General features: G+C 40.2%; 1 protein-coding gene, 1 long non-coding RNA gene and 3 other non-coding genes across 5 annotated transcripts; 3 read left to right on the top strand and 2 right to left on the bottom strand.

Moving 5' to 3' along the window:
• Positions 1-3,014: 3,014 nt before the first annotated feature.
• Positions 3,015-91,476, top strand: ALG14 (ALG14 UDP-N-acetylglucosaminyltransferase subunit). The gene is made up of 4 exons (XM_032867184.1): positions 3,015-3,234; positions 7,963-8,114; positions 36,448-36,579; positions 91,026-91,476. The coding sequence occupies exons 1-4, from the start codon at positions 3,099-3,101 to the stop codon at positions 91,254-91,256; spliced, it is 651 nt and encodes a 216-aa protein (XP_032723075.1). The 5' UTR covers positions 3,015-3,098; the 3' UTR covers positions 91,257-91,476.
• Positions 21,844-21,916, top strand: TRNAK-CUU. The gene has a single exon. It is a non-coding gene; the product is annotated as a tRNA-Lys (tRNA).
• Positions 22,370-22,510, top strand: LOC116873490. Its single transcript, XR_004383820.1, has one exon. It is a non-coding gene; the product is annotated as a U4 spliceosomal RNA (small nuclear RNA).
• LOC116873495 lies at positions 62,283-62,389 on the bottom strand. The gene has a single exon (XR_004383824.1). It is a non-coding gene; the product is annotated as a U6 spliceosomal RNA (small nuclear RNA).
• Positions 91,477-113,933: 22,457 nt separating the features above from the next.
• On the bottom strand, positions 113,934-115,696 carry LOC116873384. The gene is made up of 3 exons (XR_004383803.1): positions 115,664-115,696; positions 115,468-115,585; positions 113,934-114,248 (listed from the first exon to the last, which is right to left on the bottom strand). It is a non-coding gene; the product is annotated as an uncharacterized LOC116873384 (long non-coding RNA).
• Between the last annotated feature and the right edge of the window lie 370 nt (positions 115,697-116,066).

Raw genomic sequence — 116,066 nt, 5'->3', positions numbered from 1 at the left:
TCATTTTCATCCTCTCCTCCCCTGTGTCTACCCAAAAAAGCTTGTTTCTCTTCCTGTCCATCTATTCTTAGCAAATGACACCATCCAACCAGTTTTGAAGCCAAAATTCTAGGGGCCGTCTTGATTCCCAATATCTAATCCATCAACAAGATTTAATAACTCTAGTCATAAAATATATCTGAAATCTTCTCAAATGGTCTTCTACTTACACTATCATCTTTCTAGTCTAAGTTTCTTGTTTGGGCTATTGTCCTATCCATACAAGTTCCCCTGTACCTAGATCCAGCACATAGCAGGTGCTCATTAAATATGTTGAAAAAATTAACAGGCACGATCCTACTGAATAGTGTAAAATAATCTTTACTTTTTTAATATTCATGATAATAGATATTTGCACAGAAGCTTTAGAAAATAGATTTAAAAAGATAATACACATCACTTCCCAGACAGACTTTACTTACACTTGGCTATGGCTCAATATCGTTACTCATTCTGTCAATCAAAAATGTCAACATTTTTCATGCTTTCATAGCACTAATTTACTTCCATGCATCTGTAATCTATGTGGTCAGTGCAATTTACTCCCCAAGAGAAATTTTAGTTCCTGCTTCTTGTCATTCAGCCTTGCCTTTCTTGATTAATCCAGTACAGCTTCTTGACCTCTTGATTACCTACACATTTTGTGCCTGTCACAGACCAGCAGACACTGATTTTGTTCAGGAGTTCCCAACTTTGCTCCTGTCCCTGCCTGCCACCCAGCTCCTCTCTGCACTCAACTTCCTTGTCAGAAACACCCAACAGTTTGACCCTAGCCTTAATTCAAAATAACTCAAGCAATAATTCCAAACAATATCTGCTACTCCTCCCTCTTTGATTAGCTGTGTTTACTGGCAGCCCTAAATGTTCCATCATCCTCATTCATTCCAGCTGCATGCCAATGGGGTCAAGCTGATATTTCCTACAGATACTGGTAATTACAGAAGTGAGGTGATGGGGTAAAGGAGAATGCAAGAGTGTCTTCTGAGACCTGCAGTCTAGTAATTATTAATATGCTTGATATCTGCATTGCCTGTGTCAGGTTACAAAGCCATCTGGGCACAATATTTTCACAGCAATCCAAACACTATAATTTGCCTAACCAACAATCATCTCTCCTCTACCATCCTCTCCAACTTCCTTCTAAGAGACCATTGTGTTCAGTACCCACCCTTCATCAAATAGCCAGATACAACACGTAGTTATATGCCATGCTCCACCCTACGCCAGCCAGCTTTTATGAGTTAGTAAGTGATATAAATATGGCCAGAGAGTGTGAAAGAAAGTCTGTGACGAGTTCAGGAAAAAGTTTCCTCACCCTTAAAAAGAAAGACCCAACAACAAGATAATGTCCTTTTTTGGCTCTGGAAATTTCCCCATCTGGATGTAATTTCTGAGGCACTAACATCTTCTTTGAAGTATGAGGGGAGATTCTTAGGTTAAAGCCATTGCTGGGAATGGCAGAGTGGGCAGATGAAAGAAAACTACATCCTTTGTAATACACTTAAGTTGTTTTTTTACACTGTGCCAGAGGCCCTACCTCTGGACTTTGAACTATGTATTGATAAGCCCAGGGGATTCTGATTTCATCAAAATTTGAGGCACTAACTTATAAGCATGCAACTATAAACTTTCTCCACCACTTCCTCGCTGAAAAATCTTAGGCAAACTATTTTACTTTTATAGAATCCCCGTCTTTGTCCTTAAAGAGGGAAGTAATATTCACCTTTTGGCCTTATTGTGAGGGTGTAGGGTTAAGAGGATTTGATTGGAAGACTGAATATGGGAAGCGCTATGAAATCCATCAGCCAGAAAATGATGCCAGCAAATCCTAAATGTTTCCCAGAGTGCTGATAGACATTGACACACTGGTTAGATAACCTGATCCCAGGTCTCTCCTGAGAGACTGCATTTTAAAAGACACTTCTAGGCTCTAGGCAAGTGTGATAATCAAGTAAGCCTGAAATTTAGAAATGGAATACTGTGATACTCCTATGTAAGAGTTAGGATTTCTGGTTTCTAAATCTAGATCTAGATCTAGATCTGCCACTATTTCACTTAAGCAAACTGTTTTATCTTTCAGGACCTGTTTATTCATCTGTGCACTTGCCCTGTCCAATCTACAGTCTCTATGGCACTAATGGCAAATTACACTTGGGGTGAGGGGACTTCTGTAATCTCAGTATTCTTATATTGCTGCAATACGGATTACACAGGCAACAACAACAACAACAAAGCAAAATTGGGATTACGGGAGGTGTTGGCTTTGTGGTAAAATTAACTGAGTAATAATTGTTGGACGCTGCCTTCTCTATTCTGCTACCTTGAGTCACTGAGCTACCACTCCTCTCAGGATCATGGCAGAATTGGAGGTGATCACCCTTGGCCACTCTGATCACACAGATCTGTGAAAATGCCTAGAAAAGTTAAAAAATACAAGTATCCAGAAAGAGATTCTGATGAAGGCCCTAAATTTAATTTTTTGCACTGAAGTAACTTTTACTGGCAAGCACAGTAATGTCTGCATGTTGCAACAGAAACTTTTCCCTTGGCATTTTAAAAGAAAGAAAGAAAGAAAGAAAGAAAGAAAAGAAAAAGGACAGAAAGGAAGGAAAGAAGGAAGGAAGGAAGAAAGGCAGGAAAGAAAGAGGAAAGGAAGAAAGAAAGGAAGGAAAAAGGCAATGTATGCTACTGGCCTCAGGTGGAATTCACAAAGTTAGTGGCGCGGGAACACCTTCCTAACTTGAGAGCTCCGGAGCCTTTAGGGTGTACAGGTGTCCTGACCTCGTCACGGATGGAAATCACACTTCTCTTGCGTTTAACTCGCCGAATATCAGTTTATGCTTGGGAGACGGCTGCGTGGAAGACTGTAGAGAAACCACCAAAGTCCCCAGAGCCAGCACTTCCGCCTCTCTCCATGAACTCCGCCCAGCGCAGACAAGCCCCGCCCATCATGAGACCGACACGCCCCGTTTGCGCCTCCGGCGCGTCAGCACTTCTTGAACTTTGACCGCTTCTGAGCGGCGGCGCCGGGAGATAGTACGCATGCGTCGTTTCTTTGCATGGCTAGCGTCCTTATACTAGTAGCGGCGGGAGCTGCGGTGGCCGCGCTGCTGGCACTGCGGCTGTGGGTTGTGCTCCATTCTCGGGTCCTGGGGCCCCGTCAGTCTTGCAGTCTCTTGGTGGTGGCTGGGTCCGGTAAGTATTGGGCGGTGACTGTCGAGTCGCTCCTGGGTCGGTCACTACAAACCCCAGAGTACACCGCGACGCTCCTATCTAGTCTCCTTAGCACTTTTTGGAGCATTGCATGCTGAGATTTGTAGTTCCCTTATGTTAACCGGAACCGGTCCTCCCAGCCGGGCAAAATTCTGGTTTGCTGACGCGGCCCAGGCATCTTTTACCGACAAATGAGTAACTTACACTTGTCTGTAATTAAGCTTCCACGTAGCGTATGTTATTTTAACAAATTATTAATGAGCAGAGAGGACGCAGAAGCCTTATGATGCTAACTTACTATTTTCCTGAGTAGAAATTGCCATTTTGCATTATTAACCTAGGCATTTTGTGTTTAGTTTAGGAAACATGAATATTACGTGATAAATGAGGCAGAGTGAATTGTCACATTTATAAATATACAAATCCATGAGGTTAGAAACAATTATCTACTGACCATAGAACAATACACGTTTGAGAATATTGTGTCAGCATGCGAACAGCAAGCTGCCCTATCAGGTAATACAGTTTAAGAGTCTACCAGCTCTGCAGGCCCTCACAATTTTATAGATTTTTTTTTTTTTTTTTTTTTTTTTTTTTTTTTGACAGAGATCACAAGTAGGCAGAGAGGCAGGCAGAGAGAGGCGGGGGAAGCAGGTTCCCTCTGACCCCAGAGCCCGATGCCAGTGCGGGGCTCTATCCCAGGACCCTGAGATCATGACCTGAGCCGAAAGCAGAGGCTTTAACCCACTGAGCCACCCAAGCACCCCAGGCCCTCACAATTTTAAATGGATAAGTTCTGACAGAGATAGAAATGTTGTGTAGATTTAGAAATGCTAGGAAATTGTATACAGTTAGAATAATATTTATATTATTAGCAAATGTTCTAAACTAATGCTCAAATACAATTCATTACTTTATTCACTTAACATATGTTGAGCCATCGAGACGTCAGACACTATGCTAGACTCTAGAAATAACAAAACCGACTACTACTACTTGCCACGGAATGGTGATTAGGTAGTGAAGCAGTGTGGAAGGTACAAGGATACAGCGGTGAATGAAAAGGAAATGACAGAAAAACTAACAGGGAAAAAACAAAACAAAACAAAATGGATACTTCCTATAATCTGAGAAGTATAGACTGCTATGGAAGTCTTCAGGAAGGACACCATTTTATCTGACCTTGAGACAGGAAAGTTCCTGGAAGAAGTGATGTCTAAACTGAGAATTGTAAGATGACTAGGAATCAACCAAAGAGATTTTGCAGACTAGAAGGATGTGAAAAGAAGTTGATAGCACTTGGAATGCCCAGAGGTGGGAGGGCATTGTTGCTTTGAGTTCCATGTGGAGCTGTAAGCCCAGGCTAGATCCCAAAGGGCATTGTAAACCATGCTCTATAAAGCTATTGGCACTACTCCACTGCTTCATACCATGTAAGGGTTAGGACCACAGGCTCTAGACTCAGATAATCCTGGAGCTGAATCACATCTCTGCCACTTACTAACTTGGTGACCTTGGGCAAATTAGTTAACCTCACTGAACTGTTTCAACCTTGAAAAATATGGGATGAGGTGAAGAGAGATTAAATGCAGTATTAAAAGTGTTTAGCAGAGTGCTTGGCATATGATAAGCATTTAATAAATGGTGACTGTTGTTAGTCCTGGTAGCAAAGGATCTTTTAAAATACTTTTGAGTAGAGTGTGACTCAATTAAATCTAAGCTTTTACAGAGATGATTCAGCCTGCATTGTCAAGAGAATGTTTTGACAAAAACTGAGGTAGGGAGACAAGTAGGAACTTGTGGTTTGAAAGTGGGAGGTGAGGGAAGGAAAGGCTTGGGACTCGTGTTTCTGTCTTGAACAAATGGGTAAATGGATGTTAGAGCTATTTACTTGACAGTATTAGATTTGGTGGACTGGGAACCAAAATTAAGATTGAGAATTAGTCTGACAAGTGGCGCCTTTGTCATTCAAACCATTAAGAGTAGGGAGAGGTCAGAGACCTCTAAGAATCATCAAAGTCAAAGAAAGACTTATAATCAGACAAATAGTTTAATAGTTCATGCCCAGAATTTTGGAGGAGGGGGAAGATATTTTCAAGTGTTTACCTTGAATACCAAAAAATGTCTGGTTTTTAGATTCCATAAAATATTATTAATCAACCACATATTTTCAAAGAACATCAATCAAAATTAGTACTTTTCTTTGAAATATCATATGATTTCCTTAGGCAAATTTTATATTTAATACCATATCCTCATCTACCCTCTCATTCGGTAATAGGAATGCTTACTTTTTTCAAGGCACTGAAGATGAGCAGTAACAAAATTAGCAGAAGTCCCTGCCATCATCATGCTTACCTTCTAGTGGAGCAAGGGTTAGCGGAGAGAAAAACAAAAGAAATAACTAGATTGCATATTAAATTGTATGGTCATAAATATTATGATGTAAGGACAGGAGGTTGCATTTTACACAGAATTGTAAGGAAAAGCCTCCCTGGGGAGATGACTGATACCCAACAGCAAGGAGGCCAGAGTGGCGGGAGTAGACTTAAGTCAGGTAGAAGCAGATGAGCTCCATGAGGTAATAAATTAAGGGGTCAAATACAAGATGCCTTTTATTGCATGTGAGAAGGGAAGCCACTGGAGAGTTTTGAGCAGAGGTAAACTCATCAACTCTCTTAACAGAATCACACTGGATGCTGTGTTGAGAACAGACTAATGTAGACATTTGAATAGACAAGCGAAGGAGGAGCAGACCAGGAATCCGTGGTCATAACTGATGTGAGAGTGTTGTGGCCTGGAGCAGAGTAGTAGAAAGGAGATGGGGGAAGAGGTTGGATTCTGGAAATATTCTAAGGTAAAACTGAGATGATTTTGTTCCCAAAGAATATATCTTAATAGTTATTAAGAGTAAAATGGAAGACAAAGTCCATCATTTTAATGACTTTATTCAGTGACAAGGTTAAATCATCAAAAAATGTATTCAGTAAATGTTTCCTTTTAAAAAAAGAAAAGACTGTTAGAGCAGGTATAATGAAGTTTTAATTGCAGTGGAAAATGTGGATATTATCCTTTTTATCCTTAATTGGTCCAGCTGTGAAAACAAGTACCTACTTTGCAAACCACATTTCTCAAGGCTAAAAACAAAGATACTAAAATTAGTATAAATCAGATGTGTAAATTGCATGCCCCAGACAAGAAGATGGGTTACAAGTTATAAAGTATGATTCTAATTCCTCCTCACATGTAATCTATGCCAATTTTATTTCTGTATTTAATTCCTTCTGGAACCTAGAGAGTAATCCTTCCCGTTCTACTATAAGAAAATACGTGCGTTGGGAGAAACCACACACTTAATTTGTTTGATTATCCCTCTGTATGTTCATTGTGTCACTACTGAAAGTGCTTTCTTACAACAGTAGCGGTGGGGGAGAGTTTTAGTAGGTGGGAGGGACACTGACCAGAGGCAAGGAGGAGGTAAAAAATAAGATGAATACAGAGCATGTTCAGGACATCAACCTGGCTGAGGCTGAGAGAGTGTGAAGTGAAACGAAATGGGTATGATAGGGCTCATTAAGAAGGAGTTTGATTGCTTTGCTTAAATGCTATATCGTTAACATGAGCGGTTGATGTTCTTTTGGGGTTTTTTTTCTTCCAAAGGAAACCTCAGTGTACACAGTCGATTTTTAAATTCACGGTTTTGAAATTAAAGTATTAAAATTTTGGAGATTGTACAATTTCAAAAATCGAACAGTTGTTTGGTGAAGCTGCTACGTATTTGACGACCTGTAGTTTGCTGAGACCTCTCTTAGGAGCTGGGGTTACATTCCTGAGCAGAAGTCTTCCTTAGGAAGCCCCAAGCCCTGAGGGTCAGTGCTCATGCCTCCTTGACATTACTTCTCAGCACAGTAACCTTCAGTGACCCGGTGACCATCTTTGCATTTTCCAGACTACTTTCCTGATCTGATTTCACCCTCGTCCTCCTTCAAAGTATTCCACCAGTCCTTGAACACACATCTCAGCTCTTACCATCTCATGTCCCAATAATCCCACTCCTGGCCAGTGGCCTCCCTACTCCTATCCATCCATTAGCTTCACCTTTCAAGTCCTCTCAGCCTTTACCAGGGATCTCCCTTCCTCTTACAGAGCTGGTCTTTCATAACTATTTGCTTTCCTCACCTCTGCCCCAATTTAAATTTTGCATGTTGTCTTCTTGCATTACTCTTTAAATGTCTGTGTGTCTTTCCCCTCTCTTACCAGCCTTCTTGATAATAGGAGTTGTGTCTTCTACTTCTTGGTGCTCCTTAGCACCTACTGCTAGTGCCAGTTTTATTTTTATACAGTTAATGTCCTCTTCCCCCATATGAAAGTAGTGTTTCTACAAGGGCGTAGATTATTATTTCCAAATGTTGCTTTCACCTATTGAGAAATACATAAAACATAACATTAGTATAATGTTATACTAATAGGTATGTCCATTGGAGTTTTCTTTTTTTAAGTTTTTATTTAAATTCCAGGTAGTTAACATAGTGTAGTATTAGTTTCAGGTATACAATGTAGTGATTGAATACTTCCATACAACACGGGGTGCTCGTGACAAGTGCCCTCCTTAATCCCCATCACCTATTTCACCCATCCCCTCACCCACCTCCCCTCTGGTAACTACACTGTGGGTTTCTTAATCTTAGGCTTTCCTATATTTTTTTCCAGGTGGGCACACCACTGAGATCCTGAGGCTGCTTGAGAACCTGTCCAATGCTTACTCTCCTAGACATTATATCATTGCCGATACTGATGAAATGAGTGCCCATAAAATACATTCTTTTGAACGAAATCAAGCTGATAGAGACCCCACTACCACGGTAAGTGATCATTTCTATTTCTAAGAGAGTTAAAGGTTGAATATTGAGGTGAATTATCTCTGGAAACAATCTCGTGGAACGTCAGCGCCCCGCCCGCAAGGGGCAGGGAAATGTTTATTGCTGATTGAATAAATTTCCTCTACTACCAAAAGATAAGAATCTCTTTAAGATACATCTTCAAGTGGTAGCTTAATTTCTTATATTCTCTTTTATTTTTTTAAATAGGGGAAATAGTTTTTCAGTTAATTCCAACTGGAAAAGTTCAAACTTACATAAAACGTCTCGTTCATGTGCGCATCGGCTCTTGGCTCAAATTCTTTATCAATATGTTGCACTTCTTGATGTAGCTACGACTGACCACTTCTTCTTCAAATCATATTTGTATCTGCCTTTAAAATTAACTTCTCTATCTCTGGTTGCTCACTTCTTTTTAGCATTTTGGTCAGAATTAGGGGTGAAAGAACAAAAGTGAAGCTACCTCTTGATCAAGGAAGGAAACTAGAGCTGTTCTTTGTGTAGATTGTCTCCATTCCTCCGTCCCTCTGGTACCTGCCCAGTCACGGGGCGGCAACAGGTAGTTGAGGAGTGGAAGCAGACCCAGCTCAGACGATTCAGTATTTCTCTGGGCTTTTTGGACTTGGGGACCCAGAAAATGGAGGCAGTGTTTCTTTGGGGACACCCTCTGTGGAAGAGAAAGTTTGGGAGCTGCTGGCAGTCATGTTTTCACCTGGTGGGTAAAGATAGACGATAGTTGGGAGAAAGAATGACGTTAATACACAGAAAGAGTATAATGAGAAATCAGGTGGTGAGTCCTGCCTTCAGTCACTGCAGAGGTCCAGCTGCATCTGTGTGGGAAACTCAGGATCCACTAATATCACCCCTCTCTTGCTCCCTTTCATTTCCTCTCTCACATCCTCACCCCACCCCACCTCCAGGCCTTTTTAAGTCTGTTTCAGTTGAGTTTTGGTCACTTTTTAAATTATCCGTAACAGAAACACTTTATCCTTGGAGATTCCATGTTAAATGAGAGCAGAATCTTCCTGTTATTCAGCCATAACAAAATGCTATGGGATGTTTTTTCTATGTGGGCAATAAGCCAAATGCTTCATTTCTGTTTTAGGAATCAATACTGTATTTATTTCTTATGGCTTCTGCAACAAAGTACCACAGATTAGGTGACTAAGGGCAGAAATGTATTCTCTCATTTCTGGAGGCCAAAATCTGAAATCAAGGATTCAACTGGGCTATGTTCTCTCTGAAGACCCTAGGGGAGAATTCTTCCTTGCCTTTTCCTAGCTTCTGATGGTTGCCAACACTCCTTGGCATTCCTTGGCTTATAGCAACATCATTTTAATCTCTGCCTCTATTGTCACGGGGCCATTCCTGTGTCTCTGTCTTCACATTCCCTTCTCATAAAGACACAGTGATTGGGTATAGGGCCCAGACTCATTTAGCGTGACCTCCTCTTAACTTGATTCCACCTACAAGACCTTTTTCCAAATCAGGTCACATTGACAGATTCCTGATAGACAGGAATTTTGGGGAGACACTATTCATCCCTGTGTGTGTAATTGATCCTTTTAATAATATGAAAGTCAGCTAATACCATCCTTATTTTACAAATGAGAAAATGGAGACCCAGGGGTATAAATAAGGTCTGCCTAATACATGGCATTTACCTAAACGTGTCTTCTCCAAAACTTTTCCTGCATGGGCCACTCTGCCTCTTTTGTGCATTCTTTTCCAGTCCTAAAAACTGAGTGAGAAAGAATGCTTTGGGGATTATTCAGGGCACCAGAAACTAAAAATCTCATTGAATTTCTTAGAGAGTATATTAGAATTGGAGAATTAGAAGAATACAATGGTGATTTTTTTACACAAGTGGAATATAGTATTATAATTTAGCAGTGATAAAGACTACTTAAAAAGATAGAAGTTGAGTAATTACAATTTGTTATTGTTTTCAACATGAGGAACAAGTATATTTTTACCCAATTATTGGCGTATATATTCTTTCTGAAATTGCATCCAATTAGAGGCTCCAGTTTTAATTTAGCATTCACATTGACTATTTCCCTCCAGGTCCATCAGCAGATATATTGTTTATTTGCTGAATTTCATGGCTTAATGAAACATTTGGAAGATTGTTATATACAGGAAGATTGTGGGGTTTGTTTTGGGTGTTTTTTGAGAGTGGGAGAAGGGCAGAGGGAGAAAGAGAGAGAGAGAGAAAGAGAGAGAGAATCTTAAACAGGCTCCATGGTCGGTATGGACTCATCAGGGGCTCAGTCTCAGGACTCTGAGATCATGACCTGAGCCAAAATCAAGAGTTGGACATTTAACCAACTGAGCTACCCAGGGGCCCCTATAGGAAGATTGTTATAGACATTTTAGAATTCTGTAAGTTGGGTGTCTTTCACTTTAATTAATTAATTTATTTTTTTAACTGAAGTCTAGCTGACACGCAATATTACATCAGTTTCAGATACACAACACAGTGATATGACAGTTCTGTGCATTATTCTGTGCTCACCACAAGTATAGCTCCCATGTGCCGCTGTACAACACTATTATAATACCACTGACTGTATTTCCTATGCTATAACTTTTTATTCCCGTGATCTACATATTCCATAACTGGAAGCCTGTACCTCTCACTCCCCTTCATCCATTTTGCCCATCCCTCACCCTGTCTTCTCTGGCAGATGCCAGTTTTTCTCTGTATGTATGGGTCTCTTTCTGCTTTGTTTGTTTCTTTTGCTTTTTTAGATTCCATTATAAGTGAAAGCATATGTTGTCTTTCTCTGTCTGATATATTTTACTTAACATAATACTCTCTAGGTCCATACAAGTTTTTGATTCACTTTAATACAAAAGCCAAAGCTTTTGAATTTTTAAAGTGCCATTATTTTGTCTTACTATCAAAGTGGTACCACCAGTGTAGGACTAAGCAACTCTGTTTGACTACTTTCTTCCATCAATTAATTTACTGCTGGGGCATTGTAACCCTTTTTAGAGGAAAAATACTGTCTTATTCCTAAAAGGGTCTCTACTCATGAATCTGAAGCTGGGAAGAGTTTCTTCAGAGATGCAGAGGCGGACCATTGAGGGTGTTAACATGAACGTGCCTGTTGTCCTTTCTGTTGGCTGCGCCATATGCCATATGGGCATATGGGAGAGAAGCCAGGTAGAGAGACACCTTCCCACCAAGCTTTGTTCAAGGGAAGAGTCTACTTACTCTTCTCTTTTTTCACTACAGCTTAGGGGGTTGTACCTGCAGCCCCCTAGGCAGCTATCCATTATACCTTCCATGGAGCTCATGAGACTGGGGAGGAGTCTTATTGAAGAAATCAGTAGCGATCAGTACCTTTGCTGGCAGAGCCCTCATTAGCCAAGAATTGAACAATCAGATTTGCATGGTCTGGTACAGAAGCTACCAGCACTAGCTCAAGACTATTTATTAAATACTATTTCACTGATCTGCAGTGCTACCACTGGTATATCAAGTTTCTCTGTATGTAAAGATCTGTATGTGGGCTTTTGTCTTTGTTGACTGGTTTGTTTGTCTATTCCTAATATCAAGCTCCCATAGTCTCACTCTTCGGAAGTGTCTTAGGGATTCTATCTTCACATAGGTTTTTGAGTTAGCTTTGGCAAGGTCACAAATAAACATGCTGAAATTTGTATTTTAATTGAACTGAATCAGTGTGTCATTTTGAGGAGAACTTAAATCTACATGATGATATCTTCCTATCCAGGGGCATCATCTGTCTCTGCATTATTTAGGTTTCCTTAAATGCTTTTCAGTACTATTTCTAATTTTCTTCACGAGAGTAGCATATCTTTTGTTGTTTTTATTCTATGTACCTGGTATTGTCTTATTATTGTAAGTGGTATACCTTTTAATTGGATTTCCTGTGTTGCAGTATATAAAAACATAATTGATTTGAGTATAGTGATCTTAAAAGACCACCTTGCCACACTCTAATTAATGCCAGTAATTTATACACTATTATCTACAAAGATAATATCATCTGCAAATAGTAACAATTATGATTCTTTCTAACCTTTATACCTTTTATTTCTTTTTCCCATTTTGTTTTTAGAACTCCCAGAACAGTAATTAATAGAAGCAGTGTAGTGGTCATCCTTATAGTCTTTATGATCTTAAAAATTTGCCAAGAGTTTAATTTTAAATAATATTTGGTTGTTGATTTTTATCAAATATCTTTTCTTTATCTTAGTTGATCATAATGTTTTTCCCATTTTATCTGTTTTCATGGTCAATTACAAGGTATGAACTATTGTTGAATTCTTGGAATAAACCCAGTTTCTTCACAGTGAGTTACATTTTAACACATTGTTGGATTTTGTTTGCAAATAAATTGTTTAGGAATTATTTCATTAATGATCATGAGTGAGATTGCCCTATACTTTTCCTTTCTTGTCTTGTTCTTTAGTTTTGGTATCAAGGTTACACTAATCTGATTATGTGAGTATACAGCTTCTTGTTTTGGGAAGGAATTTGTATAAATTTGGAGTTACTTTTTAAATTTATAGAACTTGTCTATAAAAATACCTGGCCCTGATGTGTTCTTTTTGTCATGGTTATACACTCTAGGCTTTCTGTTTGTTTGTAAGTCAATTTTGCTAAGATATTTTTCTAGAAATATATATTTATTGTTTATGAGTTTACAAGTTTATAATGTTAGCATAAATATTTTCATAATATTCTCTTGGGGCACCTGGGTGGCTCAGTCGGTTAGGCGGCTGCCTTTGGCTTGGGTCGTGATCCCAGGGTCCTAGGATCGAGCCCCACGTCAGGTTCCCTGCTCAGCAGAGAGCCTGTTTCTCCTTCTCCCTCTGCCTGCCTCTCTGCCTACCTGTGTTCTATCTGTGTGTCAAATAAATAAAATCTTTAAAAAAAAAATTCTCTTTTCATTTTTGTTATCTGTGCTATCATGTTCACATGGCATATCTTTGCCCATCTCTTTATTTTTACCTTTTGGTGGTGGTTGTGTTTTAGGTGTGTCTTTTTAAAATGACATATAACATAATTTTAAAAATTCAAAACCAAGAATCATTGTCCAACTAGCATGTTTGTACATGCACATTTATTGTGATTATTAATGTATTAGATTTGTTTCTACTATTGTATTTGGTTCTTTCTACTTACCATATTTTGAATCTTTTTATCCTCCTTTTTGGTCTTCTGTTTGAGTTAATTGAGCTTTCTTTATCCTCCCTTTTTCCCTTCTCCTGGAATGGAAATTATTCTATTCTCCAAGATGTTATTCTTAACTTGTCTGCCTGGTTACCTAACTTTAAGTCAAGAACTTAACATCCCCATCCTCCTCCTGAAAAACACGACTTTTAGAATGTTTTGACTGTAAACACCTCTTCCCATCTTACATATTTTGGTTTACTGTTTTGGTTCTACCTTGTTTTTATACCACCCAAATTACTTACTACATTATTGTTTTACACAGTCAGTGCCTACTTAGGTTCATTTTCTTTGCTTATTCTTGCTACTCCTTCCTTTTGGATCTAATGTCTTTCTTCCAGAGTATATCTTTTATTCTTCCATGGGTGGTCTATAAGTGATTTATTCTTTCCATGGTTTTTGTATGCTTGAGAATATGTTTTGGTTTTGACCTTCCTTTAATTGCATTCTTCATTTAGAATTCTAGGTTGGATTTTTTTCCTTCATAAGTCTATATTTAGCGTTCATTCGTTCATTTAACAAATACTTATTGAATACTTTCTGAATGTTAGTGATACAGTAGTGAAATAAAACATACAAGAATCTCTGCCCTGACGGTGCTTACGTTCCAATGGGGTGGCAATAAACAAGATAATCAAGTAAAATGTATAATGTGTCAGTGTTAAATGCTAAGGAGAAAACTAAAGCAGAATATTGAGGGGGTTAATGGGAGGTTGCAATTTTAGGCAAAGTGGTCAGGAAAGTGACATTTGAACAAAGACTTGAAAGGGAGGGAAGGTAGAAAGCCATCTGGGGAAAGCGCATTCTTGGAGAGGAAACAATAACTGCAGGGAAGACCCTGAGGTGGGGCTGTACCTGGCATGTTTTTGAAATAACAAAGAGGTCAAATTGACCAAAGCAAAATAAGGGAGGAAGAGCTGCTTATGAGCCCATAGAAGTTAATGTGAGGATATTGAGATCAGATTTTTTTTTAAAGATGTTATTTATCTGTCTGAGAGAGCACAAGCAGAGGGAACAACAGGCAGAGGGAGAAGCAGGCTCCTTACTGAGCAAGGAGCCCAGTGTGGGACTCGATTCCAGGACCCTGGGATCATGACCAGAGTCGAAGGCAGATACAACCACCTGAGCCACCCAGGCATTCCGAGATCAGATTCATTTTTAAGACATTGCGGTCCATTTTTAGTCTTAGATATTTTTTCCCCCTTGTGTGAAATGGGGAGCTATTGGGAGGTTTTAGGTAAAAGAGTGATATGATCTGATTTTGTTTTATTTTTTAACTTCTTTAATTGAAGTATAGTTGAAATAAAGTGTTACATTAGTTTCTAGTGTACAACAGAACAATTTGATGAGTTTATACATTATGCTATGCTCATCTGAAATGTAGCTACCATCTGTCATCATAAAACACAATAAAAATACCATTGACTATATCCCCTATGTTGTACGTTTTATTCCTGTGACTTACTCATTCCATAACTGAAAGCCTGTACCGGACCCCTTCACCCATTTGCCCACCCTCCCGGCTGCTTTCCCTCTGGCAGCTGTTAGTTTGTTCTTCGGTTTATGGGTTTGTTTCTGCTCTTTGTTCATTGTTTTGTTTTTTAGATTCCACGTTTAAGTGAAATCATATGGTATTTGTCTTTCTCTGACTTATTTCACTTAACATAATACTCTCTAGATCCATCCATCTTTTCACTAATGGTAAGATTTCATCCTTTTTTATGGCTGATAGTCCCGTTTTGTGTGTGTGTGTGTGTGTGTGTGTGTGTGTGTGTGTATGGAGAGACAGTTGTAGATATCACATCATCTTTATCCAATCATCTGTCGGTGAACACTGGGTTGCTTCCGTATCTTGGCTCTTGTAAATAATGCTGCAGTAAACATGGGGTGCATACATCTCTTCGAATTAGCGTTTTTGTTTTCTTTGGGTAAATACCCAGTAGTGGAATTATTGGATCATATGGTTTTTCTGTTTTTGGTATTCTGGGTAATCGTCATATGGTTTTCCACAGTGGCTGCAGCAGTTTGCATTCCCTCCAGCAGTGCACAAGAGTTCTTTTTTCTCCACATCTTCACCAGCCCTGTTATTTCTTATCTTTTTCACTCAAGCTATTCTGACAGGCATTAAGGAGGTGTCTCATTGTGGCTTTGATTTGCTTTTCCTTGATGTTGAGTATCTTTTCCTGTGCCTGTTGACTATCTACATGTCTTCTTTGGAAGAATGTGTATTCAGGTCTACTGTCCATTTTTAATCATATTATTTGGGGTTTTGGTGTTGAGTTGTAGAAGTTCTTTGTATTTGGGGGATATTAACTCTTCCTTGAATATACCATTTGCAGATATCTTCTCCTATTCAGTAGGTTGCCTTTTGTTTTGTTGATGATTTCCTTTGCTGTGCAAAAGCTAATTATTTTGATGTAATCCCAATAGTTTATTTTTGCTTTTGTTTCCCTTACCTTAGGAAGCATATCTAGAAAAATGTTTCTACAGCCAATATCCAAGAAATTACTGCCTGTGTTTTATTCTAGGAGTGTTTTGGTTTCATGTCTCACATTTAGGTCTTTAATTCATTTTGAGTTTATTTTTATAAAAAACGGTGTTTTAAAAAGTTTGGTGTTAGAAAGTGATCCAGTTTCATTGTTTTCTATATAGCTGTTCAATTTTTCCAGAACCATTTATTGAAAAAGCAATCTTTTCCCTCTTGTATATTCTCACCTCCTTTGTTATAGATTAACTGACCATATAAGCATGGGTTTATTTCTGGGTTCTATATTCTGTTACATTGATCTATGAGTCTGTTTTTGCACCAGTACCACACTTTTTTTAATACTACAGCTTTGTAGTATATCTTCAAATTAATTGTGGTAACTCCAGCTTTGATCTTCTTTCTCAAGATTGTTTTGTCTATTTGGCGTGTTTTGTGGTTTCATACAAATTTTCATACAAATTTTAAGGTCATTTATTCTAGTTCTGTCAACAATGCTGTTGATATTTTGATGGTGTTTCATGGAATCTTTAGATTGCTTTGGGTAGTATGAACATTTTAACAATATGATTCCGATCCGTGCTCATGATATGTCTTTCCATTTGTTTGTGTTGTCTTCAATTTCTTTAATCAGTGTTTTATAGTTTTCAGAGATCAGATCTTTCACCTCAGTTAAGTTTATTCCTAGGCGTGTTATTACTTTTGGTGCAGTTGTAAATGGAATTATTTTCTTAATTTCTCTTTCTGCTACTTTATTAAGAGTATAGAAATGCAACTGATTTCCGTTTATTAGTTTTCTGCCCTGCAACTTTACTGAATTTATTTATTCTAATTGTTTTTTGGTAGAGTCTGAACTTTTCCATGTATATTGTATCATGTCATGTGCAAACGGTGACAGTTAAACTTCTTTCTTAACAATTTAGATGCCTTTTATTTCTTCTTGTCTGATTGCTTTGACTAGAACTTCTAGTACTATGTTGCAGGAAGTGGTGGCAGTGTAAGTGCTTGTCTTATTCCTGATCTTAGAGGAAAAGCTGTCAGTTTTTCATCATTGAGTATGATGTTAGCTGTGGGTTTTCATATATGGCCCTTATTATTTTTTTATGATTTATTTATTTACTTGAGAGACAATGAGTGAACAGAGAGAGGGGAGAGGGAGAGATCCCAAGCAGACTTCCTGCAGAGTGAGGAGTCTGATGCAGAGCTCGATCCCAGGACCCCAAAATCATGACCTGAGCTGAAATCAAGAGTCAGTGCTTAATTGAGCCACCCATGCAACCCTTCATATATGGCCTTTATTATGTTGAGGTATGTTTTTTCTAAACCCACTTTGTTGAGAGTTTTTATCATGAATGGATGTTGAATTTTGTCAAATGTTTTCTCTGCATCTAAGATAATTATATGATTTTTAACCTTCATTTTGTTGATGTAGTGTATCACATTGATTGATTTATGAGTACCTAACCATCCTTGCACCCCTAGAATAAATCCCACTTGATCATGGTGAATAATCCTTTCAACATGTTGTTGAATGTGGTTTGCTAATAGTTTGTTGAGGATTTTTGCATCTGTGTTCATCAGGGATATGCACCTATAGTTTTCTTTTTTTGTGGTATCTTTGTCTGGTTTTGGTATCAGGGTAATGCTGGCCTCATAAAATGTATATGGAAGCTTTCCTTCCTCTTCTGTATTTTGAAATAGTTTAAGGGGGAATTTCTACAAATCCAATTGGTCCTGGACTTTTGTTTGTTAAGAGTTTTTTCAGGTACTGACTTAATTTTGTTAATAGTAATCAGTCTGTTCAGATTTTCTTCCTGTTTCAGCTTTGGATGTTTGTCTGTTTCTAAGAATTTATCCACTTCTTCTAGATTGTCCAATTAGTTGGCATATAATTTTTCATAGTGGTTTCTTATGATCCTTAGTGTTTCTGTGGTATTGGTTGTTATTTTTCCTTTTTCATTTCTGATTTCATTTATTTGGGTCCTTTCTCTTCTTTTCTTGATGAGTCTGGCTAAAGTTTTACCAGTTTTGTTTGTCTTTTCAAAAAAAAAACCAGTTCTTGGTCTCATTGATCTTTTCTATCGCTTTTTTAGTCTTTATTTAATTTATTTCCACTCTGATCTTTATATAATTTCCTCCCTTTTACTAACTTTGAGTTTTGTTTGTTCTTTTTCTTATTCCTTTAGGTATAAGGTTTTGTTGTTTATTTGAAGTTTTTCTTGTTTCTTGTGGTAGGCCTATATTACTATAAATTTCTCTCAGAGAAATACTTCTCTGTGTCCCAAAGATTCTGGACCATTGTATTTCTAGGTTCATTTTTATCTCAGTGTATTTATTTCTTCTTTGACTTCTTCATTGACTCATTGGTTGTTTAGTAGCATGTTGTTAACAGGATCATTTTGTTTGCTGAATAAACTAAAGAGGAGAGGGACAAAGCAAGGAAAGGACTTTGGAAGCCATAGCAGTGATCCTGTGAGAGGCCAGTAAGGTTTGGACCACAATGGCAAAAGTGGATATGACGGGAAGTCATCAGATTCTGGATGTATTTTGAGGGTAGAGCTAAACTTTATCTGTGTGGGGGTTTAGGAAAGAGATGAGGAATAGAGGATGACATCCACATTTTGGCCTGAGCTACCAGAAAAGTGGAATTGTCATTAATTTAGATAAAGAAGAGTACATGAGGAAGGAGGAGGACTGAGTGTGGGATGTCTGTAAACATACATGTAAGATGCTGACTGTGCAGTTGGATCTGTGAGTCTGAAGTTCAGGAGGGAGCTCTGGTCTGGAATGTGAATCTGGAGACTTCTGTGTTTACCTGGTACTTAAATGAGAAGTTGGATGAGATCATCCAGGGACTAAGTTAGTTAAAAATTAGAAGAGGACTAAGAACTGAGCCCCAGAGCACTCTTTCAAATATAGGGAGCTGTTACTCTCATGGAAATCCCAGCTGTCAGTTTGTTGTTCCTCTGTAGCCTGTCCTCTAGAATCCATGGTGGGCCTCAAACCCCAACTCTCGGTTACTGACACAGTTAGTCTTCCTCCCAGAACTCTGTGTCATAAACTGTCTCTCCTCTTTTATTTTTTTCTTATTTCTGGTAAGTAGGGATTTCCCTTCTTTCTACTTGAGATAAAAGAATATTTTGTTGCATTTCTGATAGCATATAATCTGTTTATAGGAGGGTTTTCAGGTTAGTTTATATTGCCATCTTGCCAGAACCAAAGTCACACTAATTTTCTGAAGTCGGAGTTTTAATATATTCTCTATATTGAGGTGTATTCTGGACTGTTTGTATAAGTAGCAACCCCCCGCCCCTCACCAATTTTCTTTTCTTTTTTTTTTTTTTTCCCCTGATAGAACTGTACCAACTGCAAGTTCCTAGCAATACATAATACTCTTATGGTTAAAGGCCTTGACTCTCACTGAGTTCCATACTTTTTAAGTGAAGCAGAAAGTCTGCAGTATTTGAAAGCATTAACAGTAGTTGTACTCTGTGCCCGGCAAGGTGTCTCATCCAAATTGTTCAGAACACTTTAGGAATAAAAGTGCATTGAAGAAGTGCATCGATTCACACTTGGTTCTGGCGAGAAGCCAAAACCCTCATTTGCAACACAAGCCAACTGTTCCAGAAACATAAAAGACTTTCCCAGAAATCAGGAGATACAGATTATCAGTTGTTAATCACTTAGATTTACCCAAGTAGCACAGAAATTTTCTGTTGTTTGGTTTATAAATTACTCTGATATGGAGTTACTCAATAAATTTCTAAATGTTTTTGCTGGTTTATAGGAAAAATATTTAAAAGCTTGTTTTTGTATGTTTATGCTAGATATAAATATACAGCAGGTTTTTAAGCTACATTTTAAATTAATATAATTTTGCTAATTAAATGGTAGTGATGACCTATTTTTGTTGCAGAAACTTCATTCAAATTTCCTGATTCCTTTGATTCAGTATAATTTTTTAAATGGTGTTTAAAATCTTAAGGTATGTATTGCATCCTATTTATTACACAGGAGTAAAGAGAAATAATTATTTGCGGTGTACTTTTTAACTCTACTATTAGCCTATGTTCCTCTGCATAGTTTAGCTGTTAAAGAGAAATAGGCTTTCCTTGGGAGAAGCATCTCAGCCACTCTGGAATAAAGCAACTGAGGTTAGAAAGATGAAGAGCGAAAGCTAAGCGAAAATACACACACAAAACAAGCAAAACAAAAACAACGAAACAAATGTTTAGCTGTGAAATTACTTATATGAAAAAATATCTTGAAACACCTCCTAAAGAAAATGTAATTTCCACTGGGATTAGTTCTAAAGTAAAAAGCAGCTAAAGTAATATCTTTCAGAAAGATTGGATAGTAACTTCTCCAAATAGAACCAATTACCAGAGCTGTATTATATGAAGGTAAGTGAAAAATCAAACCAAAGCTTTCTTCCTGGAGAGCAGCAGTCTCCACACTGGCCTGTATTTCACCAGGGTCACCCACCCCTGGGAGCCATGGGAGGCTCAGGGCACTGCACTATGGATTTTGGTTCATCCTTCTGTCTTCTTCCTAATCTGAGCCTTATCTGTTAACTACCTTAATTGACAACCATTAATCTGTGCAATTTCTGTTAGAGCATGAGTTAGCCCTTTTAGATCATATCACTAAGGAAAAAAGCTCAGTGACTCTTGAATGAAACATTTTCAAAACTACATGTAAAAATTAAAGAGTAGGCTTTTTTCTTATAGGAAATAACCAAAGTTGCTGAAAACTAATTTGAAGGATTAAAAACTAGAGCCAACTTCACTTTGGGGTCATATAACCAGATTTCCCACTACTCTATAAGTAAGCTTATACTCTTTTACCAAGGAAGTTATTTATTTGTTCGTTTATTCAAAAAATATTAAATGAATGTCAATTCTGTGTAAGACACCATACTTCTATATATGTATATTTTAGCAAATCCTTGTTAAATATGCCCCCACAATCAACTGTGGCAGGATTGTAAGTGATTATTTTTCTGTTCCTTTACTCCTTTCTTCCCAAATGTATTTATTGATTGATTGATTGATTGTTAAAATTTAAATTTTTATTTATTAAATTAATTATTATTTATTTATTAAAATTATTTATTCATTACAATTTTATTTATTTATTTATTATTTATTCCTATTTTATTTATATATTTTTATTTCTTCCCAAATTTTATTTCCTATTTTTTATTATTTTTTTTATTTATTATTTATTTCCTTTATTTATTTATTTATTAAAGACTGCAGACAGTAAAGAACTTCTTTACTTTATATAAAATAAAATGTGGGGGTTCCCCGTTCCTATCCTAGTCTCACTTTCTAGAAGTAAACATTGTACCAGCTTGAGTTACACCTCTTGGTATGACCTTTCCCGTCCTTTGTACATGTACTATAAAAAAAGTCTATAAATTACATGTACATATATACATATAAACAGGGGATGGGGGCAGGGGATGGCTAGTTTATAAATCAAACCCTATATTGTTTTCAGCCTCTATACCTTTATAGTTTTCCATGTTGGTATATATTGGTCTACTTTGCCCTTTTGAACGATTGCCTAATAGTTTATAGTATTGATGAGGTGCCATTTTCCTCTTGTGGTTTTGTTTTTCACTGAATACTGAAGTAAACATGTTTGTACTTATATACATACAAGTATTCTTATGTGTGTTTTACCTTAATTAGAAAAATAGTTGAAAAACAAAAAATTCCAAATTAAGTAACTTGTTGACATTAAGGGACATGTTAGTCCTTTCCCACTTACCATTCTGCTAGGTTGTTGATTGAATTCTTGATTTAAAGTAACCATAGTAAACATATTAAAGAGTATAAATATCATGTGGGGTAGAGACAAATGTAATAGATATCCTAAACAGTTGTTCTGATCACTAAATAAAACTTCCTATGCCCTCTATTCATATTCATAGAGATAAATATGACAGGAACAAATACAGAAACATAGTTCTGATGCTTAAAACCTTAGAAAGATTTTCACTCTTCCAGGGCACCTGGCTGGCTCAGTTGGTAGAGCATGTGACTCTTGATCTCAGAGTTGTGGGTTTGAGCCCCACGTTGGGTATAGAGATTACTAAAAAAATAAAATCTTTTAAAAAAGATTTTCAGTTTTCCCAAATTTATAATGCAATTGTAGTCAGAATTCTAATGTTTCTCTTCTTTTTTTTTTTAATAAATCAACATTGTGCCTAGCAATTAAGGAATTTACATGTTTCTTTTTTTTTTTAAGATTTTATTTATTCATTTGAAAGAGAGTGAATAAGCATGGGGAGTGGCAGGCAGAGGGGAGGGGAGAAGCAGGCTCTCCACTGATCAAGGAGCCCGATGTAGTCTCAATCCCAGGGCCCTGGCATATGCTTAACCAATAAGCCACCCAGGTACCCCCATTTTCCTTCCCGTTTTTTTTTTTAATTTTGTTTATTTAACAATAAAGCTTTCCTTTCCATTGGCCAGCGCTTGTTATAGGCAGTTGGGATACACCCATGAACAAAACATAACCAAAAAAAAAAAATTTCTAAGCTTTGCGCAGTGGCAGTATCGTAGCCAATGAGGTTTATCCGAGGCGGGATTATTGCTAATTACGAAAAAAAAATTTTCTGCCATCATGGAGCTTCCTGAGCTTGAGCTGGGTCAGAAAGACAGTAATACTGCACATAGTGGATAAAAAAATCATAAAGCTTGTTAGAAGGTGGTCAGTGTCATGGGAAGATTACACAGGGATGGGGGGCTGGGAATTCTGACAGGAAAAAAAATTGCATTTGCCCATAGGTCCTTAAAGAAGATGAGGTTGCCTGAGAAGATGGTGTTTCAAGCAGAAGGAATAGTCTCTGAGAAAGCCATCGAGTGGGGGCATTCCTGGCTGCTGGGGGAATCGCAGAGAGTCCTGGCGACTGGAGCCAAATCAGAGAAGGGAGATGATGGAGAGGAGATGGGAGGGTGGGGCAGGGAGCAGAGAATATAGGGCCTTGTCAGCCATTGTAAGGACTGCCTGTCTGTCTTTGAGGAAATCGGGAGCTATTTTAAACAGATCACTCTGGTTGCTGTGCTGCAAATAGACTAGGGTAAAGGATGAAACCAAGGTGACCAGTTAGGAGGCTGTCAGAGCAGTCCACAAACAAGAAGCAATGTGGCTTGCACCAGTGGGGGTAGGAATAGGGGCAAATGGTTGGACTCTGGGATAGATTTTGAAAGTAGAGTTAATAGAATTTCCTGACAGATTGGATATACAGGATGTGAAGAAAAGAGAAATCCGGCAGAGTGACAAAGCTTTTGGTCTGAGAAATTTTAAGAATGGAGTTGCCGTCAGTGATCTCAGAAGTCTAGGTGGAGCATCCCTGCCTCTAAGTGTCTTTATAAATAATATGTGGTACCACCCCAACGAATCAACAGATTCTGCCTTGGTTCAAGGGACCCAGATGCAATCTGGGCATCAGAGGAACCACACGGGCCCTCCCTGCCCTGATTCAAAATCATTTCCTAAGTCCCGTGCCCTTGCACTCTGTCTCTCTCCCTTTTTTTCTCTTTCCTCTCCCCCTCTCCCAAATGCAAAGGTCGTTCACTTTTTAGAAATGGTCCTGGAGAGTCCTTTCTGGTGTCAGAGGACTTTTTTACTGTACTCTGCGGCCTCAGCCCCGTCGCTGTCATTCCCCCCCTGCTTCCACCAGGTGGCAGTGCACTGCTGAGCATTGCGCCCTAGCACCTGCATTCTCTCTCAGGAGGTGCAAGAGGGCTCAGCTTGAGAATGGCGGCTGGAGTGGAGATCTTTAGTGTATATGTTACAGACTAATCGGGCATGGGGAAGATAAGGAGAGGTTGTGTCGTTTTGTTAGAAACATCATATATCCTTGTTAGGGATGATTTTCCTCTCCTGAGTTGAAAAGGTGTTATATGGATTTAGAGCAGTCTTTCCACCTGGAGAGTGTTTTTATTTAAAGATTTGGTTCACTAAGCACCTTGCTGAGTTGCAGTACTGGCATTTGTTTTATGGGCTCTTCTTTGTTTGAGATAGGTAACATAGCTCCGGGAAGCTGTGCCTTCCCCAAAGTGAAATCCTTCCTGAAAATCAAAAGTAGGTATTGATTGATTAGTTTCTGTGTGTAAAAATTGGAACAAGTGTTATGTTATGTGTTATGAGGAACACAAATAAGGAAAGGAAATACCCTTTTGCTTCAAGAAATTTTTGGCGCAGTTGGAGATGCATAAGCACAAACACTGGAAACCTTAGGGATTAATTAATAAAAGTGTCATTGAATAGTGCTAGTTAATAAAAGGAGCATGGGGCAGTACTGCCTTTGGAGTCTAGAGTAAAAATGGGGCTAAAAGAGGCCTCTTGGTTGAAGCCTACCTGTAGACCAGTGAGACTCCCACACCCTCTACAGCATTTATCACTGGAGAGGTTGAACTAAAAAGGTTTTGGCTTTGGGAACGCCAAGCCAAACTGTGGATGGGGTGAGACCATGCCCTGTGAACGGGGCACTTAGGGAGTGTGTAATTACTCCTCGTCCCCCCCAATATGCATCACTTAGGTCTCCTTTCGGATCAGTTCCCGGAATGCTAGATTTATTTCACCCAGGCAGGAGACTGAAGGTTAGTTTTGGGGAAATGGATTTGCTCAGGAGTACAGAACTGTATGTTCTGACACTTGGTATTTCCCCCCAATGAAATGCTGGAGTCCTGCCTACTTTTTATCTTCCCCTTAACAAGCCCCATCCAGGACTCAGAGCTTTCAGTCGGCCTCCTAATGTCTTATTCCTTAATGCAAACTAGGGTTTCTCAGCATCAGCACTACTGACATTTGCGGTCAGGTGAATTGTGCGGGGAGGCTATCCTCTGCATTATGGGATGTTAGCAGTGTCCCTGGGCTCCATCAGTAGATGCCAATAGCACTCCTTCTTTCCCCACCCCTCACCCCACAACTTTGGTTACCAAAACTGTCTCCATACATTGCTGATTGTCCCTGGGGGAGAAGTCCACCCCCTTCTTGAGAATCACTGGCTTGAACTGGCATCCACAGGTTCCAACATTGGAAGTCTCAAACATAAGGAAAAGCATAACTAACTAGGGAAAGAACTTTGAGAAGAGGAATCAGAGGAAAGGATAAGTCAAAGAGGAGAGTGGGGGGAGACTTAAAGGAAAACGGTATCTTCAGGCAAATGCAAGGACATTGTAATTTTTTTTTTTTAAGATTTTATTTTTATTTGGGAGTGAGAGAGAGGGTGAGCTCCAGCAGTGGGGGTGGGGCAGGGAACAGGAGAGGCAGACTCTCTACCCAACAAGGAGCCTGACTCTGGGCTACTGCAGGGCCCTGAGATCATGCCTGAGCCAAAGTCAGATGCTTAACCAACTGAGCCACCTGGGCATCCTAGGATAATGTATCTTTAAAGAATGATACCTATTTAAAAAACAAAACAAAACAAAACAAACAAAAAAACCCTCCCAGAACTAGAAGGACCCTTAGCTATTAAAATTTTGATTGTAGGAATAAAAAAATGAAAATATTCAGAGATCATATTGAAGAATTCTGGTATAAAGCAGAACAAAAAGTAAAACCAATAGAGGAAAGGAAAGAAAATTAGATAATCAAACTGGATATTGGAGGACTACTGTCCAGAAAGAGCAAGAACACAGGCAAAACTTTAATCACACACACACAAATAAAAAAATAAGACCACTCAAGAAAAATTCCCATAACTGAAATGACATAGCCTTCAAACTAAAGGACTGCCCCCAGCCCAATTAAACTGTAGTCACTCAAGATACATCATCACGCAACTTCAGAATTAGTGATAAAGAGAAGATAACCAAAAATTTCCAAAAAGAAAAAGAAAAGGAGTCATACTAGGGTCCAGGTGCCATTCAGAATGGTGACTGGAGCAGTTCTCAAACCAATTCCCATGTGCCTTTTCACAGAGGATGTGCTCCACAAAAACAAGGGGAACCCAAGAAGGAGGAAGACTGTGGTCCTGGAATCTAGGTTTCAGCCCAGAAGAGAAGGGAAGGGAATTTTCAAGATGGCAGTGAAGGGAGTTCCCATGCGAAGACCAGCACATACAGCAGGCCTAGAGAGCAGCTGGTTAGGAGTAGAGCAAGGGGACAGAAAACTCCAAAAAGTAGTGGTGATGGTGAATTACCTCAAGTGTTTGACCAAACTGAGAGTCTCATAGGGAACTTCAAAAGTGTGTGTGTGTGTGTGTGTGTGTGTGTGTGTGTGTGTGTGTGTGTGTATGTACATAAAATATAGCTTTGATTAAGAAAAAAAGACCATAAGTGCTTGAATGCAGGGGAAGGAGAGATCTCAGGGCTAGAGTGTTAGGGTGAGAGGGGAGGTGACCTCTCTAAAAGGTAGGAGAATATGAAGAGGGGAGGATAGTTCGGGGAGAAAGTAAGGAAGTTGGAAATTGCGGGGCACATTCAGACAGAGTGTGTTTTTGAACCATGACAGATTGGGAAAAAAGTTGGTTAAATTACAAGATAAGAAATCATTTTAATTTTAGAAACCTGAGATCATCTTAGAATGCTTCCAGTTACAGACTGGATTTAAGTGATCCAGTATTTTTTTAGGGTGGTACAGAGAGGGTTAAGGGATCATCTCTTGAGTTGTGAATAATGGTTGATTTTTTGCTTTTGTCTTTGAGAATTTTTCTATATTTTCTAAGGTTACAATTAGAAAACAACAAAAGTTATGTTTTAGAAACAAACTAAGAAAAGATAAAAGCCCAAGTGGAAATAATAAGCTATTGATATGAAATATTTGTTTTCTAAATAACCCATACATATCATAAGCACCATTCTTTTGGGACAGGTATCTTCTTTTTGGAAGCACATTAGTTACTTTAATAAATAGAGATCTTTTGGCTTGTATTCCTTATTCCGTACATGTATAAGTCAGTGGCAGTTTGGTGGTTGCCAGGTTTAGTAGGCGTGACCTCTGAAATTAACACAGCATGCTTGCATTCAGCAGCACCTGCTGTTTTCCACAAGGTGGGGTGCTAACTTCACACAGTGGACTGAAACTGCTATAACTTACGGAAACTTCGGACTCTAATGCATTTGCTAACTCTTTCTTATAATTCCTGAGCAATTCTAACAGAAATACGTTGGGAAATATAGTTGCAATTGTGGGGTTTCGTTTCAGTTTATAAATTGGTTGGGCTCATGATGTACATGTTTAGAGTGTGACTAACGTATATAAGCACTTTTCGTCTTTATGGTGGACCTTGACTCTATTCAGTTACAGGCATAGATAAAGAATACCTCTAATTTGGTGAAGTCCATCCTAAATAAGTGACATGCCTGAGTAAGGAAATGTTTGTAGTTTATTACAAATAGAAATCCTGATGTGGCTGTCTCAGTGAATAAAAGATTATTTTCAAAACACCGTATCAGGTAGATGTACAGATGGTTCTGATGTATTTTAAATAGTTTAGTCTCTTAAATTCCTTCCTAAATCTTAATTATCCCATTCTTCCTGTCTACAACAAAGTCAGGTTAAACTTTCTCTGAGTCAGATTCTATAATTGATGGAATTGAAGAAAGTATGAATAACATACTGTAGTTGGTTGAGCCTTCTGGTGATTTGTCTGGTTTCTCTAAGCCAGTTAAATTTGTGTGGGATTCTTACACCACAAGGAGCCAGTGGCAGTTTGGTGCTTCTGTTTCTCCATTTTTTTTTTTAAGATTTTATTTATTTATTTGACAGAGAGAGATCACAAGTAGACGGAGAGGCAAGCAGAGAGAGAGAGGGAAGCAGACTCCCTGCCGAGCAGAGAGCCCGATGCAGGACTCAATCCCAGGACCCCGAGATCATGACCTGAGCCGAAGGCAGCGGCTTAACCCACTGAGCCACCCAGGCGCCCCTGTTTCTCCATTTTGAAGCAAAATAAAGACATTCTAATAGCCAGTGTTCGAATGTAAACATTTACATATAGCATAATTTTTTAAGTACGCACTTATATTATATTATATTATATTATATTATGGGCCCTAACGTAACCATTTTTTTGTGGTTCTCATAAATTCGGGATGTGGCCTGTTCCCCTCTGCCCTTCCTTTTGCCCAGATGGAGGTTCTTTGGTCCCTTTTAGCCATTAGGCTCCAGGAAATAATTGTGGAGCTGGTAGTTAGACCCATGCCAGGCACAACATCATTCCAAGCCATACAAGTAGTGAGGCTGACAATTACACTTGCGGTTTCAGGACTGACCAAAGAGCTGAGCATAGGAAGGAAGAGAAATTGATGAGTGCAGAGGGATGTTCACCTGTCCTTCAAGAACACGATAGATGCTCAGTTCATGGCAGCTGATGAGGAAGTGCCACGAAGTGACCTATGGGTGAAGAAGCTATAGGTTCCACACTGGGGCCTGCTGGTAACCAGCTCTGCCCCCTTGGGCGAGTTAGCCTCTCTGGACCTCATTCTTTCACTGTAAAGCAGAGACCTGGCTGAGATCAGGGGGTTCTCAAAAGGCTGCTGTGATCACCACAACTGGCTCTTGGGTCTGACTTATCGAAGACAAATGATTGCTCTCCTCTAGGAGAACAATCTCCAGATTGGCTCTTGCGACCCATTGGAGCCTACCTAAAATCTTTATTTCTGAATGCTGCCTTTTCCTAGAATTGTAGGCTGTCTTGCTCTGTCTACCCACCAGCTGCCAGGTCAACCTGTTGCCCCAGTGTTAGGAACAAGCCCCTGTCTGCACCCATTTCAACCTAAAAATTGCTTATAACATCTAACATTGATATATTTTATACATAGTGTTCTACTAACTGATAAAATTATGCTCAAAACCAGACCATTATCAGTAATGATGTGCTCTCGGTCTATTTCCCATATCCCATTCACCTCACTTAAAAACCTAAGAAGTTCCCCAAACTCTCTCCAGCCTCTTTCAGTCTCTCCTTCCCACCGTTTGCCCCTCTCCATTCCTTCCTCTTAGTGTTGCAAGTGTCTTTGAGGCCTTGAATATCATTCTGATATATATCAGGAATCTGCTAAATGATTTCCCTTGTCTAGGTGAGCCCCACCCCTTCTGTTCACCTTCTTTGTTACTGCCACAGTGGTAGCTCCTGACTGCAGATCTGGTCACATCAATCCCCCTTTTCATCATCCTTCAGTGGCTCCTCATTGCTTTTAGCTTTGAGTACATACTCCTTGGCATGTCTTTGAAGGCCCCACTTCTCCAACTCCATTTTCCACTGCTCTCTGCTGTGCTCTTGGTATACCAGAACATAATTTCCCAGATATCCCCTGCTATTTCATGTGTCACTCTGAACATGTCTGGAAGACCCTTTTCGCCCTCTCTGCATGCTTGGTAAATTTCATATCCTTCTAAGTCGGATCAAGTATCTTTTCCATAAAGCTTGACTTAGTTTATCAAAGTATAGTCCACCATTTCTTACTTGGTGCTAACCTTATATTTAATAACTATGTCTCTTGTTGTATTAATCTCTCTGATTGCAGTGACTAGTTTTTCTGTGTCTTTCTGCCACACTGTAATGAATTCCTTATGAATGTCTTACCCACCCTTGTGTTTCTAGCCCAGTTCCTGTCACCTGGTAGGTACACTAGAGTATTTAATGAATGAATGAATCTGTGCTTACAGTCGAAAATACAGCTCTGAAATTCAGTATTTGTCTATGTTACTGATATATTTTCTTTTTTAAAAAGGGACAATGGTCTTAAGTTCATATCATTTTTGTTTTCATTTGTTTTCTCTAAGTAGGCTCCATGCCTAGCATGGAGCCCAATATGGGGCTTGAATTCGTGACCCTGAGATAAAGACCTGAGCTGGGATCAAGAGTCAGATGCTTAACTGACTCAGCCACCGAGGCACTGCAAATTCCGACTGTTTTAAAGCTAAAAGGAAGAGTGTTTCAGCTGTAAGTGGAAAACTAAACCCCAAAATGACTTGAACAATTAAAAGGGAATTTGTTGACTTACAAAATGGGAAAAATTCAGTCTTACTTCTGGGTGAGACTTGGTCCAACTGCCCAGGGATTTCACTAGGAATAGTGTCTCTTTGCTCTGTCTCCTTCAGGGTCAGCTCCATTGGCCTCCCTCCCCATGGTGCTACCTCCATCAGCTCCATGCTCTCCCCTCAGGGTGGCAAAAACCAGTAGTCCCTCCTGGCTTCCTATCTTTGTGCTAGCCTGTGTGTAGAGAAGAAGGTCTCTTACATATCTCTCTAACATATATTTTTTAATATATGTTATACTTCACATTATTGAACATGTAGGAGACCAAGAAAGTGAAGCTTTTTTTCCCAGAAGCCACAGCAGAGGTCTCCAGTCTCATGGTCTTCAGTTGGCTTATAGTCCCATCTTTTAGCCAGTTGCTGTGGCCAGAGATGAGGGTTATTCCCATGTTGCTTAAGCCATCTCAGGCCTGCTCTTGGTACTAGAGGTTTGGGGGTGAATGAGACAGGAGCTGAAATCCCACCCAAACTGTCTGCCTGAGAAGGTGAAAGGGGTGAGTTACCCAAAAGAAAGTTGGTTATTGTTGGCAGAAGGAGGGGACAATACAAGCCTGGGAAGAGGACAACTCTTATTCATTATAAAGGACACTAGGAATTTGAGGGGCTGGACTCCCATAATTATTTTAAGAACAAATGACTTTTTTTTATTTCCTTGAAGCCCAGACCTCCAAGTAGGGAAAGGCTTCCCAAGGTAAAGTGAGGAGGGGCTAAAAGCCATGGACAAGCCTAGAGCAGCAGCCTGGCTTGTTGTTGACAAGTCAGACTTCAGAGCCAGTTGTAGAGTCATGGTGGCTGGTTGAGGATCCATGATCTTTCTAGGCCTCCTTGTGAGAGACTGAGGTCCAGAGAACTTGACTCATCCAAAGGGACAGAGCTGGTTCTCGGCAAGACCCAGTCTGGAACGCATGGCCCCTTCACTCCTTCATGGCCCTTCTTCGTCAGCTACCATGAAGTAAGCAACTACCACGTACTTAAAGGACATGCACATAAAAACATTTTTGTGCATGCAGTCAATTATGGTCATTTTGATTTCAGAATATGGGACCATCCAACATATTTTTTTAATATATGCTATACTTCACATTATTGAAAAAATAGTTATGAAAGAAAGCTGAAACCATTTTTGGTTGAATGAAATCTTACCATTTTAGTTTTGTCTTGTTTCCAAGGTTCTGCAATAGTGTGGCATTCATTAAATAATAAACATATTGTACATTTCAGTGTGTGGTAACACCAAAAAATGACTTCATAGACCACTTAATCTGCTGTGTTGTGGTTTATGATGCCATCTGGATTCTTGGTGGAATTATTTCCATCTAAATCACTATAAACTTCTATTTAGGTTGTCACAGATCTAATGCCAGATATGTTTGTGGTTTTTAGCAATGATGTAATTCTGGAAGATACTTTGAAAGTTACAAGTTGTCATATACTATTAGCATTTAACTCAGTGTTTCACATAATTTCAGACAAACTAGAAGCCTGAAAAATAATCCATTTCTCTATTTTTTTTTTCATAAGCATTCTCCCTTTCTTGTCTGTCTTCCACTATACATTTCATTATGCATCAGTCAAGCATGTGTAGGAAACACTGGGAGGCTCCATGGGTATACACAGTACTGTAGAGCACATGGCCTCTGCCCCTTCGTAATGAGGACACTTAGATGGATGGAAAGAGTGTCTCATTAGTATATGTTTTTTTCTAAGATATGGTGGGGAGAGAATAAGGGAAAGAGAAAATGTCACTTTTTTGTCTTTTGGTGCCAGTGGTGTGCTAGAGACTGGATCATGTTGCAGGATCTGCACGAACTGCAGGGTATACACAGAAACTGCACAGAAAGAAGGGATTCTACTAAAACAGAGTTTCTAGGAGCATGTCACCCAGCTGGCTACCAGGCAGGAGCGATGGCAAAAAAACAGAACTTGGTAAGGTTCAACAGAAAACTCTGAAGATATCTAAGGTCCTGTATTTTTTTCTGGGTTTTGTTGTTATTGTTGTTTTGTTTTGTTTTGTTTTGTTTTAATCCAAAAAGCCTGGAGGCAGGAGAGAGAGACATTGGCACCAGTGGCAGGTGGGATTGGTGTGCCAAACCTACAGTGCGGAAGAGGTTACAATGGAGAAAGTGATGGGAGGAGGCAGTGAGCTCTGTTCCTGCAGAGCCAGGGAAAGAGACAAGCTCTGCAGGTGAGGGGCTGTGGGTATATATGAGGGAGGTGAGTTGAAGAGCGGAGAGGGGAAAGCAAATGGATCAAGATGGGTATTTGGCTATATATAAAAGCAACAGAAGGCAGGGAGCCCAGCTCCATAGAAAGCTAGTGCAAGCTCATTACGTACTGGGGAAGGCAAGCTCCTCAGAAGTGGGGTACAGAGATAGAAGAAGGGCCTTTAGGAGGGTGAGTCAGCAACGCGTCTCAGGACACATGAAAGACCTGTTCTACCACTCGCTGGCTCTGTCACATCGGGGAAATTCAGATTTCTCATCTGTGAAGTGGGGAGGTTGGATTAGTTGGTCTCTTGAAGTCCTGAGATGTACTGAGGTAAAGACTCAGCATCTTCTCCAGCACAGACCACAGTCTGAACGTCTAGAAATTACAGTGACAGTCATTGATCTGTTCAGCAAGTACTGATTAAGCACCTGTGTTGTGTGAAACACTGTTGTGCACACTGGGATTTCAGCCGTGAACAAGATGAAATCCTTTCTCTCATGGAGCTTGTTTCTGAACAGAGAGGCAGACAACAGTCGAACACACAAATGAACAAGTTAATTGGGAGTATGAGTAATTGCTGTGAAGATGGTAAAATAAGACAGTGTGGCAGAGGGTGACTGCGTATTGGAGGAGGGGCCAGTGGGGAGCCTGTCTCCTCTCTGAGGAGGTAATGTTCCAGCAAGACCTGAGTTGAGCCAATCTGGGGAGCACAGCAGACCACTCAGAATGAGCCGAAAAGACCCACAGGAAGGAGTGAGCTTGATGCATTCACACAGCAGAAAGAAGGCTGGTATGACGGGTGGGTGAACAAGGAATGATTAAAAATTTGGATTTTATCACAAGCATTTAGGGAGTTTTAAGCAAGAGAATGAAAGGGAAAGTCTGCTCTACATTATAATTTCTGGCAGTTCTGTAGAGAATAAAGCATAGGGGATCCAGAGGTGAAGCAGAGATTAATTAGGAGGCTATTGTAGTTATCATGAGAGATAGCAATCATTGGACCAGGAGTAGCAGGGATGTAAGGAGTAAGTAGATAGATGAGGAATGTGTGTAGAGGTTTTGAAAGAAGGACACACAGGAGCAGGTCCCCCCACCCTCCATCCCTGCCAAGACCAACATAGATTTCACGATCTTCATATATAAGCCAGAACTCTATTTATGATAGATTCTACTGTTCATTTGTTGATTTCTGGTTTAGGAATGCAGAATACCATGTTTTGGTATCAAAAATGGTAGTTCACTTTTGCATTGTTACAGAAAAGCTTGGTGAATAGAGGAACACTAAGACAAGTATCCATTTCTTGGCTCCAGTGGAATGGATTCAGAACAAGTTTAACAGCCCAAAGTGTCTTTCAAAGAAATAGCTTTTCCTGGGTCTAGAATCCAGGAAAGACTGACCCTGCTTGGGTTGTATGTCACTCCTGAACAAAATATTGGGTCTTGGGGTGGGAAAGTGATGGCTGAAGCTTCCTTTATCTCCTGCATCCCATTAGTAGGACATGTAAGAGGGTCAGGGACATTTCCCTCAAGGCAAAAGTATAAGCTAGCAAAAATAATATGTCTATGAAGATGCCTTCATTTGGATTTCTCAGATGCCGCAACCCCTAGGAATGTCTGGCCAAAGGTCATAGCCAGGCCTAAATTTTAGCTTCCTGAAACTCTGTCCCATTCTTTTGTCTTCAGAGGAACTTTTGTTAAAACCGAAATACAAGCTGCCTATTGATAGTTTTTCCTTGTTGACTTCTTTATGTGTTTGTTTATTTAATATATAAAGTAATTTTTAAAACTCTCAAGATTTCACCATGACCTAGCCTTCAGTATTTTCTTTAGACAATGCAGGACATCACATACCCCAGCACCAGTTTCTGTGTATCAAGCATAGCTAACCTGAGAGCCCTGTTCTTATCAAGATGGCCCCAGATTCCCATTCACTTAACTACATGCCTGCCTAACAAGTCTAAACAGAAACTGTGGGCACAGAGATTTTCCAAGCAGTTCTGGATGCAGAATGGGATGCTCCACTTGCTCTCACCTAGCAGGCTCCCTTCACTTTTATGCTCAGAACTCAAAGCCTCAGGGACACTCCTCTCATAGATCTGTTTTCTGGGAAGAAGACTTAGAGGACTGAGAAATTTCTTGAGGCCCTTGTAAATGGTCAGTTCACAGAAAGAAGTCTAGGCTATCTACCTAGGACATATTGTTGGGATCGGGGGATGGGGCATTGGTCCTGTTTCTCCAGGCCCTTAGAACTTGGTTCCTCCTGGCTCCAGCTATTTATAAGCTCCCAATCCCCTGCTTTGCTTAGGTTTTTTCTCTCTAATCCCAGGAATTCTGTTCAGTTCAACCCATTTATTGAGTCGCCTCTACAAATAAGGCCCTAAATGTACAGTCTGAAATTCATCTTCTTTGTATCCTTTTATATTCTCCACCTAAATACATCTCAGATAGTTAACAAAAAGATTGGATTGGGTGCGTAGGTGGCTCAGTCGTTAAGTGTCTGCCTTTGGCTCAGGTCATGAACCTGGACTTCCGGGATCAAGTCCTGCATCGGGCTCCCTGCTTGGCGGGGAGTCTGCCTCTCCCTCTGACCATCACACCTCTTGTGCTCTCTCTCTCAAATAAATAAATCTTTTTTAAAAAAGATTGGGTTAATTTATATTAACGTGCAATAAACAATATATTGAATCACTCATTCAATAAACATTGATTGAGCATCAGCTTAAATCAGGTACTCTTAATAAGCACTGAGATCGGGGCACCTGGGTAGCTGAGGGTTAAGCCTCTGCCGTCAGCTCAGATCATGATCTCAGGATCCTGAGATCAAGCCCCATGTCAGGCTCTCTGCTTAGCAGGGAGTGTGCTTCCCCCCCTCTCTCTGCCTGCCTCTCTGCCTATTTATGATCTCTCTCTCTCTCTCAAATAAATGAATAAAATCTTTTAAAAAATAGTAATAACATAGGGAGGATTTGTATGGAATTTGGAGATGGAGGGCCTCTCCAGTATAGAGCTATAGGCTGGACAGCTACACCGTACTCCTGTCCCCTGCCGGTTGGGTTCATGGTTCTGATCCCTTGCCTAGTTCCTCACCACTGCCCTTTCCCAAGCTCGTCATCATCTGACTGTTTTCCCATTTATGTCACTGGTAGAAATTTCAGCTTGGCTTTCTTCCCAGCTACCACTTATAGTCTCATCCTTGATGGTGATGCGGATTCTCCCATCACGTTGCCCTGGGCTCTTCTGAATAAATTGCCTTCCCTGTGACTTGGAAGAACCTACTCATTGTCCTGCCCTGTGGGTTACTGTATAGTTTATCATTCCACTGGGACACTTCTGAGAACAGAAGGGGCACTAGGGGCACTGTTAATAATTATGCTGGGCCTACAGGTATAGACTGGGGCTGTCCTCTGCAAACTGGGTGATTTCACCATAGATACGCGGTCCTTGTCCCAGTTAGTTCCAGCACAGGTGAACCGAGACTGCCCACTGCTAGCATCTGACCAGGAGGCTGAGGTCGGGCTCTGGACATGTGCATCCAGAAGTCATAATAGGGGTCATCACTCTTTGGTCACTTACCTTATTTTTCACACTCGGGCCTATTTTTCTAGTTTCCATCTTAGTGATCCCTCAGGCTCCACCCCGGAACACCCCTCCACTAGTTTTTGTTCCTCTTCTGATAATGGACAGAGACTTCCTAAACCTCTTTTGTTAAGCTGCTACCTGAGATGAGATGTAGACGGTTCTGTGTCCAGGTCTGAGACTGCTGTCCTCAGGCCCAGACACCCTTGCAAAACCCCTACCAGGCCTGTGTGTTTGCCCCTCTGGAGCAAAGATGGAATCTGAGGAGCTGGGCTTCTAGAGTTAGAGTTGAACTGATTGCCCTTCCACCTCCTCAGGACACTAAAAATATCCAGAAATATGGTGCATTGCTTCTTTACAAAGTTATATGCTAACAGGTTAAAGAGATTCAAGGGACGTGATAAACACTCATGCTTTTTTGAAGAAAATTTTATAGATACTAAGATCAGTCCTCAAAATTGGGAAGTAACATCCAAAAAACTTCTATAATAAGATGTAGCTGGGTTATTTTTACCCTAATAACAACAGTGACATCGTATTGGATTCACATGTACTTTGCAGTACAGGTTCCATAGTCCTTTAGCAGAATTTCCAAAAAGTTCTGAAAGCTGGGGGTAGGAGTTCAAAGTTTGTGACAAGTTCGACAGCAAAACCTGAATTTGAATTGGCCTGAGTCTCTTATAGTCTTTATTTATTCTATTTAATGTGAATGTTCATGTTTTGCTACAGAAATATTACTATGTTTGGTTACTTCCCCAAACTTCAACAGTGGTAACTGTTAACTGTGTTTACCTTGGGTATCAGTGGCCCAGTTGATTTGGATTTTTACTATTTCCTTCTAGCTTTCCGAATACTACATTCACCGCATTCCCAGAAGCCGGGAGGTTCAGCAGTCCTGGCTCTCCACGGTGCTCACCACCCTGTACTCCATGTGGCTGTCCTTTCCCCTGACTCACAAAGTGAAGCCAGATTTGGTACGTATAACCATCACTAAGGGGAGGGCAAGTCACACTCCCGTACGTAGATCCTTTATTAGTAATAGACCATAGTGTTTTCTTCACCAGCTACAATTTCTCAGTGTGCCAGATTTCAGACTAGACCTTTTACTAACGTATGCTAAAATTTATCACACAATGCACTTTGCTGAAAGAGGTGAAATATTTGTCTTCTCTTTCTACCTGTAACTTGAACTCTAAATTTGCCCTCTTCTGCCCCTTCTCTTTGTGGTAAGCCCCAACATAACAGTATCTTTAACCAATTTGTCATCCCATTCACCTGTGGTTCCTGAGCCAACATCATGTGCTTATCAGCTAGAAGAGAGCCAATTGCTTACTCCTTTTCAGTACTTTTTGTTTCTGTCAAGACTCTCTTACCAGATATGGTATGTAGTGGGATGAATGTTTTACACACCCAAATTTTTATAGGAAAATAATACAGGAAATAGAAATATAAAAACTTAATGACTGTACTGTATTCAACCTTACTTTCCTTATCTACATTTTCTGTGGTCTTTAGGATGAAGTTCTGTTATTAAATTCCAAGTGCAATTTAGTAGACAATGGAGGGCAATAGATATGTTATCATGGTAGTGTACACAGTTCTTAAATACTACTTTCATTCCTATTTTAAGGCAGTATCCATTAATTTGCATAGCCTAGAAGGAAACTCTTTATTTGTTCTGCACATACACGAGTTCTGGCACAGTGGATGTTCTCATAAGTAGCTGAACAGAAGTGTATTTAGCTTGATTTTGAAAGATCTCTATGAGTTTGGGCATTGCCCTTCATAAGCTGGATTTACAGTTCAAGTCTCTTCTTTGGATGAGAATTTAACTGAATGTAGTATTCGAATGATACTGCGTGAGTAGGTTAGATTGTTTTTAAATGATTTAATTTACAAACAGTGAGATACGCAGCTCTTTTTTTCCTAAATTTTATTTAAGTAATCTATATACCCAGCGTGGGGCTGGAACCCATGGCCCTGAGATCAAGAGTCACATGCTTTCCCACCTGAGCCAGCCAGGTGCCCCAAGAGATGAGCAGATCTTAAGTGTATAGTTTGACCGTATCCCTATCAAGATACACAACAGCTCTGTCACTCCAGAAAGTTTTCTTCTGCTGCTTCTCACTCAACTTCTGGCCCTGAGCAGCCACTTTCTGATTTCTGTCACTGTAGATTAATTTTGCTTATATTTATCTTTAAAAATTTGACAAAGTGAATTTATTTCATAATCTCTCACCACATTTTTAGTATGTAGAATTTAGATATTTCCCTAAAAGATCATTATTGCCCAGAAAATTTTATTTATTTCTAAAATTCAAAAGACAGAACAGAAATCAGGAAAAATGTCTTGACATTTTCAGCAGGAAATTTGGATTTGTATTTACTACATCACTAGAGGCATGGCCACCATTACTGGCAACAGCTAGCGGGAGTGTGGTTTAGGACTCTAAAGGGTTAAGACTCAGAAGGAAGTAGTGACTGGTGGATGATGTCTGCCATGGGACAGAGGAGCTCCGCTGGCTACCTAGGCGAAGTATTTGATACCCTTGTAGCGGAAAGAGTAACTGGTGGGACATTATTAGGACACTTGGTCCCAGACCCACTTTGGCTTTTATATCATTTTCTCCAGTTCCCTTCTGGGCCTTATTCTTTACCTTAAAACGAAAGGATTGTACTAGATATCCTCTCAGTTTCCTTAGTCTAAAATTTTGTGAGTGCTATAAATTTGCTCGTAAAAAGTGGAAGAAAAAAAAACTATTATGTTTCTAAAGGAATAAGAGTGAAAGGGGCAGGAGGTGTGAAATTTTGAACTGAGTAAGTTAAAAAAAAAACTGTTTCAAAATTAATTTGCACTTAATGAAATCCCCTTTGCTTTACAGAGAAAAGGTAATTGTTAAGAGGCCTTTTTTACTCCAACATGTAGATCTCTCCTGTGGTCATCCTTGGATTTCTTATGACTTCTATCACAAAGCTCTATTTCTTCTTTACTTGTTTTAAAAAAAAAAAAAAGTGAAAGAAAAACCCACTCTTGAAAGGGATGGCAGCATCCTACCTTAAATCAGTAGAGTTATCTTAACAGCGAGGTGTCTGTGTCTTTCTGCTCTGCTATAAAGTGGGCGCACACCTGTGTCACCTGCACCACTCAGCTGTCTCTGTCCCTCACTGTGCCACTATAAAATATAAACACAGGTACTTTCTTTATTGTTCCAGAATGAGTGCTGAAGAATGGAACATTCTAATGTTTTTCAAATGAAAACCCCATCTAGTATATAATAGGTACTATTTATTGAGCACACACATGTGCCAGATGTGGTGCTGAGTGCTCACATCCCTGCCACCTGAGGTAGGTACTGCTATTGTTCCCATTTAGTGAATGAGGAAACTGAGGCGCTGAGGCAGGTGGTTACTTGCTCAGAGTTCACACAACCAAAAAATAACAGAGCTAGGACTAGAAGCCAGGCCTTACTGATTGCAAAGCCCAAGGCGTTAACCACTGAACTGTATGCCACCATTTCTGGCTCACCCCGTGGATGCTGTATTCATTCATTCCAATTAAGAATCAGTTGGTACATTATGTTTTAAAATAAATTACATGAACTATCACTCCCCCTAAATAGTAGTATAAAATGAAAATAAATGCCAACAACGCAAGTACCTGCTTTCATAGCAGATTTAACACTGATGTAATTGAGTGATAATAGCATATATTTCAAAATTAAATGTCATGTGTATATGTCACAATATTTTTAAAACAACATGGATAGTAAAAATAGGGGGAATAATACTGTTATAGGAAGTATAATTACAGAATTCTACAAATGAGATTGACTTGGAAAATAATAAGAAGTTTATATTTACCAGTTTCCTGTTACAGAAATATGTATAGATAAAACCATTGTGAGGATATGGACTGTTTCGTGTCTTAACTGACTTTTTGGATGAGAATAGTAATCCAAAACCTTAGGTCATTTTAAGGAAAAAGTGTACGAGTCCGTTTGTTGAGTGTATATTAAAATTCATGCTTGTTTCATTCAAGCCAACTATTAAATGAAAAGCTCATCTTAGAGAAAAATTTATAAACTCTGTTCTGGAGACCTCAGTCAAATCTCTATCAGTAAATTGGAAAGGATGGTTTCTTCTTTGACAACATCATCAAATACTTTTTAGGTGGATCTGATACTTCACACATCATATTTTGTAAGGAACAGGGTTTTGTCAGCCATTTGTGAATAGACGTTGTAAGTTCATAAGACTATTGTTGAGTTTGAAAAAGAACATGGAACCAAAAACAGATCAGTAGTTGCCAGCATCTGGGGATGGTGGAGGGACTGACTTCAAAAGGACGTGAAGGAGCTTTTGGGGGGTGAAAAACTGTCCTATATCTTGATTGTAGTGATGGTGGTTAGTTGATTGTATGTGTTTGTCAAAACTCAGACCTGTACACTAAGAAGGATAACTTCTACTGTATGAAAATCGCATTTCAATAAATTTTAATTTTAAAAAAGATGAAATGGATTAAAATATGTATTGTCGCCAAAAGCAGCACCTTTGGCTTCCAGTAGTCTTAAATGTGGCATTTCACGATCTCTGTGATCTTTTACTGAAAGTCATTGCTTACCGCTCTTGATACTAATCACCCCAGTGTTTATAAGGCCTAGAGAAGTGAAGCAAATACCTGAGTTGACAACATTTGTCTAAAATTTCTGACATAAAATGCAGCACCTTTGTATAAAAAATACGGGTCCAGGAGCATGAGTAGTAGCAAAAATGACATTTCATCAAATGAGCTGAGACCTCTGGTCATTCAGTCACTTATTATTCACTTATTATTGTCTGTTTTTTTTTCTGTTACCTTGGAATCAGCAAATAGAGTTAGTCAAATTTGGAATCCTGTATTATGTTTGATTTATAGACAAGTCCGTCCTCAAAGTGGTAGTTTTTAAAAGGATACAGCAAGTGCCTGCTGTGTGCTATTTTTCCACTTGGATATCTAACAGGCATCTGAAACTTTCTTGTCCAAAATAGTAGATATTTCCTAGTCTTTCCCCATTTTAGCAAATTTGCTCTAGTGAAATCCCTGGAAGACGTCTTTGATTCCTCTTTCCCACATCCTACTTCCTCTGTTCAATAGCACATCCTGCCAGCCATGTCTTTGCAATCTATCACCTGTGTTTATTTCTGTCCATCTTCACTGCCACCGTGCCGTCCAGCACCCCCATTGTATGATCTCTTGACCTGTCTGCCTGTGGAAGGAAGTTCGTGACCACCTGCAATTTCTTTATCTCTTAACAATCAATGTAAATTTTTTAATGTAATTTAGATTCTGTTACTTCACACTTAAAATCCTCCAGTGGCTTTCTATGCTGTTAGAATAGAGTCCAAACTTAGTGTAGCCTGCGTACTCCGGCCCTGACCTGCTTCTTTGACCTCTTCTCCTCTCTTCGCTTCGTTGACTCTATGCCAGCCACACCTGCTGCCTTTTAAAAAAAAAACAAAACAAAACAAAAAACCCAGCTGATTCATATCTCAGAGCCCTTGTACTTGCTGTTCTGTATTTGGGACTCTTTACTCCTGATATAAACATAACCAGATTCGAGCTCAAATATTACCTCCTTACAAAGGCTTGACTCCTAGCACTTCTCCAGCTAACATCCGCATCCCTCGATCACATCATCCTGCTTTATTTTCTTCGTAGTACTAATCCCGATCAAAGTTCTCTTTTTTTTGTATTTGTTGTCATTCCATAAGGAAGTGTGCCTGTCTTGTTTACTGTTAGGAAACAGTGCCTGGCCTCTCAGCACATCTCCTGTTCCAGTCACTGTGCTAGTTACTCAGGGCACAAACATAAGTGAGACGTGGGCCTTGCCCTCAGCTTACACTCTAGTGGAGGCAACAAATGGGAAAGTAATTGTAATTCAATATGCCAAGTTCCTTAATGATAGCAAGGGAAAATTGCCATAGAAGTATCAGAAGAGGATGTCAGTGGTTCGTTAATTCCCAAATATTTGTTGAGGATATACTCTGCCAGGATTTATACTGTGTGTGAGGCGTATAAAAGTAAGCACAGTAGACAGCAGTCTTGCCTATAGCTGGATTATGATAGTGTGATTAATCTTCTCTGGGGAGTGGAGTAAAGTTTCAGAATAGAGATGGCATTTAAGCAATGGTGGACAAAAGTTAGAGAACAGAAAAAGGTCATGTTAAGAAGAGTGAAAGATTAACAAGTCAGCTGAGTCAGAGAATCACATAATGTACATAAAGTTGAAATCTTTAGACTTATACCTTTATTAATTGGCATTTTACATCTAATATTTTATTGTTACTAGAAATTAGTACCTGGAACTTAAGAACTTAGTACAAGTAATCAGTAGTCATTTTTACAAAGCTAAATATCATAGGTACTGTTAAGATGGCATATTGGGCTTTTTTCTTTAGAATCCCCAAAAACAGACTTTTCTCATTGAAATCCCAATAGTTAAAGGAAATAACTACTTAACCATTCTATTGATTATAACATTGATTCATGAGAATGGATACACCTAAAAGTCATATTTTTAAAATCTTTTAGAAAAATAACTTTGATTGGGGGGCGCCTGGGTGGCTCAGTTAGTTAAGCGTTCTAGCTCTTGATCTCAGCTCAGGTCTTGATCTCAGGATTGTGAGTTCAAGCCCTACAATGAAAAAAAAATTATTGAGCTATTCCAGTATGCCTGGCACTCTCCTAAATACTTTACATACATTAACTCATTTAATTTTCCTAACAGTCTTCTAACATAGTACTCTTTATATTCATCCAAGAGATGAGAAGCCCAACGTCCAGAGAGGTCTAAGTAACCAAGGTCACTGAGCTAGTCAGTGTAGTTAACTCTGGTTCTCTTTAGAAGTGTGTCGGTATCTGCCAAAATTAGCTAACTTGCTCAATTCAGAACTTAACTAGTCTTTTTTTTTAACGTCTGTATTGCAGTAGGCACTGAAGGGGATTAATGCAATATGACCTATGGCCTTGAGAAGCTTTTTATTTAGTTAGCTTCAAGAAAAATAAACAACAGGTAGACATGAAATGAAGAGTAATTCTCCTGGAAAAAAACGATTTACATCAGAAATTGTTCTTCCATCTCTGCAGCTACAAGCTTATTCTGCTACTCAAGATATTTTTTTTTTAAGATTTTATTTATTTATTCGACAGAGAGAGATCACAAGTAGGCAGAGAGGCAGGCAGAGAGAGAGAGGAGGAAGCAGGCTCCCCACCAAGGAGAGAGCCCGATGTAGGGCTCGATCCCAGGACCCTGAGATCATGACCTGAGCCGAAGGCAGAGGCTTTAACCCTCTGAGCCACCCAGGCGCCCCTCGAGATATTTTTTAAAAAACATTTGGACACGTCTTTTTTTTTTTTTTAGCTTTTTTTTAACATTTTGAAATAATTACGGATCCCAAGAAGTTGCATAACGTAGAGTTTCATGCACTCTTCACCCTGCTTCCCCTAATGGTGACATCATGTATAACTGTAGTACAGTGTCAAAGCCAGAAAATGTATATTCGTGTGATACTGTTAACCGGACGATAGACCTTACTCACTTTTCACTGCTTTTTTATATACATCCATGTATGGTTGTGTGTATGTGTGTGTAGAGTTCTCTGCTACTTTATTCATGTACTTATTTGTGTAATCACCACCAAAATCAAGATTCAAAACTGTTCTGTCTCTGCAAAAGAACTCCCCTGAGCTTCCTCCATCCCTGTCTCCTGGCAACCACTGATCTGTTTCCCATCTATAGTTTATCATATCAATAATGTTCTATCTTTTTTTAAAGATGTTATTTATTTATTTGACAGAGACAGCGAGGGAGGGAATACACACATGGGGAGTGGGAGAAGGAGAAGCAGGGTTCCCACTGAGCAGGGAGCCCAATGCAGGCCTCCATCCCAGGACCCTGGGATCATGACCTGAGCCATTCAGGAGCCCCAGTAATGTTCTATGAATAGACTCAGTGTGAAACCTTTTGAGATTGACCTTTTTCACTAAGCATAACGGTCTTGAGATTTATTCATTTTTTTGCATTTATCAGTAATTCCTTTTTATTGTTAAATATAATTCCATTGTACAGATATACCACAGTTTGCTTAGCCATTCATGCATTGAAAGACATTTGAATTGTTTCAGTTTTCTGCTGTTATAAATAAAGCTCCTATGAACATTTATGTACAGGTTTTTATATAGGTATTAAGTTTTCATTTCTGTAGGCAAATGTCCACAAATGAGATTGCTGGGTCTGATTGAAGGTTCAAGTTAAATTTTGTAAGAAACTGCCAGACTGCTTTCCATAGTAGGTATTACTACTTAACATCTTACTAGCCGTGTATGAGAGATCTAGTTTCTCTGAATTCTTTCTAGATTTTGATATTCTCACTATTTCATAAGTGATATGCCATTATGGTTTTAATTTGTATTTTCCTAGTTGCTAATGATCTTGAATATCTGTTCATGTGCTTGTCATTAATATTCCTTCTTCACTGAGAGGTTGGTTCATGTCTTTCTACCCATTTTCTAACTGAATTGTTTCTTTTACTTTTGAGTTTTGAAAGTTCTTGTCTATATTCTAGATATAAGGCTTTTGTGCAATATTGTGGTTTACAGATATTTTCTTCCAGGGCATAGCTTCTCTTTCCATCTTCCTAACAGGGACTTTCACAGAACAGAAGTTTTTATTTTGGTGAAGTCTCATTTATCAATTTTTTATTTTGGTTGTCACATCTAAGAACTTGGGTGAAGAGTTCTAGATTCCACCTAGCCCTAGATTCCAAGGATTTCCTCATATTTTTTTCCAAAAGTTTTATAGTTTTATATTTTACTTTTGAATCCATAGATCATTTTGAATCAATTTTTGTATAAAATATAAGCTTTAGATGAAGGCTCATTTTCCAATACATGTCCAGCATGATCTGTTTTTAAAAAAAAAAAAAAAATTCCTTCCTCCATGGTATTATTTTTGCTTCTTTATCAAAAATCAGTTGGGGTGATTTTTGACAGATCTCTGTCTGTCAAATAAATAAATAAAATATTTTTTTTTAAGATTTTATTTATTTACTTGACAGAGAGAGAGGGATCACAAGTAGGCAGAGAGGCAGGCAGAGGGAGAGAGGGGGAAGCAGGCTACCCGCTGAGCAGAGAGCCCGATGCGGGGCTCGATCCCAGGACCCTGAGATCATGACCTGAGCCGAAGGCAGAGGCTTTAACCCACTGAGCCATCCAGACGCCCCAAATAAATAAAATCTTTAAAAAAAAAAAAATCAGTTGGGAATTTTTTTTTAAAAAATCAGCTTGGTGTATTATGTTTATCTGGTCCTGGAATCTCTGTTTCATTGATCTCTGTGTCTGTCCCTCTGCCAATACCACACTGTTAAGAATGATATAGCTATATGTAGTAAGTCTTAACTTCAAGTCAAATGAGTTCTCCCATTTTATTCTTTTTTTTTTTTTTTGTAAGATTTTTTTGTTTATTTATTTGACAGAGAGGGAGAGAGAGAACACAAGCAGGGTGAGTGGCAAGCAGAGGGAGAGGGAGAAGCAGGCTCCCAGCTGAGCAGGGAGCCTGACTAATGTGTGGCTTGATCCCAGGACCCTGGGATCATGACTTAAGCTGAAGGCAGACGCTTAACTGACTGAGCCACCTAGACACCCCTATTCTTCTTTTTTAAAATTGTTTTAGCTATTCTAGTTCCTTTGCCTTTCTGTATAAATCTTGGAATAAGCTAGTCTATATGTACAACAAAATTTTTCTGGGATTTTGACAGGAATTACATTATATGTATAAATTAGTTTTGAAGAAATTGACATCTCTACTATGTTGAGTCTTCCAATCCATAGCCAGGGTATGTCTCTCCATTTAATTTAGGTCTTCTTTTATATCTTTCATCATCACTATATATATTTCAGTATATAGACCACATACATATATTTTAAATTAATATCTTGGTATTTCACTTTTTTGAAATGATTATAAATTATAAATGGTATAATGTTTTTAATTTTGATTTCTACATGTTTGTTGCTAATATATAGAAATACAATTGATCTTTGTTTTTTATCTCATATCCTGTGATCTGCTGAACTCATTTATTTAATCCTAAGAATTTTTTAAAAACAGATTTCCTGGGACTTTCTAGACAATCACGTATTTTTCAAATAGGGAAAATTTTTCCCTTCCAACCAGTATATCATTTTTTTCCTTTTCTTGCCTTATTGTACTGGCTAGGATTTCTAGTATTATACTGAATAAGAGTGATGAGACAGGCACCTTTGTCTTGTTCCAGGTTTTAAGAGAAATGTGTTCACTCTTTTACCACTAAAGATGATGTCGGCTATGGGTTTTTTATAGATGTTCTTTGTCAAGTTGAGAAAGCTTCCCTTCTGTATTAGTCGGGGTTCTCCAGAAAAATTGAACCAGAACCAATGGTACAGGATTTTATTCAGCCTGTTTGGTTCTAGTCAGGTCTTCAATTGGTTGGTTGAGGACCATCCACATTAGTAGGGAGAGCAATCTTCTTTACTCAGTCTGCTCTTTCAAATATTAATTTCACCCCAAAATACCCTCACTGACATAGCCAGAATGGTGTTTGACCAAATGTCTGGGCTCCCTGTTGCCCAGTCAAATTGACATGTAGTATTAACCATCACAGCCTCTGTTCCTGATTTGCCTTAAATGAAAAAATAATGTCATTAATGACAGAATGAATTTTATCAGGTTTTTTTGCATCGATTAACACGTATCATGTGATTTTCTTTAGCCTGTTAATATTCTGCATTACATTGAATTTCAAATATTGAAATACACTTGTATTCCTGAAATACATCTCATCTGATCATGATGTCTAATTCTTTTTATATATACCTGGATTTGACTTGCCAGTAATTTGTTGAGAGTTTTTATAATGATAGTCATGAGGGGTATTGGTCTTTAGCTTTCTGTTTGGGACTCTGTTTGTCCCATTTTGGGCTTGAGATAATACTAGCCTTATCAAATGATGGACAGGTGTTTCACCCCCTTTGTTTTCTGGAAGACTGTTTAGAATTGATGGTAATTTTCCTTTAAATGTTTGGTAAAATTCCCCAGTTAAGCCACCTGGCCCTGAAGATTTCTTTTTTAGAAGCTTTTTAGTTGTGGATTACATTTCTTTAATAGAGTTTTCAGACTATCTGTCTCATATTAAGTGAATTTTGGTTTGTGATTTTCAAGGAGTTGTTCCATTTCATCTAAATTATTATGTAAAGAGTTGTTTGTGGTATTCCCATATTGTCTTCCATTATTGTCCCTTTATTTTTTTTAACAGCTTTAGGATCTATAGTTACATCCTCTGTTTCTTTCTTATATTGGCAAAGTCTGTCTTCTCTGTTTCTGTTTTTACATTTATCAGTCTTGCTAAAGATTTTTGAATTTTGTTGATCTTTTTAAAGAATCAGCTCTGGGGTGCTTGGGTGGCTCAGTTGGTTAAGCATCTGCCTTTGGCTCAGGTCATGATCCCAGAGTCCTGGGATCAAGCCCTGCATCTGGTTTCCTGCTCAGTGGGGAACCTGCTTCTCCCTTACCTTCTCCGTCTGCCTATTCGTGCTCTTTCTTGCTCACATCTCTCTCTCAAATAAATAAAATCTTTAAAAAAAAAATAAAGAATAAACTCTTTGTTTCGTTTATTTTCTCTGCTCTTTATTATTTACTTTCCTCTGATTGCTTTGGGTTCATTTTGTTCTTCTTTTGGTTTCTTAAGGTAGGGTCTCCAATTATTGATTAAAGACCTTTCCTCTTTTCTAATATAAACATATACTGCTATTAATTTCTCTTTCAGCACTGTTTTAGTGTCATCATACAAATGTGGATATGTTGCATTTTCATTTTATTTTGTTCCAAGTATTTTTTTTATGTCCTTTAAGACTTCTTTGACCCATGGATTTAGAGTCCTTTGCTTAATTTCTAAGTATTTGGAGATCTTTTTTCCTATTTTCCTTGTGTTACTGATTTCTAATTTGATCCCATTGTGGTTAAGTAATATGTTGAGGTTTGTTTTATGATCCAGAATACAATCTATCTTGGTGAGCGTTCCATGAGCACTTGAAAAGAATGTGTATTCTGCTGTTGTTGTGTGGAGTGTTCTAGAATTGTCTGTTGCATGCTGTTGGTGGACGAAGTGATTGAGTTCGTCTGTATCTTTGCTGACTTTTTATTTAATACAACTACTGATAGTCATGGGAGACATGAAAGACTTTGTTGGCCCTTCTAAAACCATGGCTAAATAGTCCCATTGATACTGGCCCTTCATGATCTGTATTATGTCCTTTTTCCCCCAGTGTAATGGACATGTTGATTTCTCAGTAATATGAGCTCCTTGTAGCTCGCTATTTGCATCTTGAAACCCAAAGATTTCTTCACTGTTGCATCGTCTTCAGTTTCTCCTAGGGGGAGGAGTCTTTGAATCAGTCTTTGAGTGAGTGGACTGATTTCATGCTCTCTTGAAAATATACTCCTGAGGGGAAGTTAGTTTGTTTCAAGGAAAAGAGAAAGTTGAATTTGAGAGATTGCTAATCATTTCACTGCAGTAAGAGGACTGCTTCTGTTGGGGGGAAAGATCTGCACAGTTCTCGAGGGCAAGGCTGTGTATTTTTGTGTTTCCCATGGTCCCTTCCTAGAAAAGTGCCTTCCACATATTTGTGGAATGACTTAAAAATAAATGAATGAATACTGGATGATGTGAGTCATCACAAAAACAAAGACGCCCACTCCCTAAACTGGTACTCTTCTCAGGCTTTATGGAGAGTCTGCAAAACCAGAAGGGTTTCCCGACTCCGCAGTGTTTGATTACTGGCTTCTTGCCAACCTGGCTGTTGTTAAATGAAATACTCAAGGATAAGAGCTCTGCATACAAAAATGAAACCTAATTTAATTTTTAATCAAGTAAAAAATAAATTTCAGATTCTACATGTATAACACATTGGAAAGAAATGGACCATTTCAGCCTAAAACTCTGCCTCTTTGCCTGAAGCTGGTTTAATTCACCATGACAAATTTAGATGTATTTATTACATGTACACTCATGCTCTGTATGAAAGAAGGCCATTATTTTACTTAGTCATTTTTTCCCATGTTCCATACCCAGTTTGAGCTGTGAATGTCTAAGTTCAGTAGCAAATTGTTGACCTAGAGAGTGGGTTATTGTTCGTAAGTGGGATACTGTGATTTTTTTTCATTAGATATTTTCTGTGGTAAGCCACAAACTGGGTGGCACTGGGATTACCACTGTTTGCATAGTATATAAAATTTTTATTGGCCAATTGATTGACATGTGTTTGAAACATTAAGAAGAGTCAATTAACTTTTTTGTTGATATGCCAGAATTCTTACAGGAACTTTCTTTTTCCCGTGAGTTGCTATTAGTTGGATTCTCTTGTATAATGACCTTCATCTGGTATTATATTTTTTGGTGATCAAAAACCTTTATAAATGTTCAAAGGAAACCTAGCTGGACAAAGAAAAAGTCAGCTAACCCAAGATGCCTATCTATAAATGGAGTTAAGTGAGAATAAGATTTTCCCAGCCAAGTCAAATAAGAAATGATTAGACCACAATTGTCTACTGCTTCATGTTTTCCAGGATTAAGGAAATCATACTTGGGAGACATTTGTTTAAATTTGTCCAGTTCCTGTGCCTCTGTTAACCAGTCCCCTGTAACACATTAAAATAATGCCAGTGTTCCTTTTACCCAGCTTGTATTTCTTCTCCTTGTTGCAAGCATTATAAACTTAGCAACATTCATAAAGATAGAGAAGAACCAACTATATATCGTACGTGCATTTAGCAAGTCTAATGATGGCCAGAGTCCACTGTAAGAAGTGATTCCATGTGAAAATCCTCCCATGTATCTGGTTTCTTATGACTGACAGGCTGCCTTTCCCAGCTGCATGGTGAAATTACCAGCTGTGCCACTGTCACATTGGCCGGGTGACAACCCGTAGCTGCTTCCATCCACAAATGCGGTATTTAATTTACATGTTATGACTTCTGTTTCACATTTTGAGTGACCTCAGAACAAAATCTGGGGCAGAGTTAGGCTGTATATAATCAGAGATTGTTTTGAGTTGTTTTTATTTTTCTCCCCTTTGGGGGACTCTCCAAAGCTTGCAAATGATTTTTCTTTCCTTTCTAAATAGTTCCTTTTTCCACCTGGCAAACATTACGTTTTTCCTCTATGCAGAAGCCAGCGTGGCTTCGCCTACTAGTCTTTTCTCTTGTTTCACTTTGCCTGCGTCACTGTCTGAGTTGTCACTGCTCCAGTCCATCTCAGGCACATAGGCGCTCCAGGCCTGGTGGGGCCTCTTCCTCTCAGGGTGAAGGCTAGCATGTTTTCCTAAGGATAACAATGTGACTATAGTGAAAACAAAAATGAAGGTTGAAGGAAAAGGAATTCAGTTGTGAGCGGATGAGAAAGGGATGCACGATGAAAACAAAGCTGTTTCCAAAGGAGGGACTCCTGTGTGGTAGAGGCAGTGAACTTGGAGAGCCCTGGCCTTGTGGGAAAGGGCGGTGGGAGGCCCTTGTGGCTCAGTGAGAACAGAGGGGTGGGATAAAGAGAAAGGAAATCTTTGAAATGATCTTCAATTAAATGTATGATTCCTAGAACCAGTCCCAGTTTCAGAGGCTCTCAAGGGCCTACTTTAAAGTTTCAAATGAATCCAGATAGCTCTATTTTTATAGCATCTGAAAATCAATAAAGTGCCGTTTTCAGTTAGCATTTTAAAAATCTCCCTTTGGTCTGAGGGAAGAAGGAAAAGAAGGGAACACAGAGAACACAAATAACTGAGTATGGGATGGGAATGCTTAGTTAGGAAAGCTGTGGCAAGTCAAGTCCAGTGCACTCATTGCAGACTTGGAGATGGCTAGAACCAGAGCTGGTGTGGAAGAAGCTTGGAGAGTTTCTGGAAATGAATGCAGACCGTGAACTCCTTGAGGAGAGGTAAGGTGTGTTACTCATCTTGGCAATACCAGCACCTAGTAAAGAGAAGCTGGGGAGGAGGGATATAGGAAGGAAAGAGCCAGAGAAACTATTAAAGCTTAGTGATGACTGCTTAGAGCTTACTTAGGTGGGGTGGGAAAAATAAAATGGAAAAAAGGAAAAAAAAAGTATTGGCAAGCTGCTTCTTGTTTAACTTTTGCACCCACTGAATTAGTCCCTGGAATTCATCTAAGGATTTTTTTGATAGTGCATTTCTGAAGTGCTAAATATTGCCTTAGTCAAAGAAAGTAAAAGGAAATGGCAGCTTTCTCATTCATCTTAAGCAGAATATTGTTGCTTTACTTTATTTTTTTTTATTGAGATGAAATTCACACCACATAAAATTAACCAAAGTATACAAGTCAGCGGCGTTGAGTACATTCACAGTGTTGTACAACCACCACCTACAATCGGTTCCAAACATTTTCATGAACATTTCTTTAATGCCCAAGTGTCTTGGAACCACTTGGGGCTTTTTTCTTTATAAGAAAGAAAGCAAGAGAGAGAGACACACACACACACACGCATACATGTATACATACCTAGTCAGTGTTTTGTTTTGTTTTATATATTTTTTATTTAATTTAATTATTTTCATTGTTCCAGAATTCACTGTTTATGCACCACACGCAGTGCTCCATGCAGTAGTGCCCTCCATAATACCCACCACCAGGCTCACCCTACCCCCCCCCACTCTAAAACCCTCAGTTGTTTTGTAACAGCCTCTGCAAACTAAATGCCATCTTCATAGTCTTTGTTTGGATTTCTTGTTTCTCTCCCCACAAGTCAGTGGGTAAAACTGTACCTTTTTAGGCTAGCATTTCTTCTTTGGCAGTTGCTTTTTAGTGATTTCTTTTTCTTGTGGCCTTATTTTTTTGTGGCATGAATACAGTGAAACCAACTGGTCATGGATTTCTTTTTCTCCTTTTTTTTTTTTTAACAGATTTATTTATTTGAGAGAGAGAGAGCATGGGTGTGGGGGTGGATAGGGAAGGGCAGAGGGAGAGGGAGAGAGATCCTCTCAAGCAGGCTGCCTCCTGAGTGCAGAGCCTGACTCTGGGCTCCATCTCATGATCCTGAGATCATGACCGGGGCCAAAATCAAGAGTCAGATATCTAACCAACTGAGCCACCCTGGCGCCCCTGGATTTCTTTTTCTAGTGTTAGACATTTATTAAGTTAAATCAGCGGTAGAAAACTTACTACTTCTCTACGTGGAGCATGAGATTTGAGATCCTACTTCCACCAGGACAGCATTTTATAGGAGACGTAAGCCGCATGCTTCTCGCCTTCCATGGAGCCTTTCTCACAGGGTCAAAAGAACAAACTGATTTTCTCTCAGGCACGGTGGCAAATAATTATAAAATTATTCTTCAAAAGGACCTTCCAGTCAGGGTGGAGGAAACTGATTATCCTAGGCTTACTGAGGGGAATGAGTAAACACCTTACAAATTTCAAACATTGTTGTGGCTTACAGAAAAAGATATTTCAGCATTATTGTTTAGGGGAGTGGAAAGGGTTGGATTCCAAACAGGTTAGAGAGCTTGCACTGATACTGCACACTCTTAAAAATAACAAGAAGTTCTCTGCTGGTAAGACCTTTGAATTATAGAAAGAACACATTGTGACTGATCATATTCCTTTTAAGAAATGTGAATACCAGATTTATAAGTTTCATATGTTTATGATGTCAAGATTTCCATATTCTGTCATAAAGAATGAAATCTGTGGTGGGATCAGCTGTAGAATTGCAAAGGGCAGCAAATTCCATTTGTTAGCAGAATACCGTTTTGCATTCTTGGTCTTCCTGATTACACCTTTAAGCCATTTATACAAATCTTTGACAAAGCAATTTAAAAAAAAAAAATGTTTACAGCTGACAGTTGGTGAAAACAGGTTTGCTCTTATGGGCCAAATAATTGCTTTTCTGTAAAGACAGGTGTCACATGCTCAGATCAATTGTGTCCACATCTTCAAAACTCCAGATGCTGTTTTTCAAAAGATTTGCTTACACAATGCAGGATTTTGTTGATAAGTCTTGTTAGTGGAGGCAGCGCCCAGAGCTCAGGGGACTTGATCTGGTGCTGTTATATTATTCCCAAGCCAACTGCCCTGTTTTAGCTTTTCAAGGAGCCATGATTTACCTCTGTGAAGTCTCATGGGAAGAAAAAATTCCTCACAGTTCCCAAAAGAAGACAGAATTGGAGTGGGGTGGGCACTGGGAGTCGGTGGAGGTGTGGAGTTCCCTCCTCTCTATGGGAACTGGGTGGGGTCTCTGTGTGGCCAACGGCCAATCTTGAGGTCACACAAGAAGAGTGCCCCATTGGGGCACCTGGGTGGCTCAGTGGGTTGAGTGCCCCATTTGTTTTTTATAGGTTTTGTAAAGAATTCCCCCTATTTGTTTTACTTTTTGTCTTAAATATTATTGTTTTCTCTGGTCTGCATCTGTTTGTCATACTTTAGTTGTAGTGTGGGAGAAAAAAAAAAGTCATCCTGGCAATCAGAAGTTTTGGGTTTTCCTCTCAGCTTTGTCAGTAATTAGGTATGTGACTTGAAGCTAATCAGTTAGCCTCTCTGAGCTTAGCTTCTCCTCCCTCTCAGATGGGAATGATAAGAAGAACAGTAGAAAAAAAGAAGAGGAGGAAGAGGAACAGTAGAAGGAGCACAGGTCTACTTGCTTTTGAACAGGCCACTCTCTCCATGAGGAAGGTGATTTCCCTGCCATTCAGAACCACTGATCCGGCGCCCCTCCTGCCAGGATGACTTAACGCTCCTTGCACCTCCCGACCTCATAGCGTCAGAGATAGAGTGGAAGCCCAAAACATGTTCTTAAAATTAAGATGGTGACTTAGCTCTTAAAGTCTGTCTGGGGTTCCTCATGATTTATTTAAGGAACACTTACCTCTCACATCCATGCAACCAAAAGCTCAGTTCACACCTCCCATCCTGCCCTACCCAATAGCCTTCTCTCTTCTGTCTCTCTTCATACTTTGACCATTCTTTCTTCCTCTCCCTCATTCACACCTCCGACCTCCCATTGGGATCATCTTCCTCTTGACATCCTCTTCTGCCTTGCTTTCTTTATGAAGATCCTGGGGTTTGGCCTCTTAACCTCCACTCTTGGGCAGCTACCTTGAACAGCTTCTCTTGCAGAAACTATTCTTTTCCCTCAGGTCTGTTGAGAAATAGAACCCAGTTATAATTTTTGACAGTTCTCTCCGTTTTTTTCTGTCCTGAAGCTGGCACACTCACCTTTGTTGTAAGGGTTTTCTTGCTGTTGGCTATAGGAAGCAGATAGTTGTTGACAAAAAATATAAGCATTATGGGGGTGCCTGGCTGGTTCAGGGAGTAGAGCATGTGACTCCAGTCTCAGGGTTTTGAGTTCGAGACCCATGTTGGATGTGTAGGTTACTTTAAAAAAAAATTTTTTTTTAATTATAAGAATTATGAGAGATAAGTAAGAGCTTATGGATTACTGATGAACTTCATTCAAATATGAATTGGATAAGGTCTTTCTGAGTCCCTTTTCTTTGTCTACTTCAGTGAGCCCTTTTTTTATTCCTAAGACAAGCACTCCTCAGGCCTCCTGACTTTCCTTTTTATCAGCTAATTCCAAAGCAGACTGATGTTCCTTGGGCCACATGTGGATTCAAACATGTTTTGTCCTATTCATATAGTTAGTTGGTCAGTATTTGGACCATGTAGTTGATCAGTGTGTTCCAGATTACACAAAAACCCATATGTCTGGCTCTTTTTGAAATATTGGTGGAGAGGATATTAGCCAGAGCTGAGTAGTGACTTCCCCATCCAGGATATGTACTCTCTCTAGTCTCTTACATCCAATTCACTTAGGTGGGTTCCATGAGTGGACCATGTTTGTGTCCAGCCTTCATACTTTTTCCTGAGGACCTTAGTGGGTGGTTGCAGTGGGAAGGGGTGACTTGGCGGTCTCATACACATCATGGGGAACTAGATGCAGGCCATGTAAGTGAAGACAGTGGGCTTACTGTGCACAGCATCAGGGCAAACCTGCTATCCCTGAGCCCTCTCCTATTTAAGGTCTTGGAGCCACCATTGCTGCTAAGGCAGAATAGTTAATATTTACTAGATTACTTATTATCTTTGTGGATCTCTAATATGTAGATCAATGTGGATCTTCATATTCCGCTTCCTCAATCACAGTAAATCATCCCCTAGTGGGGAATCCACTTGTATACTTTGAACCGTAAACATATGCGGATAATATTACCTTAGCAATAATTTAATCTCACATGCTTTACTTATTTATTTTTAATTTTTAAAGTTTTTAGAGAGAGAATGTGGGCAAGGGGGTGGAGCAGAAGAAGAGGGAGAAAGAGACCTCTAGGCAGGCTCCACACCCAGCACAGAACCCAATATGGGGTTTGATCCCCTGAACCCGAGATCATGACCTGAGCCAAAATCAAGAGTTGGGCACTCAATCTACTGAGCCACCCAGGCACCCCCTACCTCCTCCAACACACTCTCTTTTTAAAGCTTAAATAATAGAGTCAAGAGGGAGACTGCCTTGTCCAGAGTCTTAAGACTAATAGCAAAGCATGAACAAGAAAAACCAATTTTCACTCCCAGCATCAGGCTCAGCTCTAGGCCATACTACAAATGAAACAGATTTCTCTCCCCTCTAAGGATATCCAAGTATATACTCTTTACAGGGAACAGAGGAGATGGGCTTGTGCAACAAACATACGAGGGTTCAAAATCTAGGTCTGCCATTCTGATATTTGGGCAAGCTTAAGTGAGCTGTTTAATCTCCATAAACTTGTTTTCTTCATCTGTAGAACAGGGACCATAATGCCTACTTCATAGTCTATGTGAACAAAACTAGGATGTGCAGAAGGAGCCTCTGTGGTAGGTTCCTAGGTCTCCCACCACCACCTTTGTCACTAGGTTAAATGTTCTCTTCCAAAAATTGAGAGGCTAGCAAAGAGTTAATATTTTTAAATTTAAGCCAAGGAATGTCTACACAGTGCCCAGCTTGGATGATGTGGTATGCCTAACCATTTTCATGTTGATTTTCATGCCACAGTGAGCCCCTTCAGGCATGAAAACAACCAAGGATTATTTGCTTCTCCGTTCTTTCTTTTTTGGCTCTCTTGTATTTTCATCACAGTCTCCAGCCCTTCCAAAAGCAGTCTGTCAGGATTTACCAGTGAATCTCCACTTTCTCCTGCGGGGCCTCTGTTCAAGGGCATCCTTCTGAATCTGCCCCTTTCAAGGAGGAGCTCGTCGGCATGGGCCCGATTCTCAGTTACATAACTCATTTCCTCATTTTCTAGAAGCTTCTTCTGAGCTTTGCTTTGCTCCGTCACTCCATACAGATCTTTCCCTTCTCTGAACTCCTCTTCAACTTCTAAGTTAACATTTAATTGTTCTCTAGTCATCTTTGCTCCATTATTTTTCTCCTTCCCGGATTATATTGTGAGCACTTTAAGGTCTAAAAACTAAGTCTTCTGGCTTTATCATGATCTACTACGGAGCTTAGAAATGTGTCAGGTGCTTAGTGAGGTCTTTGATTAATAACTAACTTGTAGGGAACAGGAACACACCAGGACAGAAGTAGCAGCTCCTGATCCCAGCTTCCACCGGAACACTGTGCTGTCTTCCTCTTTGGTCAGCTAAATATCTCCTCCTTAACTACCACCCTCTTGTCCCTCTTGATCCCACTGAAGGTGAGTGGAATTCAGGGGCCCCCTTGAACTGCTTCCTGGCTCATCTTTATTACTGGGACTTCCTCCCTACTAGTCAGGTGTGCCATGTTCTCTTACTTATCAGAGAGCACTTGGATCTCCCCTCCTCTAAGAGTCCCACGGCAAGTTTAAAACTATGCTCAGCTCCCTTCAGATTGAAAAGGATTAGGAGGAAACATAACCAACCCTTAGGAATTGAGGTCTTCCTTCACTGCCATTCTGCCAAAATGCCCACATGATTCTTAAGGAAAATGTTATTCATTGAATCACTTTTTTTTTTTAATTTTTTAAGAGGATCTGCAACCATCAATGTCAAATTGCTTTCTGTTACCATTTCCGTAAATCACAAGACCTATATATCAGAGCAGGGTTTTACTGATTATAATCTGAATGACTATCCTTTGAAGTTTTTTATTTCTGAATTTGTTACTATTTTATAAAGTTGTTCTTATTTACAAATGGTTGTAATTATTTGTAAACAAATTATTCACAAATTTGTTACTATGTTTCATTGAATAACTGCTATGAGCTGGGCACTGTGGATGGTGGAGATGACTATGAAACATGGATGGCATTTATGTTCAGAGGAGTATAGAATCTAGAAGACAGGGGGTGACTGGGTGGCTAAATTGGTTAAGCGTCCAACTCTTGGATTCGGCTCAGGTCATGATCTCATCGGTTGTGGGATTGAGCCCCACTTTGGGCTCTGTACTCGGTGGGAAGTCTGCTTCCCCCTTCTCCCTCTCTCTTTGCCCCACCCCTGATCGCTCGCTCTCTCGCTCTCTCTGTCAAAAAAATAAAAAATCTTTAAAAAAAAAAAAAAAAGAATCTAGGAGACAGGCATGGCCCCAAGTCCAAGGCTAGGAGGGAAGGATCATGTGGACTGGGAACTGAGCTGACTTGCCTCAAGGTTCAAGCCAGACACACCAGAGTGATTATTTGGAGGTGTTTTAAATCCCAGGCCGTCTTTTTGGAGGTGAGAGCAGGTTAATGAGCCATTATCCCATCATTCTCAGCTGCACAGACTACATAGTAAAGAATATGGCATGAGGTTCAGGATGTCCGTCAGAATGATTCTAGAAGGCAGGAGCAGCTAATGTACTTCAAAGAACCCAGAACAAATAGCCCTTTGGGTCAGTTTTTAAATCAACAGCAGATTGGGCACTACAAGAGGAAGCCTGTTTCCCAGCCAACCGTGAACAATCCAAAAAGTCCAGGCTCCCACAGTCTCTGGGGAGTAATTAGAACTTATTCAATAATCAGCTAATTTGGATTTCTGAGAATGATTCTAAACACAAAATAATAAAAGTTGGGTAAAGTAAATGAACCATTGCTTCATAATCGAATCACATAATTCAATTAGAGAATCATAAAGTTAAAAGGGCTGGAGGGTATTTTTGTTTTGTTTTCTTTTTTGTTTTGTTTTGTTTTGTTTTTTTCTTTAAGGAAAAGCTATTTAAAAGCAATGCTATTAAAATAAAAATAACTCCAGGCTAAAAATATATGGTAAAACATTTATCTCACTAGGGACCTGAAAAAAGTTAAATATCCAAGTTGGAGTCTAGCCCTCATTAGAGCAATAAATTGATTTTGGAACTCTGAAGTCATTATTTGATTTCTTTTGTCTGCATAGCCAGTTCAGATTTGGGGGACTGTTTGCCTTATTTGTTGACAAAACACTGTAAACATTCAGGTTCTGGTTGCTGTGTTTTTATTATAAAGCACAGGAAAATTACTTTCATCTGAAGAAATGAAGGGTTAGGATAAATTGTGAGTAAATAAGAGTTTGGGTTAAGTTCAAATATGGCCTGCTATTTATCTTATACTGGAAAAATGAGACAATTCTATATTTATACATATAGCAACCCTAATACTTACAGTGAAAGGGAAAGATTCTTCAGGGTTGTTTGCTTAATTTTGTTTTGTTGTATAATCAACAGTGCAGACACAAGAAGGGGTTGAACAGCATCTTACCAGATCATACTTTTCCCTGTGATACCATTTTTGATCTTTAAGTTTCTTTCCAGCTTTAAGAGTCTTTGATCCTTTTTTTTTTTTTTTTTTTTAGGATTTTATTTATTCATTTGATGGAGAGAGGGAAAGCGAGCGAGCACAAGCAGGGGGAGCGGGAGAGAAAGAAGCAGGCTTCCCACTGAGCAGGGGGCCAGATGCAAGGCTCAGTCCCAGGAACCTGTGATCGTAACCTGTGCCGGAGACAGATGCTTAACTGACTGAGCCACCCAGGTGCCCCAAGAGTCTTTGATTTTGATTCTGAAGTGATGTACTAGGAAATTCCACCAATATAGGGCTGCTTGAAAGAGGCCCATTTGGCCCTAGAGCATAGAGGTTCTCAAGAAGGGAACCCAGTGTATGATGATAAGAGTATGTAACTAACTTACAGAATATTGCCTGACTAGAGGTCCCTTAGAACTTTCCCTAAGTTTTCTAACATACCCTTGGGGACCACCAAATCTGGCATTTGTATGTCTTAGTAACAAATATAGAGAACTAATTATTTAATGAGCAGCAAAATCTTACCAAGCTCTCTTACAGTAACATGGTAGCTTACTCTAATAAGAGAAAATGATTATAAAATAGTTCATTAAAGTTTAGTTCCAACTCTACTTCTGATTGAGTTTGATGGTATTATTTCCCTAAACTAGAGATTTGGGGTTACCATGACATTCACCAAAAGATCCAAATCATGTTTACATGAAAGTTCATATGATAAACAGTAATTAAATTAAGTTGGGTTAAATATTTTCATTATTTTTACCTTATATCACTTTGATTCATTAAAAGTGAAGACTGAAATAGTAATCAAATTTTGTTTTTGAATTTCAGTGATAAGGAATGATAGAGAATCTTAATCCTGTTTTATATGGAAGTAACTGGGATCTGTAAGTTTTAGATGCCCACACCAACCCTCATTCTTTTCTGAATTGGTTTTCTGATCATAGTGTGGCCAAATCAGCACACAGTAATCTAAATATATGGTCAAAACAATTCCTCTAACTTTATTCAATTTCTTTGTTTATATAATGAAGAACTTTGCTTGTTTTTATTTCTGCTAGGCCCTTTTGGAATTTGAATTCTATCTTCGAAATTTGTACAACTTTTCACTAAATATGGAATGACATTCTGATATTTTTCCCCGCTTCCAGTAAGCAAGAACTTCCTTTTCTTTGTAGAACTTAGAATAACAAAAAGAATTAACTCATCCTTGTGGTATTTTCTAAATCCATAATATACAAATGAGTGGCTAATGGCTATCTTAGCTAATAGGTAGCTAATAGAAATACCAGTATACTAGCTTGTGTTTCTTTCTCTCACGTTTTTTTTTTTAATATATTTCATTTTTTAGAGCAGTTTTAGGTTTATAGCAAAATTCAGCAGGAGGCACAGAAATTTCCCATTTCCCCCTTGCCCCCACACAGGCATAGCCTCTCTCATTATCAGTGTCCCCCACCAGAATGGTACATTTGTTATAACTGGTGGACCTACAGTGATAAAGGTTATCACCCACAGTCCATAGTTTATATTATCTTTCACTGTTGGTGTTGTACATTCTGAGGGTTTTGACAAATGTATATGTCCAGCATTTTAATGTCATAACAGGATAGTTTCACTGCCTTAAACATCTTCTGTGCTCTGCTTATTTGTACTTAATCAGTATGTACCCATTCTTATGGGTTGTTTTATTTGCATTTCCCTACTGACATAGGATGTGGGACGTCTTTTCATATGCTTACTTGCCATCTATCTGTATTCTTTGATGAAGTGTCAGTTAAGATCTTTGGTCCATTTCTTCTTTTAAAAAAAAATTATTTATTTATTTGGGTGAGATGGCAGGGGACAGCACTAGCAGGTGGGGCAGAGGCAGAGGGAGAGAGAATCTCAAGCAGACTCCACTGAGTATGGAACCTGGTGCAGGGCTTGATCCCAGGACCCTGAGATCATGACCTGAGCTGAAACCAAGAGTTGGATGCTTAACCAACTACACCGCCCAGGCACCCCTGGCCCATTTCTTAATTGGTTTGTTTGTTTTCTTATTGATGAGTTTTAGAAGTTTTCTGTATATTTTGGCTACCAGTCCTTTACCAGATACATTTTTTGTAACTATTTTTCCCAGTTTCTGGCTTCTCTTTTCATTCTCTTAACAATGTCTTTTGAAGAACAGAATTTTTTTATTTTATTGAAGTCCATCTTATCAGTTATTTCTTTCATGGATCATACCTTTGTTGTTATCTCTAAAAAGTCACCAACAAACCCAAGGTCACATAGATTTTTCTCCAGTGTTATCTTCTAGGAATTTCATAGTTTTGCATTTTACATTTAGGTCTCTAATACATTTTGAGTTAGTTTTTATAAAGGGGTAAGATATGTATCAAGATTCATTTTTTTTACATGTGGATATCCAGTTGTTGAAAAGACTAGTTTTGCTCCATTGTGTTCCCTTTCCTCTTTGTCAGATACCAATTGATCCTATTTATGTGGCAATATTTCTGGCTCTCTGTTCTATTCTTTTAATCTGTGTATCTGTTCTTTCACCAATATCACACTGTCTCGATTACTGTAGTTTTATAGTAACTCTTGGAGATGGGTAGTGTTAGTCCTCCAATTTTGTTCTTCTTCAAGATTGTGATGGCTCTTCTCTATCTTTTGCCTATTTAAACTTTAAAATTGATTTGTTGATATCCATAAAATAATTTTCTGGGATTTTGGCTGGGATGCTTTGAATCTATAGATCAAATTGGGAAGAACAGACCTCTTGACAATATCAAATTGTCTTCTCCGTGAACATGGACTATTTCTCCATTTATTTATTCTCCTTTGACTTTGTTCATCAGAGTTTTGTAATTTTCTTCATATAGACAGGTGTGTACATGTTTTGTTAGATTTGCACCTAAGTATTTCATTGTTTAGGGCACTGATATAAATGATAGTGTGTTTTTAATTTCAAATGTCATTTGTTCAATAGGAAAATGATTGACGTTTGTATATTAACCTTGTATTTTGTAACCTTACTATGATCACTTATTCTAGGAATTTTTTGTTCGGTTCTTTCAGATATTTACATAGATCATCATGCCATCTGCAAAGACAGTTTTTTTATTTCTTCCCTCTTAATCCATACACCTTTTATTTCCTTATCTTATTACTTTGGCTCAGACTTCTATGACAGTATTGAAATAGAGCAATGAAAGGGGGCATCCCTGCCTTGTTCCTGATTTTAGGAACCTGCTAGCTGCAGGTTTCCTGTAGATATATATTTTTTAAGATTTTATTTATTTATTTTACAGAGAGAGAATAAGAGGGAGTACATGCAGGTGGTTGGGGTTGGGGAGTGGAGCAGAGGGAGAGGGGGAAGCAGGCTTCCCACTGAGCAGGGAGACCGATGTGGGGCTCGATCCCAGGACCCCAGGATCATGACCTGAGCCGAAGGTAGACGCTTAACTGACTGAGCCACTCAGGAGCCCTCTGTAGATATTTTTTATCACATTGAGGAAGTTCTTATCCCTTCTTTACTAAGTGCTTTTATCATGAATGGGTTTGGATTTTGTCAAATGCTTTTTCTCCATCAATATGATCATGTGATATTTCTTCTTTAGCCTGTTAATATGATACATTATATCATTTGGTTATCGAATGTTAGACAGCCTTGCATGCATGGGATAAATCCCACTTGATTATGGTGTATTACCATTTTTGAACATTGTTAGACTTGATTTACTAATATTTTATTGAGGACTTTTGCATCTATCTTCATGAGAGATAGTGGTCTGTAGTTTTTTCTTGTAATGTGTTTGGTTTTAGTATTAGGGTAATTCTGGTATCATAGAATAAGTTAGGAAGAATTCCTTCTACTTCTGTCCTCTAAAAGAGATTGCAGAAAATTGGTATAATTTCTTAAAAATAATGGTATACTTCATGAATTTCCATGTCATCCTGGCACAGGGGCCATGCTAATCATCTCTGTATTATTGCAGTTCTGGTGTATGTGCTGTCAAAGTGAGAATTTAAGGGGAAAAAAATGCATTTTCTTTTTTTTTTTTTTAAGATTTTATTTATTTATTTGACAGACAGAGACCACAAGTAGGCAGAGAGGCAGGCAGAGAGAGAGGAGGAAGCAGGCTCCCTGCTGAGCAGAGAGCCCGATGCCAGGCTCGATCCCAGGACCCTGAGATCATGACCTAAGCCGAAGGCAGAGGCTTTAACCCACTGAGCCACCCAAGCACCCCAAAAATGCATTTTCAACATTGAAAATGCTCTGAATTTCCCAGCATTACTTTCCACAATCTCTTTTGGCTTTTTTGGGTACAATTTCACTGTGTATCAATGATAAAGATGGCTGGATTTCAACTTTATACTTTAGTGGATTAAAGGTATATACTACAGTATAGACCAAGATACTCCTTAGGAGCAGGAATGGGGATGGTTGAGCGCAAGTCTAGACTGAGTCCGGTGTGTCTGATATTGGTAAATGAGTGGAATGAAGGTTTCACTTTAGATACATGCTTAATTTCATCTGCCTTTGGAAGTGGGGATATCCAGCAAGCCAGTGGCTGTACTGTCAAAGCTCAAAGAACAATCTGGGTTAAAACATTGATTTGGCAACAGTTGAAGGGGATGGTTATCTAAGAAGATATGAATGTTGGGAAAGTTTTCCTATGTAAAGTCCATTCCAGAAGATTAAGTTAAAAGCATTGGGAGGATTGATCTAGGAAGAAATGTAAGGCCAGAATGGCAGTGAAGGTGCAAGAGAAAATTGCTTATTAGAGACACTAACTACAAAATTACTGTTTTTTTTCCTCTTCGTGAATATTGAAGGTCATTCAAAGTTAAGACTTATAACTGCAAGTTTATTATTACTATTTCTGATTATCTGGCTTAATACTTTCAGATGCCCATTAAAGTCCAGAGACTATAATTTATAGCTTTTTATTTTGAAATCATTTAAAGATTACATAAAAGTTGCAAAAATATTAGAGAATTCCTATATATCATTCATCTAGCTTCCACTAGTGTTAGCACCTTACATAATCATAGTACAGTTATCACAACCAAGATATTAACACTGCTACAATACTATTAACTAAGTTACAGTCTTTATTTGGATCTTACCAGTTTTTTTCACCATTGTCCTTTTTCTGTTCCAGATCCAACCCAGGATACTACATTGCAGTTAGTTATCAGAGCTACTTAGTCCTCTACTTTGTGACATTTCTTCAGTCTTTCCTTGTCTTTCATAACCTTTACACTTTAGAAAGGTACTGATCAATTATTTTGCACACAAAAGAGGCTGCAGTTGTATGATCACATTCTGGGATTCATTCTTACACTATTTAGGAATGGAAGTTTTAGGTTTTCTAAAGACTATTCATCTTTGTGAAGATCCTGATGTTTACGTACAGCTGCAGTTATTGTGATGTCTTATTTCATGGGGATCTGTAGTTATTTGGAAATTCCTGTTTCCTCCTTTCCTACAAGGAAATGATGTATTGTCTGTCCTAGTTAGTACAGCGGTCTCTCTGTCTCCAGTAATGATATGTGGAGGATCAGGTGAGGAATAACTTACTGCCTATAATAGTTCCTAAGTTAATACATTTTTACTTTATAAGTCATTTTGAAAGCCTTATACAGGTTCCTCAAAATGTTAAACATAGAATTACTATATGATCCACCCAATTTCACTCCCAGGTATACCCAAAATAATTGAAAGCAGGGCCTCAAGCAGATACTTGTACACCAGTGTTCATAGATCAGTAGCCAAAAGGTGAAAATAACCCAAGTGTCTGTCAACAAGTAAATGGATAACAAAATGTGGTAGATACATGTAATAGACTATTATTCAGCCATAAAGGGGAATGAAATTCTAATATATGCTATAATATCTATAAACCTTGAAAACATTAAATGGCATAAGCCAGACAAAAAGGGAAAATATTGTATAATATTTTGATTAATATAATAATATAATACAATATAATATTGTATAATACTTATAATTCCCATATAATTCAGTTATGTAATTCATAGAGACAGAAAGTAGAATTGCACTTACCTGGGGCTGGGAGGAGGAGAAAAGGGGAGTTACTGTTTAATGAGTACAGAGGGTTTGGTTTTTTATTTGGCTTTTTTTTAGTATGGTAAAAAAATCTGGAGATGGTTAGTAGTGATGGTTGCCCAACATTGTAAATCTGCTTAATGCCACTGAATTGTACACTTAAAAATAGTTAAAAGGGTAAATTTTATGTTATATATGTTTTATGACAATTTTTAAAAAGTCTTAAATAACCTTGTTTTCTGTCCCCCCCCTCATTTGTTGAATTATTATAGTCTAGTATATATTTTTTTCATATTTCACAGATTAGATTTTTTTCTGAGAAACCTTAAATAGCATTATTATAGTAAAGCTGACATTGTAATAATTATATTTCATCTCTAATTAATTTGAAAAAGTCTTATCTCTTATTTATTTGAATGTGAGTAAGATAAATTCTGATACTGGTGATTAATTAGATGAAAATCAATAATATTAGAAACAGAAGCTTATTCTGACGAGAAATTCATTTTACTTGTTGGCTTGGGTTTTGTGATAAACATTCATATGAAGTTTAGCTTCCAAACGATCTACCTGCAAAATGTACTACCTCTGGTTCTCAGTCTCTTGACAGTATGCCTCAGATTCTCCAGAAGTGAAGAGTGCAGATACGTAGTTAAATGCAGGGAATAGGGACATGCAGATTAATGAGCTTCAGATTTGTCATACAATTTGCTAGCTTGTTGAGTGTCATGATGGGGAGCCCCGACAGAACAGCATGGAAGAGGGAAGATGTAATTCTCAAAAGAAGTTCGGAATGCTGGGCAATACAAAGATAGATGTCTGCTATATTGGGCCAATTCATTAACTCACTAAATAAATATTTATTGAGCATCTGGTACATGCTAAGCACTGTTCTAAGGGCTTAGGATATACCAAGTAACAGACAGATGTCCCTGTTCTCGTAGTTTACCTTCAAGGTGGTCTGGCCAGCTGCCAAAGCATGTTGGAACTTAAGCAGCCAGTAGAAGTGACATAAACTGCTTAGACTTCTGAAGCTAATCTGTCCCCTATTTCTTGGTCAGTCACTTGAGGCCATTGTATTAATAGTGTATAGCAAGCTAGTATTTGAGCCCTAGTTATGCCTTATAGAGTTCTGCTGTGGCCTCCAAGGTTTCAGACCAGTGTGTCACTGTGGTTCAAGGGTCTCTAGCATCTAGAATGGGAAGATGAACTGGCACTGTTTCAGCCCCAGGACACAGCCTATTAGCAAGAGCCAGTCAAGTTATCGCAGGGTTTCAGTGTTGGACCAAAATACTATGAAAATCTGGAACTTAGATGGAGGTATCCAGACAGTGAGACTCAAACTGAGGTTCATTGGATACACAGGAATGCAGGGGCTTTCCATACACACACATCAGATCCATGCTTAAGGCAGAAATTCTAACTCTGCTTTACAGGCCTAGCCCCTGGAAAGGGTGGCTGGCGTACCCACCAGTCTTGGTTAGATTGACTTGGGACATGGGCAGGGCCCAGTGTGTTAAGAGAAAAATGTCTTCAGATAAGAAATGACTATAGAATGGCAATAAGCACACACTATCAGCAAACGAGAATAATTGTTAGTGTCTATTAACTAGACTCACATTTTCATTTAATCCTCAGAACAAAAATAAACTAGGGGAAAAAGGCACTGAGATCCGAACTGTAGATGCAAGTATTAAAAATTCAGATTTAACTTGCTTAAACAAACAAAAAAAATTCAATATTGGCAATACAGTGATGATTAAGACAGATCCTCTCCTGCTCCTTTCTCCATCCTGATCACACTATGTGGAGTGATAACACTTCCCCCTTTGGGGATATTAGGAGATATCGTTATTGTTTCAGTTCTGGAAATCACATTTAGTTCTAGGCACCGCACTCTTAAAAGGCCACTGACAAATTGGAACATATTCAGAGGAAAATGACCCAAATGGTGAGGGAATATGAAACCAAGCTGTATGGGAAACAGTTGAGGAGGTAGGGAGATTTTAGCCTGAAGAAGAGATTAACCAGAGAGTATTATAGAGACCACAGTTTTTAGATTCTGGAAAAGATACTACATAGGCTAGTAATTTGTCATTCTCTACCTACTGGAGCCTCCCAGAACAAGGGCCACTGTGGAGAAGATACATCAAAAAGAACTTGATAAAAAATCAAGGGCCATGCCAAAAGGAATGGACACCATTGGAGGCAGATCCCAAGCCCCACATCCCTGGAGCTGTTTGTTCTAGCAGAGGACGTCAGTCAGTATCTGCCCACATTACACTTTTTCCGTGGGTCTTTCCAGATCCCCCATGGCCAATAACATCTCTTTCCCTTGCTCTCCCTTTGTATTTATTACCTCTCTGAGATGCTGCCGTGATTTGCCTTGTATTTTAATTCCATTTATATATGTCTTATCTCTCACCAGTGATTCTCAGCCCTTTCAACATAATGTATCCTTTATATAACAAATATTTTATAACATGGCCTTTCCTATCCTGAACTGAAACTCATGGTTAATAAAACCCTCCTCTGCATCGCAGAATTCCAAAAATGCAATATAATGCCCTAGTTGTAACACAAAAGGAAATAAAAAGAAAGTAATTAGTAATCACATTACCTGTTTTACAGTATCTCCAGGCATGACCACACTAGAAGACACAGTGAGGTAGATAGATTAGAATGCAGAGTCACCATGATTAGGACAGCCATAATGCACACTGACACAGGTGCACTGTATGGGCTACTCGAAAATTGTGAGTGCCTTTGCTACCAGTCATGAAATTATCCTTTTTCTTTTCTTTCTTTTTTTAAATTTATAACTTTTTTAGTTTAAAATATATATATAACAGGGGTGCCTGGGTGGCTCAATCAGTTAAATGTCTGACTTTGGCTCAGGTCATGATTTCAAGGTCTTGGGATTGAGCCCCACATCACATCGGGCTCCCCACTCAGCGAGGAGTCTGCTTCTCTCTCTCCCTCTGCCCCTCCCCCTGCTTGTATTCTCTCTGTATCTCAAATAAATAAATAAATCTTTAACTATATATATATATACAAATATACATATATAACATAAAATTGACCATATTAACCATTTTTAAGTAGACAATTCTGTGCATTAAGTACATTCATGTTGTTGTATAACCATCACAACTCTCCATCTCCAGAACTTTTCAACTCCCCAATTTGTGATGTAATTTTCCTAAATAGTGAACAGCTAGCTCTTGGTAAAGGTCCAGACAGAACAAAGTATAGTCTTTGCTCAGTTTCCATGGTATTTCTATTTGGGAACATTCAATATGTATATGAAGCATGCAAAAGAATATTATCCATCTTTCTATGTGAAAGAGAATTAGGTTCTAAGCTCCAGTAATTATAAATGGAATATCACCTATACAGACATCCAGTGGGGCACAGGATAGTGCTTTGCTGTATTAAACAATCCCAAATATTACAGAATATCTGTTTCCATGGCACTTGTCCACTAAGCACAAATAGAGTCCGCCACCCCTGTCACTGTCACAACCAGAAATGATCCTATTAGTGCCCCAATATATTGTCACCATTAAGAACTGACTACACAGCGCATAAACTCCAGGAAGGCAAGACCAGTTTTGTTCTCTTATAACCTCTTTAGTACCTGCTACAAAAGGCACTCAGTGTTTGTTAAAGTTGAGAATGCTGTAGAGAAGATGCCCAGATATCCTTCAAGTGTCTCTAACTCAGCTTTTCTAAAACTGAACTAAGGTGTCATCTTCTCTACCCCCACTGCCAGCCTGTCTTACCTCCATCGTTGTCAGTCTTTATAACAATCGAAAAGGCGAACAACTGTGGACTCCCATCCCTCACTGCACACATTCAGCCAGTCACCAGATCATTTTGCCTCTGCCTTTCTTGACTGGCCTCAATTTCCCCTACTCCAGCCTCCCTTTATGTCTTCACCCAGGCTATTATAATAGCCTTGTTTCCCACCCTGTACTCTGCCCCCTTCAAATACACGGGGAACTCTGGGCACTCCACACATACCCCAGGCCCTCCATGCTTTGGTCGTATAGCTTCCTGTGCCTAGAACAGTGTTACCTTTTTCACCTAGAAAACAATACCTCATGCATCAAGACCTGGCTTAAATGCCTCCTCTTCAGCTCCCAGACTAGAGGCAGAATTACTCAGTCTGTGTCTCTGTTCATATCTCTGTTGTGGCATTTCTTGCATTAAACTGTATTTGTCCACATGCCCACGGTCTCTGCCAAACTGAGTTCCTTGAGTAGAGGTTAATTGCTCCGGCTTTGGAGACAATGGCTAGAGTTTGAATGCCACATAATTTAGTCATTCCGTGGTCCTGGGAAAAATCCTTGATCTCTTGAAGCCCCAGTTTTCTTATTTGTAAAATGGGAATAATGTAAGGCTCATAACACATTTAAGATAAAGCTTGAAATGTTAATAACCATTATCATTGGCTTTGTATCTGTCCAGCACCCCCAAGTAAGCATAATAAAGAAGATGCTTACCAGCTGTTTTGAATGAAGGAAAGAAAGAACTGCTATTGTCAAATTCTAGACTGTATTATTTAGTCACAAAAGCGGATGTTCTCTTTGGCAGTTGTAGCCAATTTTGTCGTGAATAAATTTAACCATGGAAAATATTTTTTTTGAAAGTGATCTATTTTCCTAACTTTTTTAGGTGCATTAAAAAGGATTCATTCTGAAACAGTAATGTGCAAACTCTTGGGTTTGTCAAATCTATACCCACTGTGGAAAACTGCCTAAAAACTCCCGTGTTTGAGATTCTGACTTCTATCTTTCAAAATGTGAAGTGTGGGGAATGTCAGCTTCCTCTTACTTACCTGGGATGGTGAAGAACAGCAAAGCACCACTGGTTTGGTGAGCTGATCTCAGTAATTTACCCTCAATTAAAAATATATAGCCTTATTTAGCTTATGGTTCAATTGTTTCCTTGCTTTAAGAAGCCTTTCTTTTATATGTCTCAAGTGCCGCTTGCAATATAAAACTAAATCCTAAATTTTAAAAACTTCCATAGCTAATACTCTGCTAAATGTTTAAAGCCTGACATTTAATCTGCGTGAACTGAAGCTCTCTGATTTCACTGTTTGCAGCTAGTAAATGTCACTCTAAACATTGTTGCTTTCACTCACACTTAAGCCTTTCATCTGCAGTGGGGGCAGAGTGTCAGAGAATTCTTTGTGTGCCACTCTAGCAAGGGGAAAAAAAGACTCAGCCCGGCCTTTAAACAGAGTGAAAAAAACTACTTGGAAGGCAAAGACGACCCTGTTTTTATATGGTGTTTGTGAACACACAATCCTGACTTCTACCAGATACTCTTAAAAAGCAACTATATTAGCTCAGTTTGAACAGGGTCCCCACTGAGCTCATACATGGTTGCCAGCCAGACAGCTCCCCACTCTCTTGTGACTGGAGGGGTCTGGGAGGGTAGGGGGAAAGGGGAAGGAGATGTTGTCATTACTTAAATTTCACTTTTGCCTGCAGGAGGAATCTTGTCATCTTCTGGCTCCCCAAACTATTTTCAACCTGGGTGTTTTATTTCTTAGTTCCTGAAGGCTATTGGCACACAGATCAGCTCTCACTTTTCATCATCTTGACATGAAATGGAAAATCAGTTTGTGGCTCTTTTCATAGCCCGTGATTTACTCCTATTCTTTTATCTGTCTCCCCTTTATGTTCTTTGATTGGACATATTTTTATTTCCCGTGTCTGCAGCCTTTTGTTCTGCTGGGATCTCTCTGGCCGTTCTTCCTTCGCCTGCCTCCTTCCTGGCCCCCAGCCTGCCAAATCCCTGTTGGGCCTTCATTCTCTGGGTCCCCAGTCCCTTGCCCTGCCCCTTTTGTGGGCTTGCTGCTTCCTGCTCCGCTGCCAGCCTCCCCTCCCTATCTGTTCCATACCCTGCGGGACACATCTTCGGGGCTTCTCCAGATCTTCCAGGTCCCTCTTCTTTTTGTACCTACAGGGCTCAGTCATTCGTGGCCCCTGCCATAGCCAGCAGCAAGCAGACATGCTGAGCTCATCCCTGCCCACTGTTGCGGACAGATTATCAGCTAAAGTCTTAGGCATACATGGATGTTTACGGTGGTTGATGCCGGTGCTTCCAGTTTCCCGGCAGCCATACAGAAGCATGAATTGAAACCTGGAAATAGAACATTCTACAGGAGGCACTGGAGTGGAATTTTAGGAAACCGTGGGCTTTTCTATCAGACATAGATTCAAGCTTCTATTCTGTTGCTTATTAGCTTTGTGGCCTTGGACAAATTCATTCATTCATTTAACAAATAGTTATTGAGGGCCTATCATGTGTCTTGTGTTTAGCTTTTAGGGAGCCAGTTAATGGCCCTCTGTCTTCCCCTTTAATGTTCACAACCAATTGAGAAAATGACATAGGAAGGAAAATACTAGCTTTATCGGGTGATAAAAGCCAGATTGGAGGATGTGGCTTTTATATGTGGCCACTATGGGTTCACTAAATCTTCTCCCCTGAATTAGACTTCAGGCTTGCCTCTCTTTTCTACTCAGCACACAAGCCAGGGTAAAGGACAGATATGGAAGATGGATAGGCTGGAAGAGAGTGAAAAAGCCCATGGGCCTGCCAGGACCGAGCATCCTGAGTCTGTTCTAAATTCACTGCCCAGGCAAGCCACAACTCCTCCGCAGGGAAGGGTTGAGTGAGAAGACAGAAGAAGACACTTCGCTCTTGCCTCCAGGGAAACCGGAGGGGTGCAATTTCCCCCTCAACTGTGAGCATTACACTTCATCCGTGATTACCATAGTAGGCAAAATAAATCTTTCCGGTCTGTTTCTTCACCTGTAAAATACAGACAATGATACCTCTCTCTCTTATTGTGGCTCTGGTAACTAAAATGAAATGTGACTATTTACAAAGAATATGAGGACCCGTTAACTGTCTTTCTTCGGTCAGGACCAGCCTGAAGTAGAATTGGTCATTCAGTGGTCTGATTTGTCTTTGTTGCCCCCTCTCGCTTCTCTTCCTGGGCCCTCATTTGGTCATTTTATCCCCCTCCTCATTCCTGTCTAAAAAAAAAAATAAATAGGAATACTAGTCCCCAAGTTTTGATTTCCAGTAAGCACACTGGCCAAATCTTTTCTAATCCTGGCTTGTGTGTTAAACACACACACACACACACATACACACACACACACACAACTCATTAATTTCGACAAAGAAAGCATTTAGAACAATTAAGTCTACTTTAGAACCACAAAACTGGCTGTACCTGAAGGGTCCCTGAAAGACAATACGTGGCAACGAACAGGTATCATTACATGGGAAATGTGTGGCTTGATTCCTCACAGTTATTTTTGTTATATTAACTTGAGCGATGCTCATGAGTTTCTCTATTCCTGTAGAAAATAATCCAGGTGAGCCTTAAAAGGACGGTGATAAAGGGAAACAATACAGATAGGGAGTTTTAGGAAAGAACTTTTAGGGTATTTGGACTTAATGTTGGGGGCAGCAGGAAGCCCTTGACGATAAGTGATAACACGATCAGGTTTGTATGAGGAAAAAGTCTCATGACAGCACTGTGGAGAGTGGAGTGGAGGAGGAGGGGAGCCTGGAAAAGCAGGTAGGAGGCTCTGAGTGAACCAGCTGAGAGGCTCACCCCCCGGTAGTGGAGATCAAGGGTGGGGCCAGATTGAAGAGTCTTTAGAAATAGAATTAGCAGGGTTGGGGTGAGAATGTGGACAGAGAAATATATCAGACACTGTTTCTTAAAGTTAAAAAGGTAGCGCCTGGGTGGCTCAGTTGGTTATACATCTGCCTTTGGCTCAGGGTCCTGGGCTCCAGCCCTGCATCTGGCTCCCTGCTCAGTGGGGAGTCTACTTCTCCCTCTGCCCCTCCCATCTTGTTCACTGGAGCTCTCTTTCTCTCTCTCTCTCTCTCAAATAAATAAAATCTTTTATATGTGTGTGTGTACATAAAGTTAAAACAAAAAGATTTCAAATGGTAGTGCTGCCACAGGCCCTTCCCCAGCAGGATTAGAGGGTTAACATGAGGAATCCAACATGAGAAAACAGTTGGAGTCAAAAGAGAGAGAGAGTTGGCCAGTAAGAGGGGGAAGACCGCTTCCCCAGGAGGGAGCCAGAGAGGGAACCCCCTTGCAGGTCAGAGCGGCAGGGTGTGGTATAACATAGGGATTTGCCTTCCACTGACTGCAAAGAGGGAAAAAAAGGAAGACAGGAAAAAAGGAATTCTCTGTGTTAGGGACATTTTTGGGGCATGTGCTTTCTAGAGTGTGAGGAGGTCGTAGACTCTTCTGTCTCATACACAATTATGTCTAACCAGTTTTTTCAAAAAACAGATCTTGAAGAAGTACTTAATCAGATACTTAGCCAGATGTTGTTGGTATTGTGGCTATATCTTTATTTTCTTGTGCTTTTTAATTGCATTCTTCTTTTGCCTAAAATTGCCTGGGTTAGAAAGAATTTTAGGCCCTGGGACAGGCTCTCTCCTTGTAGTCTGTTTTCAATAGGATGCTATAAGAACTTTTGGATTTAAAAACAAAGATATAAAAACTGTGAATAAGAAAAGAGCAGTGAATACTCTTGCAAAGGGGAAGGGGGGAAGGGGAATGATTTTATGACTTTAGAACAGTCCACGATGTTCTTCTCTCACCCTTTTATATCTATATATTGTCTAAAGATTTTTTTACTGATGGAACATAATAGCACTCAGGGCCCTTGTAGCAGAGCATTATTGGGCATATCAATGGTGAACACACACTTTAAGTTTTATAAGCAATTACATAAGGCAATGAAAAAAAAATAATTTCCTCTGTTTAAAGACTAAAACGTTTCTGTTAGTTTCATAGTACTGGAGTGGATAGTTTTTAACTAATGACATGTTATAAAAAGTTTTTGTTTTTCTTTGTAGAAGCAATGACAAAGCCATTGTTGTTTTCTCGTAGGGTTTTTTGAGGCATTTTTATGATGTTAAACCCCCCAACCACCACCACCACCGGAGACCCAACAGTGAATCAGCAATCGCTGTCAGCTCCCCCTAAGACTGGTTTTGTGCGGAGTGCGTGAAAGGAGCTGAGTGCAGCGCCGTGTTTGTAGATCGAAGGCTCCCTGATGATTCGTTCATCTTCCCAGGCCCTACCCCCGCCCCGTGCCAAGAAAGATGCCAGGCATCATTATAATTCCTTATACGTGTTAACTCACTTAATCCTTACAACAACCCTATGACTTAGTTACCATTTTCTAACCCCATTTTGTGACTAAGAAAACTGGGACATAAGGAAAAAAATTGACTTGCCCAAAGTTTGATGGTCACTAAGTGGCAGAGATAGGATTCAAACCCAAATAGTTAGAAACTGCAGCATCTGCCCTGTAATCATTATACTGTGCTACCCACTCAGCTCAGGACGTTACTGTTGAGTTTGTGAAAAAAAATTTCCTAATAAAGACAATCAGGTGAGACAGCCCAGAGTGATGGGCCAGTGGTAGCTCTCAGAACTACAACAGGGGGCGGGATGCCTGGATGGTTCAGTTGGTTAAGTATCTGCCTTTAGCTCAAGTCATGATCCCAGAGGCCTGGACCGAGCTCCACATCGGGCTTCCTGCCCTGCGGGAGCCTGCTTCACCCTCTCCCTGCTACTCCCCCTGCTTATACTCTCTCTCTCTGTGCCAAATAAATAAATAAAATCTTAAAAAATAAAACAATAACAGGGATTTTAACATACTTGATTATAATTAACATCAAATTTAAAGTTAGCATCTGTCACGTGTGTGAGTGCCTTGCTCTAGGTCTCTAGAATTCCCCTTGCCAACATCTTCCCCAACCAGAAATTGCCCCGGTTTTGTTTTTGGACCCTGCAGTCTGTTTGAAAGACTCAAGCCACAGTGAGCTGGCAGGGGAAGCCGAATGGGCTGGACAATCAGTGGGGGCAGGAGTCAGGAACAACAATGAAGGAGTGGCATTAAAGGCTGCGCGGCGCTTATTCTCCCTGGAAACGCTCGGTCAGACTCAGGAAGTGTGATTTAATCCTGGCGAAGATAATTCCATTTTATACCCTAGAGTGGACCTCTAACAATTTTATTTTCAGTCTTGCCCTGGGAAGCTTTACCAGTAAAGAATTTGGTGTGTGTTACTTGCCCTCTTTACCAGACTGCACAAAATAGGGGTTTATTCTTCCGCCAGCCCACCTCCTTTTCCCTTAAAAGGCTCCTAGCAGAGGACCTGAGAACCTGCTGCCCTGACAGAGGATGCCTGGACTGGGGCCCAGCACTGCCCTCAGCAGGGTTTAGGGGAGGAGGAAAGACTGTAATTAAGTCAAAAGAGCCACTGTTGATCTTGAAAGAACATCAGCCATACAGATGGCATGAGGTTTGCAAGCTGTAGTTTCCACCAGAATGTGGGAGCTTGTTTAAAATGCATAGACCTGAACTCTGGACCCAGAGATTCTGCTTTGGAAAGAATACATTTGGGGCAAGTGCCCCTCAGTGAATGTGATGTGGAAGGCTGAGAAACACTAGCACAGAGTCGCTTCTCTCCTGGCTGGTTTAAAGGGGTCCCCTCTGAATGGAACTGGGATAAACTCATTGCTTCTCTCGGTTCCTACCAAGGTAGCTGTCTTCTGAGTCTCTAATAGGAGGGAGTCATTAGTGCAGCCAAACATACATAACAAAACTCAGCTAAAGATTGAAGTCCATCAAAACCTCAAAAAACACCGTGATTTTGACAAGCAGTGTCTATTACTGATGGTGTCAGGTGCACCATTGCTAGGATTTTGATAGGTGTGTGGTGGAGCACTAAAGGGCAATAATTTGTGAATTCCTGAATGCACAGAGTGAAGCACATGTTCTCTGGAGAATCTTGAAGGCTTATTCAAGGTGTGGAATCCGGGCGTGGCTGCAGAGTAGCACCATGTTTAACCACAACAGGGTACTGCAGCTACTTAATGCATCTCAGTCTGTTGAATAGTATCCTTTGCCTTTGTGTCATTGTCTGAGTGTCTCTCTTACACACACACACAACCAGTATCTCATAAACAAGTGCTTCTGTATATCCTTTTGACTCAGAATTAAGGAATCAGGTAATTCTCTATAAAAATTCATAAGCATTTTTTCATATAGGCATAGCTTAAAGATGTTATAGATTTGGTTCCAGGCCACAACAATAAAGCAAATACCAAATAAAGCAAGTCAAATGAATTCTTTTGGTTTCCCAGTGCATATAGAAGTTATGTTTACATTACACTATAGTCTACTAAGTGTGCAATAGCATTGGGTCTAAAAAACTGCCTATACCTTAATGTAAATAGACTTCTTTCATAAAATGTTAACCATCATCAGAGCTTTTAGCAAGTTGTAATCTTTTTGTTGGTGGAGGGTTTTGCCTTGATGTTGATGGCTGCTGACTGACCAGGGTGGTGGCTGCTGAAAGTTGGGGTCATTGTGACTTTTTTTTTTTTAATTATTTGAGTGAGAGAGAGCATGAGTGAGCAGGAGGAGTAGCAGAGGGAGTGGGACAAGCAGACTCCATGCTGAGCATGGATCCCGATGCAGGGCACCATCTCACAACCCTGAGATCATGACCTGCCCTGAAACCAAGAGTTGGACACTTAACCGACTGAGCCACCCAAGTGCCCTTTGACAGTTTCTTAAAATAAGACAACGGAGGGCGGGGGGCGCCTGGGTGGCTCAGTCAGTTAAGCTGCTGCCTTCAGCTCAGGTCATAAACCCAGGGTCCTGGGATTGAGCCCCTAGTCGGGCTCTCTGCTCAGTAGGGAGCCTGCTTCTCCCCTCTCCTGCCGCTCTGCCTACTTGTGCTCGCTATCTCTCTGTCAAATAAATAAATAAAATCTTTTTAAAAAATAATAAGACAACAACAAAGTTTGCCACATTGATTGACGCTTCCTTTCATGAACAATTCTCTGTAGCGTGTGATGCTATTTGATAGCATTTTACCCACAGCAGAACTTCTTTCACAATTGAAGTCTGTCCTCTCAAACCCTGCTGCTGCTTTATCAACTAAGTGTGTGTCATATTCTAAATCCTCTATTGTCATTTCAACTGTCTTCACAGTATCTTTACCAACAGTAGAGTTCAGCTCAGGAAACCACTGTCTTTGCTCATCCATAAGATGCAGCCCCTCCACTGTGCAAGTTTGGTCAGGAGATCACAGCTGTCCAGTCACATATTCAGGCTCTCCTGCTGCTTCCAGTCCTCTCCCTGTTTCCACCATATCTGCTGTTCCCTGCCTCCACTGGAGTCCTGAGCCCACCAAGTCATCCATGAGGGCTGGAATCAACTTCTTCCAGACTCCTGTTCATGTTGATATTGTGAACTCTTCCTATGAATCATGAATGTTCTTAATGGTGTGTAGAATGGTGAATCCTTTCCAGAAGGTTTTCAATGGACTTTGCCCAGAGCCATCAGAGGAATCACTATCCATGGCAACTATAGCCTTATAAAATGTATTTCTTAGGGGTACCTGGGTGGCTCAGTGGATTAAGCCACTGCCTTTGGCTCGGGTCATGATCTCAGGGTCCTGGGATCGAGCCCCGCATCAGGCTTTCTGCTCAGCGGGGAGCCTGCTTCTCCCTGCCTCTCTGCCTACTTGTGATCTCTCTCTCTCTCTCTGTCAAATAAATACATAAAATCTTTTTTTTTTAATGTATTTCTTACATAGTGAGCCTTGAAAGTCGAAATTACTACTTGATCCATGGGCTGCAGAAGGGATGCTGTGTTAGCATGAAAACAACAGTCATCTCATCCATTTCCATCAGGGGTCTTGGGTGACCAGGTGCATTGTCAATGAGCAGTCATATTTTGAAAAGAAATCTTTTTTTTCTGAGCAGGAGTTCTCAATAGTGGGCTTAAAATGTTCAGTACATTATGTTATAAACAGATGTACTGTCATCCAGGCTTTGTTTTTCCATTTCTAGAGTACAGGCACAGTAGGTATAGCATAATTCTTAAGGGCCCTGGGGATTTCAGAATGGTAAGTGAGCCCTGGCTTCGACTTCAAGTCACCAGCTCCTTTAACACCTAACAAGAGAGTCAGCCTGTCTTTGAAGCCTTCAAGCCAGGCATTGACTTCTCTCTAGCAATGAACATCCTAGATGACATCTTCCAGTAGAAGGCTACTTTGTCTACATTGAAAATCTTGTTTGGCATAGTCCCCTTCATGACTAACTTTAGTGGGATTTTCTGGATCACTTGCAGTTTGATGGGTCGCCTTGCACTCGTATGTTAGAGACATGGCTTCTTCCTTAAATCTCATGAAACAACCTCACTAGAATTTAATTGCTTCTCTCAGTTCCTACAAATGTTCCTGTCTTTTGAGTGTCTAACAGGAAAGAGTCATCAGTGCAGGCTTTGGCTTAAGGGAATGTTGTGGCTGGTTTGATCTTCTATCCAGATCACTACAACCTTCTCCATAACAGCAGTAAGGCTGTTTTGCTTTCTTATCATTTGTGTGTTCACTGGAGTAGCACCTTTAATTTTCTTCAAGAACTTTTCTTTTGCATTCACAACTTGGCTGACTGTTCAGCAACTTTTGGCCTGTCTTGGCTTTCAACATGCCTTCCTCACTAAGCTTAATAATTTGCAGCTTTTGATTTAAAGGGAGAAATGTATGACTCTTCTTTCACTTGACTACTTAGAGGCTCTGGTAGGGTTATTAAGCGTCCTAATTTCAAAATCATAGTGTCTCAGGAAACAGGGAAGCCCGAGGAAAGGGAGAGAGAAGAGGGCAATGGCCAGTTGGTAGAGCAGTCGGGATAGGCAAATTTATCAATTAAGTTTGCGATTTTTTGTGGGTAAGGTTCGTGGCTCCTCAAACAGTGATAGTAGTAACATCATGATCAGTGATCACAGATCACCATAACAAATATAATAAAAATGAAAAAGTTTAAAACACTGTAAAAATTACCAAATGTGACACAGAGACCTGAACTGAGCAAGTACTGTTGGAAAACCAGCAATAATAACCTTGCTCCACACAGGGCTGCCGCAGACCTTCAGTTTGTTGAAGACAAAAGCAAAAACAAAAACCACAGTATCTGTGAAACACAATAAAGCAAAGTGCAATAAAACAAGATATGCCTGTACTACCAAAATAATCTGGGCATAAATTATCTATGGAAAACTGCTGACTAGTTTTCAGTTCAACAAGATAGAAATTTTTTTTTAAAGATTTTATTTATTTGGGAGAGAGAGCGAGCATGAGTAGTGGGGAGGGGCAGGCAGAAGGAGAGAGAGAAACAGGCTCTCTGCTGAGCAGGGAGCCCAATGTGGGGCTCAATCCCAGGACCCTGGGAGCATGACCTGAGCCGAAGGCAGATGCTTAACAACTGAGCCACCCAGGTGCCCCAAGATAGAAATTTTATACATAGCTACATGGAAAAAAAATTAAGGATCGTGAAGAAAATATCACTTACCTAGTTAAGAAGGGGCCTTGACGAAAGTCAGGAATTACATAATTGCTCTGATCAAGTCAGTTCTTCCTGTTTAGAATGGATACTCCCTTGTCTTATAAAAATGTTTACCATTTTCCTATTTAATCTACTGAAAAGCTTTTCTAATCCATCCTAGTCCAATGGCATGTTATAGTTTGCCACTAATTTCTCCTTTAAAGCTATAAAATATTAGTAACAATTGCCAAAATTTCACTTTCAGTTAAACTCCCTGCGTCATATCTGCCCTGGAGCCAACCTGGCGTTTAGCCCCTTCCAGCTAACACCAGAGCTGGTTGACAGGTGCAGGACAGTGCCAGACCAAGATGGTAGACGGGAGCACCCAGGCTGGGTTTGAGTCTCGTCTGTGTGATCTTATTTGATTTCTGTGTGCCTTAATTTTCTTGTCCAAAACATGAGGATAACAGCACCCACCTCAGAGGCGATTATAGGGTTTAAGTGAGGTAATTAATGCTAAACGGGCCACACAGGCTCTGTGCCTGGCAATAGTAGGTGCCTGTAAAGGTCAAGGTCTTGCCCTTCTTCCTCAGGTAACAGGGAGAGGATTGAACCAAATGACTCCCAGAAGCTGCATCTAGCAGTAGCAATCTGTGCTTTTGGGAGAGCTACTGAGTATATGGGCATGGGGAAAGCAAAAGGAAAAAATACTGAATTAGTACAATTCAGAGATCTCTGTGAAATAATTTCAGACAGTTGAAAATACAATGAAAACAAAGAAAAAAAAAAAAAAACAAAAAACAAGAAGGCAGGAAACGTCACCTTAACCATTTGGTCCTGAGAACAGGAAAACTAAAAGATTCAGTTTCCTCAACTGCTTCCAGGAAGGGTTAGGAAAACAATGTTTGGTTTAGCCTGACAATGATCTTTAATAATGATACAAAGCAGGTGTGGCTTAACCAGACCACCCATATGTGGACCAAGGAAGCCTGAAGGGTGGGGCTCAATCCCAGGACCCTGGGATCATGACCCTCACTGAAGACAGATGTTTAACCAACTGAGCCACCCAGGTGTCCCTGTATTTACTTTTTTTTTATGATGGGAGATCAGGACAAGGCAATGAAATGCCAACCCAGTGTGTCCTGTGACAACTGCTGAGTGCTTTTCGCCTACTCTGCACTTACGGTGGGAGGGTTGGCTGTCATCATGTACAGAGTGCCAAACCGTGTGGAGCCTTGTCTGCAGGACCATACTAACATGCACTGAAACTACAGCTTAGTGTCCCTGAGTTGTGGAGGGGACACTGGAGCCTGATATCAGCGTGTCTCTGCCACCTGTTTAGCTAGCGCCCCTGTTGCTAAACCCAAACCCACAAATCAGGAAAGTCACCAGAAGGTTGGGAATTCTAGTTTCCCATGCACGGGGAAAATAGCCAACTCCCGTTTTGAAATAAACAAGAGCAGGCTTATTCATCATGTTATCAGGCTTGTTGACTGTGTTGTGTCCATCAGCTTTCACGGTCATTTCACCACACGCTGAGAAGTACACTACTGGGGCTCCGCAGACCCAGAGCAGGGACATTCAAGAATCCTTCAGTTATCTACCGTCTGTGCAAATCCAGAAAATACCACTGCTGATCATCAGGCTCCTTCCATCATTTTTTTACACAGGCATCACTTGGAGTGGAGCAGGCAGGGCAAAAAATATGACTGGAAGATAAAGAGACCAAAATGGATGGTTGGGTTTACTCTTACAAGGGACCCTCTGAAGGGTAGGATAAATCATGCCAAGTCAGTGCTATGCCCGTGACAAAGAAAAGCCATATGAACACTCTTAAGAGTTTGAAAAATGCCACAATTACACTACTTGACCTTTGGATGGATTATAATAATAGCTGCCATTTACTGGATTTTCACCATGGGCCACTATGTTAGATGCTTTACACGTATTATCTCATTTAATCTTACAGTAACACTATTACATAGATGCTATTTTCCTTGTGTTCTGTTTGTTTCTCGTTGATTACTCTTCCCCACCCCTAACATTCTCTGCCTCACCACTACAAACCCCCAAGAAGGAGAATACTTTAGAGCTTATTGTTCACCTCCCCACAAGGACATCAGACTAAGGTCATCTGGCCCTGCGTATCTTTGTTTCCAATAGGTGCCACTAGAAGTCAAACCCCTGAAGCAGAGTTTAACAACTCTGTTAAAATATAATTTGTCTCAAGCATCCCCCCTCAACCCCCCAAACCTTTTCATTGGCCCTCGGTGACTTACAGTCAGTCCACAAAATCTGCCTCCTCTTTCCTGCCTCTTGCTCTAACCGATATCTGATTGACTCGGAAGACCATACCACTTCATCAGATATTTGCTCTCAAATCCCCTCCTCCCACATCTTCCTTGACCTCCATACCTACTGTCTCCTTATCCTGCTTTATATTATATGTTCATATGTGCATCTGTTACTTTCTGTCTGCTCACTGAAATGTACGCTTTGTGAGGGCACAGGCTTCTGTTCACTAGTACATCTCTAATACCCACAACGGTGCCTGGCATATTATCTTTGCTCAATAAATATTTCTTGAATGAAGTAATCCATAAGTGAGGAAACTGAGCCATGGAATGGATGAGCATTTTGTTCCTGGTCACATTGCTGTGAGACAGCCAGCCCAGGCCTGTGTGATTATAAACCTCTGGCCCATGTTGTCCAGCTTCTTGATGGATCATGTGAATGCAGTATGAGTGAGAATGTTCTGGCTGAACTGGAGTAGTCAGTGTTGAAGTGTCAGTGTCAGTGTAGGGAACTTAATCAATTGGGCAAGATCCCACAGGACCAAAGTTTAATGCTCTTGTTTCTATTATATTGTGGAGTATTGTGATTTAGAAGAAAAGGGTGTATTTGGTCACTCAGGTGACCAAAATGTATTTCTCCTGTATATTTGGTCTTCAGCCACAGTTCCTGACTCAGAGTTCCTCTATAACCCTTGGAATTATCGAAATGATGGGATTCCAACTCGGCTTGAAGATAGAAGGCAGCAGGTTTTGGGGTTGTTTTGTTTTGTTTTGCTATTTTGTTTTGTTTTAGAAATCCCCTAAGATGCAGGCTAGTTACCAGTGTAGTCAGACATGTGATAAAAGGGTTTGAATATTCAGTCCCAACTTCCAGGGAGGGGAGGGGACCTGGAGGTTCAATCCATTGCCAGTGGCCAATGATTTACTCAATCATGGCTATGTAACGAAACCTCCATAAAAACCCAAGAAGATGGGGCTCAGAGAGCTTCTAGGTTAGTGAACACATGGAGATTTGAGGAGAATGGCAAGCTCTGACAGGGCCTGGAAGCCCGGCATGCCCTTTCCCTATACCTTCTTTGTATATCTCCTCATCTGGCTATTGATTCATATCCTTTAACATCCTTTGTAATAAATCCATAATCTGTCGAGTAAATGGATTTTTCTGGGTTCCATGAGCCATTCTAGGTAATTAATTGAACCCAAGGAGGAGATCATGGGAACCTCTGATTTACAGCCATTGAGTCAGAAGTACTGGTAACAACTTGGACTTGCAGGTGGTATCCTGAGTTCAGGCAGGTGGTTGGAGCCTCCAGTTTGTAGCCTGTTAGCCAGTCAGAAGCACCAGTAACATCCTGGGCTTGAGACTGGTGTCTGAAGTGGAGGGCGGTTTTGTGGGACTGAGCCTTTTACCCAAGGAATCTGATTCTGTCTGTGAGTAGTGTCAGAATGGAGTTAAATAGTAGGGCATCCAGATGGTGTCTGGATCATTGTCGTGGGGAAGCGTACACACACATGCGAACACACACAAACACACACATACACATTGGAACTGGGTCTAGGAACCTAATTTACATTAGGAACAGTTGTTTTGAGTTGTCACCAAGGAAGATGCAAATAACTGATCTTTTGAGGAACCAGCAATATAGTCAGTGTCCTTACAACATGAGCACATGAGCCTACATAAAGACAATTTATAATTGACTTACCTTTTTGATATGGTTTAAAAGAAGATGAAAGCTCTCCCTGGTTCTAGATAAGTAGGGTAGTATCGGGTGGACTGTGGCATATTTGTGCAGCGAAGCAGCAAATGCCTGTGTAGAACATGGAAGGAAAGCAGCGATCGAATTGGAAAAGTAGACCTCAAAAATGCTATATGCACAATGATGACAACTCTGAAAATTCTGTGTTAGCAATGGAATTGTAAGAGACCTTGAGGTCCATAAATAGCCGGTGATTCTAGTGTTTAGGATTTTATTTGGTTATTTCACGTTGTTTTTGATATTTAGATGTTTCTGTTTAACTGTTAATACTCAGATGATTAACTATACATAAAAAGGAAGAAATACACTGTACTGTATTGTGAGCCAAGGAATACGTCATCCCATCTGCTACACATCCTTTTCCTTCCTGCTGTCCACCTCCACGGCTCTCGGACCCTCGGCGCTGCATTTGCTCAGGCTTTACCCCAGCCTTCTGGTGCTTGACAGTAACCTCTTCAGCCACATGTTACAGACCACCTGCTCTCCAACTGGAGTTTTTTCCTCACTCCCTTGATTATTCTCAGATGCTTCTCTCTCCAGTTTTCTGAGCTGTTCTCTCACTCATCCTTCCCTCCTCCTTGTCTGAATGAGGCCATGCACCTATCCTTCCCCTACTGGAGTGCTTGCTCGCCTCGCCCTTCTTACGGCCTCATCCTCATCCGTGTTTCACTGTGTCTGCTTCCTGTGCTCACAGTTTAGCGCTCCTAGCCCTGCCTGAGCAAATCCTAGGCCTGTTCTGACATGATCCACTCCTCCTCTAACTAGGCATTTGCTACTCTCAAAGCCTTTGTTCTTTCCCTACCAGTCTGGGTTCTTGGTAACAAACCCTAAGAATCCACTCTGGCTGACAGAAACAGAAAGAGAATTTAGTGAAAGGCTCTGAAGAGCTACGATTTTATGATTTGTAAGAAATACACACTTGGTCATCAGAATGACCATATATATTTTTCGTAATGTATTTGGTCTTAGTCCAAGGTTCCTGGCTCAAGGCTCCTAAAACCCTTGGAATTTCCTGTGATAGGGCAATGAATGAGTCTTTTGTTATATTAATGAAGGTGATTTTTGGGTCCTGGTTGCCAGGAGGACCAACCCTGTGATTAGAGGGCTGGAATTTTCAAGTTTCCCCCACCCTCCCATCTCGGAGGAGGGAAGAGGGCACTGGAGGTTAAATCAGCCAGTGGCCTATGACTTAGTCATGACCATGTAATGAGGTCTTCATCAAAGCCCAAAGATCTGAGTTCAGAGAACTTCTGAACATTTGGGAGATTGTGGAGAGTGGCATGCCATACTTCACTCTATGAATCTCTTCATCTGGCTGTTTATTCATATCCTTTATCGTATCCTTTAATAAAAATGGTGAGTATAATTGTTTCCCTGGTGCTGCAAGCAGCTCTAGCAAATTAAAAGAACATAAGGGAGGAGGTGGTTCTAACTTCCAGTCTATAGCCTGTCCGTCAGAAGCACAGGTAACAGCCTGGGGCTTCTTACTGGTGTCTGAAGTGAGGGGTGAGAGCCAGTCTTTCAGGACTGAACCTTTAACCTGTGGAATCTGGTACTATCTCTGGATAGATAATGTCAAGACTGAGTTGAATTCTCAGACCGCTGATATCCGAAAACTGCTTGGTGTTGTGTATAGGGAAACCACCACCACCACCCCCCCCCCCCGACACACAGTACAAACACTTTGGAATTGGGTTCAGAACCTTAAAAGAAGAGCTCTCAGGATTACTGAGAAAGCAAATACAGTAGGATTAGAAAACATGGAAGGACCAGGTAGGAACCGAGCTGCTAGGACCATGGCCAAAATTCCATGGCCGTAGGGCTGGTTTGGGAGGACAGTGCTGCCGCCACTGTTAGTGAACATGGCAACTGTCATGACTAGAATTGGATAGGAGACTCTTGCAATGGCACCTTTGCCATAAGAAAAGTGTCTCCTCCAGAGCTGCTTTTCTATACCACTAGCTCCTGGTCAGATCTAGGCAGAAACATCTGGCCAGGTCACTGGCCTGTCCACGAGCTACAAAGCGGGCCCAGAAAGGAGTCTCACTTGTGCTCTGAGAGGTGGGCTCAGCTTGCTGCCACAGTTCAGTGAGAAATTGCTCAAACAAATTTAGGAAGACGCAGAACCAAAACACCGCATGGCCCATTCCCAATTCATGACAGTTGTTTTATTAAACTTTGTACAACTTCCTTAAGTCCTTGAAGCTGTTTCTTCTAAACTCTCCCTCAGCAGGAACTCTGGAACATAGTGCAATGCAAAATTAAAACCTTAAGAATCACAGATTTATATACAAAGATGTTTAAGCAGCATGATTTAGAACAGGAAAAAAAAAAACCGTATCAGTCTAAATTTCTACCAATAAGGGAAAAGTTCATTGAATTATGAGATATCCATATAGGATTAAGCATATATGGTCATTAAAAATCATGGATTTTTTTTTAAAAACTTTGTATAGCACACAAAACTATAGCTAAACAGAACTTTACAATGTTTGTATACAAGCTCTCACAATTGTGTGTGCACATACGATCCTATTTTATAGTAAAATATATAAATGTTTATATAAAGACATTCTTTGAAAGAGAATGTTAACAGATTGATGCGATTGGAAGGATTACTCTTTTTCTTTATGCTTTTTGTATACATTGTATACATTGAGCTGAAAATTATTCAATTATTTAAAAGAAAATTGGCTAGGGGCACACTTCTGGTGCCATCATTTTTATCCCTTGTCATATCCTCAAAAAGTAGTTTTTCCCAAACCAACCTCAAACTAAACACCCCAAATTCTAACTCTTTGATCCTGGTGGTGAAAGAACTCACTCTTTTCTGTACAGTAAGTTCCTCCCTCCCCACCAGTGTGTTCCTGCTGCTCTTCATATTCACATAGAGTCGTTGGTTCTTGCTACCTCACCCAGCTCCTATTGGAGCTTCCCTCCTCCTGAGCTCACTCTTTCCTGCCCTGTATTTTAGCCCAGAGATTTGCTGAAATAGCCTTATCAGAGGTTTCCATTACTCTTCTCTCGGACACACCTAAGGATCTCTATCTTTGTAGCTTTGATGACTACAAGAAGCCTGATTCCTTATCTTTGACACACTGTTTGGGCAGGCTAAGTCAGATGACCTTGTGGTTTTCTTATCTTTCTAAAATAAGAAGGTGCATTCTTAAGCCCCTCGTCTGACTTTGCTTCCTATTAAGCCTTGCGACCAAGCGGTTTTTCTCCCTGTGTCTCCGGACTGTTCCTACACCTGGGTGTTTGCTCCCTCCCACATCTCCCCATTCACCTGTCTAGAAAGTAGAGCCAATATCCTATAAACAGAAGTGTTGCTTTTGAAACCTGTGACCTCCATGGAGACATCCCGTCTGAGCCTACTCGGCTGTGACAGCGGCCTCCAGTTCTCCAGCTTTATCCATGGCCCTAGGAGCTCCACAGAGCCTTCCTTGCAGCTCTGTTCCTGCGGTTCATGAGCTCTCTCCAGCCTCTGCCTCCACCAGCAAGAGGCTGTTTCAAAGTCTGGCTTTCAGGCCAGCGGTACCTCAAGAGTTAGATTCTGCCTCTCTGTCCATTCCCTGCAATTAGAGTCAGCAGAATCGGACTCTCCGTCTGGCTTTCAGTCTCTCCTTCACATGCTCCCTGTTGGCTCACTCTCAACTTCATGGTCTCTTATCTTCAAACCAGTCCAGGACCCCAAAGGCCCTGGCCCATTTTCTGTGTATGGGAGCTGAGTTCAGACTACCCAGGTTAACTGCATCTCTTCATACACGCTGTTGTTGTATTTCAGCCAATGGGACTTGACCTGTGGTGACCCAAATCTACCGAACAACGATCCTCTTGTAACTATTGATCCTTGATCCGGCTCATCCACCCTTGTGATTCATATTTATATTATCCCTGACCTCCTTCTGTTCTCCAAACCTATAAGTTGCATTAGTCTTAGTACAGCTCTTGGATTTTGTACACTCAGAGAAGTTTATTTATTGATGTGTTATTTCATCTTGCAGGCACGTATTGAACAGCTACCAGCCGGCACTGTAAATAGTCAGAGACTAGTCAGGGGGTTAGACAAAATAAAGGGCCATGTCAGTTAGTACACTTTTTATTACTAGTGACGGAAGTCCTGATTCACTGCTAAAGCAAAAATGGAATGTATTCCCTCACATACCTGGCAAGTCTAGGGATGGATCTGGTTTCCTTCAGGCACAGCTGGATTGATGGATCATAAATGCCACCTTTGGGACCTGGCCTGTCTTCATCTCTCAGCTCCACTCTGTTCTACTTTGTGATGGCTTCATTCTCATGGCAGCAAGACAAATGTTAACAGTGCCAGGCCTACCCCCTCCTAGGTCCCAGGATAGTAGAAAAAGCACTGCTCTCTCAGCAGCCCCAACAAATGTCCCACTATATCCTGTGATTTCTTACTGGGTGAGGTGCTCTTCCCTGAACAAATGACTTTTGTCAGAGAAATTTGATGCTGTGTCTGTTTAGACTGGACTCATAGGTCCTCTCCTTAGAATTGAGTATGGAGTCTACCCCAGCACTTAGGTTGAGAGACAGATACAGTGGTTCCCCTGGAGAAAAGGCAAATGGATGTGGGATGCTTGGGATGTTTGTTTGTTTGTTTGTTTGTTTGTTTTAGGGCTTTTTTTTAGGGGGGATGGTTTTTTAAAAGCTGTCAGTTAACAGTCATTATATTTATGAAAAGTGCATATGACAGAGTTACAGAGTTCAATATAGCAAATAAAGCATTTGACTTCATGTACAATAGACAAAGAAGGATTCCCTCCTCCTTTATGCCCCACTCTTTCCTTTGAGAAAAATTCAGTGAGTGCCTTTTTTGTTCCAGGTACAGAATATAAATAGTCCAAGACATCGACCCTGCCCATAAGGAGCTTTCAAGGTAGTGAGGAGAAGAGAGAATAAAAGCAAGGCCCTCCACATTGATCAATAATGTCCATTTAAGAAATAAAAATATAAAGATTATTTCTGTGTTTTTTATAAAATTTAAAAGACATCGTCAACCATTACATTGTGTAACATTGTTTAACATCTTTTTTTACTTCTGTTTTGTTCAATGCTTGGAATAAGACTTTCTGATCTCCTTCATTAAATAGCGGAAACTCCATAATCCACAATTTTTAAATGTGTTTGCCTAGGCTTCTATAAAACTCGGAATTAAAACCTGTGGTTAATGAAAATAGCTTTCCTTAGCCTAAATTTTCCTTGAGATTAATTTGCCCTTTTTTAAAATACTTGATTTATGGTTTTATCATACCTAGGACTTAATATAGTAAGGTGCTTCAAAATAGAGATACAACAGAGGTAAACAAATGAATACATTTAACTTTGACTTTTATCTTCAGTCTCTGCTTCTGATCTATAGCAGGTTGCTATACATCTCCCACTAATGCCCCGTCATTTCCCTGCCTGTATACAGACATTTCTATCAGGGTGTTCGCAGTTTGTGTATACAGAGAGTGAGATGAACACATGTGGATATGTACATTTTTTAACGGCAACAAACATGAAAATATTTCTGTGACATTGAAGACCCAACAAGTAATCTTTACGTTATTTTTTAGCTGTAGGTTTTCTTTTATTCTGTACAATGGAGAAAAAGATTGAGAAAAGCAACAAATAATCCCAGGTTTAGGGAACACATTAATGCAGTGACTCCCCACTGCGGACATTTGGCAATGCCTGCAGACATTCTTAATTGTCTTGACTACTGGAATCTTGTGGGTAGAGGCCAGGGATGCTATTAGACATCCTACAATGTGCAGGACAGGCCACCACAATGAAAAATTATCCTGTCCAAAATGTCAATAATGCCACTATTGAGAAACTTTGCATTAATAGGATTTTTGGAATTCTAAACCCTGAAAGGATTCAGAACAATCTTGTAATTTAGGCATAAGACAACACTAGAGGCAAATTAACATCGTTGAATTAAAAAAAGAATCATGGAGCTGACAGGGAAGATCATTCAGTCCAGTCTCCCCTGGTGTATGGTAACTGAGTCACAAGAGAAAAAGTGACTGAAGCACTAGAACTCCTCCACTCCTGGGGCGCCTGGCTGGCTCACTCAGTTAAGCATCCGATTCATGATTTCTGCTCAGGTCCTGATCACAGGGTCATGAGATGGAGCCTCGCATCAGGCTCCATGCTCAGCAGGGCATCTGCTCTGGATTCTCCGCTCTCTCCCTCTACCTCTCCCCACTGTGCTCTCTGTCTCTCCCTGTCTCTCAAATAAATAAATCTTTAGGAAAAAAAAAAGAACTCCTCCACTCCTAAACGTTGGATAAGGCAACTTGCCCAATCTCTCTGTACCTCAGTTTCCTTTTCTACAAAAGGGACAATAAAACTTGCCTCAAATGATTGCTGTGAGGAGTAATTGAAATTATGCATGTGAAATGTTTAGGACCGTTCCTGGCCACCATGAGCTATTGATAAAGAGTGGTGGTGAGAGCCGAGGTGGTGACTCATTACTGTTGTTGCCCAAGCTGACTGAACCCTGTTCCCGACTCTCAGTCCCATTTTCTTTCTAGTTCCCTGCCTTGAGGGTCTGTGAAGAAAGGTTCTAGGGGCAACTCAATAGGGATTAAAGAAGACTAGTCTGAAAAGCAGCTTAGTAGCTAGTGATTTAAGAAAAACTGAACAAAAATTCTTCATAAAGACAGGGAGTTAAATTGTAGGTAGACACTTTAAGGATGGCACCAAAAAAGATTGGTTCTCACCTGAAGCAGGCTACCTTCTCTCTTCCCAAAGTTCTGTGAATGGTGTGCCAGGTGGTCATGCCTCCAGGAAGGGTGGAGCCTCGGTAAGATAACTTGTATCAAACCCTTAAAAGCCCTGGAGATGCCTGACAGCCCTGACAGGTTGTCTGTCCATCTGGGAGAATCTGAAATGCCAAGATGGTGGGGCAGTGTGTCTGGGGACCCTTTCAACTTTAAGATTTCTTGATGTCTGATAAGTTTTGTGGACTTTGTTCTGGGAAGATCATGTGATGTGGTAGATAAAGTCCAATAGGCATACATAGACAACCATAACTCTCCTGTTTTATCATTTGTGGTATAAAAAAATGCTTTATTGGGGCACCTCAGTGTCTCAGTTGCTTAGGCGTCTGACTCTTGATCTCAGCACAGGTCTTCATCTCAGGGTCATGAGTTCAAGCCCCGGGTCAGGTTCCACGCTAGGTATGGAGCCTACTTTAAAAAAATGCTTTGTTAGGTTTTACTAATTCAGTCTATCTGTATGAGCATATGATTAAGATGTTTGTGCAAATACTTTTTTCTCTGAAAGTAATAATAAATTACTTTACCAATAATTCTGTGAAACAGGTTTCCTCTCATTTTCTTAAAAGACTTCTAAAATTCTTTTCAGTTGCTCTAGGAGTCGAATTTTTATTTCTCTTGTTGTTTTTGCCAACTAAATTGTTTTTAACCAGCGGCTTTCTATAAAAATTAGCAGAATTCAAAAGCATTAAACTCTCTGGACCACAAGCACAGATTAAATTTTCTGTAGGAAAATATGTCATTCATTTCGTAGCCTTCTCTCAAATATCCCATTTGTTGAATTGAACTCCTAAAATGATTCTATATCCCACAAAGATACTCCACATAGTCATTTAAAGACATTTTTTCTCCTATATCTTACATGTCAGTGCTCCAGCTGTTAGAAAGATGATTTTAAAAAATCAGTAAGAACAAGTTGATACATGAGAAAACAATGACTCACAGCTGACTTTATCTGTCTTCTGTGTTTTTGTGTGACATTCAAGATCCACAAAACATCTGGAGAAGAGCAGCACACACAGGTCCAATGAACGCTGGCTGAGCACTAGGTCTGGCTGTGCTAGACACCTCTGGTAGCACGGGGCACAACCTCAGGCCCAGAGAAGTTAAGCTATTTGCCCCAAGCCACACAGTTGGTAAGCAGGAGAGCCAGCAACACAGCCCTGCCTGGCTCCTGAGTGCATGTGTTTGCTTCATACTAGATCTTGACACAAAATAATTCAAGGGTTAGAATAATAAAAAAATCTCCTCTAAGATGTGACTGTTTTTCATTTTAAATGCCTCATTCAGATTGGTGTTATGTTAATTTGACCTTCATTTTTTTTTTTTTAAGGTGTTGTGTAATGGACCAGGAACATGTGTTCCTATCTGCATATCTGCCCTTCTCCTTGGGATACTAGGAATAAAGAAAGTGATCATTGTCTATGTTGAAAGCATCTGCCGAGTAGAACATTTATCCCTGTCCGGAAAGATTCTGTTTCACCTCTCCGATTACTTCATTGTTCAGTGGCCGGCTCTTAAGGAAAAGTATCCCAAGTCTGTGTACCTCGGGCGAATTGTTTGACAAATGACAGCTTACTTCTCTAGAATTTTGCAGTCAACCATATTTATTATAACTGGAGTAGAAAAAACTACATGTTTATTGTAAAGGCTTCTGCAGGTCCTGAGAATTATTGGTGGTGAAGAGTAAAAAATGTGTAAATAATCCAGTAAGGAGACTGAAGGTGCTCTTATAATACAAACATTAAGGGGCGCCTGGGTGGCTCAGTTGGTTCAGCATTAGATTCAGGTCATGATCTCAGGGTCGTGAGATAGAGCCCCATGTCAGGTTCCCCACTCAGCATGGAGTCAGATTCTCTTTCTGCCCCTCCCCCCACACGTGTGTGTTCTCTTTCTCTCTCAAATAAATAAAATCTTTTGAAAAAATTAAAAATAAAACAAACAATAAACCATTAAGTATTTATGCCTCTGTGCACCAAATTTCTTTTTTTTAATCACTACCTGCAAGTTATCTTCTGACTTGTTTTAATAATATTTTTCCTACAACTAAATATAGTATTATGATTAGCAACATTTCCTGTTCTGCAGCTTTTTTTTTTCTTTTACAATATTCTGCATTGTAAAAAGAAAAGAAAGATATTTCTTAGTTTTTGTTCAGATACAGGAGGCTCTGTTTCCTGTATGGAAGTAGTAAAGTCCCCAGTGAATCCTTTGAGCATAAAGGAAGCAGTCATATTACATGGGCTTCATGACAAGTTGCATTCCACAGGCTTCCAGAGCCATGAGCATAAACCAGGATCCTTTTTTGTCTTCAGTTTTGCTTTGTGAGTCGTTGCTCTCAATCCAGAAGATTGTTTGAAATCTCTTGTTGAATCATTAAAATAAATTAAAAGGTGACCACTGTCATAGTACTAAAAACGTGATTCTGTGGTTCAGGAATCCAAACTCTCAAAACAATTTTTTTTTAATGTTTTAGTAAATTCACAATGGTGAGGCTATCGTCATCCCTGGCATTTTGAGAGGTTTAGGCTCGGTAGAATATATTGATACTAAACATTTACTTGAGGGCGTGCTATATGCCAGGAATTCTTCTAATCACTTTTCAAATATTAACTCGCAGAATCCTAATAACAACTCAGTTACAGTTATTATCCCCCTGTTACAGATGATTTGTCTAAGATCACATGACCAGTAAATGGCAAAGCCAAGATTCCAACCCCAGCAGCCTGACTGGTGAGTGAAGCCCGTTTCAGGGGCCTGTGGCCTGTGCCATCATCACATAGGGACCCACACTCAGGTGAGCCCTGTGCTTGCTTTCATACTCCGCTGTCACTCTCAGATTTCTTAAGAGACGTGGAACAAGGGACCCGCATTTTATTTTGCACCAATCCCCACAAATTATTTCATTGGTCCTGCTTGAGAATCTGTGCTACGCTGTCGACTACCGACAGAAATACAACACAGAGTGCGGGCCGGCAGCCCCTCAACAAATGGGAATTCCGTCCCCTCCTTCTAAGCTCTCTTCTTTAACAGGGAGAAGACCTCTTGTAGCATTTGAGATTTTTATTTTCTCCTCTTAAATCTGTTTCAGAAGTATGATGTACATCTACTAGATGGTAAGAAATAAATGAAGAGAGGGAGTGCCCATGAAAATGCATGATTGCCTGAGAGATTGTACAGTCAACGTGCCGAGGCTGATCTAGCTTTTATTGCTCTTTGGGCAGATCTTCTCTGGATAAAGTAAGCACATCTGTCACTAGGACCTTTTCCTAGGTGTTCGGCTGAGAAAACTCTCAGAACAGGGAAACTATTTTGCTGTCTGGTTCAGTGGCCGTGGGGCAGCCAGAAGGTAGCTCGTCGTGTGCTTTGACTTTAATCGTCAAACGTTAGGTGCTGCCCCTGCTTCCATTGATGGAAAGGCCTGGAATGTCAGGTGACATTTCTAGGAGACATTTCTCTACTGTTCTAGAGAGAAAGTGATTTTTTTTTTTTTAAGGGGATAACAGCATGTACCATTTTTCCCTTTTGCATTTTGCTCTGCTCTGCACTTTGTTCCTAAGTGGCTTTAGGTAAATAGTTGATGTATGAAATTGAACTGTGTTCTGTTCTGTTTGTGCCTGTCTGTGCCAGCACCACCTACCGGACCCCAATCCTGCTGCGGGGGCTCCTGTCAGGCCAGAGTGCGCAGTGCTTAGGCCATGGAGAGTTGTTAGAAAAGATGCCATCATTTTTTCCAGAAATGTATGTCCCAGATGTTCTGTAGAGCCTTAACTTAAGCAGTGGTTAGCCTGGAATGTCAGAGGAAAAAAGTCTCATATGTGTTATATCACTAAAAATTGAGGACTATCTTCCTGGATTCCAACTGCCGTGCACACATTCAGAGTGAGGTTTGCTGGGGATTATTTGGTAAACAAGCGCCCGCCCGGCTGTGTGTTGTTGTTATGGCTAATTCAGGTCCTCAAGGTCACACTAGCAAAGGGGTGCAGCTTAGAAAACATCATGCTCCAGTCTCAACTCAAACTGAAGATCAGTAGCTAAGTAGTTAGCTTGTCCTTTCTGATTGCTCTGGAAACCGTCTGGAATGCACCTTTTACTGGAAGAGACTGTTCACGAAAAATTAATTGCATCAGTCTTTAAATGGGAGACAAGGAAACCACACATCCTGCCCACACCTACTTCCCTGGAAGATTTTTATCTACAGTTCAGTTGTCCTAAAGGGTTTCAGCAGCTTGCTCAGCTGAAAGTCTAACTATTTCAAATAGAACATCCAAAAGTCATCACGGGAAGCTTTAGCCAGGAACTTAGAGTGCTATGAAACCATGTCAACAAGAGGAATGCTGTACAGTTTTAGACTGAATAGCAAGTCCTTGCTAGAAAGGAGATGACCCTAGCTTTCCCGTATAAAAGCAACTTGAAACATGTTTGTTGGCTCTCCAAAGTGAGATTCAAACTGAGAAATGTACTACCCCCTTACTGTACGGTTCCTTAGACTGAATCAGTGCTTTTTCTTTTTTTTTCTTTTTTTTTTTTTTTTTTTTTGAATCAGTGCTTTACTACTTCTGCAAAGTCCCACCTCACCAAAAGGAGTTTGACAGCAAAGTCGTAAGCCTCTTTTATCCACAGGAAGAACATCATCATGAGGGTTAAAGAAGATTGTCCTTCTCCGTACAGCTCACTCCATACAGTGGGGACATGTGGAATTTCTTACCCATGATTTCAACTGTCCAGCAGTGAGCAGACACCTGGATTTTCTTGTCTGCCCTGAAACTTTCTTCCATTCAGCCCTCCACTCTAGTGCTCTAAAAACAAATTATCTACACTTACGTTCTTGCTGCCAACTCAGTTTAAACATGGATTTGACATAGCTCCCCTTTTCCCTTCCATAGTAGTCAACTGATGCTAGCCTCTGTCATCTCTCTCAAGCAACAACTTTGGAATAATTGTTGTTTTGTACTCTCTTTCCTTAATCCATATATAATTGGTTCCCCTCCCCTTTTTTTTTAATATCCCCAGATTTTTCCCTTGTCTTTCCATCCTCTTCTCTCCTTGTCATCTGAATTCACCTATTGGTTCTGCCTTTGAACTAGTTCACACCCACCCTTTCCTCTTCAATCCCATGGTCACAACCTAAGCTTGTTTTATTAGCACATTTGTTGAGGAACTGAGGCATAGAGAGATTAAGGACCTTATCCAAGATTCTATGACTAGAAAGTGGCGGAGCCAAGATTTGAACCAAGGCACGCTAGCTCCAGCCAGACTTACCTTAACAGCTAGGTTAGGTTTAAAAAAAAAAAAAAGTGCTAGGAAGGAGGTGAACAGGGTGCTGTGAAGGACAAGAAGGTACTGGGTACTCTAGAGAGAGATATCAGGAAAGACCTCTGAGAAGGATGTTTTAGCGGTAGTCTGAAGGATAAGCTTGAATATTTGTACTCCTCCTTCCACTTCCCCTCCCAACTTCCATTTCATCTCCGCCACAAACTTCCCCATCTCTCACAGCCTTGTTTCAGCTTCTTCTCTAAACACCTCGGTGACATAGCCACCCACACCTAAGGTTAGCACTGAGCTACAGACCTTCATATCGCAGTACCTTCTTCTTAGAAACACCTGTAGAGGGAAGAAATGAATGCTTCTGATAATTATTTCTTTATGTTCATGTTACATCAGGTACTATACCTCATACTTTCATGTTCTTGGTCCATTCTTGGTCACAGCTGCCACAGTTCTGGTCCAAACACGGGCACTGACTAACCATATAAATTCTCACACCTTCAGACTTTGTCTAGGCCTACTTAGTTACAGCTCATCTAGACCAACGTTCTCAAACTTTCTGGTCTCAGGACCTCATTATAGTCTTGAGAATTATCAAAGACCCAACCAACTTTTGTTTATGGTGACTATCTTCATCACTATTTACCATATTAGAAATTAAAACAGGGAAACATCTGAAACATGAGAATACACAGGACACATATCATTAGCTATCAGAGCAATGACATCCTCACATATCATGAAGCATCTAGAAAACTGTAAGATCCCGAGAGAATGGGCAAGAAAAAGGAAAATGACACCTTTGCATTATTATGGAAGTAGCTTTGACCTCATGGGCCCCTGAAAAGGTCTTGAGAACACCCCAGGGGCCCCTGGGCTACATTTGGAGAACTGCTCCCCTACATAATGGCACATCAGTAACTTCATCTCCATCAGCCTTTAGTCAGTCAATGATCTATGTACTAGTTTTCTATTGCTATGTAACAAATAGCCATGAATCAGAGGCTTCAGACAACACCTGTTCTCTCACTGTTCTATAGGTTAGAAATCCAGTCAGGAGATACCTGCCTCTCTGCTCAGGGTCTCACAAGGCTCTAATCAAGGAGACAGCCACAGCTGGGTTCAGATCCGGAACTCTGGACTTTCTTCCAAGCTTCTTCAGGTCACTACTGGCAGACTTCAGTTCCTTGTAGTTGTAGGACCCGTGGTGACCTGTTCCTTAAAGGCCAATGAGAGTCTCTACTGCTGTTTGTCTCTTTTAAGGGATGGATGTGACTGGGTCAGGCACACATAGGATAATCCACCTTTTAATTAACTCAAAATCAATTGATGAGGGACTATACATCTGCAAAATCCCTTTTGCTATATTAATGTAACATAATCAGGGGAGTTATAGCCCATGGTATTCACAGGCCCCACCAATGTATGGGATTATAAAGGTGGGACAGGGTGGAATATTGATGGCCATCGAGAATTCTGCCAACTACAATCTGCCAGAGGTGTTTTGTTTTGGGGGGGATGTTTTTCAAACCTTCCACTTGGACTACAAACTCCTACCTTAGGGTCCAAGTTTTGTAAATTTTTTTTTAATACAGGAAATGCATGTCTTCCAAACTACATCACTTTTCCAGCAAGTTCTTCTGTGCTTGGTTTGTTTACCTGTCGAATAGGCATAATGATGGTCCCTCCTTACAGAGTTGTGGGCACCAAACTAAGATGGTACACATAACCCCCCTTTAGCACAGAACCTGACACATAATAAGCCCTGAGTAACTTTGTGTCTCCAAGTGACCAACGTGACTTCCATGGTATGTAAGTTGCCTGAAGAAAGGTGTCCTTAAACTAAGTGCAGCGACCATTTCCCACCCTCTAGAATAATTATAGTAAAAAGTTGTCTTGAAAGCAGAAAATAACAAGGGTTGCCAAGGACGAGGAGAAATTGAAACCCTCATACATTGCTGGCGGGGACACAGGCTTATTCAGCAGCTGTGGAAAACAGTTTCTCAGCTCCTTAAAAAAAGTTAAACATAGAATTACCATATGGCCCAGCAATTCCGCTCCTAGTTATACACTCCAGAGAATTGAAAGCACATGTTTACACAAAAACTTTTACATGAATGTTCATACCAGCATTACATAATAGACAAAAAGTAGAAACAACCCAGAGGTCCACTGAGCAATGACTGGGTTAACGAAATGTGGTATAACCATACAATGGGACATGACTTGGTCCCAGAAAGGAATGAAGTGCAAATGCATAACATGATACAACATGGATAAATGAACCTTGGAAACACGGTCAGTGAAAGAAGCCAGTCGCTAAAGACCACATATTGAATGATTCCCTTTATATGAAATGTCCAGAATAGTCAAATCCATAGACAGAAAGTAGAGTTACTATTGCCAGAGGCTGTGGAAGGGGCAATAGAGGTGATTCCTAAGGGGGATAGGATTTCTTTTCTGGGTAATGAAAGTGTTCTGGGATTAGATCGTGGTTGTGGTTGTAGAACTCTGTACGAAAAATGACTGAATTGTATGTACAGTTTAAATGGGTGAATTTTAAGGAATGTGAATTCTTTCTCCAAAAAAAAAAAAAAAAATGATTTCTCCATCCTCAGTAGTAAAGGAGTCTATCCGTGTCTATTTGTGGGTGTATATACAGATGGAAAAAGACCAAACTGAAGGCTAGGCAGAGCCACCAGGAAGCTGCTACAGGGAATGTGCTTGTTTATTGCGATTCCACCTCTGCCCACGGCCAAAGACAAAACAAAGACGGAAGGTGCCAGGGACAAAGCATGGCTTCGGGGAAGAGCTGAGTAAGAACTGGATGAAATAGCCTACGGAAGGGGCCTGGAGGAAGAAGATGGTCTCAGCACAAAATAACTCTTTCCAGGACTTCCTCACTAGAGACACCTCAAGACATGGCCTCACACCAGCAAAGAGCCTAGACAACTGAGTCCACTGTATCATCCACAGTTGGCCATCCACGTGCCTTCTGCAGTAGGACCTTGACTTCTTTGTCAAGAGCTATTGACGGGTGGCTGTCCCTCTGAATCTAACTAAACCGGCCTGAGTGTCTTGCCAGACCACTAGAATGCTGCAAGAGTGTGAAGTGATGTTCTGACTTGGTCTCTTGAAATGTTTGCCCTCTGGACGCTCCGCCTTGGGATGTCCTCTCAGTATGCAGCCACCATCTTTGAGAAGTCCAAGCCACATGCAGAGACAATGTGTGGGTGTTCTGCTTCCCGGACGCATCTGAGTACAGACTTTGAGTCATCTCTATCAAGGGTGCTAGACATGTGAGGAGAGAAGCCTCCAGACAATTCCAGCCCCGCCGTTCTCATCACTCCCTGCCTTTCTAGTCCTCCAGGCTGAGGCTCAGACGTTGTGCCCTGTGAATTTCTGACCCACAGAGTCCATGAACAAGATGAAAGGGCTCCTGTTTTCTGCCACTAAGTTCTGAGGGAATTTGTTACAAAGCAATAGGTAATTGGAACAATAACCTTTCAGAAGGAGCCAGTCTCTCCAAAGTTTGGTTACCTTGGCTTAATATTAGGAGAGGAAATGATTTCTTGCCTCAAGGCAAAAGGAAGAAAACATATTTCTATACCATGGATTTTTTTTTTCCTCCTTGCTCCTTGGCCTGTGTGTAGCAGTGAAACAGAAACCAATGGATTCTTTTAAATCTTTTAACCATATGCAGATGAATAAGCAACTGGTTGGACTTGGTTCCTAATCTCTTTTCCTTTCCTGAATAACTTTTTTTTCCATTCTAATAAACGTTAGCATTGAAACAGAAGTCATGTGTCCCATATATGACGATTAACAGCAAGAATGTTTGAAAACGAGATAGCTGCTAAGCACGAAAACTTAATTAATAGCCAAGCCATTCAACCAAAAATCAGAACAGTGTTTCTGGCAGGGAAATGTGAAATCTTTGTTTTCTAACATGGAATTCCTTTTTTTTTTTTTTCACTCTCAGTCTTTTTAGGATTGTGATTTAAAATTCAGGGACTCCACAGAGAACTTTAAGTTCTTGGTTGAACTCCCCTGATTGAAGCGCATTAATCTTTCAATGAGAGCCACCCTTCCCATCCCTGGGTTCCCCCAGGGGAATTGCCAAAGCCCAAAATACGAAAACCGAGACTCGTGCAGGAACAAAATGGCAGGAAAGCCAAACAGCAGCACAAGGGATGAAGGAGTCTGGAATGACCGGCTTCTCTCTCACAGAAAAGGGCAAAGAAGTTTCATTCTTAAAAAAAGGGGGTGGGGGCAGAAGAAAACAAGACCTTTATGGTAATACCATATACAGAGTTGGCAGAAATTTGGCAAAGAATAAAAAGTATCCAGAATGTTCGCTTATTCAGTTCCTGCCTGAAGCTCCATTTTCAAGCTCATTGTCTCTAACTGCTCTAGACATGGAACTGTGCAAGGGCCCTAGAAGGGCCCAAGCCTCAGTCCATTGACCCCCAGCAGAACAAGCTGAATCTGAAGTGGCCAGATAGAGAAAGAGCTTTAATGTTCACCCAAATCATAGAGAAAACAAGTTATGGATGAAATGATAGAATGTCTGAGGTTTGATTCAAAACCCATTGGCAGAGTGGGGAAGGCAGGAGAGTTTATGGATGAAACAGGATCGGCCATACATACAGCAGAAGCTGGGGACAGTGGGTGCAGGGGGCCTCAGACACCAGACTGATCACATTGTTGCCTCTACTTTCCTCCCTATATGAGCATTCCCATAACTAAAAGTTTAAGGGTGCCTGGCTGACTCAGAAGAGTGTGATCTTGGGGTTATGAGTTCAAGGCCCATGTTGGGTGCCTAGGTTACTTAAATAAATAAACCTTTAAAAGTGTTGTGTGTGTGTGTGTGTGTGTGTGTGTGTTTAAGATTTTATTTATTTATTTATTTGACACACAGAGAGTGATCACAAGTAGGCAGAAAGGCAGGCAGAGAGAGAGAGGGAAGCAGGCTCCCCGCTGAGCAGAGAGCCCGATGTGGGACTCCATCCCAGGACCCTGATATCATGACCTAAGCCAAAGGCAGAGGCTTAACCCACTGAGCCACACAGGCGCCCACCTTTAAAAGTTTTAAAAATAGAAAATCATTTTTTAGTGAGAGTAAGAAATCTTCAGATGCTAAAAGGTCAAAGACTATATTATTATGGATAAAAGGAAACAAACCAGGTTTTAGAATGAGAACAAGAAATTTCAAAATTACTTTTCTTTCATATTTAACTCATGAAAAGAAATGAGTCAGCCTGTAAGTCTGATTCCTGAACCAGAATAGGTTTTTCTGACTTCAAATATTCACTCTGGGGCCTTTTAATATTCTGCTATCAAGTACAAAATGTCACCTTCTTCTTTATCCATATGCTTCTCATCGTTCAGTAAATATTTGAGGTGTTCCAACATCAACAAGGTGAGCCATTCCTAGGAGGCCTAGGAGCATAGACTCCCACTGAGGGTGCCCCTTTCTCCAAGGACACACTCCCTGGCCCTTTTCAGAAATCACCACAGCACAAGTCACCTCTGTGGACCTTGAATATTAAAGCTGGTTGTGATCTCACGTCTTCAGGTTGCTGAAGAGAATGCATTGTGGAACAGAGAGAAGAAAGGCAGCTGGATGTTAAGAGCTTAACAGTGGTTAATTTTACTCTTTCTGTGTCTCCTCACCGCATAACATAAAGGACTTGAACGAGATCATGCTTGAGTTCTCTTCCAGTGACAGTACTGCCACCACAACCGTAGCTTCCTTCATTCATGCCGGGTGCTGCACTGACCGTGGGACAGGCACTGACCCAGTTAATCCTTAGATCCAGGCAACAGAGGCCCCCCACTCTAGAGACCCCTCCACTTGCCACTTCCCTCCTCATAGGGCCTAGATGATGTGAGCACTTGGAGCCCACACTCCCTTTCTAGACCAAGCTCTGGCTGCCTGGGACCGTAGCCTCACCTGCCTCAGTGGTCCAGGCCTCCTCCTGGGGCTTGCATGGGCCTCTTCCCCAGGTACGCCCTCCCATGGCTGGCTGACTGGCCAGTCGGGGTTGAGGGGGCAGGAGTGTGAAAGGATCAGGACCTGGAGGTTGGGGTGTGGACGCTGTGCCCAAAGCTCCTCGTGGCGAGACAGGACCAAGTCCAAAGAGAAGGGAGATGTGGGCTGGGGGCGTTTCATTCATACCCGCTGAGGTCCTACAAATGGTGGGGGGTGGGGGGTGGGTATGCATCATCATCATCATCATTATTAATAAGTCTATTTTACAGAGCCTAAAACCGAGACACAGAAGCTGGAGTAATTCGCCCCCAGTCGCACAGCTGGTGAGTGGCCGAGCCAGGGCTCGGGTTGCTCTCCTTGGGATTCCACGCTCTTCCCTTTCATGCTGCCACCCAGCAAAACCGCAGACTCCACCAGCCCCGGGTCCTCTCAGGAGACATGGTCCTGAAAAGCCGTGCGCCCCCTCCCCGGGGTAAGGGAGGGGCGGTCTCCTGTGTCCCACCTAATCAGTGCCCACCAAGAATGTAGCAGACAGCAGTGGTGGCAAAGCCTCCTCCAAAATCAGTGACCATGGGAAGTTGATTCAACAGAAAAATATTTGATGCAAGAGTATGACAGTTAATCCTAGGATTTCACTTTTTGTTCTGAACTTCTGACCCCCAGCTGCTGGTGCAGCCACGGAATATCAAGAAGGTAACCAAACTAGATTTTAACCCTGGTGAACGAGCATGTGGCCAATCAAATAAGTCAGTCTTTGTTGACTTCCTCTAAAATCTAAAACCAGGAAACGACCTCTAATACGCGAAGACCCCCCACCTTCCCTTCAAGGACATCCTGAGGTCCAGAAATAAAATCTAAACAAACATCCTTTCGAGGACTCTTCATAATGAAACATCCAGCAAACTCTAGGTAATCTGAAAAAGCCAATTTCTCAACAAAGCTTATATATAAAAATATTCCTAGAGTATTTTTTAGAATGCATAATTTGAGGGACTTAATACCAAGCACTTGATCTAGTTCTGTTTGGGTACTAACCACAAATATCTGAAGTCGGTAATAATAATCGTAGCTAACAGTGTTGAGTCCTTGTTAGGCACAGGGCCTGATTCTTTGTCTTCCACGTGGACTCCCTCTGCTGACCCTCATGCCACGTGAAGTAGTTTGGGTTATGGCTGCTTTACAGACGAGGAACAGAGAACTACACACAATGGGCTTTATCAAAGTGCCATGTGTAATAGAAAAAAATCAGAAACCATCTAAACTGAATAAGTTGTATGTCCAGACAGCAGACTAGTGTGCAGTCATTAAAAAATCATATTGTTGAGGAATATTTAACGGCACAGAAAAACGCTTTAAAATAATACATTAAGTAAGGTTTTTGAAATCCCGCAAACAAGTGTGTATTATGAGCACAGTTTTCAACTCTATGTAAATAGATGCAAAGTTTTAAAAGGGCTACAAATATATAAAAAGTTTCAAATGAGAATCTCTGAGTTAAGGAGTTATATATGAAGTTTATTCTGTGATTTCTTTTTTAAATTCTGTTTTGATTAGGAATAACATAATGAAAGAAAAGTTTTGTTGTTTTTTTTAAATGACTGAATTCTTGTGAACCACTGGCTCGGGGAGTAGAAAGAAGGAAACCACGATATGTCCATAGAAATTCCATGCTGGCGAGAGTAATAGATAATAATAGCAATAACTACTTACTAAACCTGTGTCTCAGACTTCCTGTTGTACATGCAGCTTTCACAACATCTCACTTGATCCTGCAAAGGCACTGAGAAGGAGGAAGCTTAGCTCCCATTTTTCAGATGGTGAAAATAAAGCCTTAAGAGGCTGTGGCTTTTCCAAGGCTGCCCAGATGGTAACACAGTCAAGGCAAGGCTAGAATCTGGGGATATTCAGTCCCAGGGCAGCGTCTGTGAACACAGGCCCAATGTGTGGGCAGCCAGAAATGTGTTGTCCTGGCCACATTCTGACTTATTCAACATGAAATTGAGTAAGTATGGCAGCCACCTAAGCCCCATGCCAATTTAGGGGAAGGCCAGTGAAATAGGAATCTGGAGATCTGAGTTCTAGTCTTGGATCTGCCATTAATTAGTTCCGTGGGCAAATCCTGTGACCTCTCTGTTCGCCTACATTCAATACAAATGTAATGGAGCTTCTTAGGCTCAGCGCCTGTCCTGGAGGTCAGTTGCCTGTATCGTCACCTGCCAAAACCCCCTAATACTCTTCCAGAAGCTTTGAATGGCAGTGTTCATTTCTACTGAACATGAGGGGGAGGAGGGTTGAATCACATATCGCCAGCAAAACATTCTTACCGTTTCCTTTGAACACTTCCTTTTCGTCCCAAATTCCCTCTTCCCTCACCAGCTGCCCAAATTCTCCTTTTCTGTTTCTTTCTCCCTTCACAACAAAAAGAAAACAAAAAAATCTTTTCATCCCTTCTTTTGGGAGCCACACTCTTCAAGATTTCTCCCCGTTCCAAGTCTATTTTCATTTAACAAATATTTATCACATGCCTGCTGTCTCCCAGGACTGTTCCTTCTTGCGTAGAGTAATCCTACCTGGTCTAGCTTCTGTTTGCATCTAGCCAGACAGCCTGGGGGGGGCGGTGAGAGAGGGGATAGGGAGTATTTTAATTATTAATCATTGTTGTAGTGTTACATATAAAACAAAAACAAGAGGTGAATACTTACTGTTTTTAAAGAAACTCTGGCTCTATTTTTTTTTTTTTTTGATGATTCTATGATTCCATTAAAGTAAATTCATCATACCTTCCTTGCTCACCTAAGACTGCCGGGAACACTGTAAAAAGTGCCAGGCCAATTTTCCCAAAAGACTCCATTGACTCCATAAACCCAACCTTAATTCTTTAAAGCTGTCTGATCATATCTGAGTCTATACATGTCTCTCTCAAACATGGCATTCCAATTAGTGTCTTGGCAATAACCAATGCTTCCAGCGTCCTATTATAAGGAGAACAAATTCTTATCAAACCCGTATAAATAGCTCTATTGCCATGAAAGTATAAGAATACTCACTGAGAGTTTCCAAATTCTAGGGGGATGAAATGGGGAGAAAAAGATACACGTGCCATATTTGTTCACAAACGTATATTTTACCAAATTGCTATAAGGCATAGTTAGCTTAAAAGAAAAGAGGAAATGTTTTCCTTAAATCTGGAAGAACAAAACATTTTTGAAATCAGCAATGTTTCAAACAAAGTTATAAAAAATTATGGTTATCCTCCTCAATTCATGCAGTCCCACTTAATTAATTCTTGTAACTTAGATCCAGTTTTTCCATTAGTTCTGGAAATTCTTAACCGGTTCAGTTTGATGATCTTAAAGTTACCAGAAACCTGTATTTCAGAGTACACATCAGATTTTCCATGAACCTCTCTGAAGATGAAATATATTTGCAAAATATCAGAGTAAAACAATAACCATCTATAAACGACAAAAGACTTAAAAAGGCCAATGGTGAAAGATCTGATGAAAGTTCATTATAATGCAATTGATGAGGAAATTTGGTTATTTTATGCCACGCAACATCTTAAGATAATAACTAGAATTATGACTGATAACATTATAGTAGGACATATCAGAATTTTTAGAACTTTATATAATTTCTGAACACGTATTAACAACATTCACCCATATAACACAGCCCAGGAAGGTTTATCACTGCTTATTTAGCAATGTTTCCCATGTAATTTAGAATAACAAATAAGGCCGATTAGTTTAACATCTCTCTTTTTATTAGGAGAGAGAACAAATCCTTTGACTTGTCCCAGGAACCCTCTGGAAATTCCCAAAATTTGTTTGAGGTCAAACAGACTTTGTCTAGAATCTGATTTGGGGAAATTTTGTTAAAAATATCAAAGAGGTTTTAAAACACTTGGTCACCTAGGATCATAGGTCACTGTGAAATAATGCTTAGCTATCCATTTAACCATGGTGACAATTAAAGACGTCTCAGGCAAACACCAGAAGTTAAAATGTTGTAAGTAAAACTGAGCTCTTTCAATAGAGAAGACTCATTTGTTTTTGTTGTTGTTGTTTTTGTTGTTTTAAGTAATCAGACGCCTGAACATTAAAACACAAAATATTTTCTTTCTAGGTAGAGTACTTAAAAGGTAAGGAGAAAACTTTTACAATCCCTTATCAGGAGCAAATTGAAAGTCCAAGCAAATTCTGTCCTTTTAACACCTGAAAGAAAACTAAGTTCTAGTGTTACATAAGTACACTATTGGTATTAAAGCTTTCTTTTAAAACCCTTATAACGAATCCATTCAGTTTCATTTGGTTTGATCACACATTAAATTCCTTTCCCCAAATCTTTTTTTTTTTTTTTCCACAAATCTCACAACTTTCTATGTCCCTTTTAGTCTGTCCTCTATCAGACTTCCCACTCAGAGATAATCAGCTTTACTTTAGGACCACTACTTTCTTTTCTCTCAACAAAAAATTGCATCTCCATTCCCCATATCTTTTCTCACCAAAACAAACAAACAAAAAACCATATATCCTACGTTCCTTCCATACTGAGTTATTTCCCTTAGTATTTCAGGAAACTTTAATTCCATATATTAATTAGAATTCTTAATCCTAAGAAGCCTTAATTTCTAGTAAAAACTAAGAAGTGAGCAATTGTGATGTTATGCCAGCATTCTTTAGGTTGGCAAATTTATGAATATGTTTCATAATTTCTAGAAACCTACATTTCCTTATAGCAGAGTTTTTTAATGTGGCACAAGACATGTTTACTAATCAACCAAAATACCCTGCATTCCTTTGTAATAAGAGGTCAAAAGTAGGTAAACTTGGACTTGTTTAACAATTAATGTTTCCATATTTTTTTTTTTTAAAGTTCCAGACATTCAGGGAATTCCCATCATCTAATTTAACTTAGATGGTGGAAGTCATCAAAGAGATATGGAAAACTATTTAAGCAAACATACCATAAAATAATCATTGCAAAAAGTGCACCTAAATACTCATCTCTTTTACATGTATTCAGTTCATTTGTTCTTAACAATTATGCTTACATTCCTCCGTATTTCATGAGGCAGTAGTTAGCCATCACCTTAAGTTATTCTTCTTGCTGATAAATTCTTGTGACAGAGTTAACATGAGCTTCTTTGACTTTTAGAAAACTTAGGTAAAATAAAAGTACTCTACTTAATACTGATACCTCAAAGTATAATACGTGTCCGTATCCATTAAACTAACAAACTTAAGCTACTTTTTATTTACTAGAAATTACCCTTGATAATGTGAACTTGAAAAACAACTGGATTAGTGTCTATTATATTTCTGAGATTTAGAAATACTTAATTCAAAAGTGCTTATTTTTAAGCTAGTTAAACAGAGCTCTTTTACAAATTCGTTTTGGCAATACCATTCGGAGGTAGAAAAGTAGCCGTATCTCCAATGCACACACAGAGACCAACATACAGCCAAACACAGCTATCTTACACTTTAAAATTTTAGCCATGAATCAGGTATAACAGTATCAAACTCGCTAGTTTATAAATAACAGTTGGAATAAGTTAAGTTTATCCACTCAGATGACTAAAGCTTTTTACTATTTGTGAAGAAGACTTTTAAGATTTGTATTCGTCCTTGAGAAGGAATCTCAAGGAGGCTATAGTCTATACAGAGTTTGAGCAAGAGAGCCTTTCCAGGCTTTCCAGCCTTTCCATTTATATTTTTAAAAAGTTCTCTTTTCCTTTTTTTTTTTTTTCTTTCTGCCAGTCTCCAGTGAGTTTTAGTTACCTCCTAGGGTGTTTACATTTCAAAGACATGGTAAGATTTACATCTTCAAGGCACAGAGAAAGAATGCAAGTTTTCTTCTAGGAATTTAGATGTATTTCTCCATTATCAGAAGTCTAAAAAAAATTTAAAGAAATAAAAAAGTCTAGGGTAATTGCTATCTAAATTTTTTTCTTCTTCACTGTAGGACAATTATACTTCCACTGTCCTGATTTTTGCAGTATCTACAGATGTCTGAAGGCTAACAAGAAAGTATCTAAAATAGATTTTTGAGTTGCTTTCAGAGTTATGCTTTTGTTTTTCGAAAGAGTTAAGTTGTAAATCAGTAATTCTTGGGGCGCCTGACTGGCTCAGTCAGTGGAGCATGACACTATCTCTGGGTCATGAGTTTGTGCTGCCTCACAATGGGAGTAGAGATTATTTAAATAAATAAATAAATATGTTTAAAAAATTAAGAATTCCTTTTTTTAATTTAATATTTTATTTTATTATTTTATTTTATTTTTTATTTAATTTTTTAAAAACATTTTATTTATTTATTTGACAGAGATCACAAGTAGGCAGAGAGGCAGGCAGAGAGAGAGAGGGAAGCAGGCTCTCTCTGAACAGAGAGCCCGATGCGGGGCTGGATCCCAGGACCCTGGGACCATGACTTGAGCGAAGGCAGAGGCACCAACCCACTGAGCGACCCAGGAGCCCCTATTTTATTTTATTTTAAAGTAATCTCTACACCCAACATAGGGCTCAAACTCACGACCCCGAGATTGAGAGTCACATGTTCCATTCACTGAGCCAGCCAGGCCCCCCAAGAATTACTGATTTTGACCCCTTTTGAAAATTTGCTTTCCAGTAAACTATCTTTAAAGAATTGCATAATCTTTTTCATGAAAACACTCAGAGGTTAATTTGCCCACTCAACCGTACTGTTTTGAATTTGCCTTTTTCTATCAGGGAGAAAATTTCCAACAAAGATAGAAATCAAAAGATTTCAATGTTCTGCTGTCCAGGGGACATGAATTCTTTGGGTGGGGGCCTCAAATATACCCACAAAGGATATTGCATAGGAGGGCCTGAAGCTTGCAGAGCCTGATTATAGAACCCAGCAAAATGAGCCTTACTGTCCAGCCCAGGCACTTCTGCTGAATTTATTTCCTGCCTTCTAGCATTTACACGAGTAACCTGCAGACCCTGGGCCCAGAGATTAGGCTGAGTGCTCTCTGTATATCTAGTAGGGAAAGGGAAGGTAAAATAAGCAGCTTGGTGTTTAAGGGATTTTCTGGAGAAGGTGGAGGAGTTTGGGGAGTTCGCTTCCTTGCTGAGGACATATGGCCAGATTTCAAGAAGGGGAATTTACATGGAATGTGGACTTTAATTTTGTTCTAACTTTAATTTCTGCTCTTTCATCTAGTTAAAGGAGTCCCCAGGACTAGCCATTCTGCTTCTTACTATCCACTTTCTAATTTGGTCTTTCCATGGGGACTAATGAAACAATTTAGGATCAATGCTCTCTTTAAAAAATTTTCAAATACAGAAGTTCTTCAAATTCAAAAGTTCCACTAACTGGCCATTGACCAGTAGGATCTATTCATCCCAATAGCCACTAAACCCAACAAACCTGTTTTGGGCTTCACCAGGATGCAAGAGGTATCCCCGAAGGAGAGTGCAAAAGATGCAGTCCCCACAAGATCTGGAAAGGTCACTCCCGGAGTAAGCCTATGAAAGCAAAGATCTTTGTTGTACAGGTATTAAGAATTATCTAGTGAAAACAGTGTCTCCAGATCTCTCACAGAAAAACTAATCTGTGACAAGGGCAAGTATTACTGGAATAGGACTTTTCCAGAAAAAGACAATTAAGGTTGAGTTGACAGAGACCCCTTATGGACTGGGACCCCTTAGCACTCTCCAGAGCTGGCTGCTTGTGACTTTGTGTCTCAGAATTCCAGTGTATTCAACTGGCCACCAGATGCACACCAGTATGTACACTTTCCAGATGGCACGGGTCAGAGGGAATATTCTTAGTGGTCGTAAAGCCAAACTCTCAAGACATAGAAGAAGACAAATGAAAAACCCATCAGACCTATGGTTTTTCCCTTTATGACAAGGCAAAAGACAGATACAAAAGAAAACAATGATGGTCTCTGGGAGGAAGAGGATCATTAGAAAATGAGAGTACTTGTTACCAAATCTTCACCAGAGTCACTATACACAAAGAAATATTTCCATAGGAACCCTCCTACACTGTTGGTGGGAATGCAAGCTGGTGCAGCCACTCTGGAAAACAGCATGGAGGTTCCTCAAAAAGTTGAAAATAGAGCTACCCTACGACCCAGCAATTGCACTACTGGGTATTTACCCTAAAGGTACAAATGTAGTGATCCAAAGGGGCACATGTACCCAAATGATTATAGCAGCAATGTCCACAATAGCCAAACTATGGAAAGAGCCTAGATGTCCACCAACAGATGAATGGATAAAGAAGATGTGGTGTGTATATATACAATGGAATACTATGCAGCCACCAAAAGAAATGAAATCTTGCCATTTGCAATGACGTGGATGGAACTAGAGGGTATTATGCTAAGTGAAATAAGTCAATCAAAGAAAGACAATTATCATATGATCTCCCTGATGGGAATTTGAGAGGCAGGGCGGGAGGTTGTGGGGGGTCGGGAAGGAAAAAATGAAACACGATGGGATCAGGATCGGGAGGGAAACAAACCATAAGAGACTCGTAATCTCACAAAACAAACTGAGGGTTGCTGGGGCGTGGGGACAGGTAGGAAGAGGTGGTTGGGTTATGGACATGGGGTGCGGGGCCTGCTATGGTGAGTGCTGTGAATTGTGTAAGAGTGATGATTCACAGACCTGTACCCCTGGGGCAAATAATACATTATATGTTAATAAAAATAATTTAAAAAAAAAGAAACAATTCCATATATATTTTCTTCTGCCAGTCTAAATTAAAAAAAAAAAAAAAGACTCTCATTTCTCTTACTTCCAGCATACTCTGCAGGCAGAAGTCCAGGAGACTGACACGGTAAGAATTCTAGCTTCTGCCAGTGCTTGTCAGAATTCTCAAGATCTCTTAGTAGCAGCAGCCCCGGGGCAAGCCTTGTCCAGCTAGTGCAATCTCCCGGCTGGCTCACCAATGCTGTAGGGGAAAAAATAAATTTCCCTCTACCCTTCTAGGTTCGTGGCTGAGGCACACCCCGTAATAAAAGATTAGTGGGAAAAAAAATAAATTTAATTTAATACATACATGGGCCCCAAGTTATGACACCCAAAGTGGGGACCAAACCAGGCAGCTTTTATACATTTCAGACAAAGAATACCTTTATAAAGAACTAACAGGACAAAGATGCCTCTACCCTCCAGGTGCTGGGAGGGTACCCTCCACAAAGGGACTTTATTTCTTGCTTTCAGGGAGACAGGGGAGGGTCAGAGTGCCCCTGTTGCTTACACTCGCTGTTTCCCAAGCAATTTTAATTCAAAATACTCAACATGCCAGAGTGACACACCCTCAGGTGGCCTTCCCTGAACCCCATCGATAGTGTCTCCTTCACAGTCACTGGTGATTATTATAGCAACCCTTTTCTGGGTACTCACAGTGCCCCTTAACACTAATTACCCTACACTGAACTTCCACAAGCCACTGAACCATAGGTACTATTATCCACTCCTTTCCTCAGTGAGGATACTGAGGTGGAGAGACTTCAGGGACTTGCCTGAAGTCAGACAGCCGCTGGGCAGCAGCTCCAGGCTTCAGACCCAGACCTGTCTGATTCTAGATGTTGTGCTTTTCACCTCTGCCCCAACTGCACCGTCTCCCCACTCCTGGTCTTCCCTTCCCCAAAGCGTGGTATCTCCGGGACCACCGACATAGTATTAGAATCTATGTTCCTGTTCCATTTTGGCCATGTCTTCTTTCTGAGTCTGTCAAGTTGCTGTGATAAACATACCATCAAATGGGTGACTGTTCAGCAGCAGAAATGTATATCTCACACTTCTGGAGTCTGGGGAGTCCAACATCAAGGCATTGGCAGGTCCAGCTTCTGCTATGAACTACTTTCTGGCTCAGAGATGGCCATATTTTTGCTATCACTTCTCATGGAGGAAGGGGCAGGAAAGCTCTCTGGGGTCTCTTTGAGAACTGCACTAACCCCATTCATGAGGGCTCCAGCCTCATGACCTCTCACCTGCCAATGGCCTTTCTTTGCTGGAAAAAGCTCCACTGCTGATGCTGTTTAGACAAGTGACTTGTCTGCTTCTCAACATTTTTTAAAGTCAGGGGCTTAATAAAGCCACTCCTGACCCCTCATGTGGAATCTCTTTTTCTTTCTGGCTTTGTCCTTATATGCTCCATGTTTGAAATTATTACTACAACCTCCTGTTTATGACAATTTTTTTAAAAACAGTTTTCTTAGAAGACTGCCTTTCTCTGTAGATGAGAGAGAACTCCTGGAGAGATTCATAAAGAGCCAGGATAGGTTTTTATTTCTATCCTAAAAACAATGGAGTAAGTGGCCACATGTCTTTGGTGAGCCATAAGCACATTCTTCGTACCAGCATTAGCTAGAGTGATCTGGTGCTTCTTTTTCCTTTTTTTTTTTTTTTTAATTTTATGTATTTATTTAAGATGGGGCGGGGGAGAGCATGAGTCAGGGAAGGAGCAAAGGAAGAGGGAGAGAGAGAGAGAAACAAGCACACTCCCCGCTGAGCACAGAGCCTAACCCGGGGCTCAATCCCAGGACTTTAAGATCATGACCTAAGCTGAAGTCAGACACTTAACCAGCTGAGCCACCCAGGCACCCCTGATCTGACACTTCTAACTTGATAGAAGAACAGAGACAGTTCTGATTTAGCATCATGATTTTTATGGGTTTATTGCTTCTTCTATTGTCTAGCAACATTTTGGAGGTGAATGTCCACATAATTAAAGCACCTGAGGGCCATGACATGAGTCGTGCTTACAAAGGGTGCTGAATGTATAGATTCAAGGCTGACTGTGTTAAAAGGCATATTCCAGTTATGAAAGGAAACAAGTCAGTTATACAATGGAAGGATTTCCTTACTTTTTCCTCTGCTGTTCCAGAGAGGAGTACAAGGGTCTAAAACTCAGATTTGTTTAACCAAACCTGTTAAACTTTTCATAAATTTACTGGGTTGTAAACGGGAGTTAATCTACACCATACACAAATTATGCGTTAAACAGTTTGGAAAACTAAGGGTCTGGCTTACTTCTATTACCTACGTAAAGTACCTGGAAATCTTACATATAATATTTTTAAATATTTTCCCCCAATGACTAGGTCAAGGATGCTTAAACTGGAGTTCATGGAAAGGTTTGAAAATTGGGGGATTTATCTATGCATTTTCTGGAAAGATAGTCTGTAACTTTCATTAGAATCTCGGTAACCCTTTCCCCACCCCCCAAAAAGGGATACAAAACTTACACTTAAAGTTGATTTTACAATGTTTTCTTTTTGAATCTGAGGCTTGAAATTTAATGAAAAAACAAACAACCTTATCTCCTTTCCTTCTGTGCCTGTCCAATCGCCCTCACTTCCCAAAATGAATAGTGTGTGTGTTATGTGTGCGTGTGTGCATCTGTAAAGCCTTCTCTTAGGACAGTGGGATGCAAAAAACAAAGTTGTTTTAAATAGTGGTAGAAATTTTCATTCTTTCTTTTTTTTTTATAGAACCCTGCTTTGAATTTTTTTTAATTTTTAATTTTTAAAATTCTCTCCCCAGTTTCTTGACTATTATTATTATTGTTACTGTAAATTCTTTTGTGGAAAACTGTAGTGTACTAGATTCTATTTTAGCTAGCAGAGCCGACACAGCAAATTTATGTTCTGTTATAAATTAAGTGATGTGATGACATATGCTTAGTGGTTAGACTGACATGCAAAATAAATCAAATGTAATCATTTGAAAATAAGTTTGAGAGATAAAATAAACCATTTTGGGGTTGAAACCAAAGACAGAACCATAGGAGTAGTGGTTTGCCAAAGCACAAATAAGCTAATTCTGCCTGTAGTCAGCAAAAGAAAAATAATTTCAATTGGGTATTTTATTTTTCTTCTCCTGTGAGTACCATACCTCTTTTCTCTGTGAGGAAACAACTCAAAGAGGTGAAAAAATTTGCCTCAAGTCCTACAGTTGGTAGGTGACGGGACTGAGATTCAAACCTACCGATGTGTGGTCCCAAAGCTTGTTGGACACATTCTTGGGTAGGATCATGCTGTGTTCACCTTTGAATAGCTGACCAATGCCAGCACCTTGCTGTTCACATAGCAGGTACTCAGTAAATGCTTTTGAAAATGAATGAATGGGGGCACCTGGGTGGCTCAGTCGTTAGGCATCTGCCTTCCGCCCAGGTCTTGATCCCAGAGTCCTGGAATCGAACTCCGGCATCGGGCTCCCTGCTCCGCGGGAAGCCTGCTTCTCCCTCTCCTTCTCCCACTGCTTGTGTTCCCTCTCTCGCTGTGTCTCTCTCTGTCAAACAAATAAAATCTTAAAAAAAAAAAAAAAAGAAGAAGAAATAAATGATAGATTTAGTAAGAAGAGAGCATAAGGGCTTCTTAACATGGTACTGTTAACATTTCCGAAGTTTTGTTCACCTCTTCTCTGCGGGGCAGGGACGGGGATCAAGCTACACAACTTATAATTCAGCAACCCAGAAATTTGTCCTGCTTCCCTCTCCTCTGACGGGCCACGGAGCAGAGCAGTTTAACACCAGAACACCAGGGCTCTGGGGCCAGGCTGCCTGGGGGTAACCTTTTTTTTTCTTTAATTGAAATGTAACCGACACATAATATTATATTAGTTTCAGGTGTACGACACAGTGATTTGACATAGAGACGTGACAAAATGCTCACCACACTGTGTTGTCACCGTACAAGGTTATCACAATACTACGGACGGGATTCCCCGTGCCGTACTTTTCATCCCTGTGCCTGAATTCTTTCATAACTACAAGTCTCTACCCTCTCCATTCCCTTCAGCTGCTTAGCCCATCTCCCACGCCCTGCCCTGCCCTGCCCTGCCCTGCCTGGGGTTTAACTTCTGTCTCTGCCTTTCCCCCTCGCCCTGGGCACGTTACCGAGCTCCTTTGTGCCTCAGTTGTTTCATTGGTAAGGTGGGGATTCTAGTTGTGACTTCTTTATGGGGTTGTTTGGAAGATGAAGCAAGTTAATAGATGTAAAGCACATTGTAAAACACAGTAAACACTCAATAAAGAAATTTATTAACTTAAATACGTTTCTTCATAGCTCTTGTAAAACCCTTACCATCCTCTCACAGTAAAGCCTTTCCAAAAAGTGCTTCGGACCAGGGTTTTGTTTGTGTTCTTTCCTGGAGTTTCCTGAATGTGTGCTGTGTTGACATCACATTATTAATATCTTCTGCTGCTTGTGCTCGGTCTTCCAGCGCGGCCTCGGATACCCCCGGGGCTCACTGCACTTCAGTGTACCTCCAAGCATGATAACAGGAACTGAAATGGCACAAACTGAAAGCAAAATAGAAAAATTCAGCCAAGGAACACTTGGCGACTTTTCCCTTTGCTGTGTATTTAAAAAAAAAAAAAAAAAAAAGGGCAGTGGGGGAGGTGCTGTAAATTAAAAACCTATGAAGGCCGGCATGTCGTACAGGGCTGTTTTGGTCTGATTTTCCAAAGATCAGTACCGAGTTTTCATTGCTTCATTGAGCAGACAACTACTGAGTGTTTACTGTGGTGTGCCCTGATTCCCTATATACATCTGGTGTCCATCTAGCCTGGATTTTCCAGAACAATCCTCATTTTAAACGTCTTTGGCCTCTTTTCATGGAAATAAATTAACAAGCCAGGGGGAGAAAAGGCTTTGTCAGAACTTCTGGCTGGAGTTTTGCTTCATATTTACATTCAGCTGTGTTTCTGCCCGCCCCAGGCTTAGGAGCCACCGGCTAAAGTCGTCTCCACAAGTCCTGGAGGGCTGCCGGAGCCAGGGGAAGGGACTTGCTGTCCCATCTCCTCTGTTCCCCCTTTGGAGGGATAAATTTGCATATTAAAATTTTCTTCTCTGATTCTGGTTGTTTCTCTGTGGCTGGAAATCCTGGAAAGTAACTTTTTATATTATATATTCTTAGAATGTTGCTTATTTAAAATGGTTTACAATGAGAGGCATTCCTGTGGTAAGCAGAAAAGAAAGTTTCTTAAGCTATTGACCTAGGGGCGTCTGGGTGGCTCAGTCGAGTTGAGCATCTGACCCTTGATTTCAGCTCAAGTCCTGGTCTCAGGGGCCGGGGATCAAGCCCCATGTTGGGTTCCATGTTCAGCGGGGAGTCAGCTTGAGATGCTTTCCCTCTGCCCCTACCCCCAGTTCACTCTCTCTCTCTCTTTCAAACAGATAAATAACTCTTAAAAAAAAAAAATAAACTGTTGACTTATTACCACAAAGCAAGTGGACATTCTGTTTCTAAGCAGCCCACTAGTAAGGAGTGGCATACTCCAAGAAACCAAAACCCATACACTCTGGGAGGACAGGGATCATCTGCTTTTCTCATCTTTGTATTCCCACAGAGGAACGCTTGCTGAAGATCTGCAGAGGAACGAACAAAGCCCTCTTTAATATTCTCTAAATATCTTTGCTTGCCCGAATAAGAGGACCAAACACTGTAGGTCACCTTAAATGTGTCTAAAGTTATAGGAGACACACAAAAAATACATAAATAGAAATCTATCTCCATACCTGTATCCATCTGGATTTATGCACAGACTATTATTTACTTGATGGAAGGATTCACCAGACCGTTATACACAGCAAAGCTCCATAGGTTTAAAGGACAATCTGATTGTCTTCACTTTGCCTGTGAAATAATGGAGTAGATGAAAAACACTTTGGTCAAACAACAGCCCTAGGTTCGAATTCGACTTCTACCTCTGACCTATTGTGTGTCCAGGCTCCCGTTTGTTTGTTTCATCTCTCTGCGTCCTCTCCACTGTGAAATGAGAAAAATCCCAGCTGTGAAAGGTTCGCCCGGTGTAGCGCCTGGAGCGTGGATATAAATGGTACCTGCTGGCTTTGTTGTTGTTTAGCAAAGCTTTGGGGACTGGCCAGTACAGGAATCCGAGTATAATCTCAACAATAACCGCGAGTCCCAAAATGCATCAGAGAGGCTCACGATGAATTGGTATGAAAAAAGAATGCTTTCCATTGCCTCGTCCCAGCCAAGTGATATAAATGCTTAGACACGCAGCATTTCATGCTTAGAGTTCTGAGAGTACAGAGGCCTCCTTCACTTCCTTGTTTATGTGACAAGAGGGGAAATCCCACCCTCCTCCAGCCTC

Source organism: Lontra canadensis, unplaced genomic scaffold, assembly GCF_010015895.1.
Source record: "Lontra canadensis isolate GAN:19392208 unplaced genomic scaffold, GSC_riverotter_1.0 scaffold33, whole genome shotgun sequence".
NCBI classification, from domain to species: Eukaryota; Metazoa; Chordata; class Mammalia; order Carnivora; family Mustelidae; genus Lontra; species Lontra canadensis.
This window is presented reverse-complemented; position numbering and strand designations above follow the sequence as displayed.

Coding starts and splice junctions, on each gene's coding strand:
- ALG14 (XM_032867184.1), top strand. CDS start 3,099: ATGGCTAGCGTCCTTATACTAGTAGCGGCGGGAGCTGCGGTGGCCGCG. Junction 3,235..7,962: donor CTTGGTGGTGGCTGGGTCCG/GTAAGTATTGGG, acceptor ATTTTTTTCCAG/GTGGGCACACCACTGAGATC. Junction 8,115..36,447: donor ATAGAGACCCCACTACCACG/GTAAGTGATCAT, acceptor ATTTCCTTCTAG/CTTTCCGAATACTACATTCA.